Here is a 110,753-nt window from a genome sequence, read left to right on the forward strand (position 1 = left end):
ATCCTCCCATTGATTTCTAAATGCCATCTACAGGCACTTGATGCAGACTTTATTCTGTGGCCAGGGTTGGCAAACTTTTCTCTAACAGAACAGACAGTGAATATGGCTGAACCCGTCAAATGGTCTCTGGTGCAGCTACCCAACTCTGCTTTCGTGCCGTGAGAGCAGCCACGGGTAGCGTGTAAAAGGATGTGCATGGCTGTGTTTGGCCTGCTGTCTCTAGACTGCTGACCCTTGTTCCACACCCCCCACCGGTTGATTCCGGGGAAGTTACCATGCCAACTTCCATGCACGGCTGCAACTCAATGATCCTCCTCACTAAACTTCTTTCCAACACGTTGTGTTGGAGTGCAGTTGACTAACAGTGTCGTCTCAGTTTCAGCTGGATAGCAACGTGATTCAGTTATACATATATTAATACACATATCTACTATTTTTCAAATTCTTTCCCCACTTAAGTTATTACTGAATACTGAGCATAGTTCTCTGCCACCACGCAGTAGATCTTTCTCAGTCATCTATTTTAAATGCAGCCACGCGTACATGTCAGGCTTAATTCTCAATGTGTCCCTCCTTCCCAACATTAAATTGGGTTGGCAAAACAAACAAAGAAAAATATTTGTTCTTCCATAAAATATTACAGGGATTCCCAGGTGGCTCAGGGGTAAATAATCTGCCTGCCAAGGCGGGAGATGCAGGTTTGATTCCTGGGTCAGGAAGTTCCCCTAGAGGAGGAAATGGCAACCCACTCTAGTATTCTTACCAGGAAAACTGCACAGACAGAGGAGCCTGGTGGGCTACAGTCCGTGGGGTCACAAAGAGTTGGGCACGACTGAGCGAGTGAGCATGCATACAAGATCCCAGACAAAAACCTGAGGGGACATTTTGACCAACTGAAAACTTCTTTATAGATCTTTTCTGGCTATTCTTGAATATCCATTTCTCTAGTGGAAAGTGAAAAGTGAAGTCACTCAGTTATGTCCAACTCTTTGCGACCCCACGGTCTGTAGCCTGCCAGGCTCCTCTGTCCACGGGATTCCCCAGGCAGGAAGGCTGGAATGGGTTGGCATTTCCTTCTCCAGGGGATCTTCCTAACCCAGGGATTGAACTCAGGTCTCCCACATTGCAGGCAGACGATATACTGTCTGAGCCACCAGGGAAGTCCCATTTCTCTAGAGGAACTTCAGAATTGGTTTTTCAAGTTAAGGAAGTTTTATTGGAATTACAATCTGAGAATTTCTTAATTCATTAATAAGTTTAGACGGAGTGCCATCTTTACAAACTTATCTTCCAGTCTCCATTTATCCGAGTCTCCTATTATCAAGAATTTTCTTCCTAGAGGACGTGCAGGCACAGATTCCAGTCCCGGCTCTGTCACTCCCTGGTGGGGTGACCTTGGGCAAGCTACTCCTCTATGCTTTTACTTTCTCATCAGTAAAATGTGAATAGTATAGCATTTGTCTTTCAGGATGTTGGGAGGATGAAATAATTTGCCTGCCACATAGAAACCATTGTTCACTTGGTGCTCTAAACTTGTTGTTACATCTGTTCAATCATAGTGGTTATTGCTGTAGGCATCCTGTCTATTTCCAACTTTAAAAACTGGTTCTAGTGTTTCGCCATTAAGCATAATGAAAACCTATGGAAATTTCCCTGAGATGGTCTATTTCCATTTTACTGTTTTGTTTTGTTTTTTTTATCCAGGCCATATATTGACTTTCGTCAAATGCCTTTGCCACGTCTCGTGAAATCATGATACCTTTCCCCCTCCTTTACCCATCAAAACAGAAAATTCCTTCAGCAGATTTCCCAAACTGATCCATTTTTGATTTGTTAAAATAGCTTCTCTACACCACGGTGCTAACATTTCCTGCATTGTTCTGCTTTATTTGCTTATGCTGCATCTGGGATTTTTATATCAATGTTCTTAAGAAAAATTAAATTGCTTACCTAATTGTTTTCAAGTGCTACCTTCACTCATCATTGTTTATCAATGGTGTGTCTGCTTCATAAAGATAATTCAGAAGCTTCACCTCTTCTTCTGTACTCTGGAACACTTTTAAACCACCTTAGAAACCATCTGACCCTCAATAATTTCAAATCATCCAAGTGGACATTATTTGTGTGTGATGTTTTACGGAAAATGGCTCAATTTCTTCCACGATAATTGGTCATATTCTTTTTCTTTTCAATTCCTGTTGAGTCCATTTTATTTAGCCCATTTCTTACAAAAGCATTCATTTACTCTAATGTTTCCACTTGTTAGAAGGCAATCTGCGCTCAGATTTACTGGTTACAGAAGTCATAAAAATTTTTCCAGTCCACATTTGTTTAGTTTTAATTCTTTCTTTCCTTAGGTTTATTCATTAACTTTTAATTAAAAAGAGAAATAATCCATTGTTACACACACCTCACCCTCTGTGTTTCATAGAAGCCTTCCTCACCTTCCCCTCACCCATTCCACAGCCCAGTCAAATGCAGTCTCTGACCTTCCTTGTACATGCCCTCCAAACACGAGCAGAAGCCCCAGGCCACAGGAGTCAGGGCGTGGGAAGGGGAGACAGGCAAAGGAAAACAACGGTCACAGAGGCAGGAGCTTTGAAAGGCCACGAGAGCGACCCATAGCCCTGACCACACGTCAGAATCACCTGGGATGCCTCCATCGTCAATGCCAACGGCCGGACCCCTCTCCAAACCAGACCCTTCGGGACAGAGCCTGGCATCAGTGTGTTAGGTCTCCTCAGGCGGTTGTATGATATATGCATCCACAGTTAAGACAACCATGCTCCAGAAACATGCAGGAAAGGGAAAAACGAAACCTTTAAAGGAATGTGGCCTCACTGTCTCTAAGCCATATCTGCTCAAAGACTTGGTCCTTGCACTGAGGCATTCCCGTGGGTCAGCTCTGGGGATTCTGTTCCAGACACAAATAGGTCTATCTGCAGGGCTCTGAGAAACAGGAACTCATCCTCACCACCTAACACAGGCTTCCAGCAGCAGCAGTCATGCCTCAGGTGAAAAAAGAAATCCATACACAGAAGACATAAAACTCCTGTCCCAACAAGGTGGAAGAGCAGTGCCCGAGGCATTGAAAGCACAGAGTCCGTTCTTGCAGCTCACCGCTCCACTCCGCACCTGCACAGACGCACCGTTTCCCTGGGAAGATTTAGCATCATGAGCACAGAGCCAGGGGATAAGGAATCAGTGTCTCTCATCTGTGACCTAGAAGTGGAACCCCACAGGATGGCATGTTCAAACTGAATGTATGGTTCAGAGGAAAGCCCCTTGACTCTCAAACTAGGTAGAAAATTTATTGCATAATTATTCTCCAGTCAGTTAGTTAGTTCATTTCCTCAGTCGTGTCCGACTCTCTGTGACCCCATGGACTACAGCACGCCAGGCCTCCCTGTCCATCACCAACTCCCGGAGTTTACTCAAACTCATGTCTGTTGAGTCAGTGATGTCATCCAACCATCTCATCCTCTGTCGTCCCCTTCGCCTCCTGCCTCCAATCTTTCTCAGCATCAGGGGTATTTTCCAATGAGTCAGCTCTTCCCATCAGGTGGCCAAAGTATTGGAGTTTCAGCTTCAGCATCAGTCCTTCCAATGGATATTCAGGACTGATTTCCTTTAGGATGGACTGGTTGGATCTCCTTGCTATCCAAGGAACTCTCAAGAATCTCTTCCAACACCACAGTTCAAAAGCATCAATTCTTCAGCGCTCAGCTTTCTTTATGATCCAACTCTCACATCCATACATGACTACTGGAAAAACCATAGCATTGACTAGACGGACCTTTGTTAGCAAAGTCAACCTCATTCTGTTCTTCCCAAAATACCCAACCATCTTTAGCTAACCTGGTAGGTCAGTCTTCTCCTGTTTCATTCTTCCATTTTTTAAGGCTAAGTAACTTAATTTTAGTGTTGAATAACATGTCAGTAGTCAGACTTTTAAAACTCCCCCACACTTAACCTAAGAGTAGTTTTATACATTTCAAATGATAATCAATGGTAACCCTGGAGTCAGACAGACTATGTTCGCATCCTTGGGCACTTTTTCAATTTTCAGTTTTAAGTATTACCTACCTCGTGGGATGGTTATGAAGATGAAATGAGAGAACGCATGAAAAGTGCTTGACGCAGTGTCTGCCACCTCATAAACACTATGGCCACTCACCCAACAGGTATTTACTTGTTATGTTATGTAGTACGCATCCACGGACTGGGCTGGGCTCGACGGATACGGTGATGTGGAAAATCAAACCTGATCCCTGCTTCCACAGAGCTTACAAACTAATTCTCAGTAGAGGCCGGCTGTTATTATTTCAAGATGCTAAGAATGAGAATGATCCTTTCGCTGCTAAAAATAAATACTGCAAGTGGTACAGCAAGAATTTGCAACCTTTTCCTTGGGCTTGCTGATTCCCAAATGGCAGGTATTTGTACAGTTAAGTTTCACGGAAAGAAACAAGTGCAGCCCTGAAGGACTGGATAGCTTTCTGATTGATTAAACTTGAAATGCCAGGGATTAGGGGGGTATAAACTCAGACTGAGACAACCAACTTCCTGTTCCCAAGAAGTCTTCACGGTGCCTTATGACATTTATTTAAGTCACTTCCCCTCTCTGTGCTTCGGTTTCTTTCTCTGAAAACTGAAGATACTGGGCCAGATTATGTCTAAGATGCCTGCCAGCTCCAACATCTTCCAGTAATTTTAAGTGTGTGTATATGCCTTTTGTTTTTCCCTAAAAACAATGATGATTCAGGCCTGCCAGATTTAATATAGCACCGAAAATAACTAGGCAAAATGCTTTTCCACAGACTGAGATTTTAAATAAAATTAATGAGAAGCACAGAGTGGCAGAGGCCTGCCCCACATTCACTTTGCACTTCTTCCGGGCAACTGAGCCCAGCTTTACGGGGTGTTGACGTGCCCGGTTAAAAGAGCTTCATCTCCAGCCTCTCTGGTGACTCTGGCTAGAATGTTACTGAATTCCAGTCAATGACGCGTCAATTGCTCTTTCCAGCACATCTTAAGTGGGAAGGGTCTGGCCCTCTTCCCCCTCCTGAACAGCAATCAACAAAAAGAATACGTGGGGAGAAAAATGCTACTGAAACAAGCAAGAGAGTCATGTTTTTCTTCCAAAGGCAGTGTTTTCAAACAAGCTTTTTACTTAAGCGTCATCATAAGTTAGCAAGCCGTGTGTACTCTCTCTGGAGGATTAGGCTGGTTCTGACGCCCTTTACACTGCTAGGGGAGGGGAACGCCGTCACAGACCAACTGTAGGCTCTTCATTCAGCGTCCGTTCAGAGATGTGTGTGATCGTTCAGCGTTTCCCGTGTGCTCTCTGTCCTCTATAAAAAATGGCCCAAACCCCTTGCGTGGTTCCATTTTTATTAGGAAATGTAATGCAGTAATCCAAATGGAAGATTTTATCTATATCCATTTAAGAATGCCAAAATGTACTTCTCTGATAGGCATCTTACCAGAGTTCTCCAGGGAAACAGGACCACCAGGAAGTACACATTTAGAGAGAGAGAGAGAAATCTATCTTCAGGAATTGGCTCACACGACGGGAAAGGCTTGGCAAGCCCCAAGTCTGCCGGGTCGGCCAGCAGAATGAAGACCCAGGGGAGAGCTGCAGTTCATGTCCAGAGTCCTGGCACGTCCCCTCTTCTTCCAGGGACGTCAGTCTGCTTTTAAATTAAGGCCTTCAACTGACTGCGTGAGGCCCACCCATATTATGGAGGGTGTGTGTGTGTGTGTGTGTGTGTGTGTGTGTGTGAGCTCAGTCATGCAGTCATCTCTGACTCTTTGCAACCCCGTGGACTATAGCCCACCAGGCTCCTCTGTCCACGGGATTTTCCAGATGAGAATACTGGAATGGTTGCTGTTTCCTCCTCCAGGGGATCTTCCCAATGCAGGGATCAAACCCATGCGTCTTGCGTCTTCTGCCTTGGCAGGCAGATTCTTTACCTCTGCACCACCTGGGAATCCCAATGGAGGGTAATCGGCTCTAAGTTTACTCACTTAAATGTTCATCTCATCTAAAAAATATCTTCACAAAAACATCTGTAAAGGAATATCTGGGTATCATGGCTTAGCCAAGTTGACACATAAAATTAAACATTTTAGCATCTTTAGGTAGTTTCAGTTTTATTTGCAAGCCTTAACTATTTGCAAAGGTAATCAGAGTGCAAGGAGATCTAACCAGCCAATCCTAAAGGAAATCAACTCTGAATATTCACTGGAAGGGCTGATGCCAAAGGGGAAGCTCCAATACTTTGGCCACCTGATGTGAAGAGCCGACTCATTGGAAAAGACCCTGATGCTGGGAAAGACTGAAGGCAGGAGGAGAAGGGGACGACAGAGGATGAGATGGTTGGATGGCAACACCGACTCGATGCACATGAGTTTGGGTAAACTCCAGGAGATAGTGAAGGACGTGGAAGCCTGGCGTGCTGCAGTCCATGGAGTCTCAAAGAGCTGGACACAACTTACAAGTGAACAACAACAATCAGAGTTGGTGTAAATCTGTCACAGGGGTATGTAGGAAGGGATTTTGGGAGGCTCTGTGGCCTGGACTTGCTGGGGAAAACTGATCTTCAACTCACCCAGTCTTGCAGGAAATTCTCAAATATCCTGGGCTGTTACCAGCTACACATAAGGAGAAGCCATGTACACATCTAGTCTCCAGAGCAACTGGGCAGAGACAAGCGGGCAGAGATGCCCTGAATCCCATTTGCAGTCAGTCTGGCCATGTTCCTACCCCCGTTAGACAGTATCACAGGAAGCTAAGAATTCTTACGGGACTCAGGGCCAGAAACTGCGCGGCCCCGCCTGGGTGAATGCCACTGTGTCCCCCACATGGAAAAGCCACACACAGGCAAGCGTAGTACCACTTGCTCACCTTAAAGGGAATTGCACCCTCTGCCTGTACCTGGTAACTGATCGGCTGACAGCCCACCAGTGTTAGCAAACAGAGCAGTAAACCCACTGCGGTGATGTCATAGCTGCCAAAGTCCACACTGATTCCCAAAGCACGTGGTGCACAGCCACCCTTAACACGGGCTTAGAAACACTGCCTACCGTGAGCTCAGTGCCTACCACACAATTCAAAACACTAGTCAGTGCAATCTGCAGAGCAGATGCAGAAAGTAGTAAACTGCCTTTTCAGTACAATCGTCCAGTCCCTGAGTTTCATGATGTTTCCCTCCCTCGGTGAGTGTGCAAATTATAACTATCACGTGGGAACAAAATCACTGCGTTTCTTGCCCAGGGATCCCCACCATTCCTCAGAAGCGAGTGCATTTTTTCCAGTTGAGTTAATGATTGTCGATCATGTGGGACATCAAGTTCAATTCCATCAGAGCGGGAAGGAAAGAGGGAGGTGGAGAGAAAGAAGGTGAGAAAGGAGGGGCTGAGGAAGAAGGGCCATGGGGGTGAGGGGACGTGAGGAGAAGGAAGGAGAACTCGTCTAAAACCACTTCAGGTTATCCCCGTGCTTGAAGGACACTTCAGGTTATCCCCGTGCTTGAAGGAAGCACAGGGCTATTTTCAGAACGATCGGATCAAAGCATAATACCTCCGACATACCTGAAAGAAACAAATACTTCCTGCAAGTGAAAGAAACATATCAACAAGACGAAAGGAAAAATCAAATGTTGTGACGAATCCATCTATGAGCAAAGTTGTGGTTTCTGAATCGTGATCTCTGCATCTTGATTATGGCTTGATTCTAGTCTCACTTATCACAATGTTTAGACACCATGATAGCTTGAAATATTACTAATAGCTCTGTGAGAGTGATAAAGTCGTCTTTCTTAAGCAGGTCACATACCTCGAAGAATGGAATCTGCCACAAGGCTTATCTGTATTACTTTAGAATGAAGTAGACTAGCATTTGCAAAATGGTTTCACTTGATGAGGCCATTTTTGCCGGAGTGAAAATGTACAAAGCATTGTTTGATCATCTGCTCTATGGAAAACAATGGATAGCAAACGGTATTGATTTGGAAAAAAAATTACCCCTTCAGGTAAGCAAAATCTGAATCCAATAAAGACATGCAGATTTTACAAGGCACAGATTACAGAGCAAGAGCTGGAAGGAGTCTCAGGGGCCAGCCTTGAGTCTTTGTTTTATAGAAACTGCAGCTTCAGCCCAGAAGGCTTAAGCGACTCAACCATTCAGTAAGTAAGAGCGCTGGCACTGAGCCCAGACCTTAGGACCAAGTTCAGCACTGCCGCGGTGCTCCTCCAGGTGTGGCATTTAGGTGCGCCCTATGACCTGCATGCTTCTGTCCTCCACATTCCAGGATTCGTATGACGAAATCCTAACACCCAGTACAGTGGTGTTGGGACGTGGGGCCTCCAGGAGGCGATCGGGTCACGAGGGTTCAGTTCCGTTCAGTCGCTCTGCGCTGCTGCTGCTGAGTCGCCTCAGTCGTGTCCAACTCTGTGCAACCCCAGAGACGGCCGCCCGTCAGGATCCCTCAGCCCTGGGGTTCTCCAGGCAAGAACACTGGAGTGGGTTGCTATTTCCTTCTCCAATGCATGAAACTGAAAAGTGAAAGTGAAGTCGCTCAGTCGTGTCCGACTCTTTGCGACCCCGTGGACTGCAGCACGCCAGACCTCCCTGTCCATCTCCAGCTCCTGGAGTCCACCCAAACCCATGTCCATTGAGTCGGTGATGCCATCCAACCATCTCATCCCCCGTCGTCCCCTTCTCCTCCTGCCCTCAATCTTTCCCAGCATCAGGGTCTTTTCCAATAAGTCAGTTCTTCCTATCAGGTGGCCAAAGTATTGGGGTTTCAGCTTCACCATCAGTCCTTCCAAAGTACATTCAGGACTGATTTCCTTTAGGATAGATGGGTTGGATTTCCTTGCAGAGAACCCCATGAGGGTAGGGGATTATTATTTTCATAAAAGGGCTCCAGAGGTCCCTAGCCCCTTCCACTGTCTGGGGACTCAGTGAGAAGGAGCTGCTATGAGCCGGAAAAGGAGTCCTCACCAGACAGCGAGATGCAGCGCCTGGATCCTGGACTTCCCCACCTCCAGACCTACAAGAAATAAACATCTGCTGTGAAAAAGCCGCCCCAGGGTGTGCTGTTTTGTTCTAGCAGCTCAAACAGCTCAGACAGTGTGTGAAGTAACTTCAGCCATTTACAGGGGTTTTTATCTAGAGGCTTGGTGTCTACTTTAATCAATATAATTCATGGTCACCAGGAGCCATAAATAAGCACAGTGTATCAAAACAAACCATAGCAGAAATCAAGTCCTTGCTGGGCACTATCCGCATGCGTGCGCCAATACATGGAATGAAGAAGCATCAGTCATTCTCTACCTAAAAAGTTAAAAGCCACTGGAGAAGATCAAGCTGCCACCTGAAACAACATCAAAGTCAACAAATATGGGATTCATACCATTAGTGTTAAAAGATTTTGGAAAAGACTCATGAAGGCTAAATATCGAGCTGAATGAGTGGAGAATTCCGTTTTTCAGCCATGAAAGAACACTAACTGGAAATGGACCTGTTAAGCAACAGTTTCAGAGTAGACAACACATCCCAGGACTGTGAGCCCTGAAAAAGGGGAAATCACTGAGGCAAGCCCTGTGTCCCCCAGTTTCTGTGTGGAGGCATTTAGCAGATTCCAGTAGACAGAGGGGAAATACAGGGAATGCATTTTCCCCAGGCAGGGTCGTGTAGAGCAGTGGAGATGCGGCTCGAAGTCCAACGAGGCTGAGACACCTGCAATCTGCAGTCCAGAGCATCAGAGAAAGCAGTTACGCAGGAAAAGAGGCCTAGAAATCTGCAGAGGGGCCCACTTGCATCTCCAGCTCCAGACCAATCTATGTATTCATAGTGCGAAATTCCATGGGCCAGGCAAAGAATCAGCAGGGAAAGAACAGTGAGCAAGGACCTGTGAGCTGGACAACTAGTAAAATTCTCACAGAGGTGGGTGGTGTTCAAGAGCCGAACAACAGTGCAGCTGTAGGGTGGAGAACTCATTCGACTCCTAGAGAACCCTGTGCCTGAGGAAGAGGAGTGCTCCAGACCAGCGTCGAGGCTACTCTGGACCTGCCCTGACAAAGCTCTCAAAGCTCCAAACCATCAAACTGTCAGAGTTGAAAGGGGAAGGAGAAAACACACAGTTGTATTTGGAGACTTAACACTCCTCTCTCAGTAACTGATGGAAAGGTGGACAGAAAATCAGTAAGGGCTTAGACTTCTGAAACCAGACTACCAGCCAACACGACAATTAATATTTTAAAACATCATAGCCATTCACTACACAATCTGTATTCTTTTCAAGGGTATATGGACCAAGATAAATCGGGTTAAAAACCAGTGTAGATATATTTAAAATAACTGAAATCAAACAGCATATTCTCTGACCCACAACAAAATGAAGTTAAACATCAGTAACAAAAAAAGAAATCTAAAACATCCTCACATAATTGGAAATTAAACACCACGCTTCTGGAACTTCCCTGGCGATCCAGCAGTTAGGGCTCTGCCCTGACACTGTGGGGGTCACAGGTTCAACCCCATGTTGGGGAATGGGGACCCCACGCCACACAGCACAGCCAGAGGAAAACAAGAAAATACAAAAGAAATTAGACACCATTTTGACCTGAATGAGAATAAAAACATGACGTATCCAAATATGGGAGATGCTGCTAAATTAGTGTTTAGAGAAAAGTTTAGTATTAAATGCCTATATTTACGAAAAAGAAGGTCCAAAATCAAAAATCTAAGCTGACATCATAAGAAGCTAGAAAAAGAGAAAATTAAACTCTAAGTTAAAGAAAATAAATAACAAAGGTATAAGCAGCAATCAATAAAACAGAAAATAAAGGCGCAAAGGAAAAAAAGATCTAAGAACTCAAAAGCTGGCTCTTTGAAAGATAATCGACAAAACTCCAACTATACCAGTAAAGAGAAAAGGCACAGACTGGCCGTATCAGGAATGTCTTATAGACAATAAAGAAATACTATAAGCCAGTTTATGCCACTGACAGCTTATACGAAGTGTAGAAATTCCTTGAAAAACACAAGCTGCCGAAACTGACATGAGAAATTTAGGAGCTGGAGAGCTCTGTTTCTGCTGTTCCTCAGCAAGTCGTCTTCTCTGAGCTGCTCTGCAACACTGGAACTGGGGCCTGAAAATGCTTTCTTCTGCCAGACAGCAAGGCGGGTACCACGGGGACATTCAGAAGCAAGGAGCTTCCATCCCCAAGACAGTGCGCTTTCTTCTTCCTGCTCCTGCAGCGAGCTCACCGCAGCCTCAGGGACACCCTGTGATGCCTCCCTTCCAGGGAGGGCTTGGGACAACCAGTGGCCCTCACCTGCCAGGTACTTTCACCAACACACCAGCAGTTTTCCCAGAAAAGTTCCACCGGCACCACAAAGGGGAACTTCCTAAAGTTCAACAGCCTTCCAGGAGGCGGCTTCCCAGTGAGTCTCAAGTCCACCCCCAAAGCCAAGTTGCTGCTTGCCAGCTGCAGCGGCGCCATCTCAGCAGTTCTGGGCCATCCGCAGAACCAGGGCCACGCCCCCGCCAGTGAGATCGGAATCTCGGCCTTGCATGGACACCCTCCTCTGGGTGTGCTCCTTCCTTGAGGACTCTGCCCAGCCGAGAGAGCGGCTGTTTCCATAGCTGCCATGTCTGTATTCTTCAGGGGTCTCCTTACCTCTTAGCAGTTAATCCTGTTACTAGTTAGTAACTCTCTACGTGAAGTTTTTCCTAGTGTAGCTTCTGCCTCCTCAGGGACCCTGACTGATACAACTGATGAACTCCACCTAAGATTTAAGAAACTCACAAACTCTTTCAAAAAATAAAGAGGAGGGCACACTTGCCAACTGAGTTTATAAAACATCATCCTGGTGCTAAAACCAGACAAAGACATTAAGGAAAAAAAAAAAAAACTAGACCCATATTCCATGTAAACATTAACACAAAAACCCTTCACCAAATACCAAGGAATTAAATTCACTACTATATACACAGGGTAATAAACACCACTTTGTCATGATATATCTCAGGAAGGCAAAACTGTTTTAATATTTAAAAATCAAACATGAAATACCATCTTCACAAAATAAAGGAGAAAATCACATAACTGTCTTATTAGGTATATTAAAAATCACATAACTTTTTGATAAATTGAATCTCTGAGGTGAAAGTGAGGTGAAGTTGCTCAGTCGTGTCCGACTCTTTGCAACCCCATGGACTGTAGTCTACCAGGCTCCTCCATCCATGGGATTCTCCAGGCAAGAATACTGGAGTGGGTTGCCATTTCCTTCTCCAGGGGATCTTCCTGACCCAGGGATCGAACCCAGGTCTCCCTCATTGGAGGCAGACGCTTTAACCTCTGAGCCACCAGGGAAGCCATTCACAATAAAATTCTCCGCACACTGGAAATTGAAGGCAGCTTTCCCTAAATAAAGGGAATCTACAGAAAAGAAACACTGTAGCTAACATCACAGTTAATAACAAGAGACACTTCTTCCCTATGGCCAGGAATACAGCAAGGACACCTGTTCTTACCGCGCCTTCCCTGCCTCGTATCAGAAGCCCTAGCCAGCGCAGTAAGACACAGAAACGAAGCAGACCAACTAGGAATGAAGAAGGAAAACGATCTGTGTTCACAGATGGTATTATCATACATGTAGAAAATCCTAAAAATTTTGTTTCTTTAAAAGCTACTAAAATAAGTGAAGCTAGTAATGCGGTGGGACTGCAGGTCAACAAAAGAAAATCAACTGTATTTTGATGCTCACACAGCAAAGAACTGAAAAATAAAATAAGGAGGAAACACCATTTACAACAGCATCAAAAAAACAAAATGTTTAAGGATAAATACAACAAAATATGTATAAAAACTGTACAGTGAAAACTACAGAAATTGCTGATATTATAGAAAGCCTCAAAGCATGGAGATGGAACACGATCACAGATTGAAGGGTCGATATTATTAAGATATCCGTTCTTCCCATCTGTAATGCTGGTGTGATTCCACTCAAAATTCTAGAAAGGACTCTGCATAAATACATGAGTCGAAACCTTATGGAAATGTAAAGGGTCTAGATTATTCAAAACAATTTTGAAGGACAAAGTTAGAGCTCAAATTTTACTATTCCTCACCTCCACTGTATAATCATAAGGGATTTGACTTAGACCATGTGTGAATGGCCTAGCAGTCTTCCCTACTTTCCTCAAGTTAAGCCCAAATTTTGCTGATGATCTGAGCCACAGTCAGCTCCAGATCTTGTTTTTGCTAACTGTATAGAGCTTCTCCATCTTCAGCTGCAAAGAATATAACCAGTATGATTTCGGTATTGACCATTTGGTGATGTCCATGTGTAGAGTCATCTGTGTTGTTGGAAAGGGTGTTTGCTAATGAAGAGAATGTATTTGCCTAAAGACAGACATACCTATCAGTAGAACAGAATAGAGAGTCTATTATTGGTTGTACACATGTATGGTCAATTGATTTTTGACAAAGGAAGTCTTTTCAACAAATGATGCTGCAGAAACTGAATATTCATACAGGAAGAACATGAACCTCAATCCTCATCTCTCTTCATGAACAAAAAGTAATGTACAGGGGATCACAGATCTGAATACAGAAACTAAATACACTAAGATTCTAGAAGACAAGAAGAAAACATCCTTGTGAACTTGGGCCAAACAAATATTTCTTCAGACACCAAAAACATACCTATCATAAAAGGATAAAATGACAAATTGGACTTCCAAATTCAAATTTTGTACTTTTCAAAAGATATAGACTTGGAGAAAATCTACAAAATACATATCTGAGTTTAGAAAACAATTGCACCTGAAATGTATAGAGACCTCTTACAAGTCAATAAGACAAGGAACCATATTTTTTAAACAAGCAAAAGATTTGAACAAACATTTCATGAAAATATATGAAAGAGAAATAAGCCCTTGAAAAGATGCCCAGCAGCTAATGAACCTACTACAGAGTCACAAGAAAGGGTTAAAATTAAAAACAATAATAATAGGAAGCACTGACAAGAATGTAGAGCAACTGAAATTCTCAAACATTTCTAATGGGAGTATAAAATCATACAATTAACTTGGAAATGTTTGACAGCTTCTTATAAAGTTGAACACACACTTCCCAATAGGATCTAGCAATTTCACTTCTTGGCATTTACCCAGAAAAAATGAAAGCATATGTCCACACAAAAGCTTGTAGTCGAATGTTCATAACAGTTTTATTTGTAATTCTAAAAGCTGGGGGGACAACTTGTGGTATACCCCCTCAAGGGAGCAAATCACTGATATACATAGGACATAAACAAATGTCAAAAACTTCATGATAAGTAAAAGAAATCATTCATAAAAGAGTACAAAGTGTATGATACCATTTTTATAATGTTTTAGAACAAAGAAAACTTATCAATAGTGACAGAAATCAGACCAGTGATTGCCTGGGAGCAGGGTGGGGTGAGGGCAAATGACCGCACAGGTATAAGAGAACTTTCTGGAGTGACGAAACCGTTTGATATCTTGGTTTATCCATTTACCAAGACTCACTGAACTGTACACTCAAAATGCGAACATTTTACTATATGTAAATTACACCTCAATAAAGTTAATTTTAAAAAATATGTAGTGACCTAAACTGGAAATCACTTAGACTGGTTTCAATTAAAAAATTTTCCTCTGTAACCTGTATTCTAAGATTTAGTTTCTTGTCTCTAATGGTAATACAAAACTTCATGTTGGTTTAGCCTACATCAAATCATTATAAATTCCAAAACTGTAGAATTAGTTCAATGAACTTTTAAACCTTCATTATAAAAAAAAATTATTTTATCCACATGAATAACTGGTTTGCTTCAAGGGGGTACACTAATGATTAAATATAAATTATAATGCATGAGAAACATTCTCACCTACACTTAAACATATTTGTACTTCAATTAAATACACAACAAAATATTAGAGAGGATGATCCAGTTCTATAAACCAGCAAAAGGTTAGGTGATCATCTATCTTCCAGGCACAAGGAGACGGAAGTATTCATTCGTTACTTTAGTTTGTCACCAGTGCCAGGAGAGAAGTCAGACCAGAAAGGCACAATGAAATCAAATGAAAAATGTGCTACAATTCTACCTTTGGACCCACTAACCGCACTGGCTACATGCCAGGGAGCTTTCTTCCTCCTTCTAGCCACGTGGGAAAACGTTCACACAGTTGTAAGGGTCACAAGACTAAAAGCTGGATCCAAAAGAAAAAAAAAATGCAGGTAACCCAATTAATCTGCTAATATTTATTACTGTAGAAATATCTTTAGAGGTAGTTATTAATGAGCTATTTTTCAAATCATCTCACTCATCATAATTCAAAAATATATCACTTTAAAAAGGAAAAGAAAAAAATACTTTCAGAGTGCAGGCGTAACATGTTGGAGTGGTTCCCACACAGCAGAACTTCCAGGGTCTTCAGCTTCCTACGAGGCAGCGTGGCCCGCGATGGGGACACGCAGTCAGTGTGAACAGACACATCGCCGTCCGAGCGAGTGCTGGCCATCTGCACGGGTAAGTGTGATGGCAAAAGCCACCTCGGCATTAGCACGAGGCATCGGGGTCTCAACACCCTAACCACTCCCAAGGATGGGACCTGCGTACTTCGTGTCCTATGTATGGGACACATCAGGTCATGTTAAAGCTTCATCTGTTTCCCCTTGGAATTAGTTCTAAAATAATCTTCAAGAGGATCAGCAAAAATATATTTTTCTCCCCATTTCCTCTTCATTATTTTTCGCCTCTGAAAGGCTCCTATATTGATCATCAAAACGAGAACTGGCTCTGAACCAAAAGCATAAAGAAGGACAATGCAGAGTGTCCCGCGGCCCTCTATGGATTAGTGCGAGGCTTCCACACGGAAGTTGTCAAACTGCGCAAATTCAAAGGAGTGAGTCCCAATCGCGGCCCAGCCATTTTCTGGGAAGTTCACAGAGATGTTCTTCCAGAGGGTCTTGCCGTTCAGCTTGCCGGAGGAGAAACGACCCTGGAGTGGAGAGAGACACACCCCTTAAGAGACGTGGGAAAATGGTCCCCTGAAGCCTGCTGCTCAATGAAAGGGCCACCCACTCAGTGTAGCAAAGATGTAGCAAATGCTCTTCTCACACAAGACTCATCAAGGCAATAGGGTCCCACAACTTTGAGCAGAAGTTTGAAATGCAGGGGAAGTTTTCTCAAAGGAAATTCTCATCTATTTATATAAACAGTTCCCAAGGCACAAAATCCTCAATATTTCCTGTACTCCCCCAAAATGCTGTAAAATCTGTAGGAATGTAACACTTTTTATAACATCATGATAAAATTGTAAACAAAAGCTGACTAAAATAAAACATATTTCTTATTTACACGTAGTTGCAATTACGGCCTTTTAGCTACCAGCTCTTCAGACAGGACTGCAGGGGCCAAGATGTTTATTTAAAGTCTTCATGAAACAGAATCAGCCCAGCCAGGAGAAGAGTAATTAACCTTCATTTTATTGTTTTATCCTCATGTACAGAATATCACTTCGAGGCCATATCAAAAGGTCACCCTTATGTTAGGAAAATAGTAACCAGCATTTAAACTAGTGACTGGGAGGGGCGGGGGGAGTGGATGGAAGAAGATAGAAACACCCACAGGAACAAAGTACTGGTCACTGACAGAGAAAGATAAACATAATGCCTTGCTCAGACAGCTGCCCTTCCTACTTAGCTAAGTGCCTGGCACACAGCTCTTACCATTATTACAGCTTGCTTGCGAGCAAACATTCACAGCACACTCCTTCCGGCCCCATTTTAAACTAGCTAATTTCAAAAGGGTGAAGAGCAAAAGACCCAAAGCGCTGGGCGGAGTCAGAATAAAATCCGCTCTGGAGTCACACGCTTATCATGGAATGGGCCTTCGTTGAGCTCTTGTGTTTTATGGCTGCAGACATGGGGACGAGCGATCAGAATCACAGATTTACCAGCGATGCTCAGGCCTGAATTCAAGTTGCCCGACTCCACGTGCAGAGCCACGTACACTCCCACTACTGCACACCTCAAGGCGACCCAGCTCCAGCTCTGACAGTGCTTGTTGAACCTCTTCCGCCACTGAGGCACTGGTGACTATTACACTGAGCCCGGGGCTTGAGCACACAAATCCCATTAAGCACAGAAGCTCGTCTCCCCACCCCGCCCCCGGCATCCGCGGTCCGGTCCTCTGACTGCTGCTCCCACCCGGCCAGTCAGAGGGCGCCCTCCGCTCAGACCTCGGCCCAGCCACCACCTCCAAGAGGCCTTCCCTGGCGGCTATCTGGAGAATCTGGCAGGGAAGCTACTTTATCTCATTATCCCATTTTTATCTTCACGGTTTTATTTGCTTATTTACAGCAGGAGTCAGCCAGCTCTGGCCCACAGCCCAGCCATCTATTTTTATAAATTCAGTGGAATACAGCCACCCCTGTTCATCCACCTACTGTCAAAGGCTCCATTCTCCCTACAAAAGCAGAGCTGAAGAACTGCAAAGCACATCACAGGGCGCTCAAGGCCTAAAATAGCTCCCTCTTTGGCCCTTTACAGAAAAAAAAAAAAGAAGAAGCTTAATAAGTCCTGTCCCAGAAGAACAGAGGCTCTGAGAGAGCAGGAACTTGCCTGTCTAGTTCACTACTATATCCCTAGTATTTAGAACAGTACATATAGTAGACACTTGATAAAAATGTGTCGAGTGAAAAAAAATAAAAATCATCTAACTCTCAAACAGCCCACAGAGCTTGCTTCCATTTTAAAGATAAGGACGCAGAGGTTCACCAGTTGGGGTGAAATAACCCAGACCCAGGCTAGCATCCCAAGGACTGGCGGTTTGCTGGCTTCATGGCAGCTTCTCTGCCTGCTCTCCACCGCTTAGCACACTTTCCCCACCTCATGTGATAACATAAAATGTTAAAAAAAAAAAAAAAGACACAAGAAAATAACATTTTACCTCCAGAACTGGGATCGGCAATACTTACATTCAGAGTTAAAGTGAGTGTATACCATTTTTTTGCTGTAACATCAGCATGTCCTAAACTATATATGATCCATCCAGCTGTAACACAAAAAGATTATCCTAGTTGGCATATTTTTACAATCTAAATCACTGAATCACAGAACTCACTGGGGGTTCTTGGCTGCATCCGTATGCAGTAAAGTCAGTCATAATAAAGATCGACATTTCCAAGATTTAAATCTACAACTGATTTAAAACAAAAAACACCCTTCACTGAGGAATGCACCCAACATGCAGAGATCCTGCCCTGAGCCATACACAATACATGAGCTCCCAAGAGAAGGAGCAAAATAAGTTTACAAACCAAGCAGGGCACATGATGCCTTAGCATGTTTATTCAGGTCTGTATATACAGCTGATCGGACCAAATATGGAAGATAAGCAGGAACAGTCAAAAAACTACCATAAGATTTCCAGGTAGTGAAATGACTACAAGGTAATATTAATTGCATTAGAGAATTAGAAAATAATGTCAATTTTTGAATGTATTATATTTGAATGCCTGACAGAAACTCAGGATGAGATGTCCAATGGGCAGTTTAAGACACAGGGCAGTGGGGACTGAAGACAGAGATTTAAATCTCTGGTTCCACTACCTCATTTTGAGACCTTCAGCAAATCAGTTAACCTCTCTGGCACTCTCTTTTGGATTGGAAAATTCGAGGTACCTTCCAGCCCAGCCATGCTATGATTATGCAATTTCTATTCTAATATCCTTATTACCTACTCTCTCTAACTTCTATTTTATCATTGGAGCCCTTTAACCTAAGGAAGAAGCAAAGGGCAAAAACAATAGGAGAGAAGACTTTTTATTAATGCAGGATGAAAGTCAAGAGAGTTTGAATCAGAAAGAGTCGCCAATAAGATCTAGTTTCAACAGAGTGCTGTGTACCCAAACCAAAGTGAAGTGGGTGGAATTCAACTTGAACAGATTCTAAGTACCTATTCTAGATAAAGTACTATTATACATAAGACAGAGACTGTTAAGATGAATAATAAAGTCAAGCTGTTTTCAAGTTATTGACTAAATTAGGAAATAGGCTATCTCCATTTTAAGCAAGTTAATTCTTCCCTTTATATTTCCATAAGCACACCAGCAACATTCTTATAGTTCCGCTTTTTTTTAAATTTCCTGAGTATTCTCTCTCCTAAATCTACCCCCACACCATACTCTAACAGCCAGCTCAAGGCTACAATACCCGAGAGACTTTGCACAATTTCCTCTTTCACTGAGCTGCCTCTGTACTAATTAATTAACACTATAATTTGGAATCGTTTGGCGTTTGCTTACACATGTTGAATCTCTTCCCAATTAGATGCTCAAACATGGTGAGGTATTTCATTGCTCCCATAGGTAAAAAGCAGACACTCACAGCAACATATCACACAGTAAATGACGTGCCACAGAAGAATGCACTTACCTAGATCGCCTGTGACTCTGTAGGTTCCATTTGCAAAAATCCAGAAGAAAATCCCCCTGGCGCTTCTAATCAAAATACCACCTTTATTGACTCTTCCAGCAATGAACACGCCTCCCTTCTCAGGGGTCTCTATGTACACATCACACTTTATAGTCAGATTGGACCTGCAGAATCAGAGTGTTAGCGCTTTTAATTATGTCGTTTCAGATGCAGCACCAGCGGCTCCCTGCACAGCCACATGCTTCCCAACGTCTAACTGAGGGAAGGATGTGTTTCGCTAAGTCCACATTAATAACAGGTATGGGCGTCAAGAATCTTCACCAATAATGGTTTTAAATTTCACATGACTAAAGTCAAGTCATTTCATCACCTCTTTAAAATGACTTACTATTGGAAAATAATATTTATTGTTTTCAAGTTTCCTAAGAATATATTTCCTGTATTTCTATAATAAAATAACTTCTTATTCTAAGAATATAATAAGAATCCACTTTTTTCTAGGAATACATAAAAGACAGGTTTCCACGTAAGTCTGAGCAAAAAAGTTTATTATTTACATCAGCAAAGAGAAGCAGTGAAGGCTACGTATTAGGAGCCTCTGGGAAAAGTTACTTTGAGGCTAATTTTTACATTTAACCCTAACAAGACTTAAAAATGACAGGAGAAAGATCTAACATTATTTTCTCTGTCAAGTCAGAGTCAACTCTCCCTTAACTCTGCAGCAGGCGTTTTCAGACTTGAGCCTCATGGAAGTCACCCTGGAGGGCGTGTCCGATTCCGCCTGCCAGCCCCACTCTCAGGGTCTGACTCGGCAGGTATAGGGTGGGCCCTTGAACCTGCATGTCTAACAGACTGCCAGGTGACGCTGATGTTGCAGGTCCAGGAATCACTCTGAGAACCATTTTCCCCTGTAGGGTATCTCTGTCTATGAAGAGACAATAACTCCCGGGTTTTGGCAGTGCTGACTGATAGAGTATATCAAAGGAGGAGAAAGATTCAGCCAACCAGGAGCTAACAGGGCATCATCAATGAGCTATCCTCCAGGCTTCCTTTCACAAATGCTACCGGATTTCTTTTGCAGTGATTTGTTGTTGTTTAGCTGCTAAGTTGTGTCCAACGCTATGTGACCCCAAGAACTGCAGCCCACCATGCTTCCCTGTCCATGGAATTCTCCAGGCAAGACTACTGGAGTGGGTTGCCATTGCCTTCTCAAGGGATCTTCCTGACTCAGGGATCAAACCCGGGTCTCTTTGCGTTGCCAGGTGGATTCTTTACCGCTGAGTCACCAGGGAAGCCCACAGTCAACCCAGTCCAACATGACCTCTGAAAACAATTCCCCTCCTACTCAAATTTTAAGTGCAAATGGGAAAGAATTAGCTTGCACACAGCCAAGCAATGAAGCAAGCAATTTATCTAAAACTAAGAATGCCAAGAAATATATTTTTTGAAATGGGGAGAAACTGGATCTAGAATTATGTGGCTTTTACATTTCTCATCACTGAATTTTGCACAGGGCAATGTTACTTTGTAAAGAAAAATATAAAAAAGAAGCACCTACAACAGGTACATAACCATCAGGAAAATCCTAATTTAATCATTTAATCAAAGCTGGGCTACTTTACAGGAAGACCAAATGCTAAGTAACTAGAGCCCAGTCTCCTGTATGTTCCCCCCTGCAGAGAGTGCTCTTCTCTGTGCAGATCACCACCAGCATGAGACCACCTGGGACCAGACTGGTTCCTCAAATCCCCTACCTCTCTGCCGGTTCATCAGAACCTGTCAGCACCATAAACTCATTCTGTTTAGTGCGACAGTGAGAGAAGATCAAATGTTTTCTTTTTTTACATCACATTCCATAATAAATTATTCTTGCATCAGAACTTACAGGCAATTTTACAGATAAGGAATAAAATAGAATAAAAATTTGGCTTCATCTTCCACAGTCATAACCCCTCAGAAGTGCTGAGAGAATAAAAACCAGCCAACATATTAAGCAAATTTGATCAAAAGGATTCAGAGTGCAGGTCTGTTCAAAAAAAGATAATTTTGTGATTGTCCTCAGATCCCAGCCAAAGCTTACTAATAAGATGAAAGTTTGAAGTAGCTTTGGGAAAGTCCATCCTCTATAGTCAAATTACTGTGCTAACACTTAACTAAATCTAAACGTGAGGGAGAAGGCAATGGCACCCCAACTCCAGTACTCTTGCCTGGAAAATCCCATGGATGGAGGAGCCTGGTGGGCTGCAGTCCATGGGGTCGCTAAGAGTCGGGCACAACTGACCGACTTCACTTTCACTTTTCACTTTCATGCATTGGAGAAGGAAATGGCAACCCACTCCAGTATTCTTGCCTGGAGAATCCCAGGGACAGCAGAGCCTGGTGGGCTGCCGTCTATGGGGTCGCACAGAGTCGGAAACAACTGAAGCGACTTAGCAGTAGCAGCAGCAGCAAATGTGAGGGAAATTTTGTCCTAAACACAGTTCAAAAAACTGACTGGCACCCTGCATGCACAGAGCTGACTGGAACAGCACTCTGGATACACTCTAACTTTCCGTTTCCTGCCCTCAGGTAGAAGACAGTGGTTAAAACACAGCTGTGAGAGGAAGTCCAAGAAGCAGGGGCTACACTGCAGGACAGACCTGGCCTCTGGCTCTGGTTCCGAATTTAAGAGTATGGGATCTTGAACAATCTTACCCCGACGCCCCAGCTTCCCAGTCTGTAAGGTAGGCAGAGTGCTGCCTTCAGCATAAAGCAGCCATCGGAAGCACAGACCAGTGTTCAGTGTTACCCAGCTTTCATTCCCTCCACTCCCTGCAATAAACCGGCATCGCAGCCGAGGACAGAAATGAACGTGGGATGCGTGTGCGTCTCTCAACAGCTCTGGCTCCCCTGCACCCAGAATAGGATAATGAGAAACAACACAAAGTAAACAGGATGAGAGCAAATTTTACAAGGTTTTGGAATCAGGCCCGGAAGTGTGGATCGGGTTCCGCAGCAGGCGGGGGTCACGGTGTGTTCCTGAGCAGCGAAACGACAGGAGGAGTGGGGAGCTAAGAAGGATGGAAGCAGTCCTCTCTCAACGCGCGCAACTGAGGTTTTCTGGTTCTTTTTCTTTCAGAATATGCCACTCTTTCCTTCTCTCCCCACTTCACTTCATCCTCCCCGTCCCTACCTCCTTCCCCACTGCAATAGTAAAGATTGAGTACTACTATGTAAATACTGCAAAACCTTCAAAGTTACCAAGAGTTTTGGTTAATCCTTGGATGGGTTCTGTATCATCTCTCTATTAAAATGAAATTCTCTCAACTTTTCCAGATTCTCAGCCAGAAACAAAGCATTCGGGGTTCAGAGAGAACTTCATGTGGAAAATTCACAGGCCTGGGGGATAAGCATTGCCCCACAAAGTGTCTATGGCGGCTGGCTTCCAGACCAGTGGTCAGAATATGACAGGGCCCACCCCTTAGACAAATAAACGCAGTCACCTGTCTTACAATAAGACCATTAGTTAAAAAAAAAAAAAAAGGGAAATCACAAAGCCCACTGACATGACCAGAATATCCAGATAAAGTGTCAAGTACAGAGATCAAATTGCCAACATCCATTGGATCATCAAGAAAACAAGAAAGCTCCAGAAAACCATCTACTTCTGCTTTACTGACTATGCCAAAGCCTTTGACAGTGCGGATCACAACAAACTGTGGAAAATTCTGAAAGAGATGGGAATACCAGACCACCTTACCAGCCTCCCTGAGAAATCTGTATGCAGGTCAAGAAGCAACAGTTAGAATTGGACATGGAACAACAGACTGGTTCCAAATTGGGAAAGGAGTACGTCAAGGCTGTATATTGTCACCCTGCTTATTTAACTTATATGCAGAGTACATCATGTGAAATGCCAGGCTGAATAAAGCGCAAGCTAGAATCAAGATTGTCAGGAGAAGAGGAACTAAAGAGCCTCTTGAGAAAGTGAAAGAAGAGGGTGAAAAAGTTAGCTTAAAGCTCAACATTCAGAAAACTAAGATCATGGCATCCGGTCCCATCACTTCATGGCAAATAGAGGGGGAAACAATGGAAACACAGAGAGACTTTATTTTCTTGGGCTCCAAAATCCCTGAAGATGGTGACCGCAGCCATGAAGTTGAAAGACATTCACTCCTTGGAAGAAAACCTATGACCAACCTAGATGGCATATTAAAAAGCAGAGACATTACTTTGCCAACAAAGGACCTTCCAATCAAAGCTATGGTTTTTCCAGCAGTCATGTGTGGATGTGAGAGCTGAACTATAAAGAAAGCTGAGCACAGAAGAATTGATGTTTTTGAACTGTGGTGTTGGAGAAGAGTCCTGAGAGTCCCTTGGACTGCAAGGAGATCAAACCAGTCAATACTAAAGGAAATCAGTCTTGAGTGTTCATTGGAAGGACTGATGTTGAAGCTGAAACTCCAATACTTTGGCCACCTGATGCGAAGAACTGACTCACTGGAAAAGACCCTGATGCTGGGAAAGATTGAAGGTGGGAGGAGAAGGGGATGACAGAGGATGAGATGATTGGATGGCATCATTGACTCGATGGACATGAGTTTGAGTGAACTCTGGCAGTTGGTGATAGACAGGGAGGCCTTGTGTGCTGCAGTCCATCGGGCTGCAGAGAGTTGGACACGACTGAGCGACTGAACTGAACTGAACAGAGATGCTGGTATAAACAGTATTTCTGTTGTATAAAAAGATAATCCACCAAAGTTATCCTAAATTAGGTAAGAATTCTTTATCCTAATAATTCTTTATGGTGCTATAATGGTTCCAGAAACTTTGGATAACTGAAAGTTTCTCAAGACTTATATCAGAGCTTGTGACTAGAACTGCATTTTATAACACAGATTAAGGCTCTGCAGAAGGGATAAAGACTTCCTGCAGCATTCCTCAAAGAAACAATTCAAGGCTCTCTTCCAAATTATCTTTCCTTCCCTGTCCGACTTCCAGGCTACAGATATGGCTATTTTGTGACTTCGCATTAATAGTTACTATCACTAAGCCTGAAATGCTTGTATTTTATGTCTCACGGTGGAAGTATACTAGTTAAATTCACTAGCCAACTGAACGATGATTTGCTTTTTACTATTGCCATCTACTGTCATCTTGTAAACAGATTTTGCACAAAGGCTAAAACAGTGTAATTCAAGTATGGGTCCAGCAGGTGGCAACACCAGATCAACACATCAACTCTCCAGCAAAAAAAAGCTTAAAAACAATATGCATATCACAAAGTCTGCTTATGCATAAATTTTAAATTATAATTGGGGCCAAAGCCCTCAGATTTCACATTAAAACCAATCTTATCCTGCCACGATTACTATTAAATTGGGGAAATCTGAGGGAAGGACACTGAACAACAGGAAAACGACTGGCTGGTTTGCCCCCACTGTGGTATTCAACGGTTATCACAGGCCTGTTAGGCTCCTGGACAAGGAGAGCTGTTGTGGAGTCCTGGCTTCAGAAGGTACCCGATGACATTACAAGGTTATTTCGCCAGATCTACAGTAAAGATGAGGTCAGTTTTACATACCATGTGTAATCCCCAATAACGCTGATGGTGTTGAACGCATCGGCAGCCCACGTGATGGGCCTCTGATTGAGGACCTGCCGCAGTGTGAAGCGATGGTCTCCGGGGTCTTCCATATTCACGTAGTATTCAAACACCCCGGTCTGGTCAGCAAAATTTGGAGCTTCACTAAAAAACGGGTAATCTGTTCAGAACACAATAAATTGAGTGTTGAGTTATCAAATCCTTACAGCATCTCTCCTCTCTAATGTTTTCTGGTCCATTCTGATATACTTTTGAAAAGTTTTAAATAGGCAAATGATATTTTTTATTGTTATTCAGTCGCTAAGTCGTGTCCAACTCTTTGCGACCCCATGAACTGCAGCATGCCAAACTGCCCATGGGATTTCCCAGGCAAGAACACTGGAGCGGGTTGTCATTTCCTTCTCTAGGGGATGTTCCCGACCCGGGATCGAGCCCCTATCTCCTGCATTGGCAGGCAGATTCTTGAACACTGAGCTACCAGGGAAATGATACTTATAAATAGTCAAAGGGTAGGGTTAGGTAATTAAAGAGCTACTGACTTTATGTCATCCTTATTAAGTATCAATACGATCAGTCTGACACACAGACTTTACATATTCAATCCATGCAAATGCTTAAGAGGAAAGATCCTGAGTTCAGGAACACGCAGACCTGGCTTCAAAGTCTAGCTCAGTCAGTTCCCCATGCAAGCTGTTTAACTGCCCTGACTTCCAAGTTTTCACTGGTATGAAAGTGGTATGCACTCAGTAGAAACTGTACTTCAAATTTTGGATTTTGATGAGCACACCCTCTCACATTGCCTCTGTGGGCAGTGGCAGTGAGTAGCAAAAAGCCACAGCACCATCAGCCACACAATCTCGAGGGTAAACAACAGAGTCACTGAGCGCCATTCTGGACCCTGACGGCCGTCCTGGGCTCCCTTTCTTTACAGCATCAGGAGCGACAGGAGACGCGCCACACCTTGTTGGGCTTTGTGTTAGAGGGTTCTGCCCAACTGCTGGGCCACGTAGGTGTTTGAAGCACACTGAAGGTAGGCTAGGCTGAGTTAATAGGTTTGGTAGGCGAAGTATATTAAAGTACATGAAGTACATTTTTTACTTATGATATTTTCAACTTATGGTGGGTTTATCAGGTCCTACCCTACTGTAAGTTGAGTAAGGTCTGTACAACTTTCATTCCAACAATAATCTCTAAATTTTTTCTGGAACTGAAAATTACAGGGCCCTCAAGCTGTGAGGTTACTTGGAAGCAACAGAGAAATTGGGTTCCTTTTACCACATAGAGATTTAGAACTAAATCAGTGTGCTTCTCACAGACCCTGTCTTGCACCAGTTTGATAGGTAGAAATCTATGCATTACTGCTGAAAATGGGAACCAAGTGAAGTGTCAGTACAAAGACCTACCAATGTTGAAGTTATCCTCATAGACAGAGGGGAAGCGCTGGGGCTTGGGAGGTGGTGGGAAGCTGCCTTTGCGGCCGGAGGTGAGCGTGGTGAGCGTGAACAGCTCGTCCTCCTGCAGTTCCAGCGTGAAGCTGCCACCACTGTCGAGCAGCTGAGAGAGAAACGATGCTGTGGTCAAGCCAGGCGCCTCGGCTCATCTCACGTGAGTCAAATAGCTTTTTAAAAAAATGAGCTTAAGAAATGCCAAAGTGATTTCTGTTGGAAGTCCCTAATTATTTGTGAATATGCACACTTAATATCAAGGCCCTGGACATCTTTTCTCTTCAGTTCTTTAGAAGACTTTGTACAGTTACATTCTAGAAAGGATATTAGGAGAATTTCACTTCATACAAGGAAGAAGGAACAGATGACCCCCAATCTGCTTCTATCAGTCTATGCTTTCCATTGGACTGTAAGGTCTTTAAAGCCTGTGTATAAATTCAATATATGTACCTAAGAGATCTGCTTACTTATTTTTCAGGACTTCACTAAGGTAGAAATATCGGTAAAATCTTACTGTTGACTCAGCTATTAAACACAGAAACCTTACTATTAATTTTAAAAAAAGTCCTATCTACTCATTACATGTTCAATACATATTTCAATTAGCAAACTAGGTTTATGTTTTGGCTATGTAATCTCTTAAAGCCATAATCGCTTCATCTCTAAAATGAGTAGAAAATACATACCACATAGGGCTGTTGTGAGTATTAAATGAGACAATATTCATAAAGTTCTAAGCTCAGTGAGTGACCCAGAAGAAACATTCCCCACATCATAGGTGTCCTACGGCAAATACAAGCCTCTAAAGACAGTGAAAGCTTTTGCATAATTGACGTTGGCACTAAATGTATGTTCACTTCATGAAATCTGAGCAGTTCTTCTTTTCTACTTTGAATTAAAGGTGTTTATATCACACCTTTGCTTTAATAAATTGTTGGTCAGATCTATGAAATATCTAATACCATATTCTGTCTTAGGAGTAACCCCAAATGATACATTTTTCTTATGGGAAAATCATTTTCATGATGTTATTTCTAGCAATGTGTCATACAAAAAGTAGACACTACACTAACTTCATTTATTGATAGTGACTAGTTGAGTCACAGAACATTAATAATTACCAGAAAAAGTAGGTTTGTGTCAATTAGGCAAAGTGATGTGCTTGCATGGACCAATTCAGTCTTTGAAACATTTACTGATAAGAAACCACCATTTACTAAGCTCCACACTAGGCACCTGGGACAAAAAGGCAGGGACCTTTAAGGATGTATAAGGCAGGAACTCAATCATTGAGGCATCCGGTGCAGCAGGGACGTGCTTACTAGGCAAACACACATCCCCAGGTGGCTATGATCCTAAGACTGGTGGGAAGGCTTCAGAGAAAGCCACACTTGGGGTGAGTCTTGAAGGATGATAAAAATACAAACAAGGCATCCCAGGAGGAAGAAAAATCATGTGCAAAGTCACAGAAGTAATTAACTTGGCATACCCATGCTCTGAAAACTGCAAGAAGTTTAGTGTGAGAAGAAAGATCAATTTAGAAGGACAGGCCTCTAGAAAAGAAAGCATTCTTTTACCTCGTGAGGTATTAATGAGGTCACATGTTACACAAGGAATGTAAACTGACAAAATCATTACGGCCTTTGAGCAAAGGACAGACAAAAGCCAGCTCTGGGAGCAATGTGATGTTTGGGAGAGAGACTTAAACGAGCAAGAGAGAGTTTCTGAAATCCAAGAGCGATCTAATGAGGAACTGAATACGCAGGAGCAGTAGGAATAGAGAATGAGGCATGGGCAGGAGAACTATGTGGGGGATGCTGTCTGTACTTGATCACTGAGGGTGTTCAAAGAATGGGTGGGAATGACAGTCTCAAATGAGACTCAAATTTCTGACCTGGGCAACCAAGTGATGGTACCGTTCACCAAGACAAACTAAATACCAAGGGCAAACCCACCTACCAAAACATACTTCCTCGAAGAGGACTTCTATTTTTAAAAATGGGGGGGCAACTTTATCTCTATTATGCTTCAGCCATAAATCAATTATGAAATTAAAAACTAATTCATTAATCAAATTTCTGTTCCCTACTGCAATGCTCAAACTATAGGAATTTATTTAAAACTACCCATAGAGAATCCAGTTGTTTGAAGAGAAATCTCTCCGATGGTTTTCCAAGTTTGGTATACCACACCTGCAGCTCGGGGATTTGGCTCTGAGGAGGAAACACAAAGAAAGCACTGCTGAGTGATTCACCATCTTCTCCTGGAGGACTTCTAAAACCTGTACCAGCAAGAATGAACCAAGGACAAGGTGCATTCTATTTCCACCTACCAAAAGACCCACCTCAAACCTTAGGCAACAATCATTTCAAGAGCAGGAGGACATTATTCAAGCAGATACTTTATTTCCTACAAACACTGCAGACTTTTGGAAAATGTTAAAAAAGATTGATATCTTTGCTTCAAAAATACTCATTATACCTATATAAAAAGCTTTATAAGAACTTTCTGGCATTAAAAAACAATGCTTATGCAATTAGTAGAAAGTGCACTGTATATATTTCTGTATTCAAATCTAACAATAGGTAGAAATAACAAGAATTTTGTATCTTTTAATATCGAATGTTGTAAAGAGCAGTGCTGGAAAGCTTCCTCAATTACACAAATGATGCTCTTCCCAAAAGAACAACCTTCTTGCAAGTGACTTTTGTTAGGATTCTTCAAAACCACAAAGAGCATTACCTCCTGGTGGCTTCTGTACTTCCTAACTAAAACCAGTCACCAAGGAGAAGACACCGAGGCATTTAACGATGCATACGCAAACTCTTAATAGCTTATAATATTTCACTTACAGACTCCTAGCTCATGATAAAATATATAAACTCTCAAATCAAAACCAAAATAAAAGTTCCACTTATTTACTTACAAAAGAACCCTTAAGATCGAACGTAGCAAACTGATGTGATACATTGAAATAGGGAAGAAGTGGTCGTATACACTGGGAATGTTTATGACTCTAAGGAGAAAAAAAGTCATGTAAGTTATTCAGATAAGACATAGGACATTTTAAAGAAAAAGTCATTTACTGCACCTAGATTCTACGGGGTCACACAGAGTCAGACACGACTGAAGCAACTTAGCAGCAGCCGCAGCAGATTAACAGAAGTAACACACACTAGGTGACAAAGAGTGTATTTCAAATTTTTAAAGACTATTTCTAACAAAACCTTTGTTGAATGTCTGTTGTGTGTGCCTATGCAATATTGTTCTTTACAACATCAGACTTTTCTCCATCACCAGTCACATCCACGATGTGAAATGTCTGTTCATTTCCAAGGCAAACCATTCAATACCACAGTAATCCAAGTCTAAAACCCAACCACTAACACTGAAGAAGCTGAAATTGAATGGTTCTATGAAGACCTACCAGACCTTCCAGAACTAACACCAAAAAACGGTGTCCTTTTCATCATAGGGGACTGGAACGCAAAAGTAGGAAATTAAGAGAAACTAGAGTAACAGGGAAATTTGGCCTTGGAGTACGGAATGAAGCAGAGCAAAGGCTACCAACGTTTTGCAAAGAGAATGCTCTGGTCATGGCAAACACCCTCTTCCAACAACACGAGAGAAGACTCTACACATGGACATCACCAGATGGTCAACACTGAAATCAGACCGATTATATTCTTTGTAGCTGAAGATGGAGAAGTTCTATACAGTCAGCAAAAACAAGACCAGGAGCTGACTGTGGCCCAGATAATGAACTGCTTATTGCAAAATTCAGACTTAAATTGAAGAAAGTAGGGTAAACCATTGGACCATTCAGGTATGACCTAAATCAAATTTCTTAAGATTATACAGCAGAAGTGACAGTAGATTCAAAAGATTAGATCTTACAGACAGAGAGCCTGAAGAAATATGGACAGAAGTTCATAACACTATACAGGAGGTGATGGTCAAAACCACCACCCCCAAGAAAAAGAAATGCAAAAAGGCAAAATGGTCATCTGAGGAAGCCTTACAAATAGCTGAGAAAACAAAAGAAGCTATAAGCAAAGGGGAAAAGGAAGGGCACGGCCATCTGAATGCAGAGTTCCAAAGATTAGCAAGGAGAGATAAGAAAGCCTTCCTCAGCGATCAGTGCAAAGAAATAGAAGAAAACATTAGAAGGGGAAAGACTAGAGATGTCTTCAAGAAAATTAGAGATACCAAGGGAACATTTCATGCAAAGATGGAAACAATAAAGGACAGAAATGGTCTGGACCTAACAGAAGCAGAGGAGACTAAGAAGAGGTGGCAAGAATACACAGAAGAACTGTACAAAAAAAGAGCTTCACGACCCTGATAACCACGATGGTGTGATCACTCATCTAGAGCCAGACATCCTGGAGTGAGAAATCAAGTGGACCTTAGGAAGCATCACTACGAACAAAGCTAGTGGAGGTGATAGAATACCAGCTGAGCTATTTCAAATCCTAAAACTGATGCTGTGAAAGTGCTGCATTCAATATGCCAGCAAATTTGGAAAACTCAGCAGCGGCCACAGGGCTGGAAAAGGTCAGTTTTCATTCCAGTACCAAAGAAAGGTATTGCCAAAGAGTATTCAAACTACCACACAATTGCACTCATTTCCCACACTAGCAAAGTAATGCTCAAAATTCTCCAAGCCAGGCTTCAACAGTACATGAACCATGAACTTCCAGATGTTCAAGCTGGATTAGGAAAGAAGAGGAATCTGAGATCAAATTGCCAACATCCATTTTATCATCAAAAAAGCAAGAGAATTCCAGAAAAACGTTTACTTCTGCTTCATTGACTACACTAAAGCCTTTGACTATGTGAACCACAACAAACTGGAAAATTCATCAAGAGATGGGAATACCAGACCACATTACCTGCCTCCTGAAAAGTCTGTAGGCAGGTCAAGAAGCAATAGAACCAGACATGGGACAACAGACTGGTTAAAAATTGGGAAAGGTGTATGTCAAGGCTGTATATTGTCACTGTGCTTATTTAACTTACATGCAGAGTACATCTTAAGAAACACTGGGCTGGATGAAGCACAAGCTGGAATCAAGATTGCCAGGAGAAATATCAATAACCTCAGATATGCAGATGGCACCACCCTTATGGCAGAAAGCAGAGAACTAAAGACCCTCTTGATGAAAGTGAAAGAGGAGAGTGAAAAAGTTGGCTTAAAACTCAATGTTCAGAAAACTAAGATCATGACATCTGGTTCCATCACTTTATGGCAAATAGACAGGGAAACAATAGAAACAGTGACAGACTTTATTTTGGGGGGCTCCAAAATCACTGCAGATGGTGACTGCAGCCATGAAATTAAAAGACACTTGCTCCTTGCAAGAAAAGCTATGACCAACCTAGACAGCGTATTAGAAAGCAGAGACATTACTTTGCTGACAAAGGTCCATCTAGTCACAGCTATGGTTTTTCCAGTAGTCATGTATGGGTGTGAGAGTTGGACCATAAAGAAGGCTGAGCATCAGAGAATTGATGCTTTTGAACTGTGGTGTTGGAGAAGACTCTTGAGAGTCCCTTGGACCACAGAAGATCCAACCAGTCCATCCTAAAGGAGATCAGTCCTGAATATTCACTGGAAGGACTGACGCTGAAGCTGAAGCTCCAGTACTTTAGCCACCTGATGCAAGGAGCCGACTCATTAGAAAAGACCCTGATGCTGAGAAAGACTGAAGGCAGGAGGAGAAGGGGACAACAGAGGATGAGATGGTTGATGGCATCACTGACTCGATGGACATGAGTTTGAGCGAGCTCCAGCAGATGGTGAAGGACAGGGAAGCCTGGTGTGCTGCAGTCCAGGGGGTCGCAAAGAGTTGGACATGACTGAGCAACTGACCAACAACAACACTGTATATACCTACTCAAAATAAAACTTAATGTCATTTTGACTGAGTCAGACTTTGAATTCCAGAATCATCTGATGGCACACACAGATTAAACTTATACTCTATTTTCTAAGTGATATACATCCAAAGGAGAAGGCAATGGCGACCCACTCTAGTACTCTTGCCTGGAAAATCCCATGGGCAGAGGAGCCTGGCAGGCTGCAGTCCATGGGGTTGCTAAGAGTCAGACACGACTGAGCAACTTCACTTTCACTCTTCATTTTCATTCACTGGAGAAGGACATGGCAACCCACTCCAGTGTTCTTGCCTGGAGAATCCCAGGAACGGAGGAGCCTGGTGGGCTGCCGTCTATGGGGTCGCACAGAGTCGGACATGCCTGAAGCGACTTAGCAGCAGCAGCAGCATACATCCAAAAAAAGGAAATGCTTGGGATGTTTTCACCAAGAAGGCATCTCACCCAACTATAACCTTCAAATGCACAACTGCAGTCAGCTAAATATATACAACAAATCTCATTGTCAACATCACTTTTTCAAAATAATCATTATCATAAAGTAAAGGGAAAAGGGAAAGTGAAGTCACTCAGTCATGTTCGACTCTTTGCGACCCCATGGACCATAACCTACCAAGCTCCTCTGTCCATGGGATTTTCCAGGCAAGAGTACTGGAGTAGGTTGCCATTTCCTTCTCCAGGGGATCTTTCCAACCCAGGGATTGAACCCAGGTCTCCCACATTGCAGGCAGACGCTTTAGCGTCTGAGCCACCAGGGAAGCCATCATTACCGTGGTGTGGATCAAAAGAAGTCTGTGACGTCATTCCTAGTTTATGGGATTCTGGGTCGGGTTTTGTGGGAAATTTTTAAATTGTAATTAGAGATTTTAATACCTCCCCTCAATAACTGATACACAACTAGACTGAATATCAACAAAGATACAGATGATCTGAACAAAACTATCAAACAATTTGCCTGGATTAACAAGTATAGACCACTTCATTCATAACTGCAAAATACGTATTCTTTTCAACTGTATAAGGAACATTTACCAAAGTACACCACATTCTTAGCCATAACAGAAGTCTCCATAAATTCAAAAAGATCCAAGTCTCACAAAGTCTATTCTCTGACCACAACAGAATTATGTCAGAAATGAATAAAAATGTCTGAAAAAATTTGCAAATATTTAGAAATTAAATAACAAGTTTCTAAATAATCTATGCCTCAAAGGAAAAAATAAAAGGGGAAATTAGAAAAAATTTTAAATACGCAACACATCAGGATTTGTGGGATGCCACTAAAACAGAAACTTTAGCTTAAGACACTAGCGAAAGAAGAGTAAATTAAAACCAAAGTAAGCACAGGGTGTGGGATTCAGAGATAGAAACTACTATGCATAAAACAGATACTCCACAAGGGTATACTGTAAAGCACAGAGAAATATAGACATTGTAATAATTTTAAAGGCAGCATAACCTATAAAAATATTGAATCATCATGCTGTGTACCTGAAACTAATACAATATTGTAAATCAATTATATTTCAATAAAACTTTTAATTTAATTTTTTAAAAAACAAAGTAAGCAGAGGAAAGAAAATAATAGAGATGAAACGATAAATCAAACAAAACCAGAAAAACAAGAGTGTATAATTGAGAAACCAAAAAAGCTGATTCTTTGAGAAGATTAACAGAATTGAATAAACTTATAGCCAGACTAATCACGAAACCAGGATAAGAAGAAAGAAAATACAAACTGCAATTATGACCATTAAGAGAGGTGACATCAATACAAAATACATATATATATATTAAGAGAACAGTGGGGAATAATAGCAGCAACTTCGTGCTGGGAAATTAAACACCTTAAATGAAATGGACAAATTTGCTTGAAGGCACAAAAACCCAAAGCTCACTGAAGAAGATATGGACAAACTGAATATCCCTTTATCTGTAAAGGAAGTTGAAATTATAGTTAAAAAACTTTCCCACAAAGAAAACTGCAGCCCCAGATGGCTTTACTGGGAAATTCAAGCCTCCCTGGGAGCTTGGCTCAAACAGGAAGCAAGAGCTGAGGCAGAGCTGTAAACCGCCCGCCTGGGCATTGAAGCATGCCCCCATTACGCACACAGAACCCGTCAGCAAAGGCTGGGACACTTGCTAGTTCCAAACATGAGGAAAGCTGTGCCATCATGATCTGACCACTAGGAAAACTGAGCAGAGATTTCGGTGGCCATACATGATAAAGCTTACAAACTACAGAATCTGCTCGGAAAGTCACAAAGCAAATAAACAGCAACAACCATGACAGAAAGCAACAACCACAAACGCTAGACGGAGAGAGAATCGGACGTCCAGAGTGTCCAGATTATTTTATGTAATGTGTCTAGCTTTCAACAAATGATATATATATGATATATGATACAACAAATGATAGATGATATTTGCAAAGAAACAGGAAAGAATGGCCCATATATGGAGATAAAAGTGGTTGACAGAAACGATGTCTGAGAAAGCCTAGTCATTACCTATTAGATATTATACTTCCTAGACAAAAGACATTAAATCAGGTATTTTAAAATGTTCAAAGAACTGAAGGAAACCATATCTAATGAGTAAAGGAGAGATCTGCTTCTAGAATGTCAGTGTGAGGAGCTCCATAAATATACTCCCAGCAAAACTGGTGAAAATTATTTAAATAATAATAATGCTGAAGTCTGGAAATGATCCTAAGGGTACACTACAAATACAGAAATATTCAAGAAAATCTACTAAAACTCAGTATGAGCATCAAGAGTATATGGCATTTAAACCACAAGCCACCCCTCCCTATCTTTCTTGGGCTGGACTGACAGAGACTCCAGGCCAAAGTAGGTACAGCCAAGAACACAGGGCTCCTTCCCTCCCAGTCCCCAGGTGAAGGCGACAATATCTTTGGGAGAGAAGCAGAATATCAGTATTTCTCGTGCCATTTCCCTTCAGCTACTTGAAGAACTGGCAGAATTTCTTTACAACCAAAGCTGCAAGAAAGATTTTCACGTAGCTGGGTAGAATAGGGAAGAAAGGCATAAAGTTGGGTCCTTCACCCCTGGGAAGAATCGGAAAGGAAGAGCAGGTTCGCACAGGTGGACCCTTGGCCCCGAGAGTGACCAGGTCAGGCCACAGACTGGTCGTCCCAGTCCTGGGATCCTACACAGAAAAGAAAAGCTCCTTTTTTTTTTTAAGGTGTTCAGTTATGTTTTATGCTTTCCCGCCCCCCATACTAACAAAGCAAATTAATCCAATAAAAATAATAAAGAATTACCATAGTTTCAACGATGACAGTGAGGTTACCTAAGCCATCCGTCAGAGCTACATAGCTTCCTCCTCTCTCTAAATGGCCAACTGTCTTCAGGTAATACCAACCTGGTTGAGTAAACTGAGTGGTATGAGCTATAGAAAAGCAGAGAAAGACCCAAACAACATTAAAGTGGTAATAACGGGATTCTTCCAGAAATAAAAAGCTATCTAATTACTTGAGGCTGAAAGAGAACAGAGTATGCCACCCCAGAATCTGCCACTTCAGCCTGCGTATTGTTTTGAACTGCTGGCGATCAAGACCCAGAAGACTAAAGAAAAAATTTCTCTCTCCTACAACTGCCTGAAAGAATCTAGACAGGACACCTGGCCCAGAAAGAGAGCTATTACCAACAATAACTTTTTATCTGAAAGACTTATCTTCATGGCACCGCAAATATCTGTTCTTCTCTTTCTATGAATGGTCTTCTTCCCCTGTGAAGCTCCAGGTCCCTATCTCTTTCCTTTGCTCAGGATGGCATTATAAAGCCTCAATTGCCTGACTGCAAACTTGAGTCCCATATTTTTATGTACAAAATTAAATGTGTAAATTAAATTTCTTTTTCCTGATGATCTGTCTTTTGTCAATTATTAGATTGACCAAAGAACCAAGAAGGTTAAAAGGAAAACTTTCCCAAGTATGACTGAGTCTAACAGCTAATTTCTATTTTGGGAAAAATATTTGCCAGCCGCATGTTTCAACTTCTGAGTAATTAGCCTAGTTAAATGGTATAATTATGGGAATATTCTTAGAATGACTGTAAAAAATAAACAAACCACACTCTGTTCAAGACTACTGAAAAACTGCTTTATGCCAGCAGTTAATAAAGTTATCTCCTACCAGTTTTTGTTGATCTCTATTTAAACCACCTTAATATAACTACAAAGAATATGGTTTTCAAAAAGTTAACAAAATATTTCAAAAACTAAGCTTTATGGTTTTAAACAAGTTTATTTTCACAATACTTATTTATTGGGCACCTCCAAAGCTTGTCCTAGAAATGTACTGAGTGATACTCCTTGTTTCATTTTGGGAGGTGACAAAATTAACCCCCAAGAAACAGGGACAAAATTATAAAAGTACGTTAGTTCATTGAAATAATGTGGAACCAACTATTTCAACATTTAAGGAGTTAGCCAATCAGGATATACAAATCCAAAACTTAGCATTTTCATATTCATTAAAGAACAACCTGAGTTTAGAATAATGTCATGATTACAAGGTTAATGTCATGACTACAAATCTCTGTGAAAAATACATTAACTGGAAAAGAGAGCCTGGTATTAGAATAATCAAGAATGGAATACAGAGAGTAGCTTAGTTACCCGAAAGAGTCTTATAAAACACTAGGCCAAATCTTGCTAAAACAGAGATACACTTAAAACTACCGTGTGTGTGCACACACATGCACACACACGCACGCGCGCACACACACACAGTGTTTCTACAGCTCCTCTAAGTGCTTTCTGCTTTGAACGGCAGGGGGTGAGAGAGGGAATCTGAACCATACCTGATACCCAGACAGGAGCTTCTACCACGTAGTGTCCACTCCATGGCTCCTGAGCAGTCATCAGTCCACAATGCCCGTACGGCAACTGTTGATAGTAACTAGCCACCAAGTTCCAAGCGATGGTGCTAAAAGATTGTTTGATAAAAGAGAAACACCAAGCAGCTTGAAATAAAAATGTAAATCTCTAAAGCCTATCGTACAAAAGACCTTAGCAAAGTTTACACAAGTATATGCAAGTGGTAAAATCACCACCCAAAACAAGAAAATTTAAGTTGCCTAAGTTCACTCGCATTTTGAAAAATCAAGTGAGGGATGCAACATTTTTAATAGTGAACCATATAATAAAAAATACAAGTGTATATGAGGTACACAATTTTTACTGCACAAAAGTATAACCAGAAAGAGAGTCACGACCTACCAGTACCACAATCATGAGTCAAATACAGATAAAGACTTTATCTATACCTGCTTTCTTTTTGACAGTCAGCCTTCTTAATGTCCCAGTTTCATGACATAATTTCATGACCTGACTCAGCGGCTGTAAAGTTTTACAATGAGAACTCTTAAGAGTCCGACTGCCAGGGCTCAAGTGATGGTGTAAGCAGACAGGGCAGGGGTCCCCAGAGGAAGGGAACCACACATAACTCTCTTGACACAGGAGAAGCCATTTAAGGCCTAGGCCACTTTGTGATCTAAGCCTGCCCACAATGCTTGCCCCTGCAGAAGAGGTCTCAGTAGTAACTGATTTTAAGGGAACAAAAGCATCTAAGCCAGGGAAATAACTTAACCATATCTGAGACGATATATCAGACCCCAAAATCTAAGCTCTATTCCTGTTCGCAGCTTCCTGCCTTCTCTTTCTAGAGCTGACACATGTTAGGTATAGGACGGATGAACGAAATACGGCAAATGCTTAAATCACTGAATTTAGGTTGTGAGACTATGGAAGTCCATTGTACTTTTTTCTACTTATTAGGCTTTGAAATTTTTCAAAATGAAAACCTTTAAAAGTTTTAATAACTTACGAAGTCATGTAGCCATTGACATAATTCTGATTCAATATGCGACCCCAGCAGCCTGCACCCATATCACTATTTACAGTGCTAAAATCTTCAGAAGACCAAAGCTTCTTCTTAGTCAACCTAGCATCCTTTACTGTAAGCGTCCCAGGGTAATGAGCCCTAGAAAAGAAAGAGGGGGAGGAAATGTAAAAAGTCAGAACAGGCACTTACGTATATTTATTGAGTAAATACCCTCCCTGGTAGTTCCACTGGGAAAGAATCCACTTGCAAGGCAGGAGACCCTGGTTCGATTCCTGGGTCAGGAAGATCCGCTGGAGAAGGGATAGGCTACCCACTCCAGTATTCGTGGGCTTCCCTGATGGCTCAGCCGGTAAAGAATCTGCCTGCAATCTGGGAGACCTGGGTTCAGTACCTGGGAAGGGACGATCTCCTGAAGAAGGGAACGGCTACCCACTCCAGCATTTGTGCCTGGAGAATTCCCTGGACTATTCCATGGGGCTGCAGAGTCAGACGCAACTGAGCAACTACAACTTTCATTTAGTGAACAAACATATGTGTCCTTGCCGAGGCTTTCCATCTTAAAACAACAGGTCACTTCCAGGTAGATGTCAGGCTATATGTAGGCATCTGCTTCCCACCCCTGGGTCTCAGGACACCCTGAGGATGAGATGCACTTATAACACACAGAAGCGGGGAGATCATCAGTGGGAAAGACCTCTTCCTGGAAACCGTAACAAGAAGGGAAGGATGTCGACAGATGGAGGCAGCAGAAGAGGCCTGGGACGTTCCAAGAGATGAATGAGGTGGGGACAGTATTCAGACCTCCCAGGGGACGTGGTGAGCTTCAGTAGAAAGGAAGGAGTGAGAAAGAAAGTCAAAAGTAAGACTTCCCCGAGCCCAGTGGTTAAGAATCCGCCCTGCAATGCAAGGGACGCAGGTTCAATTCCTGGTCAGGGAACCCACGTGCTGTGAGGCACTAATGACAGAAAGCCACAGGCCACCACTAGAGAAGTTATCACAAGGAAGACCCAGTTCATTTGTTATAAAGAGATACGGTATTTATTTTAAAAGAAAATAAGACTAATGAGCTTATTACATAAAGTATCAATAGTATTTCCTCCCCTGCTCTACTCCTCATACAGAGAAAGATACTTTGGCATTTACTCCCCAGGGGAAAAAAAAAACAAACACTAAAACAAAACCAACAAAAACCCGCAGAGGACTCTTCTTTGAATAAAAATAAGAAGTCATTATCCCAGAGCAGTGGCAGTTCTCAGCTTGGGTGATTCTGTCTGGTGGAGAAGGCACAGCAGGAGTTGCTACTGTTATCTAGTGTGCAGAGGCCAGAGATGCTGCTGAACACCCTACAGCGCCCCTGACACGTCCCCACGACAAAGAGCTATCCAGCGAGAAATGTCAGCAGCGCAGAGGCAGAGAAGCCCTTCCCAGAGCAATGAACTTCTCCCTTCTTCTACAATTTGAGAGGAGTCAGCTGGAATATAAATGTATATTTAGTGTTCCAACGGTAAAATATTGTCATAATGATGGCTGTGGAAGTGACTGATTATTGAATATAAAAACAATTAAGAACTTTCAAATGTAAAATAGAAAAGAGGCTAACAGTATGAGAATTAGCACATGAACTCTAGGGAGAAGAGTATATACTTCTTAAGCAAACAACTACTGACAAAAAATTTAACAAAAATACAAGCAAATTAACAGAGACTGAATCAAATCACAATTCTTATCTTTGTGGTTTGGAACAGTAGTATTCTTAACATTAAAAGAATGATTGTGAAGACCTATTTTAGTCTGGAAAATTCTGAAGGAGATGGAACTACCAGACCACCTGACCTGCCTCCTGAGAAACCTGTATGCAGGTCAAGAAGCAACAGTTAGAACAGGACATGGAACAACGAACTGGTTCAAAATTGGGAAAGGAGTACATCAAGGTTGTATATTATCACCTTGCTTATTTAACTTATGCAGAGTGCATCATGTGAAATGCCGGGCTGGATGAAGCACAAACTGGCATCAAGATTGCCAGGAGAAATATCAATAATCTCAGATATGCAGATGATACCACCCTTATGGCAGAAGTGAAGAAGAACTAAAGAGCCTCTTGATGAACGTGAAAGAAGACAGTGAAAAAGTTGGCTTAAAACTCAACATTCAGAAAACAAAGATCATGGCATCCAGTCCCATCACTTCATGGGAAATAGATGGAGAAACAGTGTCAGACTTTATTTTTTGGGCTCCAAAATGACTGCAGATGGTGACTGCAGCCATGAAATTAAAAGACGCTTACTCCTTGGAAGAAAAGTTATGACCAACCTAGACAGCATATTCAAAAGCAGAGACATTACTTTGCCAACAAAGGTCCGTCTAGTCAAGGCTATGGTTTTTCCAGTGGTCATGTATGGATGTGAGAGTTGGACTGTGAAGAAAGCTGAGAGCCGAAGAATTGATGCTCTTGAACTGTGGTGTTGGAGAAGACTCTTGAGAGTCCCTTGGACTGCAAGGAGATCCAACCAGCCCATTCTAAAGGAGATCAGCCCTGGGTACTCTTTGGAAGGAATGATGCTAAAGCTGAAACTCCAGTACTTTGGCCACCTCATGTGAAGAGTTGACTCATTGGAAAAGACTCTGATGCTGGGAGGGATTGGGGGCAGGAGGAAGAGGGTACAACAGAGGATGAGATGGCTGGATGGTATCACTGACTCGGTGGACATGAGTCTGAGTGAACTCTGGGAGACGGTAATGGACAGGGAGGCCTGGCATGCTGTGATTCATGGGGTCGCAAAGAGTCGGACATGACTGAGCAACTGAACTGAAATGAACATTTTGATGATCTGATCTAAGTCATTTCAAAGTCATGTCTGACTCTCTGCGACCCTGTGGACTATAGCCTTTCCAGTTCCTCTGTCCATGGGATTTTCCAGGCAAGAATAATGGAGTGGGTTGCCATGTCCTCCTCCTGGGGATCTTCCCAACCCAGGGATCAAACACATGTCTCTTACGTCTCCTGCACTGGTAGACAGGTTCTTTACCACTAACACCACCTGGGAAGCCCTTATTCTATATCCCAGAACTTCATTCTATGATCATAATATTCAGTTTTGACACCTCAAAGAAATGCTAATTTTAAGACTCATCTGTTATTACTCAGTAAAATGTATATCTGGTATGTCTCTGGTAAAAATAAAAAATACTCAATATAAAAAATAATACCCTGGAAAATAATATGCTATCATGCTATTAATGATCTCTAGATATTAAGATTATGAGTAAGTTCCAACTCTACAGTTTTCTACAGTTTCCAAATTTTCTATAGAGAGTATACATTATCTTTAAAATCCCAAAAAGCATCTCTTTCAAAGCTATAGAAATAGGTATTATATCTCTCATTCAGAAAATAAAGAAACTGTTACATTTTAAACCTGAGTGATCTATCAAATAATCTGAGAAAAGAGGGGTAGAACTGATACTAAAATCCAGGTCTCTTGTGATGCCCAGATCTACAGTTCAACAAAATAATGTAAAAGTTCTTTAAGAATATAATTTTTCAGTTCAGTTCAGTTCAATTCAGTCGCTCAGTCATGTCCGACTCTTTGCAACACCATGAATCGCAGCACACCAGGCCTCCCTGTCCATCACCAACTCCCAGAGTTCACTCAGACTCATGTCCATCAAGTCCGTGATGCCACCCAGCCATCTCATCCTCTGTCGTCCCCTTCTCCTCCTGCCCCCCATCCCTCCCAGCATCAGAGTCTTTTCCAATGAGTCAACTGTTTGCATGAGGTGGCCAAACTACTGGAGTTTCAGCTTTAGCATCATTCCTTCCAAAGAAATCCCAGGGCTGATCTCCCTTCAGAATGGACTGGTTGGATCTCCTTGCAGTCCAAGGGACTCTCAAGAGTCTTCTCCAATACCACAGTTCAAAAGCATCAATTCTTCAGCGCTCAGCTCTCTTCACAGTCCAACTCTCACATCCATACATGACCACAGGAAAAACCATAGCTTTGACTTAAAGGCATATAATTAGGCAAAACATCTCTATCAGTTGATGGCATGATTTTTCAAACTTTAAATGACAAGATTAAGATCACTGAGAGTAAACCACAGTCCATCCTATCAGAAAAACATACGTGTATTACAGGAGAAACAGGGCCTATAGGCGAGGTGGACCGGAGTAGCAGCCCAGTTTCTGAAACTCCCCACAATACTCCTCCTGAAACCAAACAGACCAATCTGATGATGGAAATTAAAACCCACAGACAATATCCCCGTCAAAACCAGGTGACAGCGAGTCCCCAGGAGTCTCGCAGCACCGGGACCGGGCAGGATCAGCAGACAGAATGTGGGAACAGTGGAGGTGACAGGTGACCAAGAGGCACTCATTCCACAGGGGCAGACCCTACCCTGAGTGGAAGCACTGACAACAACTGGCTAAAGGGGAAATGTCTTCACAGGCTGGAAATTGGGGCCAAGGCCCCAACAATAAATTCACGAGGAGGTTAAACACAATACTGTGACAGTTTAAACCAGATTGGTCCAACAGGAATACAATGTGAGCTATACAAAGTAATTTTAAATCTTCTAGTAGCTACATTTAAAAAAAAAATTTTAATCATGTATTTATGATTAAATACTATCATTCAACACATGTAATCAATATGGAAAATCATTACTAACTTAGTTTTCTATTAACACATCTTTAAAGTCCAGTGTGTGTTTTACACTTTTAACACTCCTCAGTCCAGACTAGCCACATTTCAAGCGTTCCATAACACCTGTGGCTAGTAGTCCCCATACCGAACAATGCAAACTGAAACTCTTCACTATTTCAGAAATAGGCAGGATCGCTTCTCGGCCTTTTGGCTAAGATCAAGTGTAGAAATAGGCAGGAAATAATCTAAGCTATGGATTTTCCAGAAGTCATGTATGGATGTGAGAGTTAGACCATAAGGAAGGCTGAGCACCAAAGACCCTTTTGAACTGTGGTGTTGGAGAAGGAATTTGAGAGTCCCTTGGACTGCAAGGAGATCCAACCAGTCCATTCTGAAGGAAATCAGTCCTGAATATTCATTGGAAAGACTAATGATGAAGCTGAGGCTCCAGTACTTTGGCCACCTGATGCGAAGAGCTGACTCATTTGAAAAGACCCTGATGCTAGGAAAGATTGAAGGCAGGAGGAGAAGGGGACGACAGAGGATGAGATGGTTGGACGGCATCATTGCTCCAATTCATGTCCATTGAGTCAAACTCTGGGAGATAGTGAAGGACAGGAAAGGCTGGTGTGCTGCAATCCATGGGGTCACAAAGAGTCAAACCCAACCAAGAGACTGCTGCTGCTGCTGAGTCGCTTCAGTTGTGTCCAACTCTGTGTGACCCCATAGACGGCAGCCCATCAGGCTCCTCTGTCCCTGGGATTCTCCAGGCAAGAATACTGGAGTGGGTTGCCATTTCCTTCTCCAATGCATGCATGCGTGCTAAGTCGCTTCAGTCGTGTCCGACTCTGTGCGACACTATGGACAACAGCCCCCAGGCTCCTCTGTCCCCAGGATTCTCTAGGGAAGAATACTGGAGGGGGTTGCCATAGACTAAACAACAACAAATCCTTTCTGGAATGGTAGAGTCTCACCATGAGAATAAGCTCCTTGAATCAGAATCCAAATAGAGCAGGAACACTTAGCGTGAGGGAGAGAAAACACTGCCTTCATAATTTCTAAAATGTAAACACTACTCTGCCCCTTAATCTAAATAAAATCATGTTTTGTATTTCTGAACGTTGACACAACATTTCAAAAGTCATCAATACATTATTACATTGTCATAGAAAGATTCCCAAAATACATACCTTTCAAAGAAAAAAAGGAATGAAGTACCATTTATACACGCTTTGGTTAAGTAAATACAAGAGAGCAACCTTCTGAAAATATAATCAAAAGGGGAAAAGCAGGCAAAAACAAAGGTGCCATCGACTGTCTGAGCAACAAACCAGAAACTGTTCATTCTCAAAGTAAAACATTCCTTACCCTATTACATCAATCACCTTCAAGAGCTCAGGGTCAAGCAGCATAGAAGCAGAAATGGGCTCCCAGAGATTATCACTCGCTATGATTTTCACGTGCTGGAGACCTTGATGGTTCAGCATTCTTCTTAACACCTTTCAGAGAGAGAACCAGAACACAGGAAAGATTAAAAATGAGTTTTCAGCTGCTGACTTATGACCAAGTGAGCTCAAGTGTCTTCAGATTCAACAAGCAGGATGAGAGTGTCTACACTATTTCTCAATAGAAATGTGCCCCATGTGGAGGGGTAAAAAGCACTATCACTAAAATAATCTACTTCATGGGAATGTAAAAAGAAAAAAAAAAAACCCAAGAGGCAAAAATATTTTAGAGGGATTTTCCCTCTGACTTTAAAATCACGTTTAGCCATAGAAAATTTGGGTGCAATGGTGGAACTTTTTTTTTGAAAAATCAGAGCAGTAATATCCATAAAAAACCACTACTCTGATATGAATTCTTACAGGAATTTTCTTATGCAGACACAGTAAATTGGGGTCAAATTAAATACACATTGCCTGGTGGGCTCTAGGGGGTTGTAAAGTCAGACACAACTAAACACACACACTCAAAATGCTTTAACTTTTCATTTTATTTTGAGCATTTTCCAATGTCTTTAAATATTCTGCCATTACTTAAAATATTACAAGTATCAGAATTCTGCATCATGCTGTAAGTAGAAATAAGAAATTTTCTATTTTTATCCTCAACGCTTTCATAAGTATACACAGCACAGGCAATAAAAGCAGTCTGTAGGACGACCCACCCACCAGATTAAAGACAACAAGCTAAACTGTAACAGGAATAAATTCACAGAGCACAGAGCGCTTTGTTTTGTGCTTGGGCCCCAAGAGGGCCCTGAAATAGGCACAAGACAGGGTCCTCACCGTCCAGTGGCAAACACACCCACCAGCACGCTAACACTAACAGGGTGTCCTAGGAAATCACAGAGTGGTCCATACTGAGATGTATGGACTGCCAATACATGCAGCAAGACCCGCGAAGAGGGGACATCATTTCACCCAGGAGCAGAAGATGCCGATTTCTAAACAGTAGTTCTCGATGGATGGCTGTGTGTGAACTTACTGCGACACCCCCATGTACTCTGAACTATCAGGCTCATGGCTGCAGGTGCTCAGTAAATATTCATTAAGGGGGAACAAAGAATTTCACAAGCTCTCTTTTCACATTCTGAGTTTTCTGAACTAAAAAAATTTCCAAATAATGTGCTCTCATCAATTCCACTCTGAAAGCAATCTGAACAGATCCTTAGAGATCAACTAACTCTAGAGGCGGACACAACTTGGCGTATAAACAACAAACAACTCAAGATTCAGTAGGACTGAGAATCCTGAGCCCCTGTTAGGAGACCAGCTTGAGTCTCATCATTCTGAGGTTCTGTCTTACTCTTACAGAGAGCAGGGAGAGCAACTCAGTCACATCTGTAGTTATCACGATGATGTATCTATTTTTTCTAATTCTATTCCTAGACCATCATCTCTAAAATCGCTTACTGTTTACTATGGTATATTCAAATAATATTCTAAAATATACAAATCTAGAAACTGTATTTTATACATAAATTGCCAAAATGAGGATGAAAGCAGCATTCTTTGAGCAAAGCTTTATCTAATGTATTCCAAATGTTTTTGCTATAGAATCTTTCCCTTTCCACCCTCCCTCTCCCCGCTCAAAAGTCTAGACAGAAATATTACTTATAAGATAAATGAAAAGGATGCTGTTTTGCTTGAACTGAACGAGGGTCCAGAGACATCCATTTCCATTCACTACACTCAGATCCTATAAGGGAATTTCCAGACACAACTGAAAAACAAAGTCAATTATAAATACAATGTAGTGAAGTTGCTCAGTCGTGTCCGACTCTTTACAACCCCATGGACTGTAGCCTACCAGGCTCCTCTGTCCATGGGATTTTCCAGGCAAGAATACTGGAGTGGGGTGCCATGTCCTTCTCAAGGGGCCTTCCTGACACAGGGATCGAATCCAGGTCTCCCGCATTGCAGGCAGATGCTTTACCATCTGAGCCACCAGGGAATCCCAAATACAATGTAAACAGCAAAAATAAAAGAAAAAAATAGCCTTGCCATCTTCACATACATTGCTTATTTCTACTATATTTATTTCTACTCTTAAAGACAAATCCTTATTATTTCCAGGGGCCACCTTACTATACTATATGGAATACATATTCATTAAGCTTATTGAATCTGAATACCTGCATTCATGTGCCATTATTGAACTCTCTCTCATGGGCCTTTTAACAAACAGGACACAGATTCTAGGAAAATATCACTACAAAAATGGCAAATGCAAACTACAAGTTAGTTCCTAAGATGTGTTACTGCAGGCAAACTATAGTTTGAGAGAAAAGGAAACGAAGTCTAAAACATTTAGAACACTGATGATGAGTCTTGGAATAGGAATTAGTCTTTCAAATCAGGCAAGCTGAATTAGAATGCAAAGGAATACGCAACAGGCTCTTAATAGTAAAAACAAATAAATAAAACAACCACCTTAGTTGCAGACCATTAGCTTAAAACAAAAATGAAACTAAATTCTAATGCTTTTAAAGCTTCTTTCAAATGAAATACACACAGCTAAAGAGAAACATATGGGCTTCCCTGGTGGCTCAGCTGGTAAAGCACCTGTCCACAATGCGGGAGACCCGGGTTTGATCCCTGGTTTGGGAAGATCCCCTAGAGAAGGAAATGGCAGCCCACTCCAGTATTCTTGCCTGGAAAATCCCAAGGACAAAGGAACCTCATGGACTACAGTCCATGGGGTCGCAAAGAGTCGGACAGGACTGAGCGACATCACTTTCACTTCTTTCAAAGAGAAACGTGTAATCCCAAGGTGGGGGTTGGTGGGGGGGGGGCGGGGACTGTGAAATGTCAAGTTTGGGAAGATGAGAGTCCATCACAGCAACGCGGTCTACCTGACTATAGGGCTACACGGCATATGGGCACTAACTTGGCTTCTGCTCTGTCTTCTTGCTGCTCTCATCAGACCTGTACTCATCCTAGCCCCAACTTGCCACTAACGACTCCTCCCCCTCCACAGCCACCCCCACCCCCACTGCCACACTCTCACCCCTTCACTGGTAATGCCTGCCCCTGCAGTTAACTTTGAGTTACCAGGCTCTGGCGGTATTCAATCCTCTCAATCTATGCCTTCTCCTCTGCACAACTAGTGACTAAATCGTGCCGCTAATCCAAAACACACCGGCCTACGGATGGCTCAGTGACCCTGCTGGTCTGATCCATCTTTCTCCACTTGCTCTGCCCCCAAACCCCTTTACTTCTCAGTCTTCACGTCTCCCCAGTGGCATGGTCTGCCTTAGCAACTTGTGGAGTTCCTATCAATCCCAGCTTAAAGATTCCAACTAGTCTTTAAATAGAATTCTCTAATCCTCAGACACAGGCATCACCTCCTCTCTGCACCCCCCTGACAAGCATAATTCTGCTAAATAAATCATGACTGATATTTCAGTTGGTCATATGGGACTCTACAGTCTCCAAATCTGAACTCTTTTTGGGTAGAAAAAACACGTTTTATCCTTGTATTCCAAGCACACATACATTGTCTGACAAACTAGGTGTTGAGTAAATGCTTCCTGGCTGACTGATTGAATAAATAAATGAAATAAATTTAGTGGATATGACATGCTTAAAAGAATAAGACACTTTTCAATTTAAAGAAAAAAAATGTAACCATGAAATTCTATTTTTAAGAGAAAAGACATAATAAAACAAGACAGAACTATAAAGTAAACCAGAGAATATCTCCACTTGAAAAGTTAAACTGCCATGTTTTCCAGTGATGGAAAGGGCTATTACTCTCAGATTTTCCTTTCCTAAAAAACAGCAATAACAGTAGCTACCCCATAAAGGGGGCAGCAAGAATTAGAGAGAAATAAATATTTAGGGAAAGTACCTCTAAAAGAAACACACTTTGCAAATATTATTTGCTATCTATTTGCTAATCACAAATAGAAACATACAACACACTCCAATGTAACAGGAGAAAGAAAGAAACAAGAAAGAATGTCTTGTTTCCAACAAAAACAAGAATGAGATAATATACTACGAATTTGATACATGACAATGAAAGAAAAATCTGTATTTCTTGGTATTCTAAAAATCTAAATGATATAGTTGTTCCATAACAATTATCATAATTATACAAATAATGGATTTTTAAATAGGAAAATTCACCACAACTCTATAGAAAAAGGCAATTTGGGAATTAGAAGGAGTTATGTAATTTTACGTTACAACTGGCAAAACACATCACTGTGCTGTAAAAAATGCAGTGTTCCTTCTACTGATTTCCATGGAACTATAAAGGAATTTTTCACTAATAACTTAGAGATAAAAAGATTTTAAAGTTGTACAGACCTTGATATAATTAACGTCAAATGCCCTCTCATTCCAAATCTGCAAAACAGAAAGTCAAAATATCAGAATTATAAGATTTTGTGTCAGAAAGAACACTACCACTAAGATGCCTCTTTTCTCACCATCTTTCATATTATCTGGAAAGCCATTTTTCTTACTTACTAGAATGTCCTACTGTTAAATTTATAGATATTTACAAGAAAACATAATTTTTAATTAAAATAGTATTTTAAAAAACCTTAACATATTTGGAGGATATTTTTCAAAAAGTCACTTACTCCAGAGATTTCTAAAAATGGAATATTAAATCATTCAATAAAGATTGGCAAGACAGTGTATGCCAGGCACTACAGCAGGCACTGGAAGCTTATCACTCAGGACTGTGGCAGTAATTCTTACCAGTCCCTACAAGCACACCTGAAAGCCAAGTGTTAATAAGGACACTGCACAGGAGTCATGTCTTTAGCGCACACAGAGAATCACAATGATGTGTGACATCATGAAAGCAAACTCTTAATGAAGACAGATAAAAGGAACACGCACAAATCTCTTAGGCTTAGAATCACACAACATGAGGTTTCGGGGGTGACACAGAACTTCGCTAAGACTTCCATTCTGCACCTGAGAGATGGGCATGGCTTCCCAATACCCTTCACTCAAGTGATTCTGGTGGTGGTGGTTCAGTCGCTAAGTTGTCTCCTACTCTTGCAGCCCCACAGACTGTAGCCCCCCAGGCTCCTCTGTCCATGGGATTCTCCAGGCAAGAATACTGGAGTGGGTTGCCACGCCCTTCTCCAGAGGATCTTCCTGACCCAGGTCTCCTGCACTGCAGGCAGATTCTTTACCAACTGGAAAGTGATCTTATCCAAGAAACTTCCTTACCATGGCGTGTGGTTAGAAGGAGTCCAAAACAGATGTGAATAACCCATTTTCTAACAGAAACATTTTCTGTGACTTTACCATAATAGAATGTTGCAAGACTCACGCCTACACTTAGTTTCACTATGGGTTAAACATATTTGGTATTTAAGAAAGTTCTCAAACACAACAAACTAACTTTCAGTTATAATCAAGAGAAGCATAGCAAAAACAGTATGTCCTTACTTCTGGCCTCCTACAGCCCCTGGTTTGCCCTCATGGCCCATGTCGGGTCCTAGGATCCTGTAGCATACCTGCTGCAGTGTCTGCCCCTCTCACTCAGCTCCTCAAGGGCTTACTAATTGTGCTCTCCCCAGGATATATTAGTCACCATGCCTGCAACACAGTAGCAGCGCTATAATTGCTGGCTAACTGCATGAAAGCTTTTAAAATCAGTTTTGACAGCACATTTATTAGCTGCAGTGTATAGAGACCCACTGTGTGTGTATGAGGCTCCGTGGGGACACAGTGCAGGGTGGGGCATGCCTGCAGCCAGCCAACAGACCAGCTAGAAACGCAACATGTTAGGCCTCGCATTTTTAAATCATTAAAAGGGGTTAAGTAACAGCTCAGGACAAGGGTAGGCATATTTCTAACAGCCTGCCTAATCAGACCCACCATTCGTATTTTTTACAGCCTGAAAGCTAAAAATGGATTTTACAATTTTAAGCAGTTACATTTTAAAGGGTTATATAATTACCGACATAATATTCTTCCTTAATATTGCCTTCTGATCCACAAAACTTAAAATATCTACTCTCTAGCACTTTTAGAAGTCTGCTACCCTCTACTTTAGGACCACGGAAGATTGAGGGAGCAAAATGAGACTAATCACTAAACTATAAAAGTAAACCCATTATTGTTGTAAGAATTATTAACAGAAAAACTAGGGAAAGCTTAGAAGAAGGAGAATTTGAGCTGGGGTGGTACCAAAACCAAAACAAAAACAGCACAGGGAGGCATAAACTACATACAGGTTTCAAAAGTGGGAAGATTCGGATGGATGGAGAGGAAGAACCAATGACGACACGGAGGTAATTTGTCAACAGACACCAACAGAACAAGCAGTCTCAGAACACAAAGATGTCAACAAAGCGCCAGAAATTACTTTAAAAATTATAAATAAATGTTCAAAGCTTAATCATGTTCTGAAAAATATATTACTGACTCCGATGTAATCAATGTCCAGGTCGTGATAATGCTTGCACCCCACAATCCAGGTCACGATGTAGTAGGCGGTCAGCTGAAGATTGACGTACGGCCAGTTGAAGCCCTTCCCCAACCATCCAGGGAAGGACCACGGCAGCCCTGTGGAGACGAACAGGCAGAGCTGGAGCAGGTGTAAAGTACGGCACCACCAAAACCAAAGCAAAGCGAAAAGGCACCAACGCAGCCTGAGCACACAGCCTGCAAAGGGCTGACAACAGGGAGACGCGTGCCAGGCACGAATGCTCACACTCCCTTCCAGCTTCCAGGCACGGTAACTCCCTACCGATCCTCAGAGCCAGGTTCCGTGGTTCTAAGTGCTCTTTGATAAAAGAAATAAAAACAAACAAAAACCCCTTTCTCAATATTTACCAACAGAAACAAATGTAACATGTAATTTAATATCCCCACCCCTGCTAAAAAGATATTCGATGTACAATTTTTGTTCTCTGAAGGCATATCAGAGAGTTTTGAAAGGCTTATGCTTAACCTGGCGCCTCAGACAGTAAAGAATCCTCCTGCAGTGCAGGAGACCCTGGTTTGATCCCTGGGTCAGAAAGATCGCCTGGAAAAAATGGCTACCCACTCCAGTATTCTTGCCTGGAGAATTCTATGGACAGAGGAGCCTGGCGGGCTACAGTCCATGGAGTCACAAAGAGTTGGACATGACTGAGCAACTAACACTACGCTTAACTACTCTGTGAAGCAGGTACAGTACAAATTCCTCACTCACTAGTACATCTTCTTGCAACTTGAAGCTATTTAAATACTAGTTAGTAAGGTAATCGAATTTTGCAAAACTAGTTTTTCTTTATGGCAATATAACTGCCAGTGACTCAGTAGGGAAATACCCCTTTGTTATATGATATTGAACAAATAATCCACATTCTTCTAATACCCAAGTTATTATTAAGTTTAAAAAAAAGGGAGAGGAAGAAAAGAAGCACTAATTATGATTCTAAATCCTAATTCTCTTACTAATATATTAAAATAAGGTCAACATTAAGTTCCTTAACTGTTAATATATGATAACTATCTAGTTTACCACTGGAAAAAAAAATCAAAATGACAAAATGCTTATTTTTCTAAACTCCAGAAGAATGCCTAAGCTGTATCTACACAAGAAATGTGACATTAAAATAATGAAATGTTTTAAAACAGTGAAATGCCAAATACATTCTGAAGGCCCGCCATGAGTAAGTCTTTGTTAGGACAGGGTTCAGCCTGCCAGATTTTCTGCATTTAAATGAGAACTGACCTTGAAAGCAGCCCAGGGGTTAAGTATGTACTGAAGTCAATGAGGCTTTTTACTGCCCAATTTCTGAAAACTCTTACTAAAGTCCATTTACACAGAACACACTGACTCCTCACTTTTTTTACTTAGAAAAACTTACGCTTGTCCTTTGATGGTTGAAAATGATTTTTAAAATAACTTGAAGTTAACCCCTATAAACTAAGACCATCAGCAAGAAAAACGCAAAAAGATTGTCTGAGGAGGCCTTACTAATTAGCTGAGAAAAGAAAAGAAGCTAAAAGCAAAGGAGAAAAGAAAAGAAGCTAAAGGCAAAGGAGAAAAGGAAAGATATACCCATTTGAATGCAGAGTTCCAAAGAATAGCAAGGAGAGATAAGAAAGCCTTCCTCAGCCACCAGTGCAAAGAAATAGAGGAAAACATTAGAATGGGAAAGACTAGAGATCTCTTCAAGAAAATTAGAGATACCAAGGGAACATTTCATGCAAAGATGGGCACAGTAAAGGATAGAAATGATATGGACCTAACAGAAGCAGAAGATATTAAGAAGAGGTGGCAAGAATACACAGAAGAACTATACAAAAAAAGATCTTCATGACCCAGATAACCATCATGGTGTGATCACTCACCTAGAGCCAGACATCCTGGAGTGCAAAGTCAAGTGGGCCTTAGGAAGCATCACTATGAACAAAGCTAGTGGAGGTGATGGAATTCCAGTTGAGCTATTTCAAATCCTAAAAGATGATGCTGTGAAAGTGCTGCACTCAATAAGCTAGCGAATTTGGAAAACTCAGCAGTGGTCACAGGACTAGGAAAGGTCAGTTTTCATTCCAATCCGAAAGAAAGGCAATGTCAAAGAATGTTCAAACTATAGCACCTTCACACTCATCTCACACGCTAGCAAAGTAATGTTCAAAATTCTCCAAGCCAGGATTGAACAGTACGTGAACCGTGAACTTTCAGATGTTCAAGCTGGATTTAGAAAAGGGAGAGGAACCAGAGATCAAATTGCCAATATTCACTGGATCATCAAAAAAGCAAGAGAGTTCCAGACAACATCTATTTCTGTTTTATTGACTATGCCAAAGCCTTCGACTGTGTGGATCACAACAAACTGTGGAAAATTCTTAAAGAGATAGAACACCAGACCACTTTATCTGCCTCCTGTATGCACGTCAAGAAGCAACAGTAAGAACCAGACATAGAACAGACTAGTTCCAAATTGGGGAAGGAGTATGTCAAAGCTGTATATTGTCACCCTGCTTATTTAACTTATATGCAGAATACATCATGAGAAATGCTAGGCTGGATGAAGCACAAGCTGGAATCAAGATTGCTGGGAGAAATATCAATAACCTCAGATATGCAGATGACACCACCCTTATGGCAGAAAGCGAACAGGAACTGAAGAGCTTCTTGATAAATGTGAGAGAGGAGAGTGAAAAAGTTGGCTTAAAGCTCAATATTCACAAAACTAAGATCATGGCATCCGGTCCCATCACTTCATGGCAAAAAGATAGGGAAACAGTGGAAACAGTGACTGACTTTATTTCTGGGGTCTCCAAAATCCCTGCAGATGGTGACTGCAGCCATGAAATTAAAAGACACATGCTCCTTGGAAGAAAAGCTATGACCAATATAGACAGCATATTAAAAAGCAGAGATATTACTTTGCCACTTAGTCAAGGCTATGGTTTTTCCAGTGGTCACATATGGATGTGTGAGTTGAACTATAAAGAAAGCTGAGCGCCAAAGAATTGATGCTTTTGAACTGTGGTGTTAGAGAAGACTCTTGAGAGTCCCTTGGACTGCAAGGAGATCTAACCAGCCCATCCTAAAGGAAATCAGTCAGGAATATTCATTGGAAGGACTGATACTAAAGCTGAAACTCCAATACTTTGACCACCTGATGTGAAGAACTGACTCATTGGAAAAGACCCTGATACTGGGAAAGATTGAAGGTATGAGGAGAAGGGGACGGCAAAGGATGAGATGGTTGGATGGCATTACCGACTCAATGGACATAAGTTTGAGTAAACTCCAGGAGTTGGTGATGAGCAGGGAAGCCTGGCATGCTGCAGTCCATGGAGTCACAAAGAGTCGGACACGACTGAACAACTGAACTCAACTGAAGCCGTATAAAAAGGACCTCAATAAATCACACAATTTAGCCTGAATGTGTAAGCCTATTTGAAATAACCAAAGTCATTTCAAATGATAAAAGTGTGCTTCTGTGTGTGTTTGAAATCTTTTATAGGACTGTACACTGCTACAGGAGAACAGTACAAGGAGTACAGTCCCATGTGAGGAATCATCCTGCTACCAGAATTTAAGCTCCACAAGGAAAGGACTGTTCTAGGCACCCCCGCCTCGGGCAGTGACCACCACATCCTTGAGCTTCAAAACAAACAAGAACAAAAATCACTTCTCTATGCACCTCTTCTAGAAATGGGATCCACTGATGTATGTAACACACAATTTCGCAGGTTAATTGGGATATACTGCAGTTGACTATAAACTAGCACCTCCATCTACCTCTACAAGGATTAACCATGGGTGTTGTACTGCCGATTTTCAATATCCCCTGAAAGGAGTTCAGGGTGGAAAGCAGAAATGAAGCACTCTGTGATACATACTTTCAGGAGCCCATTTTGTGAGCCCAATTCTTGTATCTCCTTGTCTCTTGAAAAGCACTAAACTCCTCTATGGCACGCCTGCCCCTCGTGACCGGCAGAAACCTTCCACAAAAATGTAAGCCTGACTGCACGTGCTCCCCCTCACCAAAACCCCATACCCGCCGACCTCCCCCGCCTCTCTGGAGGCACCCTTTCCTCTTTCTCAAGTGCTGTCTCCCGGGCTGCAATCCCCACTTCGCCCCAGAGAAAACTTAGCTCTTCACTCTCACACTGTACATTTTTTTAAGTCGACACAGCTGCCTATACAATATACAATCTTATAAACACTGTCCTTTTACAAATTTTAACGAGACGTTCTGTTGAGGAAGTCAGTATAATACCACACACAAAAAAGAAAAGCACAGGATACACTTAGGTTCTAAATGTGATCTTGACGGTTACTAATTTTCCAACCTTAAGTCAGTGGTATAACTCTCTCAGCCTCCACTGCCTCTGTGAAATGAGAACACAACGCCTCCCTCCAGAGGCAGGATAAGCATCAGACACAATGTACATGAGCAAAGGAAGACGCGTGGCTGACACATCCTTGGCTGTGGTAACCACATGATTAGCGCTTCAGCAGCAACAGGTACTCCACACACCCAATTCCGAACTTTAGAATTAAAAGGAAGCAGACTACAAAAGTACAGCAAACTTCGCTTCCTACCTATGAGTGTAATATTAGGGTTCCGCTTCTTAGCTTCCTTCATCAACCACCATTCATATCCTCGGAAATAATTCTCATCTAATGCGTAGTGCATGTGGGAGGGCTCTGTGCCATCTGAAGGGGAGAGAGCAAACAGAAAGGAGACTCTTAATGGTGATTCATAGGCCACACTCTACACACACAAACATACTGCAGCAAAGTAGCTTCCAGATCCAATTCTGACCTGGGGCACATAAGAATAATCTTATATAACTTAAAGGCAGATGATCAGAGCATATTATTGCACTTTTCCATTACCCTGAGCATCACAAAGGTCTTAAATAATAAACCACAACTTTCTATCATAAGCCATGAGTGTTATCAGCTCACATAGCTGAAAATTTCTAGGACTAATATCCTGCTGGGAGTTGGTCTCTCGGGTTTTCAAATCCCCATCCCCAGTTCAGCCCACCCCAACTTCTAGCTTCTCAATCCCAGAGTCCTGAGCTGCTAAGCCCCAGTTTCCACACCCCGTGCCTTGAGCCTATAACATGCCTCCTTAAATCAAGCAACAGAACACTGAGAAGATAGGAATGAGCACACGTTCCCAGCGTGAGAAAAGTCTACAGTAATCTCTACAGGGTGTCCAGGTGGGTAAATAACACCAGTCCTCACATGTTACCACGCTTCACATGCATCGGGCCTGGGAGAGGCACCCTAGCCCTTTTCTTCTTAAACGCAGACATCAGAATTCACAAGAGCTACCTGCTTCTGTATCTCTATCTCTAATCCAGCTTCAGCAAATGAAGATGGCCAGTCATTATCTATTCTGCGAAAAAGGGTTTCACAATAAAATGCATGTCTTCCTGTAACAGCCAGGGAATGGTTTTGTTTTGGGTTTTTTGTGTGTTGTTTGTTTTTAATTTGCATTTTTTCTTTCAGCATAAATTAAATACCAATACCACCACGCAGATATATTTATTTAACAAAAATTACTTACAAGTCACTAACAGGAACACAGGCATATAGACAATACTCTAAGGTTCACTATAATGTAGTCTAACCCATGAAATAATAAGCTATATATAATCATTGAGACAATTTTCTTCTTCCTGAAAATCAGAGACCTAAAAAATTTTTAATTGACTACATGTATTACACAAAGCCAATCAAAATGATGACAATAAAGACTGCAAATTTACTGGTTAAAATTATTTTATTTTTAAAGGACAAAAACATTGTATCTTTGAAATACCAACTATTTATATTTTGCCACATATTTTATTTAAAGCTAATAACATCTCTTTTTTTACATGTTTAATACACTAAAAACTTACTATCTTAAAACTTCTCAGTAAAATTTCACTCTCTCCCTATTCTCTGTCTAGTGACTATTAGTTTATTAAAAAACTGTGGATTTATTTACTACTGATTCTTCAACTAAATAAGAAATCTAAAGTCCACAAGCTGCTTTGTATGAAAAAATACATGTTTTGATATAATATTTTTTAAATAACTATAATGAAAAAGGAAAATAAAGAATAAACAGTAATCAACATCAGAAATGTTGGCATTATTTATATTCTGAAACCACAGTCTATGAGTTTAGGTACAGGTTCAAATATTGGAGGCAAATATCCCAGTCTCCAAATCCTCCTACCTGTTGTCTGCCCATCACCACCTATTTCAACTTTTAGAATATGCAGTGAGGCACCGAAGTTTGGCTGGGGAAAGAAGTAACAATATTAACAATATGATTCATTGTATGAAGGAAAACACTTCAAGACAATTACTAATCACTGCCTTTGATTTTACAGATGAGAAAACCAAAGCAAAACTTCAGATAGATAGTAACTTATTCCAAAAGTAATTTACCAGATTTTTAAAAACTAGAATTGTGAAGATGCTAAAGACTATTGCTGAAATTCACCACAGTTTCTAAAATATCACAGATACCATTAAGTCATTATTTGTTCACTACCTTAAAGAGATAATCCAGTATTTCAGAACGGTAGGGCTCTGGGTAATTTACTAGAAGTCGGGAGGTTGCCTAAAAAAAAACAAAAAAAAAGTTTTCAAAAGCATGAATAAAACAAATCTAATCATGATCACTTTTTCACAGTGTTTATGTGGATGTGCCATCTAGCATGTCCAGTTAGCCAGCTCTTGGGCAGCACCAAGCTGTGGGAAGTCGTTTCCCAGGTTCTTTGTTCACCTACCTTTGTTTTGCTCATCGCTGGGTAAATAGGGCTGATGTCTGTCCAACAGCTAAAACACAGGTTCCCAACAACCACGTTTCCCTTCTACTGAGATGAGGGTTGGTGACGGTTGGCTGGGAGGTTAAGGTTGCTAAGTCTATTAATGAATCTCATTATTACAGATTTATCTTGAGGGCCTAGACTCAGAGAGTGGTTATTAGAAGAAATAAAAACAGTTTCTCTATCTCAAGACTGTTTGTCATCTACAATATCTGGGGGCCAAGAATGGGAAAGATGAATCTCAGGCAATTTTTCCCCTCAACATCTTGTAGGAAAATATTACAAGCAGCAGTTCTTAAAGAAACCTCTACTCTTCAGTCTTATTAGAGATTTAGAGGTGCTATCTCTTGCTGTTAAGAATGACAACACAGTGGTCCCCAGGCCAAGCTATACAGGAAACCTCACACAAGACTGGCATCAAGCACTGTTTACAATAGCTAGGACATGGAAGATGTCCATCTTCCATCAACCTAGATGTCCAACAGATGAATGGATAAAGAAGCTGTGGTACATATACACAGTGGACTATTACTCAAGCCATAAAAAGGAATGCATTTGAGTCTGTTCTAATGTGACAGATGAGCCTGGAGCATATTATACAGAGTGAAGTAAGTCAAAAAGAGAAAAACAAATATCATATATAATGCATATATATGGAATCTAGAAAGACGGTACTGCTGAACCTATCTGTAGGGCGGCAATGGAGATGTAGACAGAGACCTGTGGACACACCGGGGGAACAGCATGGAGACACATGCATTATCACACGCGAAACAGCCAGCGGTTATCTGCTGCGACTCAGAGAGCGCAGACCAGCGCTCTGTGACACCCGAGAGGGTGGGGTGGGTGGGAAGTGAGAGGGAGGCTCCAAAGGGAGGGGACGTATGTATACCTGCGGCTGATTCATGCTGTATGGCAGAAACCAACACATTGTAAAGCAATTATCCTTCAATTGAAAATAGATATAATTTTTAAAAAGACTGGCATCAAAATGCATGGATAAAGAAAGGCGGAAGAATAAAGAGATGAAAGAATTTCCCTCCCCTCAAGAGCTTTCAGAATAAAGTTCAGATTGTTCAGTTTTATACCCAAATTCCTTAATTATTTGGATTCTAACTCACATCATCTATGTAGGTATGCTGCTGCTAAGTTGCTTCAGTCGTGTCCGACTCTGTGCGACCCCATACACGGCAGCCCACCAGGCTCCCCTGTCCCTGGGATTCTCCAGGCAAGATCACTGGAGTGGGTTGCCATTTCCCTCTCCGGTGCACGAAGGTGAAAAGTGAAAGCGAAGTTGCTCAGTTGTGTCCGACTCTTCACAACCCCACGGGCTGCAGCCCACCAGGCTCCCCCGTCCCTGGGACTTTCCAGGCAAGAGCACTGTACTGCCTTCTCCCTATGTAGGTATAACAAACTAATATATCTTTCTTCTGTCTCCATTACTGCCTTGCAAATAGATTCATCAGTACCATCTGTCTAGAGTCCATAAATATATATTAATATACAATATTTGTCTCTTTTATTTACTTCACTCTGTATAATAGGCTCTAGGTTCATCCACCTCATTAGAACCGCCTCAAATGTGTTCCTTTTTAAGGCTGAGCAATGTTCCATTATATTTATGTACCACAGTTTCTTTATCCATTCATCTGTCAAATGCACTCTACCCCCTCATCTGGCCAAATCCAGTCCAAGCTTTCCGGTCAAACGCCAGCTCTTCAAGGAAGACTTCCTCTGCTCTTCCTCAGCAATGTGACGAAGGTGCCTCTCCTGCGGACTGTGGCCTCAGGAACAGGTCCACAGAGCCACCATTAATCCCTCTATCCCCACACCCTCATCACTGTTTCACCTCTAAGATCCTTGGGGACAATGACTGGGTCCCACTCAAGTTCATATCCCCATTTATTTTTTTCAAGAAGCATTCATTTAATATCTCTTATGTTATCATTAGCTTCACCAGTACAGGCAACATACAGTAGTCTGAGTCCGTGGAGCTGGAATCCTGATTACATCATTCACAAGCAGTGTGACCAAGGGCAAGTCACCATCTGCAAAGGGTCGTCTTACTCATTCAGCTGTCCCAAGACTAAACTCAGACACAGGAAGGACTTGGCGCAGCAGCTGGCGCATAGGACGCTCTCAGGAGGTAACAGGCGTTGCACACGCAGACTGCTTCTGAAAGCACAGTCTCTTCCTCAGCGAGCTTACAGACTGGTGGAGGCTCGAACTGTGAAGTGAACGAGTGCTGTATACGCAGGCTAACCTCCTGACCCAAGGGAGACAATGCTGCCTGCTCTGTGTCATGCTAACAACATACACTACAGCTAGAACAGTGTGTTTTGCTGTTTGGAGGCTGTTTTGCTCTCTACGCTCTTCTATCCTTAACAAAGAAAGGGCCAACTTTGAGCAATCACACGTCATTAGGATGTTGCCAGCTGATAGTCACACCCAGTGCAGAAGCATTAGTTTTATCAATGGCAATAGCAGTATAGCCAAGTGTTGAAATGTACCATGAAGCAATAACAAATCACCTAATTATTGATACTAATCATGCTCCCTAAATAAGGCCTGTTATAACAGCCAAGGATGGAGACTTAGCACAAAAATTGGAAAACAGGGATGTTCCCAATACATGGCAGGCACTGAATGTATTTTTCACTTAAAATCCTTGGATAACTTCCTCCCCACTAATGTATGAAACAGAATGATACTAACCAAAATTATTCACATTGCAGATGCCATCCTTTGATCTTTGACATCTATCCTCACAGTGTTCCAACCAGGCAGGTATCACTGTGTGCCCAGAAAAAAAATCTGAGATATAGAGAGGTTAAATAACCTGCCCAAGGCTGTACAGTGAGTGACAAGGAGGCCCAGAACAGATCCCTGGCAATCTGGTCTTAAGTCCATGTGCACCATCCTGCTTTCCCCACCAAATATGCAGATTAAATGAGAATATTCCAAACACTTACTGCTACAAACTGTGCTACATCCAGGGACTCCAGAAAGGAGTGATATACAAATATAGCATTGCAATCATTTTCATTCAATCAGTATTTACTGAACTTCTGAGATGAGTAATACATTATACACGGGACACTATCATAAAAGAGTTTCCTGTTCTGAGTTATGAAACAAACCTCATTTTAAACAGAGTTAATAAACCCACAATAACAAGAGTTCCACTTTGAACAAGTTAAACAATGGATTTAACATCAAGGGAAAGGTGTTAGGACATGATGAATCCTCATTTTATGAAATACTGGCTATCCTAGGTTTAAACCACCAAAATAAAAAGAAGAATCATAGTAGTAAAGGATAAATACATTAGCACATTCGTCTACTGTTTATCTTTACCAGCACCTATGAGTAAGGCTACAACATCTGAAAATAAAAGCATAAAAATCAGCTGGTTTAGGGAAAAGATTTTTTGCCCAGAGCAGAAGGTCAGATCTGCTATCAGACTAAAAACTTAGTCATCCACTGTCTTTTCCTTTCTGGAGGGCAAGGGCCTAACTGAAGTTCCGATTGCCCAGGAATCCACTTTTCAAAAATAATTATGTTTTATGGTATGTCTACTTAGAAGTAGTCACCCAAATCTCATTGCTAACTTGAAACCTTAGAGTTTTGCTAAGTTAAATGATGAAAGTGAAAAATGAAATTGAAATGAAAGTGAAAAATGAAATTCATTACACACATAATTTCCAAATAATATAAAACACTGAAACATTAATACTGAACACAGGTTTATCTACTTTTGGTTTCTTATTACAGAGGAACAAAACATATTTAGATCTATTAGAAAAAACGTCCTGTCTCTAGAAATTAAGGTTTTTAAGGGTTAAGCAATCTAATTAATATGTGTAATTAAAATACTAGAAATAATATGAGAAACAATTCAAGAAAAGTAGGATGTATTTTGGCTAAGAAAAGGTATGAGGTAGGGAGATATATTTCTGTTAAGGGAAATGAAAGTAATTTTGTCCTAGAGTAGAGAAAATGAATGGATATAGAAGCTAGGAGAGGGAATTTTACCTTGTGTAGTCAAGCTGGCTAAAAATTAAATTATAAGGATTTTTTAAAATAAGCTTTAATAAATAGCATACTTATAAAAAACTAAGAATTATTCTTAATCTGCTAAAAAGACAAATTTTTGTTAGACTATTCGTCTGTTCTTGACAAGCTTAGGAAAGGTTCCCTACCTTTTAAGGAACCTACCTAGGAAATAAAGATTCAGATATTATCAAAATAATATTCTATGCTTCACATTATCTTTATCAAGTCTTTACTTAAAAAAAAGAAACCCTGAGTCTTCTCTATTAGAAGAGCTAAGGTTGTGGGTGGGGGTGGTTAAACTGGGTTTAAACTATGTAACTTTATACATTTGCCTGTGAAGTTCTTATCATTTTAATTAAATGGATAATTAAGTATTGTTTCACAGTGACTAATGACCCTATTTAATCAAGTGTTTTAACACCTTTTGTATTTTTGACAAACTTCCCCAAATAAATTCTAAATGAAGTCTTTTTGACCTCATATTAACTTCCTGAGATTTCTCCAGATGAGCCCTGGACATCTCAAAGATGTGTTCTTTCTCCTTATAAAAAGACATGAAACTAATTAGGCTTTTTTGGCATGTTAAACTGCATAGTAAGCATTGTCAAGTAAGATGTAACACTAAACTTTCTTTAGTTGATATTTGTATTGATACATGTTATTAACATATGTGTTCCAGAAATTACATCAAATTCCTAGACATCTGCTATATCCTGGTATAATGCTATCACTTGTAATTCTAGTTATCTTAAAATGCTATACGTTACCGAAATAACCAAATTTCCTCATCAACTGAATTACAATGAACTTTATCAGATTTTTAATATGCCCGTGTTTAAGCCTTTTTGTCATTTACAGATAGTTATAGCTTTACTAATGTTTTGGCAAAAATGTTCTTCCAAAAGTGCTTCATCTTCAAGAATTTTGGAGAGAACTCTTCACTTAAAGTACAGGGTTCTTTCAGATCGTGTTGATGAACTGGGTAAGAATTTACAGAACTCTAAGGTCAAATCACTGCAGATGGTAACTGCAGCCATGAAATTAAAAGACGCTTACTCCTTGGAAGAAAAGTTATGACCAACCTAGATAGAATATTCAAAAGCAGAGACATTACTTTGCCAACAAAGATGCGTCTAGTCAAGGCTATGGTTTTTCCTGTGGTCGTGTATGGATGTGAGAGTTGGACTATGAAGAAAGCTGAGCGCTGCAGAATTGATGCTTTTGAACTGCGGTGTTGGAGAAGACTCTTGAGAGTCCCTTGGACTGCAAGGAGATCCAACCATCCCATTCTGAAGGAGATCAGCCCTGGGATTTCTTTGGAAGGAATGATGCTAAAGCTGAAACTCCAGTACTTTGGCCACCTCATGAGAAGAGTTGACTCACTGGAAAAGATCCTGATGCTGGGAGGGATTAGGGGCAGTAGGAGAAGGGGACGACAGAGGATGAGATGGCTGGGTGGCATCACTGAGTTGATAGATGTGAGTCTGAGTGAACTCTAGGAGTTGGTGATGGACAGGGAGGCCAGGCGTGCTGCAATTCATGGGGTCGCAAACAGTCGGACACGACTGAGCGACTGGACCGAACTGAAAGTAAAACAAGAATCATAAAACTGCTAACCAAAGATCAAAATCAACAAGAATTAATTATAGGGAACTGAATGAACTGATGATGATAATTATAATTTTTATGACTTATCCAAAACACTGTTGCTTCTTGAATGTTTTACTTTTTCCAGATTTGTGGAAAACCTTTTTCCTAACCTGTCTATGACTTGTATCAATTTGTTAAGTGTATCCTTGTAAACAAAGATAAAACAAATTTCTCCCTATCTGATCCCTCCAATATTCAAAAACTCTGAGTATTCTTATTTTCATGGTAATATAGTTATTTGCATAAGTTTACTAAGAATCTGTCCTCCTCCTAACAGGACACAATTAGAAACACTGGTTATATTACCAAGGTTTTAACTAACATGTCATATTTGAGAGAGACCTACATAGACTCAGATATAACCAGACAGATTTTAAAAATTTAGGTTGGCCTATGGAGCCAATTCTTCAGTGCTCAGCTTTCTTTATAGTCCAGCTCTCACATCTATACATAACTACTAGAAAAACCATAGCTTTGACTAGACAGCCCATTGTCAGCAAAGCAATGTCTCTGCTTTTGAATATGCTGTCTAGGTTGGTCATAGCTTTCCTTCCAAAAAGCAAGTGTCTTTTAATTTCATGACTGCAGTCACCATCTGCAGTGATTTTGGAGCCCCAAAAAATAAGTCTGTCACTGTTTCCACTGTTTCCCCATCTATTTGCCATGAAGTGATAGGACCTGATGCCATGATCTTAGTTTTGTGAATGTTGAGTTCTAAGCCAGCTTTTTCCCTCTCCTCTTTCACTTTCACCAAGAGGCTCTTTACTTCCTCTTCACTTTCTGCCATAAAGGTGGTGTCATCTGTCTATCTAAGGTTATCGATATTTCTCCCAGCCGTCTAGATTCCAGCTTGCACTTCATCCCACATGATGTACTCTGCATATAAGTTAAATAAGTAGGGTGACAATATACAGCCTTGACATACTCCTTTCCCAATTTGGAACCAGTCTGTTGTTCCACGTCCAGTTCTAACTATTGCTTCTTGACCTGCATACATATTTCTCAGGAGACAGGTAAGGTGGTCTGGTATTCCCATCTCTTGAAGAATTTTCCAGTTTGTTGTGATCTACACAGTCAAAGGCTTTGGCATAATCAACAAAGCAGAGTAGACATTTTTTCTGGAACTCCTGCTTTTTCGATGATCCGACGAATGCTGGCAATTTGATCTCTGGTTCCTCTGCCTTTTCTAAAACCAGCTTGAATGTATGGAAGTTCATAGTTCACATACTGTTGAAGCCTGGCTTGGAGAATTTTGAGCATTACTCTGCTAGCCTGTGAGATGAGTGCAATTGTGCAGTAGTTTGAACATTGTTTGGCACTGCTCTTCTTTGGGCATATAAAGAAATATGTCCAAAGCTTTCTATAAAGAAAGCTGAGTGCCAAAGAATTGATGCTTTTGAACTGTGGTGTTGGAGAAGACTCTTGAGAGTCCCTTGGACTGCAAAGAGATCCAACCAGTCCATCCTAAAGGGATCAGTCCTGAATATTCATTGGAAGGTCCGATGCTGAAGTTAAAACTCCAATACTTTGGCCACCTGATGCGAAGAACTGACTCATTGGAAAAGACCCTGATGCTAGGAGGGATTGGGGACAGGAAGAGGAGAAGGGGACGACAGAGGATGAGATGGTTGCATGGGATACTGACTCAATGGACATGAGTTTGAGCAAGCTCCAGGAGTTAGTGATGCACAAGGAAGCCTGGCATGCTGCAGTCCATGGGGTCACAGACAGACAGGACTGAGTGACTGAACTGAACTGATAGAGCCAATGTCAGTGAACTCTGTACCATCATTTTGGCTGCAGTCTTCAGGCAAGAATACTGGTAGCCGCTCCCTTCTCCAGGCGATCTTCCCAACCCAGGGATCGAACCCAGGTCTGCCACATTGCAGGTGGGTGCATTGCAACCCATTACAGTGGGCTGCAGGCAGGGCAATCCACTCCAGTGTTCTTACCTGTAGAATCCCCATGGACAGAGGAGCTGGGTGGGTTACAGTCCAAGGGGTCACAAAGACTTGGACATGACTGAGAGACTAAGTATGGCACATGGAGCCAATAAAGCTCCCTGGAAAAATCAGCCTGGTAACTTGCTTACAGGGTTCCCAGAAGCCTTACCAGGTAAGTAAGAAAGGTCACTTCTTAGCAGATGCACGAATCTCAGAATATTGGTGGACCTCGTGAAGAAAGGAATTCACCCAAATCCATCAGGATTGCAGAGAAAGTCTGATGATAAGTTCACGGCTTGGCTGCCTAGCCTTGACAGAGATTTTTAATAGCCCAATCTGTGATTCCTTGTGCAAATGTCCAACAGGGCACACTTAAAAGAACCTATATGGTCAATTATTATTTTGGCTGCACTTATATAATCAGGACAAGTTTAATAAGGCCATACTTATTTTGCAAGGAAATTACCCTTATTTTGGTTATCTCTAATAAAAGGTGGAAGTAAGGGGTGATAATAGAGAGAAAATTATATTTCAGTGAAGAACTAGAGTACACTCTGCAGATAATCAGACTGTAGCCTGCCAGGCACCTCTGTCCATGGGATTTTCCAGGCAAGAATACTGGAGTGGATTGCCATTTCCTTCTCCAGATCTTCCTGACCCAGGGATCAAACCATGGTCTTCTGTACTGCAGGCAGACTCTTTACCATCTGAGCCACCAGGGAAGCCCATTATCAGATTCTAGTCCTATTGATTGTCTTTGAGGTTTGTTTTCTACCTGTAAACTGGACCAAATACTGAATTCTTCTCATTTCTTCCAATATCTGAATACAGCTTGTCAAGCTAATGTTTCTTTTTCCCAACTTTCTGACTTTAAATTATTAAGAACTAAAATTTCCCTTTTCCTGAAGTTATGCAACCTAAAGTGTGATAACTTTATACAAACTCCAGAGAAATCACAACAGTTCATATCTGAACAACCTTCATGCCTGTTGCTCTGTGGACCACTCAGAAAGATCCCCAGAGATAGTCAAACTCAACTCAGGAAGATCTACGATTGCCACCGTCTGTCCCCACTCCATCTGAAGATGTTCTACATCTAGAAATCATGACTGGCTGCCCTCAGGATTCAGAATAGGTTTACAATCTGCTCCGTTAGCCATCGTTTTCGTTTTCACTGAAATGTCTATTACATAAACTGAATCAAGTATTCGCACCATATAGACCTAACCTTGTAAGCACACTTGCATCACTGTCTCCTGAAATGAGACACAACACTTTAACGGAACTGACCGTGGTTGGGTGAGATATGGAGCAATCCACCAACCCAGGACAGACTCAAACCCACTCATAACAGATGGCCCAAAATGTTAATCGCAGTATTACCTAATCTTTGAACAGATTCCTCGGGCCCCAAGATCACTGACCTGGTTTCAAGGTGTGACCTTTTAAGCGTAGGACAATGGCTACCAATTGGATTGCAAACTATTGACTGTAGTATAATTACAGGAGTGCTACTACAATCCTTTCTAAATTACAACAGGCCCTATCCCTTACTTTCAGTAAATCAGCTATTCAGGCAGTTTAAGGCCCTCACCACTTACGCTGATACCTGGGCATTAAGGGTGGCTTGTAGTGCAATACCCAAGGGCCAGGTTTTTCCTTTTTTGTAATGCAAATGCAGGACTCAAGCTTTGATTGCAAAGCATCCACTTCAAAGAGGGATCCACTTCCGAGATGGCTGTCTCAAATAAACAAACTGCAGCCAAAGAACTCAGAGCCAAGCTGAGGTTGGGGGGAGGGGGGAGTTCTTTGCAAGATCTTGGTCAGTTTCGCTAGCTGACCATCATTAGGGCCACTTTTTATTTCCCTGAACTTTAAGTTCCCACACTTAAGGTTTCAGTTCACCAATGAAAAAATAAGCCACAAGGCCCAAGGCCTCCACCCTTGACCCTAATGAAAGCAGAACCACAGGCCCACACCCTCTGTCTCTCTACCTACCATCACCAGGTGTGACCCAGGTTTGCCATGTGCTTTCCAGGACCTATGAGTAATAAACTTTTGTTTTGTTCAAAGTTTTCCAATGGTTATCGCCGAGGGCATCTTGCAATCATAAGAACCACAGAGACCAGTGCAACAACAACACTGGTTATCAATAGGATGAGTGAGTGACTGAGTGAGTGAAGTCGCTCAGCCGTGTCCAACTCTTTGCGACCCGGGATGAGACCCACCCAAAACAGCCACCCAGCAAGCGTTCAAACTAGTTCTGAATTGCATCCAAGGACACACATTCCATCTGACTCAATTCAACAAACAACCCATTCAAGAGTTCAGCCTTGCCATTTTCAAATAAAATCAGCTCTAGCTCTGTCCTGGGGAACAAAAAAGAAAATCCCTCTCGTTCAAAGACCGGCCATCACAAACGCCATCAACTCAAAGGCTATAAACACAAGGGGATAAAACAAAGGCAAGACAAAGGTTACAAAGAAAGAGCTGACACGACTAAGCAAGCTGTTAGGAGCCAAGAACAATCATGCCACTGTAGCAAGCTCCCAGGCTTGGGAGCCACCTGTTAGCATAACTAGGGAACTAAGGAAATTATCAGCTGTGCCCACGCAGACTTTGCATTAAGCTTGTATGGCCCTCATGTCTCCCTTAGGAACTTCCCTGGCGGCTCAGCCAGTAAAGCGTCTGCCTGCAATGCAGGAGATCTGAGTTCAATCTCTTGGTCAGGAATATCCCCTGGAGAAGGAAATGGCAACCCACTCCAGTACTCTTGCCTGGAAAATCCCATGGATGGAGGAGACTGGTAGGCTCCCTTAAGTATTTTAGAATGCCTAGATAAGAGGAACTTATCCCAACTGACACAGCCTAGAAAAGACTAAGGAGACAAGCCAATTTAGTGTAATTAGTATCCTGTGTGGGATCTTGAAACTGAAAAAGAGCATTGGGTAACTAAGGAAATATGAAAGGAAGTAAGGACTTTCATTAAGGTAACCAACATTGGTTGGGACAAATGTCCCATACTATCGTGGGATGCTAATAATAGAAGAAAACTTGATTACAGGGTATATGACAACTCTGTATGGTCTTGGCAATTTTTCTGTAAATCTAAAACGATTTCTAAAGTTAAAAATCTAAAACGATTTCTAAAGTTAAAAATTCATTAAAAAAAAAAAAAAAGAAAACAAGCTTGCTCCAGAGGTCCTTGAATCAATAAAAAAGTTCTCTCAATACCTACGAGTATCAATTGGTGCCTTTGTTAAAATTTGTTAAAATGCAGGTTCTCAGGCCCCACACCAGAACTCTAAAGTCAGAATGGGAGCTGGCGAGAAGGCCTGAGTCTGCGTTTAAACAAACAGACCAGGTGATTTCTTGTGCACCTTAACGTTTCCTTCTCTTCGCACACATAAACAGCCACCAACGAGGCCTCTTCCAGAGGGCAACTCACCCCCTTGGGCCTTTGCCATCCAAGGGCAAAACAGTCCTCAAACAGTTAAACAATCCGAGAGTATCAGCTGATACTGGTGTGCCCTGGTATTAGAAAAAAAGACTTTCAAAAGCCCGTTTCTGGCTTCTCACCTTCCTAAAGAGGGCCTGAGGCACCTGTCGTCCCTTTAAACAAAACCTACCGGACGCCTGCCCCCTTGGGGGCACAAGCTGCAGTCCCGGATCCAGGACTCTCTAGCCCCCCGACCCCCCAAAATTACAAGCGCACTCAAAACATCCCTCAGGGGCATCCTCTTCGGCGGACGGACGCTCCTCGGGCCCCCGGCCATCTCTGGAGCGACCCTCCCGGAGTGCCCTCTTCAAGGTGAAGAGACCCTTCCCCTCAGGAACCCCTGCTCAAGTTGAGGAAGGATTTGAGCCCTCCGCCCTGTCACTATCTAGACCTGTCACTTAGTTGGTGGACCTCCGGACCCTCATGTGTTTAACCTAACCGTCTCTATGGGGTCTGGGGTCCAGTCGCGCGACGGCGGCGTCGAAGCAGCCACGGGCGGGCGCCCGCCTCAGGCGGCGACGCGCGCGCATCGAAACGCTGGGGCCGCGCCGCGGGGGCTTGTGGGACGGGGCGGGACGGCCCCCCCCCACCGCGCGGCTCCGTTCCTCACCCCGCCGCCGCTGACCGCTCCGATGCCGTCGAACTCCCGGCCCAGCCCCTCGGAGTCGTCGAGCACGTACGCGCCGCTGGGTGCCAGCAGCGCGCACAGCAGCAGGGGCACCGCGGCTTGGCCCGCCAAACCCGCGGCGGCTGTCATGGCTTTCGCCCGGCGTTGCCGGGAGGCCTGAATTAGGCGCTCAGCCATTGTGTGACAGGTCATATGACTCGGGCGCCCAGGGAGGCGGGTCCGGTCGCCGCCATGATGGAGAAGGGCAGGAGGCCGCGGGTGCCGCCGCCGCCATATTGAGTGTGGGCTGCGGGTCGCTGACGCAGCCGCCTTCGTGTTGTGGGGGTGGGGAGCGAGCCTTTTCTAACGGGCCCTACGTCAGGGGTTGACTGCAGGTTTCCGCGTTTGTCGCTTCGGTGCCCCGCCTCTGGCATCACCTACTGGAGCATTTTATCGAAGAAAAAGATGGCTATCCAAGGCCAAGGGAGTCGTGCAGTGAATGGCTTACCATGGACCTCCCCAAGCATCAACATTCAGAAAACTGAGATCATGGCATCCAGTCCCATCACTTCATGGCAAATAGATGGGCAAACAGGGGAAACAGTGGAGACCGTGACAGACTTTATTTGGGGGAGGAGGGCTCCAAAATCAATGCAGACGGTGACTGCAGCCGTGAAATTAAAAGAGATTTACTCCTTGGAAGAAAGTTATGACCAACCTAGACAGCATTTTGAAAAGCAGAGACGTTACTCTGTCAACACAGGTCCCTCTAGTCAAGGCTCTGGTTTTTCCAGTGGTCGTGTATGGATGTGAGAGTTGGACTATAAAGAAAGCTGAACCCCAAAGAATGGATGCTTTTGAACTGTGGTGTTGGAGAAGACTTGAGAGTCCCTTGGACTGCAAGGAGATCCAACCAGTGAATCCTAAAGGAAATTAGTCCTGAATATTCATTGGAAGGACTGATGCTGAAGCTGAAGCTCCAATACTTTGGCCACCTGATGGGAAAAACGGACTCATTGGAAAAGATCCTGATGCTGGGAAAGATTGAAGGCAGGAGGAGAAGAGGGCAACAGAAGATGAGATGGTTCGATGGTATCACCTACTCAATGGACATGGGTTTGAGTGGATTCCGGGAGCTGGTGATTGACTGGGAGGCCTGGCGTGCTGCAGTCCATGGGGTCACAAAGAGTGAGACACACCTGAGCGCCTGAACTGAACTGAAGCCTCACAGGGCACTTGTACCATGTGCCAGTTGGTGGCTAAACTAGAAAGAGGACCCGGCTCGCAGCCTCTGTCATAGTCCGCATTCTGCTGTCACCTCCAGTGGGTCAGTTAGCTTCCTGAGCCTGAGTTTCCCTGGTATGTAAGAGGAAACAAGAAGCCCAGCTGCAGAGGGGACATTTGATTAAATGGCATACAAACAAGGAAACAGACAATACAGTAAATCCGAGCTGAAAGTTTCACCCACTTAGCAAGTGTTAGCTGACCAGGCACTTCATCCTGATACCTACTGTGTAGCTGCGTAGGGTACTTTCCGCTGCCAGTTGAAATGGTTCCCAAGAGATACCCCTGAATTGGTAGGGAAGTTGTGAATTGTTTGGGATCCCTGTCACATCTGGCACTGAACTGAGATTTCTGATTTCATTGGCATTGAAGCAAATTGGAGAGACTACTGAGAGACTGCGAGAAAATATCTCTGAGCCCAATCTCTCACTAGACAAAGCCATGGAGTTGGTTATCAGTGCCTGTGCAAACCTGGGATACCACAAAATGGCAGGGTGATGACCCAAAGGCTATTTAGGCCGAGGGAGACTTTGTCTACAGGGTTCTATTTGGAATCTGATTGATTACCCCATTACTGCAAACCTAAATGTAAGTGTCAAGACTACAATTATATTAAGAGGAAAAGCTTATCTGAGCAGTACTGTAAACACACTCATCAGGCCCTTAAGGATATCTGTAGGTTCGTAGTGGACAGTATGCTTACTCAACGTTTCCCTAAGTTACTGTCGATCTACTGTTACCAAACACTCCCAGCTGGTGTCTAATGTCCTAGCCCAATTATTAATAGTGTCGCTTTCACCCTCAAAAATGTTCTGGCTTGCATGGTAAGTTACATAATTCCCTGTATATTGTCACTTGTTTTCGTTCACGTGTTCTGTTTTCCATACAGCACTTATCTGACCTACTTTCCTTACAGTCACCCTTCTGTGTGATTCTGCTGTATTCAAGTGTGTAGCTATTCAAGTGCCATGGATTTCTCTTCCCAGAACGCTGATCCATCTGTTCTAATAAAATTTTAAACATGGGTTGGTGCACCAGTGGATGCCAGACGTGGTTGATAAGTAAATGTTAAGCTTCCTACCAACCCTGAGATTTTGTATCTGTGATATGCACTCCCATGGACTGTAGCTCTGTCCATGGGAGTTTCCAGGCAAGAATACTGGAGCAGGTTGCAGTTTTCCTCTCCAGGGCATCTTCCCGAGCCAGGGATTGAACCCGAGTCCACGTGCATCTGCAGCACTGACAGGCAGGTTCTTTGCCAGCTGAGCTACGGGGAAAGCCCTAAAACATATGCACAATAATGTAACCAGAAGGGAAGTACCAAGGTAAAAATAGAGGGAAAATACCATACAAGCAAAACTGGGAACTTTCTTAGACAAGAAAGTTTCTAATAAAAAAGCAGTAAGTGCAAGCTAAGAAAGAGATACTTGGACTGCTGGGCGCAGCACTGCTGCTTGTTGAAGGTGTGAAATAGAGGGAGACAGCAGTTACCAGACCAGTGGCGGTGTGTTCGGCTTCCCTTGCTTCTCTTTTATCGGGATCCCGGAAATAGACAGTAAGGAACAAGGGTCTCTCAGTTCTCAAAAGTCAGATGAATTTTAAAAATAAGGAGTTTTTCTCTTAAACAAACAGTGTTTCTGAGTGTCAAACTGCACTTCAGCCCCAGCAAATTTCTCAGTTTTCTAAAGTGAAAATGTGATCAAATCAGATGATCTCTCGAGGAAAGTGAGCACAGTCTTGTCTAAAAGATGAAACGTTGCTGATAAAATCTGCTGTCTCACTTTCAGAAACGGTTTTACTTTTAGGAGTCTGAATTAGGCTGCCAGAAATTCAGGGGTACAGACCAAGTCTTCTTCTTCTTTGTACTTAAGTGCAGCAGTGCGCAACGCATGGTGGGTACTCAGTATATATGTTGAACTTAACAGAAACTAAACTTAAATTGAACTTAAACAGAAATCACTGGTGTGATGGTGCTTCAAATCACTGGGAAAGATTGCTTTCAAAAATGTGATATTGAGAGAAAGATCAAATTTTTGAACTATGCCTCATACCACATCTAAGTATAACTGCCAAATGGATAAAGCTCTAAATGTGTTTTTTAAAAAATGGAAACCTAAAAGTTCTATTAGAAAATACAGGCAAATTCCTGTATAACTTGGGGTCTGTACAAAACTCAATATCTTGACACAACAAAATAAAAGTTCGATTTTTAGGAAAGTCACTAAATAATCATATAAGAGGATAAGAAAAAAAAAATTACTTCTAGATAAGTTGGAAGCATTTCTTAAAGTAAGAGTCCACCAGGGTCAAAAGTATGAAGTATTCTCTTTTCATGAACTATCCTGTAACATCTGCCATTTATCTGATCTTTATGACTTGTGGTTTCAGTTGTTAATTACATCACTCCCTGTTCTATGACTTCTCTCAGTTAACTCAGGGCCTTATACAAAGACAGTAAAAATAGTTCAATGGACAGAATCCACATAATGGAATAAATTATGTATTGTTTACTAAACATTTTCTTAAGTATAACTACAGATAAGAACTGCTAGAATAAGAAGCAATGTGGTAGGGTAGTTAAGCCAGTATGATCAGCCCTGGAGCCAGACTCAGTTCAGTTCAGTCGCTCCATAGCTTCAAATCTCCCCTTCCGCCTGTTAGTTGTGTGATTTCGGCCAGGTTTCTTTACATTCTTCAGGCTTCAGTAACCGTCCATAAATAGAGGTGATGGTAGAACTGTGAATATGAAATTTAGCTGAATTAATATTTATATGAAACTTAGAAGAATGATCAGCATATACTACAAGCTATTGAAGGGCGTATTATATGAACAGTAACATCAGTGGAATACAGATTTAACTAGAACATAGCTCTTTGAGTTTACTGCTCTCCACAGAACCAAGACAGTCCTGAGGGAAAGGATTCTTCCTGTCTTTGTACTGGTTTAAATTTTGTTGTCTACGGTCATCCAAATCCTTGTCTTCCTGTGTGTGGCTGATCCCCCATCGTGTGAGTCTTGGTGGGAGGCAGATCCCACCTCCTTCAGGAATTAAGGCACCGCACTCTCCCTCTTCTCATCCTCAGCACCTGAGCTCTGGAGCCCCAGTGACCAGGACCCCTCAGTCAGTTCCCCAAACATGGGACTTTGTTCTTAGAAGCACGATTCAATGTACAGGCCTCTGAGAAAGCAGCCCAGAGCAGAGTCCAGAGGAGGGCGGTGCTAGAGGCGCCCCAGAGGGACTGAATTCCCCGGGGCAGTAGAGGGAGGAGCACCATCCTAAGGGCTCAGGCAGGATGGCTAGAGCTGCCCTTCTGGTCCTTTGCCAGGAGCCCACTTCACAAGGCTGATTCTGCAGCCTCAGCAGCAATTCTGTGCCATATCTCAATTTCTCTCTAAGTCTTTTCATTTTTTGCTCAGGGTTAGCCAAAGATGGTGCTGTTCCCTCAGCGAAGAACCCTGACTGATACACCAGGTTAAAATGAGACTGGAAATGATCACCACAAAGAATTCTCAGCCTCTATATCTGCATTGCCCGCACTTTAAACACTGCCTTCACCCAGTGTAGTTCTTTTGTTGGTTATTGTTGATGCGCATGTGTGTGCTAAGTCACTTGAGTTATGTTCGACTCTCTGCAACCCTGTGGACCATAGCCCACTAGGCTCCTCTGTCTATGGGAATCTCCAGGCAAGAATACTGAAGTGGATTGCCATAACCTCCTCCAGGGCGTCTTCCTGACCCAGGGATCGAACCTGTGTCTCTTACATCTCTTGCGTTGGCAGCTGGTTCTTTACCACTAGTGCCACCTGGAAAGCCCGTTAATGCCTGGATTAGCTCACATGAAGAACGCCAGGAAGTTTTGCTGTCCTCCTCTGTCTCACCCATGATGCATCTGTTCATCTTTGGATTCTCAGTATCTTTTTCTGCACTCCTGCCGTGGTATGAATTCTAGAGTCCACCTAATTTCAGGTCTTAGGCATGAAAAAAATAACAGTACCCATGGCTCAGAAGATTTTTTTTAAACATCTAGTACAATTCTGTCCAATAAATAGAAGACAAAACATGTATATATAACGAAATTTTCTAGTAGCCACATTCAGTTCAGTTCAGTTCAGTCGCTCAGTCATGTCCGACTCTTTGCAACCCCGTGAATCACAGCACACCAGGCCTCCCTGTCCATCACCAACTCCCGGAGTTTACTCAGACTCATGTCTATTGAGTCGGTGATACCATCCAGCCATCTCATCCTCTGTCGTCCCCTTCTCCTCCTAACCCCAATCCCTCCCAGCATCAGAGTCTTTTCCAATGAGTCAACTCTTTGCCACACTAAAGTTGACCCCAAAAAAGCGTATGAGATTAATTTTGATTAATATTTATTTACCTCAGTATTCATGGGGGTCACAAAAGAGTTGGACACAGCAACTAAATAAAAACAAAAACCCAAAAATACCCAAAAATGCAGTCAATATAAACATATGTCAGTAAAACATTTTGCAGGGTTTTTTTATAAGAAGTTTTCAAAAATCTAGATTTGTATTTTATACAGATTGTTGTTGTTTAGTCGCTTCTGACTCTTTTGCAAGCCCATGGACTGTAACATGCCAGGCTCCTTCCCTCCATGGGATTTCCTAGGCAAGAACACTGGAGTGGGTTGCCATTTCCTTCTCCAGGGGATCTTTCCGACCCAGGGATCAAACCCACATCTCCTGTGTCTCCTGCACTGGCAGGTGGCTTCTTTACCACCAAGCCACCAGGGAAGTTGTTTTATACAGATAGTGCATCTCAGTTCAAATGAGCCCCGTCTCAAGTGCACAAGAGCCTATGGGCTGTACCCGCCAGGGTCCTCTGTCCAAGAGATTTCCCCAGCCAAACTACTGGAGTGAATTGCCATTTCCTTCTCCAAGTGGTTCAGTTATAATAAGCTAGTACATGTCAGTAATACTCTTTCCTGGATGCTAAGAGCCATTCTGGCAAATTACTGACCCTGAGGAAGGGGGTGTGAGAGCCCCCAAATTACAGCCAGTTCGTCCAAAGTAGTGGAGACCCAAGTCTTGTGACTGGCATCAGAAGCGGCATCGGTCTAGTGCTGCTGAGCTCCTTCCTTGTGGAGTCTGATGCCATACTCCAGGTAATTAGTGTCAGAATTACGGAGTTGTAGAACATCTAGCTAGTGTCTGGAGGATTGGAGGATTCGTTGTTGGTAGAAAGGAAACCGCGTACGTGTTAAGTCAGAAGTGTTCCTAGGCAGAAACAGAAACGGTAGTGGCCAGTCCTCACATGCACACACACACACACACACACACACACACACACACACACAGCAAACGTAACCCCACCGTGTGCGAGAATCACCTGTCAGTATTTGCTTCGCCTCCACTGCTCTGATCTTGCTCCCTAGATTTCAGATTTCGGGCTCCATAATCCGACCGTCAGTATTGTCTGGGCTCTCTGCCTCAATTCATAAGCTACTTCAACAGCCCTGGCTTCCCACTTTCCTTATTTAATCTCAACTCTGACAGTTTTGGATAAAAGATCTCCCCCTGGTGCATTCTGGCCCCAAGGAAGCCTGAAATGCTCTCAGGGTTCCTGCCCATCTCCCCAGTGTCAGCAGGTATTTGGATAAGAACATGCTTTCCCACCTCCGTCTCAGACCTTGAATCCTGCCTAATACTATGGGCTGAACTGATCCCCTCTAAAGTTGGTATGTTGAAGCCTTAAGCTCCATGGTGACTGGATGTGGAGATAGAAACTCGAAGGGGATGATTAAGGTGAAGTGAGATCGTAAGAGTGGAACACTGCTACAGTAAGAGTAGGGTCCTTATAAAAAGAGGCAGTCTTCTTCCCCCTTCCCTGTCTCTTCCTCCCTCCCGCCCACCCTGTCTCTTCCTTCTGCCACCCGCCCCCCAGGTGAGGATATACAGTGAGAAGACAGCTATCTGCAAGACAGGAAAAGGGCTCCTCCCAGAAACCAAATGGTGGACACCTCGATCTTGGATTCCAGCTTCCAGAACTATGAGCAAAGTTCTGCCGTCGAAGCCTCCTAACCTCGATCTTGGATTCCAGCTTCTAGAACTATGAGCGAAGTTCTGCCGTCGAAGCCTCCCAGTCCGTGCTGTTTTGTTACAGCACTCTGAGAACACAAACACACCTCCTAGTTCTCTGCACTACTTGCATGTCCAAACCATCAGATTAAATTTTCTTTCTCCCAGACAAGAGTTGTTTAATCAGCAATGAGTTACCATGATTATTAGAAACATTTGCTTAAAAATGAGTTAAGAACATGCCATAAACCCAGAGAGTTAACAGGATATTTTAGTTATAAAAAGGGAAACATTCTCTCATATCTCTCTGTACTGCTTGCATGTCCAAACCATCAGATTAAAATTTCTTTTTCCCAGACAAGAGTTTTTAATCAGCAATGAGTTACCATGATTATTAGAAACATTTGCTTAAAAATGAGTTAAGAACATGCCATAAACCCAGAGAGTTAACAGAATATTTTAGTTATAAAAAGGGAAACATTCTTGAAGATTGACACTTGCCTGAATTAATCCTGGGTTTACAATTTAATTTGACTTCAGACTACTGGCACCTAGAATCCACATCGTGACATGCACATCAACTCAACAATATATACACTGAATCTGTTATCTGCTCCTGTGTCACAAATTATCCAGTGTTCTGCATTTGAAAGCAACAATAAATAGTTCGTAGTAGTAGTAGTTTAGTCGCTAAGTCGTGTCTGACTCTTTGCGACCCCACAAACTGTAGCCCACCAGGCTCCTCTGTCCATGGGATTCTCCAGGCAAGAATACTGGAGTGGGTTGCCATTTCCTTCTCCAGGGCATCTTCCCAACCCAGGAATCAAACCTGGGTCTCCTGCATTCCAGGCAGATTCTTTACCGACTGAGCTATGAGGAAAGGTAATAAATATTTAGTCCATCTCAGTTTCTGTGGGTGGGGAACTCGGGACCACCTTGGCTGGGTGGTCCAGCTCAGGATCCCTCATGAGGCTCAGTAGAGATGTTAGCAGGAGCTGTCATCATCTGGAGGCTTGGAGATTCACTTCCAAGGTGGTTATTCAATGCTGTTGGCTCACTCAGATACCTGCCATGTGGGCCTGTTCTCAGGACACAGACTGACTTCCCTCAGACCAAGTGAGCAAAAAGAGAAAGTGAGAGAGCTTGAGGGGGAATTTACGGGATTGTTCTGACCTCGTCTCCAGAACAACGCAGCGTCACTTCTGCTTTATTTGCTAGGAGTGAGTCACTAAGTCTAGCCCACACTCCAGGGGAGGGAAACTGGGCTCCACCTCTTGAGAGGAGGAGTGTCAAAGAATTTGTGAATGTATTCTATTTTTTTAAAACTAATTTTATTGGAGTATAGTCGCTTTACAATGTTGTGGTAGTTTCTGCTGGAAGCAAAGTGAATCAGCTGTGTGTGTGTGTGTGTGTATCTGCATGCACGCACTCAGCCATGTCAAACTCTGCGACCCCATGGACTGAGTGGGGTCAGTCTCCACCAGGCTCCTCTGTCCATGGGATTCTCCAGGCAACAATCCTGGAGTGGGTTGCCATTTCCTCCTCCAGGGGATCTTTCCGACCCAGGGATGGAACCCAGGTCTCCTGCACCACAGGCAGACTCTTTACCGTCTGAGGCACTAGACAACCCCATGTATACATATACCCCCGCCTTTCTGGAGTTTCTTCCCGTTTAGGTCACCGCAGAACGTCGAGTAGAGTTCCCCGTGCTGAACAGCAGGTACTCACGAGTTGTCCATTTCAGACATAGCAGTGTTTGCATGTCAGTCCCAGTCTCCCAGAATTCATCCCACCCCAGCCCCCTCCCCCATCCCCATGTCTCTGTGTCTATTTCTGCTTTGCAGACAAGTCCATCTGTATCATTTTCTAGATTCCTCATGTAAGTGATTTTATGCAGTATCTGCTTTTCTCCGACTTCACGCTGTGTGACAGTCTCTAGATCTGTCCACATCACCGCAGTTGCACAGTTTCATCCTTTTTTATAGTTGAATAATATTCCGTGTATGTGGAATTGTATGTATGTCTGTACAGATATATGTACCAAATCCCCTTTATCCATTCTTCTGTTGGGGGACATTTAGGTTGCTTCTATGTCCTGGCTATTGTAAATAGCACTGCAGAGAATATCGGAGTGCATGTGTCTTTTTGAATTATGGTTTTCTCTGGATATTTGCCCAGGAGTGGGATTGCTGGGTAGTATGGTGGTGCTATTTTCAGTTTTTTAAGGAAACTCCATACTATTCTCCACAGAGGCTGTATCAATTTACATTCTAAACAACGATGTAGGAAGATTCCCTTTTCTCCACACCCTCTCCAGCATTTATTGTTTGTAGGTTTTTTAATGGTGGCCATTCTGACTGGTAGGAGGTGATCTCTCGTAGTTTTGACCTGCGTTTCTCTAATAATGAGTGATATCGAGCCTCTTTTCATGTGTTTGCTGGCCATCTGTATGTTGCGAACATATTCAAAGTCGCATTTGCCCATGATGCGTTTCAGCAGACCACGCATATGATATAGTCTTAAATATTGCAGTAACTAATATTTTGAAGGCTTCTTTATAGAAAGAGGTATTATAAAACAACAGAAGGGATTTACCCAATTACAGCACATTTGCAAAGATATTTTAACATCCTCTAAAAAAAAGCACCAACGGGAATAAAGGTTCTAGCATTATTTTCTATAAAATGGCAGGCATTCCCATCACTCTCGGATTTTCACTATAATCTCTGCTCTGTTCATTCTTTGGATTCTGGTATGACTCATAGCTTTGGGTAACAGAACCTGCCTTCACCAGTCCTGATGCCGCAGAATCCATTAACAATCAACCTGGCTTCCCATCCTCCCTGCTGTCTGTCCCTAGCCCCTTTGCCCCAGTTGACTCAATTTTTTGCCAATCATCTCTCCTCCTTCTCTGCACTATCCTTTGAATTGTACCTCCATAAATATTAGTGCATGTCTTGGTTAAACCTGAATTCATGAAACAGTTTTTGGATCCTAAATCTTAAAAGATTATCGGATAATCCCTAGCATAAGCAAACTGGACAGAACAGATAATTCCACAAGGACTTACATTTATTATCCTGACTTAAAAAATTAAGCTAATCATTTTGCACATTCCACAGTACTTAAGGAAACTATTTGGAGTTCATCTTCCTAAATGTGATTACTTCAATAAGTGAGCATAACACATGCATTAAAAGTTACTTCTGTAATTTACAGACATCAAGAAATACAGGTTAGATCTTCTAAAGAGGTATTTGGCTTCCTTGGCCATATGGGGTTAATTCTGACTTCATACTGGATCTGCTATGATTTTTCCAGTAGTCACGTGCAACTGTGAGAGTTGGACCATGAAGAAGGCTGAGCGCTGAAGAACTGATGCTTAATTGATGCTTGAAGGTTGGTGCTGGAGAAGACTCTTGAGAGTCCCTTGGACAGTAAGGAGAGCAAACCAGTCAATCCTAAAGGAAATCAACCCTGAATATTCACTGGAAGGACTGATGCTGAAGCTGAAACCCCAATACTTTGGCCAGCTGACTCATTGGGAAAGACCCTAATGCTGGGAAAGATTAAGGGCAGGAGGAGAAGGGGAAGACAGAGGATGAGATGGTTGGATGGCATCACTGCCTCAATGGACCTGAGTTTGTGAAAACTCTGGGAGATAGCAAAGGACAGGGCAACACGGTGTGTTGCAGTCCATGGGGTTGGGATGAGTCGGACGTGACTGAACAACAACTGGATCTGCTTCTGTGACTTTCACCTTTATCTTGCCACTTCTGTTATTATAGGCGAACATAATTGCCTGCCTCGGGGAGATAACCTGCCCCGCCTCCCTGTGAAGGCCTGTGGCATTCTTTGTCTATGGATAGGGAAGGCAATATTCCATTTCACACCACCTGTGAGATGGCTGTAAGCAAGTGAAACTAGCACATCTCCCATTCTAGGAGATATCTGCAAGAATTAAATGGTCTTTTTATTTTGTTTTCTCACCTCCCCCTAACTCTGATCCATAAAAAACCTGGCAACCAGCACCAGATAAGATTTTTTTTTTTTTGAGACGTTAGTCTGCCATCTTTTCAGTCACCCAGCTCTCCAAATAAAGTCATATTCCTCGCCTCAATGTCTCGTCTCTCAGATTTATCAACCTCTCAAGCAGCAGGCAGAGTGAGCTTGAACTTGGTAACAGTGGCTCAGTGTAAAGAATCCGCCTGCCAATGCAGGAGATATGGGTTCCATCCCTGGATCAGGAAGATCCCCTGGAGAAGGAAATGCCAACCCACTCCAGTATTCTTGCCTAGGAAATCTCATGGACAGAGGAGCCTGGCGGGCTACGTCACAAAAAGCTGGACACGACTTAGCGACAAAACAACAGCAACAACAACAATAATGAGATATTAAAGATATTAAAGACTCCAGGCCTTAGTTTGATAACATTTCAACTGTTACTCTACTTATATTCTGACTTAAGCTTTAAGTCAAAATCATTTGCAAGTCTGAAATGAGAAGCTGTGTCAGCTTCAACTTTTTTAAAAGTTTAGAACCAAATGAACTGATGATACAATGATGCGGAATGGAATTTAAGAGCTGATGAAGAGATGATAGAGCTGTAAGGGAGCAAACTCGGCCACCCCGAAATGTGTCTCTTTGGTATAAGGATTTAGACAGATTATTTTTAAGAAACAGAAGACTTTGGAAGTTTTCCTTGTTACACTTCCCCTTAACTGCCTAAAAGAATTTGGGTAAATGGCCTATTCCCAGAATAGAGTTACCATCAGAGAGATCTGCAAATAGGAACTAAGTGTGATGGGGAAACTTGGCAGAGTCTGGGCATCAGAGGGCACTACTGTCTCCATGTGAACCAGCACACATTTATTTACCAAACGTTTGCCTTCCCATCTCTATGTGAATTACCTTCCTCCCCTGTGAAGTCTCAAATCACTGCCTCCAATATCTTCTTTGTCCTTGCCTGAATATAATATTTAAAGTTTAATATTTAAGGATTTCAGCTATTTTTGGTGAGTTACTCAGTCTTCCTGAGCCTCTCCCATGCATCCATACTATTAAATTTTTGTCTTATTTTGCCCCATTAACCTATCTTGATAGGGACAGAGTAAAGGGACAAAGTAGGCAACTGAATAGCTTATCCCACTAGGGGATTATATGTAGAAAAATATATGGGAGATCCCTGTAAGTTAATGGTGACTCCTGAAAGCAGGTTGGTTTAACCACAAAACCAAGCAGGCTTGCTCAGCAACGAAACCATGCAGAAGTACCAGCCCGGCCCCAAACAGTAAAACAGCAGTGGCATGAGCCCCACACCCTGCCCAGAGAGCTCAGTAAGTGAATGATCCCTAAGATATGCTCTCTGCACACACAAAGGACAATAATTTGTGAATTTAGATTGACCATGTAGGGACAAGAAGACTCCCTTCCCCAGCCTGGAGGAGGAGCTGATAATGGAAGCATGACATCTCCTCAAGAAAGACAAAGGAGGTCTTCACCCTCTCCCCACTTTCCTTTTGGTTATAAAACTGTAGCCCACTGAGTTCTCGGGCATCTGCTTATAAGCCTCAAGCGTGTCCTAGTCTAATAAATCACTTCTTATCTATCCCGTAGCTTCTTGCTGAATTCTTTCTGCACTGAGACACAAAGGACTATGGAGCTCTTCAGAGCCCCTGGCAATGGCACCCAGCGTTTCAGCCTCATGTCAGTTTCACTCTTGGAACAGCCAGAAGAACCTAGAAGGATAGGGAAAACTTTCTTCCTCTCTGATAGGGTTAAAGTTCCCAAACCAAGGAAGAATTTGAACAGAAAGTGTCTCCATACTCTTCTATTCTGTTTCTCTACTCCTCCCCCCAGTCTCTTATCCAGGCAACCATCCTGTACACCAATTGTTCTCAAAATCTGGGGCATCAAAACCACTTGGGGGGCTTTTTATAACACACATCTCTGAGCTCCAGCCCCAGAGCTTCTGACCCCCTGGGCCTGGGGTGAGACTAAGAACTGTAATTCTCAAACATTCAGAAATGACATTAACACTGCTACTCCAAGAAGCACACTTGGAGAAGTGTGCAAATGGACCCTGGGGAGCTTTGTCATAGTGTAGACACCGACCGAGTAAGGTTTTATCTGACAAGTTAATATTCCCCTCCAACCCAAGTAATATATTTGCATCTTTAGAAAGGAAGCCTGATGATAAAACTTTCATTCGTGTGTACTGAGGCTTCAGTCCCCGCCAGGCTCTTCTGTCCACGGGATTCTCCAGGTGAGAATACTGGAGTGGGTTGCCAAGCCCTCTTCCAGGGGATCTTCCCGACCCAGGGATGGAACCCACATCTCTTAAGTCTCCTGGCTTCAGCAGGCAGATTTTTTACTACTAGCGCCTAAAGCCTAAAACTTTCAAAACCCCTCAAATGAAAGTTATCTTATAGTTACATTTTAGCCCCCCTGACAAGTAATGAGAAAAATATTTTTGCTAGTCAAAGGCTTAACAAATGTTTGCTGAATTAAACACTTTAGGTCAAATATGTGATCTTACAATGCACATTCCAATCTCAGGCCATAATCAGAGATGCAAGAAATAAAACATTCTTTATCTTTTTGAAATTCAACTAAAATTCCATTTTAATACCCCATTCTACGAAACTGGTGGACGCTTGCTCACAGTCAATTCAGGATCTAACCTCTTCTTCCTCTGGATTGCACTTGTATTTATTATACTCTGCTAGGGCTGCTATAACAAAGCGGTGTTTATTTTCTCATGGTTCTAGAGGCTGGAAGTCCAAGATCAAGGTGTCAGTAGGGTTGGTTTCTCCTGAGGTCTCTCCCCTCGGTGTGCAGATGGCCACCTTCTCTCCCTGTCCTCACCTGCTCTTTCCTTTACACATGTGCACCCCTGGAGTCTCTTTGTGAGTAATCAGATTGGACTAACAGTTTTATCTTAGTTTAATCACCTCTTTAAAGAGCCTATCTCCAAATACAGTCACATTATGAAATACTAGGGAGTAGGACCTCAACAGATGGATTTTGGCAGAGAGGTAAGGGGTTGAAAGTCAGCCCGTAACACCATGTAGGAACCAGGGAGTTTGTACGCTGCTAAGGCTGGAGGGATTTAGCTCAACCCTTGAGCCTCACGGCTGCCCTCTGCCCATGCTGGCCTCCCCTGGGATATCCTCACTCCCTCCTGGTCGTCAGCAGGTAGCCCACACAGGACTCAGCAGGGTTGTCCCCTGTTGGTGACAGCCAGGCTTCTGCTCTGACCCACTGGGCCACTGCAAGCACCAAGGGGAGGCCAATGCTCTCCATCACTTGAGCCGTCCTCACGTGCCTGGCCTGTGCTGTGCCAGGCACCAGGGAACTTGGTGATGCTGGCTCAGGCTGCCCACACATGTCATCTTGAGACAGCCTCCCATCTGGACTTCCCCCTGCACACGAGAAACAGGTCCACCCTCCTCCCCAGCTCATCAGAATCACCGTGGCCCCACCCCACCCCACCTCAGGGCTGGCAGGGGAGGGCGTACAAGCGGTCAGGACACAGGGCCCCTGTATTCGGCTACCACGTCTGACCTCTCACGACTTCCTTTCTCACAGCTCTAAGCCCCAGCCCCATCGGGCAGGAGAAGTCTCTGATCTGTTCTCGGGGCAAGAGGCTTTGCTTTATCTGAACAGATTCGCTTCCAAGCAGACTGTCTGCCTCTCGGTCCTTCCCATCCTCCCGCGCTTGGCCGCTCAGTCGTGTCTGACTCTTTGCGACTGTAGCCTGCCAGGTTCCTCTGTCCATGGAATTCTCCTAGCAAGGATACGGAAATGGGCTTCCATTCCCTTTTCTAGGGGATTTTCCCAATCCAGGGATTGAACCCGGGTCTCCTGCATTGCAGGCAGATTCTTTAGCCACCGAGCCATTCCCCTAGGTTGCCTAAAGCCTTTGAAATTCAAAACAGAATTGTCTTCTCCTCCCCATTCCATATTTTTCTGCCAAGAACTCCTTCTCTTGAGGCAATAAACAGTCAAAGTGGCTAATTGAGTGTGGGGGGGTGGGGGGGGGTGGGGAGGGATAGGGTAAAAGGAAGTGGGGCTGGGGAAATAAGTCAGTATTTCAGAATGTTCCCTGCCATGTTGAGTTGCAGCTTTGACTAGTGAAACTGCACCAGATGGAAAATGCGGCGACAAAGGACACTTCATCAGCAGATTTGGCTCTTGCACTGTCTGCCCCGTGGAGAAGTTGGAGGCAGGGAGAACCACACTCTCTTCCCGTTTCCCCCACAGGCAGCCCAAGATTTCTGCCACAGGCCAGTGCTGGGACTCCATCCTGTGGCTTCAGAAAACCTGGACTTAATAAGCAGCAGAGTTATTTAAAAGTTCTCAAGACTCTTGTAATGTGGAATTGACAAATTTCAGCATAGGGCAGCCACAGTTTTTCTCCTAATTAATCAGAAGTGAAAGTTTGTGTTTCTTGTGTTTTTAAACAACATCCGTTTTGTTTTGTTTTTTTTTTCTTTTGAAGAGCAAAATACATTAAAACCTGATGTGGATGTGAAAATAGCATTTCCTTAAAAGCAGAAGTGTAGGTTATTTTGGTAAAATAAGAAATTGTGAGTATCATGAGATACCCATGTATAGAAGCCACAGATAAGTGGATGTGTGAAACAGGACAAAAATTTTGGATTAGAGTCATAAGAAAATGAAATCATTGCTTTCATTTTTGTAAAGGCTTAAGGCTGAGCACCGAAGAATTGATGCTTTTGAACTGTGGTGTTGGAGAAGACTCTTGAGAGTCCCTTGGACTGCAAGGAGATCCAACCAGTCCATCCTACATGGCATCAGTCCTGAATATTCATTGGAAGGACTGATCCTGAAGCTGAAACTCCAATACTTTGGCCACCTGATTCAAAGAGCTGACTCATTTGAAAAGACCCTGATGCTGGGAAAGATTGAAGGCAGGAGGAGAAGGGGACGACAGAGGATGAGATGGTTGGATGGCATCACCAACTTAATGGACATGAATTTGAGTAAACTCCAGGAGCTGGTAATGGACAGGGAGGCCTGGCATGCTGCAGTCCATGGGGTTGCAAAGAGTCAGACACGACTGAGTGACTGAACTGAACTGAAGGGTCTTACTATTAATTTTCTGCATTGTACTTACATTTTCCATTATTTAAGTAAAAGATATTCTGAATTTTTAAGTTACTGTGTGCTATATTGCTTTTAAGTTGCTGCTAAGTCGCCTCAGTCGTGTCCAACTCTGTGCGATCCCACAGACAGCAGCCCACCAGGCTCCCCCATCCCTGGGATTCTCCAGGCAAGAACACTGGAATTACTTTGCAAATGTACCTGATAAATCTAAATGAGCACTTTTATTATTTTCAATGAAAGACCTTCAAAAGAAGTGCAGGAAACCCACTGCACACCTATTACATCCTGGATAACTTCAAGGAAAAACATTTTTGGTTATATCACAAGGTCATCTTTTCCAATTCTGGGCAAAAATTTTAAAAACCCTACCAACAGGAACATCTAACCTCCTTTTACAAGAACAGACTCACATCATCATGACTGTAGTTTTTAAAATGAAGTTAAATTTTTCCACTTCAAATTAACTCTGTCCTTATAAAGTAAAAATTTCCCCTGCATTTGTAAATAAAAGTTCATTCAGTAGAGTTCAAACATAGTGTTTCTGACTTTTTTAACATCTCAAAAGTTCTAGGAGCTAATTTTACTTCATATCAAATCACTTACAAATTTGGTAGCAACTGTCAACCTTAATATACTACATGAATTTTCACTGTAATAACCCATGTCTTTCTTAAATAAATTTTCAAGTTTCATAAAATTATTGATCTGTCTAAGCCAGTTAGGGGGTTTCCCTGATAGCTCAGCTGGTACAGAATTCACCTGCAATGCAGGAGCCCCCAGTTTGATTCCTGAGTCAGGAAGATCTCCTGGAGAAGGGCTAGGCTACCCACTCCAGTATTCTTGGGCTTCCCTTGTGGCTCAGCTGGTAAAGAATCTGCCTGCAATGTGAGAGAGCTGGGTTCGATAGCTGGGTTGGGAAGATGCCATGGAAGGCAACCGCTACCCACTCCAGTATTCTGGCCTGAAGAATCCCATGGAAAGCGAAGCCTGGCAGGCTACAGTCCATGGGGTCCCAAATAGTTGGCCACCATGAGCAACTTTCACCTTCAAACCAGTTCACCTGGTTTTTAACATGGTTTAGCAATCTCTGATGGACTCTTCTATTCCAAGAGGAAAATCAAAGGAGAAAGTGGTTCTATAACAACATGAGAGTGAAAGTGAAAGTGAAGTCGCTCAGTCGTGTCCGACTCTGCAACCCGTGGACTGTAGCCTACCAGGCTCCTCCGTCCATGGGATTCTCCAGGCAAGAATACTGGAGTGGGTTGCCATTTCCTTCTCCAGGGGATATTCCTGATCCAGGGATCGAACCCAGGTCTCCCCCATTGCAGGCAGACGCTTTAACCTCTGCACCACCAGGGAAGCCCCTATAATAACATACTATGTACTTAATCCCATTCAGTTCAGTCACTCAGTCATGTCCGACTCTTTGCAACCCCATGAATCGCAGCACGCCAGGCCTCCCTGCCCATCACCAACTCCCGGAGTTCACTCAGACTCACGTCCATCGAGTCAGTGATGCCGTCCAGCCATCTCATCCTCTGTCGTCCCCTTCTCCTCCTGCCCCCAATCCCTCCCAGCATCAGAGTCTTCTCCAATGAGTCAACTCTTCGCATGAGGTGGCCAAAGTACTGGAGTTTCAGCTCCAGCATCATTCCCTCCGAGGAAATCCCAGGGCTGGTCTCCTTCAGAATGGACTGGTTGGATCTCCTTGCAGTCCAAGGGACTCTCAAGAGTCTTCTCCAACACCACAGTTCAAAAGCATCAATTCTTCGGCACTCAGCCTTCTTCACAGTCCAACTCTCACATCCATACATGACCACTGGAAAAACCATAGCCTTGACTAGACGGACCTTTATTGGCAAAGTAATGTCTCTGCTTTTGAATATGCTATCTAGGTTGGTCATAACTTTTCTTCCAAGGAGTAAGTGTCTTTTAATTTCATGGCTGCAATCACCATCTGCAGTGATTTTGGAGCCCCCCAAAATAAAGTCTGACACTGTTTCCACTGTTTCCCCATCTATTTCCCATGAAGTGATGGGACCAGATGACATGTCCTTCGTTTTCTGAATGTTGAGCTTTAAGCCACCTTTTCCACCCTCCACTTTCACTTTCATCCCATTAATACCTTTTAAAAAAATCTTTACCAAGTTGGCTACTGCAGCTCTCACCATTAAGAAATGAATATGCTTTTTATGTGGGGTTTCCCCAGTGGCTCAGTAGTAAAAAAAAAAAAAAAAAAAAAAATTGGCCTGCAGTGCAGGAGACAGAGGAGACACAGGTTCGATCCCTGGGTCAGGAAGATACTCTGGAGGAGAAAATGGCAACCCACGCTGGTATTCCTGCCTGGAAAATCAACTAAGCATACCCGCAAAGCTCTTTATATACCCAATCTCCATTCTCTCTACTCTTTTTCTCCTAGGATGTTGATCACCCTGATCCCAGCTACAATCTCTTCTCCTGTTTCATACAGCCATATTTCAACATCCAATGACTCATCCTATCTTTCTGTATCTCTCTTGGAGTATTTATCCATTTTGGTGGTTATTATCTCCTTCACTAAGTGATAAGCCCCTTACGGATTAGAACCAGGTCCTATATATTTCCCAGCACAATGCCCTCAGAGTAGGATAGATATATGTGTTGACAGATAAATGAAAGAGGGAATGAACAAATAAATGAGATTCTAGTACATATTCTATTAAATAAAGCACATATAATATCAGTATACAATTGTAACTAAGACACAAAGAGAAAAGTGATTTATAAAAATTATATGACCGTAAATAATAAATAAAGCATCTTTAAAAATACATAGGAGACGTCTGTTGCTCAAACTTGGATAATGTACTTGCATCTCATTAAGATGCTGCTTCCTCATTGGTTTATGACGACATATGAGTTCAATTTCCTGTCCCCTCAACAATGCTGGTTTCTCTTCTGGGTGCAAGCAGATTTATCTGACTCCTCAATCAACAGAATCACCGTCCCAAGGAACATGGGTAAGTGTAAGATTAAAAAATAAAATTTTAAGTAGCTAACATACTTTTGAATGGTTGTCAGTGATATTTGCAACATTTGGCCAGTTTAGGCTGCATAAATGTGATGTTACAAGACAGGGAGACATGAGGATGACATATGGTTTCTCTACTTAGAGTGGTAATAAAAAATGTCAAAATTTTCGTGTAAAATAGTTAGGTAAAACTATCAAAACATAAAAGGGGAATGTTCATGCTCTACTTCCTCTATAGGAAACAGCATAGTGACAAAGTGGAAATTAAGTGGTTAGGAAGAAACGAGCGAACTCCTGGCTATAGAGCCGCCCAGCACCACTGTTTCACCAGCATAGTGGTCTATGGTAGGTTTCTATACCATCAGAAATAACGTGAAATTTGAAAATAATATTTCCAGTATGAATGTTTCCCATGTTATTAATAAAATTGAAAATAATATTTCCAGTATTAATTAATAACCTAACAGGTGACTATCACTTGTCTGACACATAAGAGAGTCTTAATAAGTAGCTTTTCAACTGATAAGTGAAGGCAAAGGTTTCCTAGAACTTGTTTTATCTTGGGATCATTGTCATCAATGGTTTGTATTGTTTTAGAAGCTGTGGATTATCTTCTTTAGGCATTAGGTAGAAATTAAAGTCAGAATCAAAACCCTTAACCCAAATTTCTCAGCACCGGATCTAAAGGCAATTTTCTCAAGATATGATTAAAGTAGTGAAAACAATATCTGAAAAGAAGCATGAATGATAAGAACTATGGGTTCCATTTTAATCTGAGATTCACACAAATTAATCTAACAGCTGTCCTCTTGGGAGTTTGGTATGACACGTGAAGTGTTATTATGTAACTTGCACTCTGAGTGCCTCTGGCTTCTCCGCTATGCTCTGGATAGCTGGCCAAAGATGATCTCCACGCAGGAGGTGCAGGAGAGAACAGAGACTACCAGCGTTGCTGGGCTTCCCTAGGGGCTCAGCGGTAAAGAACTCAGCTGCCAATGCAGGAGGCGCAAGATCAGTCCCTAGGTCAGGAAGAATCTTTGGAGGAGGAAAGGGCGGCTCACTCCAGTGTTCTTGCCTGGAAAATCCCACGGACAGAAGAGCCTGGCGCTCTGCAGTCCATGGGTCTCAAAGGAGTTGGACACGACTTAGCAACTGAACAAAAACCAGTGTTGTCATCAGAACAGCTCGCGTGGAGTAAAGGCTTACCACGTTCTTAGTGCTGGGCTTCACGCGTCATCTCGTTCAGTCCTCACAAGAACTCTATAAAATGGTTGCTGAGTTACACCTGTGAAAACTGAAACAGATAAAGAAACGCACGTGGTCACAGTCCCCCAAGAACTGTTGACAGCCTTTGAGTTTCCAGAGCCCACACGACGCAACCACAAGCCTCCGTAACCACCGCCTCTGTGCTCCCACCCAGAAGGCACTCAGGACCTGCTTCACCAAACCATGTAGTCTCGCAGCTGTTTTAGCCAAGGCAGGAAATGTTTCTGCAAAGAACGAAATGTATTCTGTTGAGAATTTTGTAGTCGTCTCAAAATCATTTTTTTCCAATTGATCCTTCTTATCTTTTTTTCAAGACGCGTTTATCTTTGGCTGCGCCGGGTCTTTGTCGCCGCGCACCGGCTTTCCGGCTTTCCGTAGCTGGGACGAACGGGGTGGGGCTGCTCTGCAGGCGTGGAGCGCGGGCTTCGCAGGGAGGGGGCTCCTCTCGTTGGGGAGCACGAGCACTCGGTGCGTGGGCTTCAGCAGCTGCGGTGCGCAGGCTTAGTTGCCTCTCGGAAGTGCATCATCTTACGGGACTAGGGGCTGAATCTGGGTCCCCCAGCATCTGTAGGCAGATTCTTAACCGCTGGACCACCGGGGCAGTACTCCTTCAAAAAAAACAAAGATGCTTATTTGCTGAGTACCATGGACAAAGGAGGAAGGGGTCCCTTCCTGCCCATCACCCAGCTCCCCCAGTCCCACTTCTAAGGAAGAATATTTTCATGGTCTAAATTTCTCCCCCAGACCCGTAAGCCTGATCATGGATGTAATGTTGTGTAACCATGAGAATTCCATCCTTGGTAGCTCATTCTATTCTGGGCATCTCGGACATTTTCCTTCTTCTCTTACGTTCTTTAGAAGTCTCTTTAATGAGGATTGTGGGGTCAGTGGTCTCAGTGGTAGTTTTATCTTCAAACATCCTTATTTGTGCTCTCATTTTAGAGTTTAGTTCTGTTGAGGAGGCTATTAAAGGATGACATTTTTTTCATAGCAATTTGGAAATATCAATCCACTACCTTCTGGTTTCTGTTATCATTGCTGTTGAAAAGGTCTTGGTTGAAATTTCATCCTTCATAGGTAAACCGTTTTTTCTCCCTGGCTCTTTTTTTTTTTTTTTCTTAGTCTTTGGTGATCTGAAGCTTGATTGCAACGCATCTAAGGAGAGATTTCCATCTCTGTTTGTTTCTAATCTTATTTGGGATTTGCTGAGCTTCATAATCTGAGGATGCCTTGTCCTGCATCACTTTCAGACATCTTTTCTAACGTCACCTCTCCCCCACTTTCTTCTGTCCTTCAGGAACTTCAATTATGCATATGCTGACCTTTTCACTTTATCCTCCTTATCTCTGTGTTATGGTATTTTCACATCTCTTTAACACTCTCATAATTTTGTCTTACTTCTTGAACTCTACCTTGCAACATACTAATTTTCTCTTCAACTGGAGTTGGTCAGTTGGTTAGTCCCTGTGTTGAGTTTTAAGTTATTGCAGTTGTTATTTCTGAAAAGACTCTTTCCATCTTTTATATGCTTAGTTATCTTTCATTGTCTCTGGATCCTTATTCATATGTTCAGACCCCTTCTTTTATTTCTTTAACATATTGGGCCTGCTTGTTTTGTGCTGTATGTCTATTAATTTCATTAAGGCTTTTGGGGATCCGGGTCTCTTCTTTCCTGTTTGTTTGCTGAATCTCACACATAGTAGCTAATTTCTGTCTGTGTCTGTTTTCTCTCTGTGTGGTAGCAGGATGTTTGCTCTTTTTATCTATTTTTGAAATCGAGTCTGTGTGTCTGTGTGTGTGGACGGAGGGCATTTTATCAGTTCATATTTGATAGAACCCTATCTGTGAGAATTCTTTAAAGCCTGGGGCAAGGGGGCTCTCCTCAGGGTATGATTTCTATTGGTTTCTTCCAGGACCCTAGTAGACTCACTTTGCCATCTGGTAAGCCTTTGTTTTAGGTGAATTCATTTTCAAATTACCTAAGTTACTGTTTTGTTGTGCTTCTATAAATTGCCTTTTATATGTGAGGAAAGGAGTAGAATCATAGCATTTCTTAGGAAGGCACGTCCGCTCCACCCACAGGAAATCCAGGTGTTAAGTGTCAAGATTCTTTACGTCTCATCGCACACAGCCTTTTGATTCCACTTTTTAACCTTAACCACAACATAACCTGTATGTGGAAAAAAATGCATGCATCCAAAGCTTACAGCCTGATGCATTTTTACAAACTTGCTCAAGCTTGTTACAAGCTTGTTCGTGCGCTGCGGTGCTGCGCTCAGGCGCTCAGTCACGTCTGGCTCTTTGCGACCCGTGGCTGCAGCCTGAGGTTGTTCACAGCAACACTCACATCAAGAAAGAGAACGCCATTCGGTTCTCAGAAGGCCTCGTGGTGCCCTTTTCCTGTCACACCCCAGCCCCTCCCCAAAGGTCACTGCCACCTGACTCCTCTTTCTCAGCTTTTTACAACAGCTAAACGTTCAACGTGACATTCTCCATGGCTGCCTGAAGCAAGGCAGACGGGCGCTGTTGAGAAGAATGGGACTACACGAGGTTCCTTCCCACTCCCAGGGGGCCAGCTTACATTTTCTTTATCACCACATTAGGAGTGGTGAAACATAATTCATTCCAACTTTAAAACAATTCACAGATGGTTCCTGATCTAAACAATAGACCCTTCAAAATTCAGCCTCCCAACTCAAAGAATTTTTTCTTTTTTTTACAGTGGTAGCAGGACATTTGCTCGGTTTTAGCCATCTATTCCTAAAAGCAAATACAGGAAAAATAAAAGCCTAAATAAAATGTGTTGCCTCATAAATTGCTGAAAAGGAACACTTTTAATCTTCTGAAGAAAACATGTTGACAAATATAAGGAAACAAAGACGTGCTGTCACTGAGTGTGAGACATGACGTGAGATGATCGCTCTCACATGTTTATTTGAAATCCGCGCAATTTAATAGAGAATATAAAAGTAAAGCCTTTTAGAAAGTTTAGGGTTATTTTATATCTAGTTTGCAGAAATTATTATTGACGTCATTTTCTTTAATTAGAAGAGCTATTATAGCTGGAAGACCCAAACCCTAAAAATACTTCAGATTTCTAAAGTACTTTTATATCAACGTAGAAGACAAAGTAGTTAAGAGTCAAGAGACTTCAGAATTACAACCTAGGATTGCAGCCAAGTTCTACCAAGAGCAGGCAGGTAACTGGGGGCTAATTGCCTAATACGTTGCTCAATTCTTCTTTGTAATACAGAATTGTAATAAACAGCAGAGTTGTAAAACATGTATTATAACAAATATACATGCCATTAACATGGAGTCCGGCATGCAGAAAGCCCTCAATAAACGGAGAGCTATCCTCATTTCTGAAGGCACAGATTAACACTACCTGGTTCTTAACCAGACAGCATGGACCCTTCGTGCCTGCCTTTTTCTATCCGTCTGCATTGTTTCCGAACTTCAGCTGCATCATTGCATGTAAGAGTGATTTGTTCCTTTTATTGATGTATAGATTTTTTGTTGTTGTTCAGTTGCTCAGTCGTTTCTGACTCTTTGCGACCCCATGGACTGCAGCATTCCAGGCTTCCCTGACCTTCACCATCTCCCGGAGCTTGCACAAACTCATGTCCGTTGAGTCAATGATATCCAACCATTTCATCCTCTGTCGCCCCCTTCTCCTCCTGCCCTCAATCTTTCCCAGCATCAGGGTCTTTTCCAATGAGTCAGTTAGCTCCATTTCAGTTAGCTAAAGCACTGGAGCTTCAGCTTCAGCATCAATCCTTCCAATGAATATTCAGAACTGATTTCCTTTAGGATGGACTGGTTTGATCCCCTTGCTGTCCAAGGGACTCTGAAAAGCCTTCTCCAGCACCATGGTTCAAAAGCATCTTTTCTATTGCTATTAGGCATTCCAGTTGGGGGATATTACGAATAATGCTACTGTGAACATTCTAATTCTACCGCATGTGCCTTGGGAACCACGTTATGTCTTACTGTTGAGCACATACCTAGAAGTAGAGTTGCTGAACCGTAAGATTTGCCTAAGAGCCAAACAGTTTTCCACCCAACAATATATGAGAGTTTCAGATGCTCTGCATCAGCAAGGCTTGGTATTAATATTTGCTGTCTTTTGCATTTCATTTATTCTGGTGAATGCGTAGTTGTTTTAGTGGTTTTAGTCTGTAGTTCCCTGGTGACTAATGAAGCTGAGCACATAGACCCAGTATTGAGTCACTGTTGACCTTACGTTTTCAGAATGAAACTAGTAGTGTAGTCTCAGACTCAGATCCCAAGTGAGGACCAACCAGAGGCCATGGATAGAAGAGGGGTTTTTTTTCTGAGAATTCCTCAAAGAAATAATGCTAAGACAGGGAACTTGCCAACTTTCCCTGCGGTCTGTAAATACCTGTGAAGTGTGTTTTCAGCTTCTTTATTTTGAGGGCAGAGGCTCCTGGACCCCAGCAGGTGTTGGATGGCCAAGCGCCACTTGCTGCCTGTGTGGCCCACGCTCTGTCCCTGGTTCTCTGCCATCAGAATTATTCCCTCCAGATCCACATACGCCCTAGGGTGCCCAGCTCACTTACCTCTCTGATCTTAGCTCTTGCTCCCCTTTTCCCTCTCTGGCAGGATTCCCTATTGATCTGAAAGGATTTGATTTATCTCTTTAGTGTGGAAACGCGAGGTGATTTCAGGAATTGCAGTTCTCCGTTTTGTGCTGTGTGATCCACACTCCAGGCTCTGGACCTGGTTCACTCTCTGGCTTACTCAGGAAGAGGGCATGACTTCCTTTCCCAGCGTGGTGACCCCACAGAGCTTTGTGTGAATATCCCCTCAGATAAATCAGTGAAGCAGCAGCAGACCTCACTACTTCCCGGTTTTGGTGTGGAGAGGAGGATGGCTTCCCTCTTTCTTTCTCTTTTCTTTCTGTAGATGTTGAATCTACAACATCAGATCTTTTTAGAAAACTAGGCTTGTAACCAATCAGATATAAATGGTAGAAACTGAAGATCATAAGATATTACCCAGAATCGAGAACATTCTGCCCTGTATTTCACAAGAGTATGAGAATGATAAAGTAAATTAGCCCTCAAAGAAAGGGAAGGAAAAACAAGTGAGGTAGTGTTGCTTAATTATTTATGAAGGCTCAACAAGCTGCTGTATTTTCAAATGCTTCATTTTGTCAAACCTCTTATGACAATTTTTTCTTGGCTCGTAAGCTTATTTTGAAAATAAGTGCCTTATACAGAGATTGCATATGAAATTAAAAACTTGAAATGCTGTAATCACACAGTTTACCATACACTCAAAAGCATTTACTGATTACAAATAAATAACTGAATTTGCCATCTTTTTTTAAAAATTAGCTTCTACAATGACTTTTGAGTTTAATTTTGCATTCTTAGATTACGTCCAGTGGGAAACATAATTCCTTCTAACCCAGCGTCCTTTGAGTGATTCTTATTTGAAATAAGTCAAATATCGCCGCTTGATTTCATTTACTGAAGTCTGCTAGACCGTTTTCCCTTTTCAAGCACCTTCACGGTGTGAGATTTAGTGCCTGTTGATATCCTCAATAAATGAAATGAGATTCTTTCAAAAATTATGGTCTCTTTTAAGCGTCCAAACTATTCTAGTTTGTTTTTCATTACAGAAACAAAAGCATTTTAAAAAGAGATGCCAACCTCTGTGAAAATGAAACCTCGTATATTCACGTTTGCACCAATCTCCTCTGATTTTTGTGAAGAAGACTAAACTGGAGACAGCACTCCATGAAAACTGCTGGATGACCTAGTTCATCGTCCAGAGCTCTTCGTCAGCCTTCTGTGATAATAAGTGTTCAGACTTCTGCACCTTAAAATCGACTGATTCCTTTCGTAACTGCCAGGAGCCTGAACCCTGACCTCCACCCATCGATACCTGTGTGAAAATTGATCTCCGTTCATCTTGAAGACCACCGATGAACCAATCAGGACATTTGAAAGCAAAGGAAAGCTGGCCCCGTCTTAGCAAAAGAGAATTAGGTGTTGAAAGCAAATCACCAAGAGGCGAGACTCAGTTTGCTATTTACTGTCTGAGAACAGATGTAATCGACCCCTTAAACAGAAGCAATGAACAGCACGTGTATCGACGAGCAGCATGACTTGGACCACTACTTGTTTCCAGTTGTTTACGTCTTTGTGGTGATAGTCAGCATTCCAGCCAACATCGGTTCTCTGTGTGTGTCTTTTCTGCAGGCAAAGCAAGAAAACGAACTGGGCATTTACCTCTTCAGTTTATCCCTCTCGGACCTGCTGTATGCCTCTACTCTCCCTCTGTGGATCAATTATACTTGGAATAGAGACAACTGGACGTTCTCTCCTGCCTTGTGCAAAGGGAGCGCTTTTTTCATGTACCTGAACTTTTATAGCAGCACAGCTTTCCTCACCTGCATCGCAATTGATCGCTGTTTGGCAGTGGTCTACCCGCTGAGGTTCTTTTTCCTAAGGTCAAGAAAATGCGCATTCGTGGTCAGCCTCACCATCTGGATTTTGGAAACCATCCTCAATGCTGTCATTCTGTGGGAAGACGAAACAGCTGTCGAATATTGTGATGCCAAGAAGTCTAACTTTACTTTATGCTATGACAAATATCCTTTGGAGAACTGGCAAATCAGGTTTAACTTTGCTAGGACGTGTATAGGTTATATAATACCTCTGGTCGTTATAATGACTTGCAACAAGAAAGTTTACCAAGCTGTGCGGCAAAATCAAGCCACGGAAAACAGGGAAAAGAAGAGAATCATAAAACTACTTATTTGTATCACGCTGACTTTTATCTTGTGTTTTACTCCCTTTCATGTGATGTTGCTGATTCGCAGCATTTTAGAGCATGATATGAACTTAAAAGAACAAATGTTTGACCATTCCAAGTCTGGGAAGCAGAGTTATAAGATCTATAGAATCACAGTTGCATTAACAAGTTTAAACTGTGTTGCTGATCCAATCCTGTACTGCTTCATAACTGAGACAGGAAGATCAGATATGTGGAATATATTAAAGTTCTTTACTGGGAGGCTTAATAAACCAAAAAGACAAAGAAAAAGTGTACTTTCTGTATCTGCCAGAGATACTATAGAATTAGACATGCTGGAATAGAAAGAACCAAGGTATATGTTTTTTAAAGATACGTGATATTATGCCATCGAGATTATATTTTGCAAAGGAAACCTAAACATGTGTTCCCATTGAGGGACAATTTTAATCCTAATGGAAATATTTTTTTTAAGGTTGTATAGCTCCCTGACTTTTATTAAATGAGAATTAAATAAAACTGAATGTTTTCCTAATGACTTGGGGTCATTACTGTCCATGGCAGTTATAGGCAGTACTGGACTGTGAGTTTTCAAAGTGGTAACCGTGGTGTACGGTCATGGTGACTTTCCCACTCCTATGGATTTCAGACCATCACTCCTCCCAATCATATGGACCTGCCTCCAACAACAACTACTAAACACTGCTCCTATCTGTCTCCTTAGTTAACGAATATTTATTGAGCCCACTCTATGTACCAGGCTTTGTGCTAAGTAGTGAGGTTACAAGAGAAATGATCTAATAAGCTTTTTGAACCTTATACAGTCACTAAGTCACCAGCTTGTAAGAGCTCTTTGTAAAAGTAAATTGTCTCTGAGTGAGAGTCTGAGGGCCTCATCTGCGATATGAAGGACATGAGCTTTGTAAAATTTCCTTCAGCTGCTCAGAGAACTTTTTACCTTTAAAAATCATCATTTTAAAAAAGTTTGGCTCTTTCAAAATTTCTTCTTAACTGAAGCGTTTTTTAAGAATTTTAAACATTTTCTAATCCTGTTCTTCCCTCTTCCTTCTTTGTCTTATCTGTTTCTTCTAGTACCCAAAATTGATCAGCTAGCAAATATCTTGGTATCATTTGTGTCGTCACATTAGGAAAAAAAAATCCAATAACATAAAAGACTAATAATTAACTTCTAGATATACACTGAAAAAAACCAGTTAGTGCCCAAACTGACTCCATCTTCTGTTAAAGCTGTCCATGACCATTTGGGTGCACAAGAGAAAACCACCTTGCTTTGAGGCCCCAGGTGCTTTCTCTGATCTTTGCACTTTTCTGATCAGAAAGTTTCTGGAAATTAGCAGATTGTTTCTGGCCACCCTGAGGTACATTTATGTATGCTTAAAGGTCAAAGATATGTCAGTGAAATGAAGAGTAACTAAAAGACTTTGGGCTGCTTCATTCATTCTTGATAAATTACTAGCAGCCGGTGCATTGAATATGTGTTAAACTAAAAGATCAGGGAAATCTTGCCCACGTTTGGAAACTCAGACATAGATTCTTGTCCAAGATCACATAGTTCCTTGGAAGCAGCTGTAATTCAGTTGCTAAATCATGTCAGACTCTGTGACCCCATGGATTGCAGCATTCCAGGCTTCCCTGTCCTTCACTGTCCTCCGGAGCTTGCTCAAACTCATGTCCATTGAGTCGGTGATGCCATCCAACCATCTCATCCTCTGTCATCCCCTTCTCCCCCTGCATTCAATCTTTCCCAGCATCAGGGTCTTTTCCAATGAGTTGACTCTTCACATCAAACGGCCAAAGTATTGTAGCTTCAGCTTCAGCATAAGTCCTTCCAATGAATATTCAGGCTTGATTTCCCTTAGAATTGATTGGTTTGATCTCCTTGCTATCCAGAGTCCTGTCTTAACGCCCTAGAATCCCAAATTCACTTCAGTTGCTTTTCCTCCTTTGTGTTTTTTAAAAAAACATACCATTTCATTTTCTTGTTATTTTTATTGAAGTATAGTTGGTTTGCAATGTTATTAATTCCTATTGTACAGCAAAGTGATTCTGTTATACTTGTAAATATATATACACTATTTTTCAAATATTCTTTTTCATTATGGCTTATCATAGCATTTTTTTAATTAGAGGATAATTGCTTTACAATGTTGTGTTAGTTTCTGCTGAAGAACAATGTGAATCGGATATACGTATATCCCCTCCCTCTATATCTACCATATCTTTCTTTAGGGATGCAAAAGGCATATACACATGGAGAGTAGTTCAGGATAGTCATTGGATTTAGACCAGAATAAGGAGAAAACAAGAGGTATTTCATGAATCAATACCTTTGGAAATAAATCATACAGATAGTAATTAAGCTGATCTGTTAAAGAGAACTGATTAGAAATTGATCTCAATTGGTTATATCAAAAGATATGGCAAATAAAAATTTGTGGCCCCCTTAGAATGTTCTGCTTAATGATTAACAACAAAATCACTAATTTAACATGTTATGAGATAACTTCCAAAGTAAATCAGGTTGTCAAAACCTTTGAGCGGGGCCAACCATGGAGAACACATGTTAGGAAGATGCTCATATGACTTAGGGCAAAGTCCTCTAGGTATCTTGTGGTTCAGCTGGTAAAGAATCCGCCTGCCCTGCGGGAGCTCTGGGTTCAATCTCTAGGTTGGGAAGGTCCCCTGGAGAAAGGAAAGGCTACCCACTCCAGTATTCTGGCCTGGAGAATTCCATGGATTGTATAGTCCCTGGGGTTGCAAAGAGTCGGACACGACTGAGCGACTTTCACTTTCACTTTCATTCTCATCTTCATCAGGATTAGCGGATGTCTACCCAAGTGATGGAATACCCAACAATGGAAAGTGATAGACTTTACTTTCTTGGGCTCCAAAATCACTTCAGATGGTGTCTGCAGCCATGAAATTAAAAGATGCTTGCTCCTTGGAAGAAAAGCTATGACCAACCTAGATAGCGTATTAGAAAGCAGAGATATTATTACTTTGTCAACAAAGGTCCATCTAGTCAAGACTATGGTTTTTCCAGTAGTCATGTATGGATGTGAGGGTTTGACCTTAAAGAAAGCTGAGCACCAAAGAATTGATGCTTTCCAACTGTGGTGTTGGAGAAGACTCTTGAGAGTCCCTTGGACTGCAAGGAGATCCAACCAGTCCATCCTAAAGGGAATCAGTCCTGAACATTCATTGGCAGGACTGATGCTGAAGCTGAAACTCCAATATTTTGGCCACCGGATGTGAAGAACTGACTCATTGGAAAAGATTCTGTGCTGGGAAAGATTGAAAGCAGGAGGAGAAGGGGATGACAGAGGATGAGATGGTTGGATGGCATCACAAACTTGATGAGTTCGAGCAAGCGTCAGCAGTTGGTGATGGACAGGGAAGCCTGGAGTGCTGCAGTCCACAGGTTGCAAGAATCAGACACGACTGAGCAACTGAACTGAACTGACCTGAATCAAGTGACTGATAGTCCCTGGAGGGACCCTAGGGGTAGGAATATAGCAACGTGAGCTGGTAAGGGCTGGGTCCCGTGGCTGTGGTTACTTCCTCTAGATGTTTCAACAAGTGCATTATGATAACCGAAGGAGCTTTGCTGTTGGTTCCACACTCTCAACAGAGCCTGCTTCCAGGAATTTACAGCTGCAAGGAGGCGCAGCTATGGTCATCACCGTAACAGAGAGGCAGAGTCCAGTTTTACTTGGCTTAAACTTTTTATTTTTGTTTCCTTTAAAAAAAATTTTTTTTATTTGAATGAACTCAATTAGACATCTAGGATAGGCTAGTAAAGAGACTGAGAACAGGTTTTTAAAATCTCCATTTTTTCCCTACCTCGTCTGGGGGAAGCTTCACAGGTGATGTCTGAGTGCTAGTCGCTCAATCGTGGCTGACTCTTTGTGACCCCACGGACTGTAGCCCGCCAGGCTCCTCCTATACTGGAGTGGGTAGCCATTCCCTTCTCCAGGGGATCTTCTTGACCCAGGATCGAACCTGGATCCCCTGCATTACAGGTAGATGCTTTACCATCTAAGCCACCACAGGTGAAGAACAAGTTAAAAGACATAAAAAATAACCACCCCATTTTGTTCAAATTACATACCGTCACCTCCCCAGGAGCATCCTGAGAAAAATCTCCCTTTCCAACCTGATTTATTCCCTTTTCCCAATTTAAGCGAGACCTTCTCCCCGAGATACCATATTTCTAGTCTCTCGTGTCATGATCAAATAGGCAATCATTTGCCAATTACTTCTCTTGACTTTATCCACTTTTAATTAGAAAGTACCTATTTTAAAATGGAATTTGTAATACGCAGCATGTAGGCATTTCATTTTATAACGTGTTTCTCTTATCCTGGGCTTCTGTTTTCCCAGTTATCACTGTCATCGGTCATTCATGCATGGGGCTTCTGCTCTTTTCTGGTGAAACCCATCCACAGGTTGCTATGGAAACACAGCAGCTATTATAACACCCTGACCCAGGAAGGTCTTTGTGATAAGAGGCATCTTTGTCTAGTTCATCAGGTGACCCTGCCGTGAATCAGAAGTCTATTCCCACAATGGACACAACAGCACGTAAATAATACATATTCATAGACACACACAAGCAACCCACATCATCTCGCAAAAACAAACGGGCAAAAATTCCCTGGGACCTTTCCCTCTATTTTTATACTGTTTTGGAAGAGGTCTAGCGTGCTACAATCCGTGGGATCACAAAGAGTCAGACACAACTTAGCGACTGGACAGCAACCACAACAAGGAGAACACATGTGGCCTCTTTGCCTCCTGAAATAACGCACATGTGGGTGTTTTACTTCCTTGTTTACTGAATCAGCAGTGGGGAGACATCGCGAAGAGTCTTCCCTCCTCTTCCCTCCTCCCATCTTTTTCCTTCAACCCAAAGTGGCTGCCAAGGAGGCCATGGTAAGGAAACGCATATTCGCGTTGTTTCCATTGCTCTGCTATTCTGAAAATATCCAGTTCTGACTGGGAGATTTTATTTGCCATGTCCTGAGCAGGCAACCTTTGGGGGGAAATAATAGAAGGTCAGTTTAAAAGAAAGCAGGGGTGTCCAGTTTAATTCTCCATTCACAGTGTAAATACCTGATTCAAGTTAAATTTTTTTTCTTTTATTCTTTGGCATTTCATACCATTACTGATGGAGCGACAGGTTGTTTTTCAGTTGCATTAGGTGAACGCCCCTTTGTGCAGGAATAAGCTGACAAAGGCAACAGAGGGCCAGGCGCAGGTGAAGGAAAAGTGATGTGGAAGTTAAGATTCCTCTTCTTTTTCCAAGATCCTTTTCTGACATCACTTGTTGCTGGCCAAGAAAATTCACATAGCATCCCTGTCTGTAGCCAGCAGGTGGTGATCGTGTTCTATTCAGGACCTCGTAGCTCACAGCTGCCGCTCCCCAAAAGCTGAGAGGAGCTTAGCATATTTTTACAACCAAGAAACAAGCAAGATTCCCTATGAATTGGAAGTGAGTGGGGGCAAGTGCTGAAATTCAGTTTGTATTCTTTATTTCTTTGCTTTCTAGAGAGCTCGGTAACTATTAGATAGTTTTACTTAGTTTGGGTGTCCGTGGTGGCTTAGTTGGTAAACAGACCTCCTACAAAGACCTGGGTTCGATCCCTGGGTCAGGAAGATTCCCTGGAAAAGGAAATGGCAACCCACTCCAGTATTCTTGCCTGGAAAACTCCATGGACAGTGGAGCCTGGAGGACTAATGTCCCTGGGGTCACAAAAAGTCGGTCACAATTTAACAACAAAGACCAGACCAAATTCCCTATGTGATTCTAGTTTTGGGGTTGTTTTTTTTTTTCCAAGCTGGTTAAATTGGTCAGTTTACACGTGAGAGAACACAGACTGAATTGCATAATTTCTGCATGATTGTGGCAGTAACATTGATGAGTTGTTCTAATTTAGTTATCTTACCCACTGAAGAAAATCCTGGCCACCTTTCACGTGAAGAGAAACACAAAATAGGAGCTGGGAGCCGCTTGCAGATTTGTCTTTGGTGATGAAATGAAAATCTATGAAAGTCAAGATGTAATTCAGTATATGTGTGACTTTCCATTTCTAATTTATTATTGTTAGATCTCAGCACTAAAAACTTACATCTGCTATTTTGAATTGTTTAAGTCTGTTCTTCCCCAAAGAATAGTAATACAATCATGTTCTAGTTTAACAGTATTTGCATATCATTAAACATATTATGGCCTATAATTTACTTTTCCTCTGTCTACAATTTTCATAAGCTGTTTATGAAGCACAGCAGATTTTTACACATTTAAAAATAGATCATGATTCCTCGCATAATGTTACAATTAGGTGTTCAAAAAGCAAGTCAATAAAAGAATAGGCTGGAGAAGCCTCCATGCCGTCACTCAGGGCAAGCTTTAGAATAAATTATAAATGTCATTATCTATGAAATGTGTGCTCAATTAATTGCAAAATCAAATACAATCAAGAAACCTCACTCTGCAGTGACTAGACTTGCCGATGCTATGAAAAATATTAACTTTGGTTCCCAGAATTTCATCGATCCTTCTTGGAAATGTAATTGAACTTGTAAACATCCTCCTAAAAGAATCCTTTTCAAAATTACTGCGAAATTTCGGGTCTTGGCTCCAAGACTATTGACATTTCCTATCCTTGGAAGAAAAGTTATGACCAACCTAGATAGTATATTCAAAAGCAGAGACATTACTTTGCCAACTAAGGTCCGTCTAGTCAAGGCTATGATTTTTCCTGTGGTCATGCATGGATGTGAGAGTTGGACTGTGAAGAAAGCTGAGAGCTGAAGAATTGATGATTTTGAACTGTGGTGTTGGAGAAGACTCTTGAGAGTCCCTTGGACTGCAAGGAGATCCAGCCAGTCCATTCTGAAGGAGATCAGCCCTGGGATTTCTTTGGAAAGAATGATGCTAAAGCTGAAGCTCCAGTACTTTGGCCACCTCCTGCGAAGAGTTGACTCATTGGAAAAGACTCTGATGCTGGGAGGGATTGGGCGCAGGAGGAGAAGGGGACAACAGAGGATGGGATGGCTGGATGGCATCACTGACTCGATGGACGTGAGTCTGAGTGGACTCCAGGAGTTGGTGATGGACAGGGAGGCCTGGTGTGCTGCGATTCATGGGGTCGCAAAGAGTCGGACACAACTGAGCGACTGAACTGAACTGAACAGATAGATTAACTTGGAAACCCTGAATTCTTTGGATGATTAATGAATCGAATCAAAGGCCTGCAATAACAGACTAAAAAGTGCCTCTGTAGGAATGTCATAGAGAGACATCCCAGCAATCTTAGACGCATGCATATAACAAGTGCCAGCTCTATGAAGCTTTCTTAGTGTTTTTAAATACGTATATAACAAAAAGCCCTCTGTCATACCACTCACCCACTCACGGAAATGACACGGATGCTAAGGAAAGCTATTTTGAACCTTTGGGGCAATGCCTTCCATGCTTGTCTGTCGTTTACCCAAGAAGGGAGCTGGGACACCCTGTGCTCCAAAGGACTATAAGATGGAAAGACCTAGCGCCTTCCAGCACTCACCTGGCTCCCCTAGGGTGAAAAAATTGCCCAGCAGGGTCTGGAATAAGCAGGGATTCTTTCTCTTGCTCTACAAACCTTGCCCCAACCCCTAAAAGGACTGTTGCTAAGGGTGTTCTCTTGATAATTAGAATTGTTTGTTAAGTGAATAAATAATAAGTCAATTAGTGGAATCAACTAAAAATGGTACAATTTCACTCTTGATTCTAACTCCAGAGTTAGGTTTCTGAAACCCTTGGCACTATTTGTATTTTCAGTTGAAAATTCTTAAGATTATATGGAAAAATAAGGTTACGGAGAAATAGTTTTCTTTTAAGAAAGTTTCAATTAATATTTCTTACATTTGTTAAAGTGAAATAGAAACAAATATTAGCAATGATATTTTAAATTGGTAAAAAAAAATTTGGAATTATTTGGATTAAATGGACTAAATTTTGTTGCAAATTATGAAATGGCTTGTGTGTCTCTTCTCACCCATTCAGTGTTACAAAACACTTAGTTAGAACACCCAGCCCACATACCACCAAGCTACAGGAAATTCCATTTCAGTCATCACTGGGCTGTCCTTTTTCAGGTTTAGGCCAGAATCAGAGAGATTTAATGATGCTAAGAAAATGAAGGAGGAAACTTGGATTTCCAGTCTCTCATGGTCTCCAGTGGCAATGACGTTATCTAAGCTTTCAATAGTTGTTTGAACCTCTGTTGTTCTTTGCTGCCTCCCTGACTATCGTGAGGCCCAGAGCTCATTGACAAGATGGACTAGAAGCCAGCCAATGACCCACAAACCTATCCATCAGGTAGACATTCTCTTCAAAACCCATGTGGTTCTTGGCTTCAGGGGTGGAGCCGGTACGTAAGTGAAGCTGATCAAAGTCGCTCAATCCATCGATGGGCCTCTAGGTTGCTTCCCTGACTATCGTAAACAGTGCTGCAGTGAGCCCTGGGGTACACGTGTCTTTTTGAATTATGGTTTTCTAGAGCCTGTTATCGGAGAAGGCGATGGCACCCCACTCCAGTACTCTTGCCTGGAAAATCCCATGGATGGAGGAGCCTGGAAGGGTCCATGGGGTCACTGAGGGTCAGACACGACTGAGCGACTTCACTTTCACTTTTCACTTTCATGCATTGGAGAAGGGAATGGCAACCCACTCCAGTGCTCTTGCCTGGAGAATCCCAGGGATGGGGGAGCCCGGTGGGCTGCCGTCTATGGGGTCGCACAGAGTCAGACATGACTGATGTGACTTAGCAGCAGCAGCAGCAGCAGCAGCAGAGCCTGTTATACACAGTGAAGTAAGTCAGACAGAGAAAAACAAATATAATATATTAATGCATATATATGGAATCTAGAACAACGGTACTGATGAACTATTTGCAGGGCAGGAATAGAGATGCAACTCAGAGAACAGACTTGTGGACACGGCAGGGGAAGGAGAGGGTGGAACAAACTGAGAAAGTAGCATTGGCGTGCATCCACTATGGAGAAGGGGGCGACAGAGGGTGAGACGGTGGGTGGGCATCCCTGACCCAATGGACGTGAGTCTGAGCAGGCTCTGGGAGCTGGGGATGGACAGGGAGGCCTGGCGTGCTGCAGCCCATGGGGTCACAAAGAGTCGGACACGACTGAGCGAAGGAACTGAACGGATGTGTAAAATCGATAGCTAGTGGGAAGCTGCTATATAACACAAGGAGCCCAGCCTTGTGTTCCGTGATGACTTAGAGGACTGAGGGGGTGGGAGGGAGGCTCATGAGCAGGGGATATGTATAGTTATGACTGATTCGAGTTGTTGTACAGCAGAAACCCACACGACAGTATAAAGCAATTATCCTCCAACTTAAAATTAATTTTAAAAAAGGTATTTCAATCCCCAAGAACAGCGATTGGTTCAGTGTGTCCAGGTGAACTCAGAACGCTGCACAAAGCCTCCTGCTTTCCCTCTGGAGGTAGGCTACCGTCCATGGCGTCGCAAAGAGCCAGACTTTACTCACTTACGTCACATGCAGACAAGTCTCCTGGAACCTCCGCGGCCATTCTGTGATCATGAAATAGCCAACACATGGAAGCCACGAGAACTCAGGGACTCAGAGCACTGGAGCTGGCTCTTCTCTCACTCTGAGTCTCTGCACATGGCCGCGACAGGAGCCACATCAGCTTCCTTATTCTCCAAGTCCATCTGAGTCAGGCCCTTTCTTGAACCCCAACACGTCCTAACAGAATGTGGCGCGTGGCAGTAGGGGTGATGTAAGTTACAGGCTAAGACTGTCAGTAAACAGGGCTGCAGAGGTCTGAAGGAGAAGGTGACGGAACAGCTCCAGCTTATGAAATTAGCAGCCCTTGTTATTAAATGGCTGCAAAACAGCTACCTAAACTGTTTTCTGCTACTACCCAGGACTCAGGAAACGCCCACCAAGGCTCTCACATCAGGGAACTTTTAGGAAAACTTCAAGACATTGGAGTTTCTGGCCTTCTTTTTACACACAATAAGGTACCACAAGAAAAAGATACACTAATACAATTTTTTGTGAGAGCTTGCCTGATAGATTTTCAAATCTAGAAAATACTGCTACCCAAGGGACCTATCCACTGAAGCAATGAGTTTTCATGCTTCAGGAAAAGGAAGGTTGTGGGGGCGGAATTTTAGTTAGAAAAAGGAAGCCAGTATTAATTGTCTCTAGAGAGTGATGTCTCAATAGCCAGACATTATGGAGCAAGAAAAGAATTTTGAAATCCCCTGCGCTCCCATTTCATATCAAGAACCAGGCGCAGATGACTTAAATTTGGAGTTTTCTCTAAGCCAAGGGAAGTGATGATACAGTTTTGACATAAACAAAAGTTCCTGTTACACAAGAAAGTGGAAAAGCCTGGCCACCTGACCCCACTGGGCCACAGGGAGGAGGCAGTAAAAAGTAGAATGAGAACCTCAGAGCAAATGTTGAACCTCTTGGCCTGGGGAGTTTCTGGTGAATCTCAGAAACTTCAGAGTGTGTAGGGAGAATAGTTAAGACGAAGAATGTGCTTTCCCTGCAGGCAGCTGCAAGCCTCTGGGGGAAGTTATGTGTTCACCCTGATGCACAGCAGTGGGTACAAAGCTAGAGGTGAGCATACAGCTGTGCAGGCTGAGCACTGCTCAAGAAAACCGGCGTCTACAGGGCGCCTCACCGTCCACGGACTTCGTAGCTCGCACATTCATTGTGGCAGTTTCTGAGCATATGGCAGCAATGTGTTCTAACCAGACCAGTGTGAAAATGTTCCACCACTGAATGGAAAGTGTCTTAAGGAAGACACATTTTTTTTCTCATTTGCATAGAATGCCATGTGAGAGGCTTAATCTTGCCTTTCTCCTGCCACTGCAAAATTATGTCAACCTCTTTCACTCCTGAGCCTTTATGGGAGGAACTGACAGAGATGGAGTGTATTTGAAAGATTCAGCATTCACCCCAAAGTAGCTGAGTTAACCCAATGAGACAGTTTAAGCAGGAAGAGGTGAAAATATCTTTTATTCACAAGCAAAATAATTTTTTTTGTAGCTTGCTACCCAGCAAGAGAAATATCAACAACCTCAGATATGTGGATGATACCATTCTAATGACAAAAAACAAAGAGGAACTAAAGAGCCTCTTGATGAGGGTGAAAGAGGAGAGCGAAAAGGCTAGATTAAAACTCAACATTCAAAGAACTAAGATCATGGCATCTGGTCCCATCTCATGGCAAATAGATGGGGAAAAAGTGGAAACAGTGACAGACTGTATTTTCTTGGGCTCCAAAATCACTGTGGACGGTGACTGCAACAAGGAAACTAAAGGATGATTGCTTCTTGGAAGGAGGACAATTACAAACCTAGACAGCACATCAAAAAGCAGGGACATCACTTTGCTGACAAAAGTCCATAGAGTCAAAGCTCTGGTTTTTCCCGTAGTCATGTACAGATGTGAGAGTTGGACTATAAAGAAAGCTGAGCACCAAAGAATTGATGCTTTTGAACTGTGGTGTTGGAGAAGACTCTTGAGAGTCCCTTGGCCTGCAAGGAGATCCAACCAGTCCATCCTAAAGGAAATCAATCCTGAATATTCATTGGAAGGACTGATGCTGAAGCTGAAGCTCCGTACTTTGGCCATGTGATGGGAAGAGCTGACTCATTGGAAAAGACCCAGGACTGAACCCAAGTCTCCCAAATTGCAGGTATGTTCTTCACCATCTGAGCCACCAGGGAAGCCCCTAGGATCCTCTGATTTGTAGTCAAATTGGTCAGAAGTTGGGGGTACCCTGGGCTGCTCCTCCTGGAGACAGGCCTCTGAAGGAGCAGTGTTCTGGGACTGAGTCCTCAGCCTGTGGCCTCCGACGCTGTGTCTCCAAGCAGATGGTGTCAGAATTGAGTTGAACTGGACGACACCCAGCTGGTGTGGCAGAGGATTGCTTGTTGTCAGTCTGGTGACCAGCAGTGCCAGAAGCGAAGTGTTTTGGCTGAGCACTAAACAACACACAGGACACACACATAGCAAGGAAAAACCGGGTAGGTTTTATCTACAAAGCCTCATTCCCGGAGATTCTGATCCATCAGGACCGGGGGGAGGTCTGAGAATTTGTATTTCTGATGAGTTTCCCAGTACCCTTGAGGAGGGTGGGCCACTTGTTGAGATGTCCGCTCTCGCCGGGGTCCAGCCCTGGCAGGATCCAGGGAAACCCGAAGGAGGAACTGTGTCGGCGATTGATTTAGAGAGAGAAGGAAAGAATGTTATAGATAAGAAAGTAGAGGAGAGAAAGAGGCTGATATTTCTTGGTTTACATAGAAAGCCAATAAAACTCTGAGACAAGAAGTTTGCCCTGTTCACAGAGGCTACAGGTGCCCTCCCGGTCTCCTGAGGGAGTGAAGATGCAGAATGTCTTCCCGTTCAGGTCTTAGAAACCCGGGCAGATAAGTGAACGAAGGGAGCCCCTATGCTCCAAGGGATCAGCCTGGAAAAAAAAAGAGAGGGAGAGACAGAGAGAAAGAAAGATAGAGAGAAGAAAAAACACAGGGTGACCAAGCTGCTTCGGTGAGCGAGGCCCAAAAGCTTTATTTTTAAAAGGTATTTTTATACCTTGCCTTATACACAGAGGGAAATGAAAGACGAAAGGTCATACAGAGTCAGCCCAACATTCCAGCGGTTTTGCCCTTATCGAAACCAGGATTTTTTTTGCATAACTTTTCCACAGAAGATGTGCACAGTATCTTCTGGCCTTGGAGGCCTGTGAACATTTTATGACCCTCTTTTGATAAAGGCTGCTCTACCAGAAAACTTATTTTCCCTCAAAGTGTTTTTTTTTTTTTAATATTTTTAATCTATGTCAGGCTCAGAAAATGCCAAACAGAGTTATGTTCTTCATAGAGCAAAGGTGCAGTGAGTTACAAGAAAGAACCAATTAGCTCAAAAGTCTGATGTGGTTAAATTCAAGGCTACCCTTGTTTTTCTAGCATTCTCACTATGTTAACTAATGCATTCCCAGGTGCACAGTGGATAAGAGACATGGGAACTTAGCAAAAAGCATTGGCCCAATAATGAAATCCTACATCAGCACTACTCTAATAACTTTTAACTCTTTCAAAGGCTCTATGTTTTAGGCTTTCTGTGCTTCTCACAGTTGGGAGGCTGTAAATAATCCTAGCTGTAAGAGTCTGGATATACCTGCCAAGCAAGCTAGAATGCTAACAGAGGGGGTTTGATTTGAAATATTCCTCTCATGTCCAGGCGACTTATTAGCTATAGCCCTAAGGTGATTTTTTTCCAGAGAAAGGTGCTCGGGGATAGCCTCCTGTTAATGTCAGAGGAGTCGGTGAAAGTCATTAAACAGTAAAACAGACAGATTCTGGTTCTGGGGTAGATGCTCGAGAAAGCCTAGGGAGCCCCTTGAGTTCTGAAGCCTTGCTTAACAGTTCTCTTCCACATGAACTTTGTCATGGGTGGGATCTCCCGTGGTGGCCTCCGGCACGCTCTGATCTCATGGCACGCTCTCCCAGGCCTTTCTTCATCAATTGCGACCAACTGGGGCTTCCCTGGTGGCTTGGATGGTAAAGATTCTGCCTGCAATGCAGGAGTTCTGAGTTCGATCCCTGGGTTGAGAAGATCTCCTGGAGAAGGGAATGGCGATCCATTCCAGTATTCGTGCTTGGAGAACTCCTTGGACAGAAGAGCCTGGCAGG

The 110,753-nt window shown here is 42.5% G+C and overlaps 2 protein-coding genes across 6 annotated transcripts; one reads left to right on the forward strand and one right to left on the reverse strand.

Moving 5' to 3' along the window:
• Positions 1 to 14,226: 14,226 nt before the first annotated feature.
• Positions 14,227 to 69,694, reverse strand: GALC (galactosylceramidase). Of its 5 annotated transcripts, XM_069597204.1 has the most exons (19): positions 69,296 to 69,421; positions 65,532 to 65,666; positions 60,429 to 60,506; positions 57,437 to 57,505; positions 57,116 to 57,179; positions 55,477 to 55,590; positions 50,845 to 50,984; positions 48,759 to 48,797; positions 44,308 to 44,438; positions 38,273 to 38,428; positions 37,248 to 37,372; positions 35,705 to 35,832; positions 29,447 to 29,536; positions 28,647 to 28,733; positions 26,479 to 26,629; positions 25,055 to 25,235; positions 19,492 to 19,655; positions 18,033 to 18,109; positions 14,227 to 16,052 (listed from the first exon to the last, which is right to left on the reverse strand). In XM_069597204.1, the coding sequence occupies exons 6-19, from the start codon at positions 55,568 to 55,570 to the stop codon at positions 15,906 to 15,908; spliced, it is 1,710 nt and encodes a 569-aa protein (XP_069453305.1). In that variant the 5' UTR covers positions 55,571 to 55,590; positions 57,116 to 57,179; positions 57,437 to 57,505; positions 60,429 to 60,506; positions 65,532 to 65,666; positions 69,296 to 69,421; the 3' UTR covers positions 14,227 to 15,905. The 5 variants fall into 5 exon arrangements, with proteins under 5 accessions (XP_069453305.1, XP_069453303.1, XP_069453304.1 ...); XM_069597202.1 differs by lacking the exon at positions 65,532 to 65,666 and having other exon boundaries at positions 69,301 to 69,414; XM_069597203.1 differs by lacking the exon at positions 60,429 to 60,506 and having other exon boundaries at positions 69,296 to 69,411.
• A 19,115-nt stretch (positions 69,695 to 88,809) lies between these two features.
• Positions 88,810 to 97,523, forward strand: GPR65 (G protein-coupled receptor 65). The gene is made up of 2 exons (XM_069597205.1): positions 88,810 to 88,922; positions 95,850 to 97,523. Exon 2 carries the CDS (start codon positions 96,307 to 96,309, stop codon positions 97,330 to 97,332), a length of 1,026 nt encoding a protein of 341 aa, XP_069453306.1. The 5' UTR covers positions 88,810 to 88,922; positions 95,850 to 96,306; the 3' UTR covers positions 97,333 to 97,523.
• Positions 97,524 to 110,753: the final 13,230 nt, after the last annotated feature.

Source organism: Ovis canadensis, chromosome 7, assembly GCF_042477335.2.
Source record: "Ovis canadensis isolate MfBH-ARS-UI-01 breed Bighorn chromosome 7, ARS-UI_OviCan_v2, whole genome shotgun sequence".
NCBI classification, from domain to species: domain Eukaryota; kingdom Metazoa; phylum Chordata; class Mammalia; order Artiodactyla; family Bovidae; genus Ovis; species Ovis canadensis.

Coding starts and splice junctions, on each gene's coding strand:
- GALC (XM_069597199.1), bottom strand. CDS start 69,681: ATGACCTGTCACACAATGGCTGAGCGCCTAATTCAGGCCTCCCGGCAA. Junction 48,798..50,844: donor TGGACATTGATTACATCGGA/GTCAGTAATATA, acceptor TCTGTTTTGCAG/ATTTGGAATGAGAGGGCATT. Junction 35,833..37,247: donor AGCTCCTGTCTGGGTATCAG/GTATGGTTCAGA, acceptor GCTTTTCTATAG/CTCATACCACTCAGTTTACT.
- GPR65 (XM_069597205.1), top strand. CDS start 96,307: ATGAACAGCACGTGTATCGACGAGCAGCATGACTTGGACCACTACTTG.